The sequence below is a fragment of the Apium graveolens genome, chromosome 6 (assembly GCF_009905375.1).
Source record: "Apium graveolens cultivar Ventura chromosome 6, ASM990537v1, whole genome shotgun sequence".
In the NCBI taxonomy this organism is placed as follows: Eukaryota; Viridiplantae; Streptophyta; class Magnoliopsida; order Apiales; family Apiaceae; genus Apium; species Apium graveolens.
In genome coordinates, this window is record NC_133652.1 from 274,615,750 (window position 1) to 274,759,928 (window position 144,179).

General features: G+C 32.5%; 4 protein-coding genes and 2 long non-coding RNA genes across 14 annotated transcripts; 1 reads left to right on the top strand and 5 right to left on the bottom strand.

The window, feature by feature from the left end:
• Positions 1-22,732: 22,732 nt before the first annotated feature.
• On the top strand, positions 22,733-27,379 carry LOC141667736 (disease resistance protein At4g27190-like). Its single transcript, XM_074474343.1, has 3 exons — positions 22,733-22,903; positions 25,046-26,996; positions 27,226-27,379. The coding sequence occupies exon 2, from the start codon at positions 25,054-25,056 to the stop codon at positions 26,959-26,961; it is 1,908 nt and encodes a 635-aa protein (XP_074330444.1). The 5' UTR covers positions 22,733-22,903; positions 25,046-25,053; the 3' UTR covers positions 26,962-26,996; positions 27,226-27,379.
• A 21,696-nt stretch (positions 27,380-49,075) lies between these two features.
• On the bottom strand, positions 49,076-76,806 carry LOC141667675 (uncharacterized). 3 transcript variants are annotated; one of them, XR_012552739.1, is made up of 5 exons: positions 76,605-76,806; positions 51,255-52,668; positions 50,401-50,458; positions 49,824-50,262; positions 49,076-49,256 (listed from the first exon to the last, which is right to left on the bottom strand). It is a non-coding gene; the product is annotated as an uncharacterized LOC141667675 (long non-coding RNA). The 3 variants fall into 3 exon arrangements; XR_012552738.1 differs by having other exon boundaries at positions 52,571-52,668; positions 76,605-76,726; XR_012552737.1 differs by lacking the exons at positions 51,255-52,668; positions 76,605-76,806 and having other exon boundaries at positions 50,401-51,020.
• LOC141667674 (uncharacterized) lies at positions 60,325-76,412 on the bottom strand. Of its 6 annotated transcripts, XM_074474252.1 has the most exons (4): positions 62,736-64,421; positions 61,476-61,612; positions 61,294-61,368; positions 60,695-60,717 (listed from the first exon to the last, which is right to left on the bottom strand). In XM_074474252.1, exon 1 carries the CDS (start codon positions 64,215-64,217, stop codon positions 63,375-63,377), a length of 843 nt encoding a protein of 280 aa, XP_074330353.1. In that variant the 5' UTR covers positions 64,218-64,421; the 3' UTR covers positions 60,695-60,717; positions 61,294-61,368; positions 61,476-61,612; positions 62,736-63,374. The 6 variants fall into 6 exon arrangements, 5 of the variants coding, with proteins under 5 accessions (XP_074330351.1, XP_074330350.1, XP_074330349.1 ...); XM_074474250.1 differs by having other exon boundaries at positions 60,325-61,368; XM_074474249.1 differs by adding an exon at positions 62,210-62,302 and having other exon boundaries at positions 60,325-61,612.
• Positions 76,807-91,704: 14,898 nt separating the features above from the next.
• LOC141668680 (uncharacterized) lies at positions 91,705-94,704 on the bottom strand. Of its 2 annotated transcripts, XR_012553144.1 has the most exons (5): positions 94,351-94,704; positions 93,853-93,939; positions 92,895-93,040; positions 92,192-92,372; positions 91,705-92,073 (listed from the first exon to the last, which is right to left on the bottom strand). It is a non-coding gene; the product is annotated as an uncharacterized LOC141668680 (long non-coding RNA). The 2 variants fall into 2 exon arrangements; XR_012553143.1 differs by having other exon boundaries at positions 91,705-92,372; positions 94,351-94,703.
• Positions 94,705-100,775: 6,071 nt separating this feature from the next.
• LOC141663949 (disease resistance protein At4g27190-like) lies at positions 100,776-103,773 on the bottom strand. The gene is made up of 2 exons (XM_074469795.1): positions 103,317-103,773; positions 100,776-102,582 (listed from the first exon to the last, which is right to left on the bottom strand). Exons 1-2 carry the CDS (start codon positions 103,643-103,645, stop codon positions 100,887-100,889), a joined length of 2,025 nt encoding a protein of 674 aa, XP_074325896.1. The 5' UTR covers positions 103,646-103,773; the 3' UTR covers positions 100,776-100,886.
• Positions 103,774-104,527: 754 nt separating this feature from the next.
• Positions 104,528-108,268, bottom strand: LOC141666065 (disease resistance protein RUN1-like). The gene is made up of 4 exons (XM_074472048.1): positions 107,757-108,268; positions 105,512-105,665; positions 105,186-105,400; positions 104,528-104,531 (listed from the first exon to the last, which is right to left on the bottom strand). Exons 1-4 carry the CDS (start codon positions 108,266-108,268, stop codon positions 104,528-104,530), a joined length of 885 nt encoding a protein of 294 aa, XP_074328149.1.
• Between the last annotated feature and the right edge of the window lie 35,911 nt (positions 108,269-144,179).

Genomic DNA, 144,179 nt, shown 5'->3' on the forward strand with positions numbered 1-144,179 from the left:
TTGTTGCAGATGTAGACTTTTTAGGAAACTGATCTTCCAAATCCTTTTTATCAAAGTTCATTTTCCTCATTGCATGAAGTTTGTATCTAAAACTTTCTCTCTATTATGATTCTTCTTGCATCTTCAGTTCCTTAGATTCAGTGGTTTCAGATGGTTGTTCAGGAACATGTTGTGTAGGTTTCACAGCTTGCAGCTTAGCCAAGATATCAGCTTGCTCCTTCTTTTGTTTGAGTCTTTTAGCATCTAGAGCACCTTGTTTCTTTTATTGCTTTAATCTTACCTTTTCTTCCCTTTTTGCTTCAACAAATTGAGGGTGTCCAGCCACCACACAAATTTCATTACCATTTCTGAAAACTTTGGCAATTCTCCTTTTCAATACTGAATCAACTGGATCCTTGTAGAATGCAATAGATCTTGACAGCAGTTTCTTCTCATCAGGCTTTAGTGTCTTATACACTGTGTCGAAAGGATTCTTTAGTGAAGATTTTGGGTAGTTAACCTTTGGCTTCTTGATTAGATCTGCCTTTGGAGATTTGATGCAGGATGTTTGGCCTCTTTCCAGATAGTTCATGCTCATATCATTCACAGAAATTTTCCTGACTTGAGAGTGATGAATGACTGATTTTTCTGGCTCCTTTGCTAGCCCAAACTTCTTTTGAATGTCCTCATCAATTTTCTCCCAGTTGATTGGGCTCAACTGCTTCTTTTTAGCTGCCCTCAATATGGCTGCTGCTTCGTTTATTAGATCAATACTGTTTGTTGTTGGTGGCTTGGTGAAAGCAATTATAGGCACAATTACTTTACTGACTTGAATGTTAAGCTGTTGCTCCCCCTTACTTGATCCTTTCTCCCCCTTTTTGTTATCATCAAGTTGTGTGGGAGGGAGTTGAGCTGCCACCAGTTATTGGAGTAATGCAGTATGAGCTTCTTGATTGTTTAGTATCTTGGCCATTGACTTCTCTACAGCAGATAGTCTTGAGTCCATGGCCTCAACTTTCCTGTTTAGATCAGCCTCCTTCCTTAGTTTGTGAGCAATTTCCGTCATGGTGGTTGAAGGAAGTCTAGCATCCCTCCTTTCTATCACATCCTTTTTGACTTCAGAAATTTCCTGCTTGATGGCATCCACACTCTGACTGTGTTGGAGGGCTTGAATCTTATGCAACTGGAGTGCTTCAAGTTGTGCTTTGAGTAGTTATTTTTTGCTAGCATTGGAAGATGCCTGAATGGCTGCTTGGGTGCAATGAATCAGCTTGAAAAGTGTTGATTGGAGATATGAGTAGGAGCATTCTTTTGTGAGCATCCAGGAAGGAATATCTGTATCTCCCCCATGTCCATGCTATCTTCCTCATCATCACCACCAGCATCCCCAAAGGAAGTCTCATCCACTTCCAAATTACTGCCAATGTTGGAAGGCATAGCAGTGATTGCATCATTTTCTCTTTGTAAAGATTGTGTTGTATGGACCAAGTTCAGCAATCTTTCAGCCTCCTCATTGCCCTGTACAACTAAAGTTTGGTAAGCTGTCACAGGGTGAGTAAATGTCTCAGCATCCAGGGAAATGGAATCTATAACAGCTTGATATTCTTGCGGAAATAGCCTTGCCCTTTCTGCATCATTGACACTCATTGACTCACTTGCAATGGTTTCCATCCTTATCACTCCTGTACCTGCATTTCTCTCTTGATCTCTCTTTTGTTGCATCAAGGTCTCATCTTGGCTCTGAAGGGTTTTTAGCACATAAACGCAACGAAAACGTAAATTTAAATCTTAAAAAAAACCGAAACCCTCCGCAGGATCCATGTGAAAAATAATATTTAATTCGTAGTTCAGTATGTTTACCTTAAGAAGCTTTACATTAATGGAAAGATGGAGGTCTTTAATAGCGATACAAGAACCACGAGCGGAGATCCTTAGCAGCTGCTCCTCAAGTGTGAAGCACTCCACCGGTATCCACCAAGAAAACGATGTAATGGAGAAGGAGGAGGTGGAGAGAATTAGGGTTTTGTAAATCATTTTGGTTGAGGCAAAAATAGGGTCTTTAATAGTATATTTATAGGCAAAATTTTCAGCTGAAAATTTTCCCATAAAATATTATTATTAACCCTTTATTATTCTCACTAATAATTAAAACACCTTTTAATTATTAATCCTTTTTCTAAACACTTTAGAAATAATTCTCTCACTTGATTTAATTTCTAAAAATTAAATTCTTAATTAAAAATATTAAGAACTTTTTCTTAATTAATTTATAATCAATTAAATCTCATTTAATCAATTATTAAATTTGCCAATTAATTATTTATTTCATAAATAAATAATTATCAGCCATTATTAATTAATTTCTCCATCATTAAATCATTCTCTTTTATGGTGTGACCCTGTAGGTTCAATATTAAGCAGGTAGTAGAAATAAATAATAATAAAACTATTTTATCATTATTTATATAAATTCTCTAATGCATTAAATATGATTAATTAATTAATCACATTTATTCTACATCATGAGGGATACTTCTCAGCATATCACGACTATCCGGATAATACGAATTCACTGCTTAGAATACCAAGAACCTATTCAGTGAGTAGTTACCGTACAATTAATTCCTTCTACCCTGCAATGTCACAATTAAATACAAGGCATGAAACTTTTGTCAAGCCTATCTTATTTAATCACTTGCTTTCCCATTCACTATGCTTAGTTCTATTTAATGTAAATTAGAAACTCCTTTCTAATTACATTCACTCTGGCCAGAGATTCATGAACTAACATAAGTGGATCAACATTGAACATTTTTTTCCTATACTGGAAGGGGTAGATCCTTTATTGATCATATACTATCTTCGTGTACAAATTCCTATACCCAGTAGAGCCCTTATAATTGTCCCTTGAGACTAAGAACTAAACCAAAGCATAGTTCAGTGTACACAAGATGACTATGATGACCTCAAGTCTAAGGATACTTGTACAACTATCACTATGTGAACAACTGCTGACACGTGAGTGAACTCCATTAGTTGTTCAGCTGTGTGAGTCATGTTCAGTGAACTTATTCTATAATAAGCACCTACATACTAGCTATAGTGTCACCACACAAATGTCTATGAGAACAGACATCCTTCATAATGAAGCAAGCATAGTATGTACCGATCTTTGCGGATTATTAATTACCAGTTAGTAATCCTACGACCAGGAACTATTTAAGTTTAGAGTTATCATCTTTTAGGTCTCATTATTATGATCTCATCACAATCCATAAAAAGCTTTACTCTAAACTGTGGTATATCTTATTTAAACATTTAAATATATAGAGCCCGCAATAAAAACAAAACAAGTCTTTTATTAATGTCAATGAAATCAAAACAGATTACATAAAAGTTATTCCTAAATCCTCATACATGATTGGACTTAGGACATATCTTTTTCAATATCCCACTTGTACTAAAGCCAATCACTCTGGTATCTAATACCCATCTTGTCTTTATGACGATCAAAGTGACTCTGAGAAAGTGGCTTTGTGAGTGGGTCTGCTATGTTGTTATGTGTGTCAACTTTCTCGACGTTGACATCTCCTCTATTTTCAACTCAGATTCACCACCAAAAACAAGAAAAATGTCCTGAGTCCTTCGCAAGTACTTAAGGATGTTTTTCACTGCTTTCCAGTGGTCTTCACCTGGATTGGACTGATATTTTCTCGTCACACTAATTGAATAAGCAACATCAGGCCTTGTACACAACATCGCGTACATGATAGATCCTATTTCTGAAGCATAAGGAATCTTACTCATACGCTCTCTTTCCTCATGTGTCTTAGGAGACATTTTTTCGGAAAGGGACACTCCATGGTTCATCGGTATGAGACCACTTTTGGAGTTTTCCATGCTAAACCTTTTAAGCACTTTCTGGATGTATGTACCCTGGGTAAGACCTATCATTCTTCTAGATCTATCTCTATAGATCTTCATACCGAGAATGTAGGATGCTTCTCCCAAGTCCTTCATGGTGAAGTTCTTTGATAGCCATACTTTGACTGATTGTAGCATCGGTATATCATTTCCTATAAGAAGTATGTCATCCACATACAATACAAGAAATGTTACCGCGCTCCCACTAACCTTCTTGTAGACACATGGTTCATCTATGTTTTTGATAAAACCAAACTCTTTGATTGTCTCATCAAAACGGATGTTCCATCTATGAGAAGCTTTCCTTAAACCATATATGGTTTGCAGCAGCTTACACACTAGGTGTTCATTTCCCTTGGAAAGAAATCCCTCTGGATGTGTCATATACACTTCCTCCTCAAGTTCCCCATTGAGGAAGGCTGTTTTCTCGTCCATTTGCCAGATCTTATAGTCGTAGTAAGCAGCAATCGCAAGCAAAATCCGAATTGATTTTAACAGGGCTACAGGCGAAAAAGTTTCATCAAAGTCAATCCCTTGCCTTTGTTTGATTCCTTTTGCCACGAGCCTGGCCTTATAGGTCCCCACCTGGCCATCTGCTCCAATCTTTCTCTTGTATACCCATTTGCACCCAATAGGCTTAACACCTTCAGGCGCCTCAACCAGAGTCCATACTTAATTGGTATACATAGATTCCATTTCGGATTTCATGGCACTATGCCATTTCTCTGAGTCAACACTACTCATAGCCTCATTATAGGTCACAGGGTCATCATCATCAATGATTGACAACTCATTGCCATTCTCAATGGCAAGGCCATAATACCTCTCAGGTTGGCGAGACACTCTCCCTGTACTACGAATGGGCTGTTCCACAGAAGGTTGTTCAGTCTGAACAGGTGTTTCTACTTGATCCGTAGTAGTTTATGCTTCTTGAACTTCATCAAGTTCAATTTTGCTCCCACTGTTTCCTTCAAGGATAAACTCCTTTTCCAAAAAGGTAGCATTTCTGGAGACAAACATCTGATGATCGGTGTAAAAGTAATACCCCAAAGTCTCTTTAGGATATCCCACAAAATTACATTTTACGGATCGAGATTCCAGCTTATCTGGGTCAACTTTCTTGACATAAGCTGGACATCCCAAAATCTTAACGTGTTTAAGACTCGGTTTCCTTTCTTTCCATATCTCATATGGTGTTTGAGGAACAGATTTGGAAGGCACCTTATTCAGTAAATATGTTGAGGTTTCCAATTCATAACCCCATAGGAATACTGGAAGATTCGCATAGCTCATCATGGACCGAACCATGTCTAACAAAGTTCAATTTCTCCTTTCAGATACCCCATTCAACTGTGGAGTATATGGAGGAGTCCACTGGGAGACTATATCATTTTCTTTGAGATAATCTAGAAACTCTCCATTCAAGTATTCACCACCTCGATCTGATCGAATAGTTGTAATACTATGTTTGGTTTGTTTCTCCACTTCATACTTATATTCTTTGAACTTTTCAAAGGCTTCAGACTTGTGTTTCATCAAATACACATATCCGAATCTAGATCGATCATTTAATGAAAGTAATGAAGTATGAAAATCCACCCATGGCTTGCGTAGACATTGGTCCACATACATCTGTGTGTACCAATCCTAGCAAATCTACAACCCTTTCTCCATGTCCACTAAATGGAGATTTGGTCATTTTACCCAATAGACAAGACTCGCATGTAGGATATGATTCAAAATCAAAGGGGTCAAGTAACCCTTCCTTATGCAATGTCCGCAGTCTATTTTCACTAATATGACCTAGCCTACAGTGCCATAAATAGGTCAGATTTTCATCATCTCATTTTCTTTTATTAGTTTGTTCAATCTGAAGTAAATCATGCTCTACGTCACATACATACAGACCATTATTTATAATACCACGTCCATAAAGAACATTATCTCTAAGGATAGAACATTCATTATTCTCAATAATAAATGAAAAGCCATCCAAATCCAACATAGGAATAGAAACAATATTCCTCACAATAGAGGGAATGTAATAACAATTATTCAGAATAATAGTCTTGCCCATAGGCATATGTAAACTAAATGATCCTACAGATATGGCCGCAACCCTTGCTCCATTGCCCATACGTAGAATCACCTCATCTTTCTCAAGAGTCCTACTTCCCTTTACTCCTTGCAACGAATTGCAAATATGAGAACCACAGGCGGTATCTAATACCCAAGTAGAAATTTGACCCAGTGACATATTAACTTCGATCATGAACATGTCTGAATAAGAAGCGGTAGTCTTACTACCCTTCTTCTTCTTCTTCAATTCTGCAAGGTAAACCTTGCATTTCCTCTTCCAGTGCCCCAACTTGTTACAGTGAAAACAAACAGCTAAATTAGGACCAGTCAACTTGTGAGCATCTAGTATGCTCCGGAGTGATAGTGCAGAAGACATGACGAATATAGTAAATCTGTAAATGATAAACACATAACAACACTTAGCAAATATTCAATTTCATTTCAAAACACTATATGAATTGGGTCTTTATTCATAAGTGTCTCCCACTAGTTTATCTAATTTATTCAACCCCCTAAGTGAAAATTAAGCATTCATAATGCTAGTGGGAATAGGGATCCTACATTCCATCACACAACCTCGGCTGTGGCACAAAATGTCATGTGATGTTCAATAGGTAGGCAACTCTTGTCAATTATATCTTATGTTATTCCCTAATATAACTTTAGCCTCTTGAATAATTGAGTCACGGCTGTGGCACGGCAAACTCAATACTCTAAGTCAAGTCTAACCCAACATTTCGTACAATTGAATCAGTCTCCAACGGCCCACGGCTGTGGCACGTACCGACCTTTAGATTCTAATTCAATGTACACATCTCTATGTAATAGACAAGTATTTCTTATTTCGAAATCAAAGCCCTCGGCTGTAGCACGAAACGACAATGATTCAAAAATAAGAACTACTTTCTACCATGTTAGAAGGCTTTGATCGACACAAGCCCGTTGTGTCATTGGCCAATTACTACTTGATATTATTTAATTTTAGAGGGATTATATTATGTTACAATCATAATCATATTATAAAGAGATTCTTCCTTTTAAATAAAATATTTCAAATCAATAATCGATAATCAGATGATTCCCAGATCGGGTGGAGCATTGTCAAGAGGCGTCACTTAATAACCCTTTCTTACAGATAGAAATATGTTGTTGACAGAATCATCCTTTCTCTCAATATTGAAAATTCATATTCAATTACGTGTTTCATAAACACAAGAATCTCATGATCGTATTCATAATATTTATATTAAGGTCATGAAAAAATTTCACTATACTAGATTGTCTAACAAACGCCTTATGTCAATTAAGTTCACCTAAATCTATCATCGCATGGTAAACATAGGCATATATCTCATATATAAAATTAAATAAACAAGTAAATATAAAGTGCAATAAAGTAAATGTGTTTGGTTATGGCCCCATCCTATGTGATCTTTATCAAGCTCATGATAATGATCAAGGTCAATTTAATATGGTGATGGAAATAAATACAACTACTAATTACATAAGTCTTCTTCTTTGTTTAGACTTCTTGTATGCCTCCATTGGATAACCTTCTTGAGTCTTCAATTACATTACATGATTGAAAGTAAAACTAATCTAATGAACTTACAAGAATAACTCGAGTTACATTCGAGATTTATGATTACAAAGATTGACGACATGCAAGTCGTATTTAAAACCAAAACCAAAACCATTACACAAAGGTCGAAAGGCCATAACCATCCACCATGCTCATACAACACATAAAAGCATGTTAAAACACATAATCTGATCTTATCATATCATATTATCCATGATCTAATCATAAAAAGAAAATATGATAAAAATCAGAAAAATCAGAATCAAATCAGAAAAATAAGAATCACTGTTTACGGGCAGTAAACGACGTCAAACGCCTTACAGACGGGTCGTTGATAGATTTAGCTATCAGTTTTTTTTCAGACACTCGTTTACCTATGGAATAGGGTATTCGTTTGCGTAAATCGGACACCAGACACAGATTTCAGCAAATCTGCAGCAGCCAATTCAGAATCCGTATCTAATATGATTCTCATAATTAGAACAAACATAAATCATGTATATATCAGTATATATACAGATTACATAATCATCTTATGATTATACAACTCACATGAATATCATATATTCAAAACAATACATATATAAGCATATTATATCAACATCAAATCATGGCGAATCACGTACATGCTCATATATCGAAAATAGTTAAACACATAAACGAATTAAAAACTTTTCGCAAGTAGCTCTGATGCCATTGAAGGGTTTTTATCACATAAACGCAACGAAAATGTAAATTTAAATCTTAAAAAAACCGAAACCCTCCGCAGGATCCATGCGAAAAATAATATTTAATTCGTAGTTCAGTATGTTTACCTTAAGAAGTTTTACATTAATGGAAAGATGGAGGTCTTTAATAGCGATCCAAGAACGACGAGCGGAGATCCTTAGCAGCTGCTCCTCAAGTGTGAAGCACTCCACCGGTATCCACCAATAAAACGATGTAATGGAGAAGGAGGAGGTGGAGAGAATTAGGGTTTTGTAAATCTTTTTGGTTGAGGCAAAAATAGGGTCTATAATAGTATATTTATAGGCAAAACTGAAAATTTTCCCATAAAATAATATTATTATTAACCCTTTATTATTCTCACTAATAATTAGAACACCTTTTAATTATTAAGTCTTTTTCTAAACACTTTAGAAATAATTCTCTCACTTGATTTAATTTCCAAAAATTAAATTCTTGAATAATAATATTAAGAACTTTTTCTTAATTAATTTATAATCAATTAAATCTCATTTAATCAATTATTAAATTTTCTAATTAATTATTTATTTCATAAATAAATAATTATCAACCATTATTAATTAATTTCTCCACCATTAAATCATTCTCTTTTATGGTGTGACCCTGTAGGTTCAATATTAAGCCGGTAGTAGAAATAAATAATAATAAAACTATTTTATCATTATTTATATAAATTCTCTAATTCATAAATATGATTAATTAATTAATCATATTTATTCTACATCGTGAGGGATACTTCTCAGCATATCGCGACTATCCGGATAATACGAATTCACTGCTTAGAATACCAAGAACCTATTCAGTGAGTAGTTACCGTATAATTAATTCCTTCTACCCTGCAATGTCACGATTAAATACAAGGCATGGAACTTGTGTCAAGCCTATCTTATTTAATCACTTGCTTTCCCATTCACTATGCTTAGTTCTATTTAATGTAAATTAGAAACTCCTTTCTAATTTCATTCACTCTGGCCAGAGATTCATGAACTAACATAAGTGGATCAGCATTGAACATTCTCTTCCTACACTGGAAGGGGTAGATCCTTTATTGATCATACACTATCTTCGTGTACAAATTCCTATACCTAGTAGAGCTCTTATAATTGTCCCTTGAGACTAAGAACTAAACCAAAGCATAGTTCAGTGTACACAAGATGACTATGATGACCTCAAGTCTAAGGATACTTGTACAACTATCACTATGTGAACAACTGCTGACACGTGAGTGAACTCCATCAGTTGTTCAGCTGTGTGAGTCATGTTTAGTGAATTTATTCTATAATAAGCACCTACATACTAGCTATAGTGTCACCACACAAATGTCTATGAGAACAGACATCCTTCATAATGAAGCAAGCATAGTATGTACCGATCTTTGCGGATTATTAATTACCAGTTGGTAATCCTACGACCAGGAACTATTTAAGTTTAGAGTTATTATCTTTTAGGTCTCATTATTATGATCTCATCACAATCCATAAAAGCTTTACTCTAAACTGTGGTATATCTTATTTAAACATTTAAATAGATAGAGCCCGCAATAAAAACAAAAGAAGTCTTTTATTAATATCAATAAAATCAAAACAGATTACATAAAAGTTATTCCTAAATCCTCATATATGATTGGACTTAGGACATATCTTATCCAGGCTCCTCACCCTCACAGCCTCACCTTCACCATCTAAGGTGGGACTCCTCACACTCACTTTTGCCAATCCTGAAGAAATGGATTGCATTTATTCACTCTTTTCCTCTCCTTTTTCTGGGGAGCAACCCAGACTCTCACTCATTCCACTCCCTTCCCTCAATCCTAGGAGTGATTGTACTACTACTAAGTCTTCTGCACTTGTGATAATTGATGAAATTTGAAGTTGTGCAGAGACAGTCGACGGATAAGAGATATCCATCGGGGTAGTAATTTGCCTAACCGACGGATGACTGCTGTTAGGCACATCCGTCAGGATACAATCACTACTCGACGGATGAGCAATATCCATCGAGAGAGTAGAAATAAATGAGTTTGGAGTGGAGACTATTATGGTATCAAGCATAAAAGAGCATCCGTGACACACCCCCAAGGGAACGGACAAGTCGAAGTAACCAATAGGACCATACTCCGGGGCCTAGAGAAAATATTGGAAGAGTCCAAGAAGACCTGGCCAGATGAACTCCCGAAGGTCCTATGGTCCTACAGGACCACCCTCAGGACAGGAACCGGGGAAACCCCTTTCAAACTTGCCTATGGTAACGAAGCTTGGCTACCAGTTGAAACCGGATCACCCTCCCACAGAGTTGTCAATTTCGATGAGATTTTAAATATTGAAGGCCTTAAAACTAAATGGGAGCTTTTAGATGAAGTAAGAGTCCGGGCTGTGCAAAAGATAGAAAGCTACAAAGAGAAGACTAAACTCTATTTCTTAAAGAAGGCCAAGGTCAGAGAATATGAAGTAGGAGATCTGGTACTCCGGGATACTGAAGCTTCAGATTTAACAAATCAAGGCAAGTTGTAGCCTAACTAGTAAGGGCCTTACAAGATCAAGGTGTTGCACCCTGGGACGTACAAATTGTGCTATCTTAAAGACATAGAGGTCCCAAATACCTGGCACGGAGCCCGGTTAAGGAAATTCTACCAGTAATTGAAAGGTGCACATACCGGGGTCATCCCTATGTTAGAACTATGATATCCTTATTTTCCAACTAAGTGATTTAAAATTTTTATCTATTCGGCCCGAAATGTAATCTCTGCCTTATTTCTATTGAAATGAAAAACTTTATTTTGAGCATCCTATAGCTTAGAATAGTTTTATTCCCTTGTTAGATTACAGCTATTTTTTGCACGCCCAAATGCACGACTAGAAAAATTTCTAAAATTTGAAATTTTTACCCTTACCCGGGGTCGAAAAACACAACCCATGTGTTTGGAAAATTTTCTAAAATTTGAAATTTTTACCCCTGCCCAGGGTCGAAAAACACAACCCATGTGTACTTAGAAAAATAAATTTTCTAAAATTTAAAATTTTTACCCCTATCCGGGGTCGAAAAACACAACCCATGTGTTAGGAAAAATTTCTAAAATTTGAAATTTTTACCCCTACTCAGGGTCGAAAAACACAACCCATGTGTTAGGAAAAATTTCTAAAATTTAAAATTTTTACCCTTACCCAAGGTCGAAAAATACAACCCATATGTACTTAGAAAAAGAAATTTTCTAAGATTTAAAATTTTTACCCCTACCCGGGGTCGAAAAACACAACCCATGTTTTAGGAAAAATTTCTAAAATTTGAAATTTTTATCCTTACCCGGGGTCGAAAAATACAACCCATACTTAGAAAAAATTCTAAAAGTTGAAATTTCTAAGATCTAAAGCTTTAACCAAAACAAAAGTCGATAAGACAAATGAGAAAAAATAAAGCATGGAATAAAGTAACCCGGGGAAAACTAACGCTGGGAGAATCCAAAATACATAAAAATTAAAAAGGCTATAAGGCTTGGTTCAAAAGTTTCTTAACATATCAACTTAAAATTACATGCCACAAGGGCCAAATATTCCAATCTTCAGCTGTCGGTTCAGAGGGAGGGGAAGAAGGCTGCTGCGGATCTTCCTGGAGAGGCGGTGGCTGCTGGGCTAAGGGCTGCTCGGGGAGAGGAGGATCTTTAGTCGATGGTTCAGCCCCAAACTCTCTTTCCAAGACGGCGTTAGCTTCGTTCTCGAAGTCGGGTCTCCTCCTCGATATACTTCTCCAAGAAGACGTCGATTATCCCCCTGGGGCAGTCAGCAAGGTACGGGGAGGCAACCCTCTAGCAGATCTGGATCTTCTCCAACACCTTCTCGTTCAGCTCTTCGAAGTAGGTAGGAGTTCCCTGGAAGTTGGCCAAACCTCATCCGGAGTCGGCCTTGCAGCCAAATCCTCCTTCAGCTTCTTGTTCTCATCTCTCATCGCCCGGACTGCAGCTTCTGCCTGATCCTGCTTCGCCCGAATATCAACCAAGATTTTCTTATAGGCCTCGTTCTCCTTAGTGTTGGCTTCCTTCAAATCCTTAAGCTCCCGGGCCAAGTTTTCAGCCTCGGTCTTCGAGACCTCCCCGGCATCAGCCTTCGCCTTTAGATACCGGCAATGGCCACCAAACCAGTTATTCGGGAGTTAGCTTGCGAAGAAATACTTGTTAATACTGAAAAACATAAACATAAAGAAAAGATAATTATAAAAACAAAGCAAACAGTTACGACAATAACATCCTCCTGCATTGCGACAAGGAAGTCCTCGAGAGGCTCCCTTCGGTATTGCCTCCTCTCGACAGTCGTGGCATAGTTTTCAAATAATTCCTTATGGTGAATCTCCGAAGTAAAAATTTCCAACAACGCCTTCACGGTATCCAGCATGTCCAGAGCCATCCCTGTGGCAACCTTCTTTGAAGCCCGACTCCCAGACCCCTCGGCATCCTCCTCCCAACCTCCACAATAACACTCTTCCTTTTTCTCGAAGCCTTCTCCTTCTCCTTCTCCTTAACTACATCCGTTGGGGGATCATTGATTTGATTGGTCGTCCTCCCCGGGGGAGAAACCACAGCCTGTCCGGAACCAGACCCACCATCACCAGCCTCCGTCTCAACCACTTTCTTCTCACCAGCATCCAAACTGTTAAGACCCCCGATCCTCCTGAAATTAAACCAAATTAAACATCAAGCCCGAATTAAAGCAACAGATTAAAGCAAAACAAACAACAAAAATGACAAGGAATAGTGACTTACAGCCGACTGCATGCATGTCTACAATATAGTTAAAGGTGTCCTGGTTCCACTGCCCTCCGAGTGCCCCACAGAAGGCATACGCCATCGTGAAAGCGCCTTATTTGAGCCTCTAGACCGGAAATTTATCTGTTTTTTAAATCAAATTTGTGGATTGGCATGAACTCCAGATCCCCACCCCGGACAAAGATGAACTCCTGGTGCCAACCCTTAAGGTAGTTCAACATGCTTACCGGGAGCACCATCTTGTCAAACGGATACTCGAAATCTTCTATCCGGAACAAAGCTCATATATGGGCCTACTGGTGAGTTTTTTGATTCTAAAGAGATGATAGAATAGTCTAAAGATAGGGGAATAGTCTTTGGCATGACAGCAAGCGAGGAACCAACTGATCCACCTCACAGAGTTCGGGGTCAGCTGAGTGAAGGGAATCCTATACACATCTCGGCAAAGGGACTTGGTGAATTGGTGTAATCCTAGACGCATACCCCGGAGATGCTCTAGTAGTATCCCAACATAACCCTCAGCCGGTCTATGGTACACTCGCTTATGGGGCTCGGGCCATCTCCTTTCATACTCCTCCCCGAGGTTAACACATGCTGAAGCACGCTATCAACCTCAGCATCAGTATATTTCTCCCCGATCTCTTTGTGAACAGGGCCCAATCCTATGTGATCTTTTCAGGCTAATGAAAAGATCAAGGTCAATCTATGGTGTAAAAATGACTATTACATATGTTTTCTCTATTGATTCCATTGTCTCTTTGGCCTCCATAGGATGCCTCCTTGTTCGCTTGTCCTTCTTAGATGTTACATTAATAATTATACTAATGAACTAACAAAAGAACTCGAGTTACATTCGAGATAAAACAACTATAAATAGAAAACGACATGCAAGTCGTATTTATTACAAATCAAAAGAATAAACCATTACAACTAAGGTCTTAAGGCCATAACTATGCACCATGCTCCAGTAACCATTAAAGAACATGATAGATCATATAAAGATGACATACTATTTATCATTAATCATGATCCAATCAAGAATAATAAATAAGTAAAGCATATCTCATAAGCACAAATTAAAAACAAAACCCTAAACATGCGGATCGACCTCCGTGGTGAGGTCGCAGGTGGTAACTTCAGATTATAAAAGAATCCACACGCAGGTGGTAACTTGAAAATAGCTAAATTAAATAACTGACTCCTTTCTATAACCCACTACTTTATTCATGCATCTAATTCTCCTAAATAAACTCTAACAGCTAGCTGACTTGATCAACCGAAAACAACGACTAAACTTATTGAAAACTTATTCAGACATCAAGTTTGGATTAATAATTCCAACAAAAGATTCATCCATTTTCTATTTGGTTTTAAATGTACATAATATTTAGTTGTAGGTGAAAGAGTAAGATCTATACTTGGTAACTCCCCTATAAAGAGATGATGTTGTCTTAACCAGGGTAGGAGGACCACCTTCTTCAACGTATTTTCTTTTCCTAATACTACTCTTGTTACTGAGAGTCACGGTTTCAGAAATGTATCTTGGTGATGCAGAGGAAGATAAAGAAGAATTTGAGAAGATCTTTTCCATTATTTTCTGTATTTCTTTACAATAAAGCTTCTATTGGTTTGAAGAAGGGATAATCATATATGTATACTATCTTATAATAATCCCAAAATTTGGTGGTTGGTCGGGGGATTTTAATTATGTATACCTAATTACCCTTCACCCCCCAATGTAATGGGCCCCCAGTAGACCCAAATTAATATATAATGGGCTAAGCCCAAATATTTAAAATTTTGGTTTTTGATTTTATTTTATTTGATAGTATTATATTTATTAATTTTCATCCCTTATCTTTGACCCAAAATTAATATTTTATACATATTTTTAGAAATTGCAGTTTGCTACCCGAAACTTTTAAATCGAATGTAAAAGGCACCCCTCAGTTACATATAAAAAATGACGGGTAAAACATGTTATTGAATATATAATGTAAACAATTATGTAGTTATAATTTCAACAAAAAACTAAAAATATGTATAATAATAAATTCTCTTCCTTAAATATACACTTAAATAATAATTACGTCAAATAATTATAGTAAGTGATGCAACGAATTTATTACTAAATTTTAATAAATAATCAAAATTAAAATTTAAATATACATTTTACAAATTCATTTATTTGCCTCAAAATTTTCAAATTAACGCCACATGATAAAATTGAAATTGAAATTACTAGTATAACTCAAAAATTCAAAAATATAACCTGGCGTGAGAAAATATAGTTAAAAATATATTATAACTATGAGAGTATATAATGTTGGGTTCCGAGGCATAAAACGCAGCGGATAAATGTAAATAAAACAAAAATAAATTCGAAACCCAAAAACATGATCCATGTATAATTATGGGCAGATTATGGAGATAATGAATCATACCTTTCAAGAGCTTAACTTTCACGAACTCAACGGAGATCCTAGCTATCACGCTTTGTCTCTACCTCTCGGAGAAACACCTCTATGGTATCCACACGAGCACCTCCAAGAACGTCTCACGAACTTGACTACAAAATGGATGTACTAGCCTCCTTCTTGACGATCTGAATTGCCTCTGCATCTCTTTGCTGCTAGGGTTTTCTAAAAAATGCGCCCACTATTTAACCTATCATTATCTATTTATAATGGATGATTAAAAAGGCCCATAACAGCAAAGCCCAACCCTAGTAGGTATTGGATTAAATAATAAAAATGAATTTCTATTATTTAATTAATAACTAAGTCATACTTAATTATTATGGGTAAAATCATTCTTTTTAATTCGAATTTATATTATCTCAATTAAGTCTTACTTAATTATAATAAAATTTAAATAATCATCAATTAATTTAAATCCATAATTTAAATTAACTATTTCATTAAGTGCTCTATTTGTGCGACCCTATAGGCTATTATTTAATTTGTAATAATTTTATTCTCTAATAAAATTATAAATAATGAGAGGTATCTAGTAATACATCATTGTTACCCAATTAAACAATAATTAAATCGTGATTAGATAAAACCTTTCATGACTAATGTTTTTCGTGTAATATAATCCCTTTAACCATATATATTATAGATTAAACTCGAGGCATGTATTTAGTCATCTTCTTCAACATTTAATCCGGATTTACTTGATCCATGAGTAGACTATCAAGACAAATCATTATTTGAGCATGACCATGCTTTTATAGTCTTACTCAATCAAGAGACCAATAATATCTCTCCTAATTATAGGAGGGTTAAATCCTTTATCTATCATTCATATTTCTCATACAACTCAGGATATATACCCGATGTCCACTTTTATCATCACCCGATCAAAAGTAACTTTTAATGTAGTCAAAGTATATTAGTCCTCGTATAGAAATATAATGATTTCAAGTCAAAGGATCGTTACACCATTATCACTGTGAGTCTTTCTTATGACTTTATTAAACATGAAGAATCTCACTGTGGGTCTGTCCAGTACTATGTACTCTCACATGTACCTATGTATTGACTTTAGTATCCCCATACTTATAACCAATGAGATGTGGTTATCTTGTCAAATAACATACTAGTCTATTTATGTATTATTATTGTCCTATATAATAATACTCGACTAGGGACCTTTAAGAATATGATATATTATATAATCTCAAGTTCAAGTCATGTACTTTTACTATACAATGTGTATCATGATTCTAAGGACATTTATTATGCTAACAAAATATCGCAGTAATTAAGGTCATAATAAATACATTTATTGAATGATCAACTGACATAAAGATTTAAAGAATAATGTATTGCCTCTAGGGCACCTACACTAACATATAATACTCGAAGATAAGATATGGATCACTGAGAATGACCTTTTTGACTTAGAAACTATTTGATGTCAGATTATAGAACCGCTCAAGATAGGTCCCCTACTCCTTTTCTACGAAAGAGTGTTGGTTCCAGCTCAGATATGGATCCTTCGGAGGCCTATATAGTTGTATCTAGTTATAGCGAGGACTTATCTATCCAGAAGATCGCAACACCACCGAGAACTCCACCAGTTATCATTGACTTGACCGATTCCCCACATCGAGATGAGGCTTTTGGTTTTCTTGTTAATGTTGAGGAACCAGTCATCCAGCCTGCTAATGTCACCCCTATTTTCACTAGCTTATCTGAATTTAAACCGATACAATCACCTATGATTCCAGCTACAGATGGAGCACTTGTTGTTATGTCTCCTCGTGTGGAGGATCATTTGGCCGCTGACTTAGAGATTCATTTCCATTATGAGCTACCAAAGATTACACCTTTGAGTGTAGAGTCTCTAGTTATGCCTACTGCTGACCTGCCGCTTCGAGACCATGGTTACTACTGACCTTGAACATGTTTTTACATATATTATGGCACCTGTAGGACTCCCGGCTGTTTGTGAGCCTTTGGACATGGATATTGACCCACTTTCTCCAGTGTTAGCTCCATTTCTCTATGAGATACCAATATGTGATATTGCACCCCTTGCCCCTACTATTTTTGTTGCCCCTGCTACTACGGGTATAAAAGGATTTACCGAGGGCTTTCCTTCATTGATGGCTGATGTGGGAGGTTATCCAGTAGGTAATGTTCCAGCCTTTCTTTATGAGGAGCTTAGACAGATGTATGATGAGGTATGTGATAGGTATCAGAGGGTGTTTGCTACCCGAGATGCAATGATGAGACTGATTGCTGAGAGACCTTATGTACCTTCATCAGAGGTAGGTTCTGTTAGGAGGAGTTTTTCTAGAGAGATCATACACCAGACCGCTACCATTATTATTACGAGCATATAGATGGATATTGCTGAGATGCCATTTACGAGTTCAGGAGCTGTAGATATGGCTTATATTGCCCAGATGATTGATCAGACTTGAGAGAAGTTTTTGTAGAAGGTGGACTAGCTGTTCGGTCCACTTTCATATGGCCCAGTAGATGTGACTCTTTGCCTTTTAGGGAATGGAATATATTATCACTTGCGCATTCCTACCCCTTTTGGGTGACAAAGTACATGTACAGATCTTTACGACTCGAGTATAATGAAGTCGATGACTTTGAGACGCGGATGGGAGTGCACCCTTTTTGATTTCCTATAGTTCCGAGTTTCTGGATATTGTCATTTTTGACTTATTATTTCTAGATCATTTGTGTAGTAAGGACTTTCCATTTATTATATTTCAGATGTATTGATGATATTCTCGGGCATTAAAGAACTGCCTATCCATGGCTGCCTCATTGTAGGGTTCTCTCCCATCCAATCCCTCCGCCCCCATAGATCTCGGATAAGTCATGGTAGTAAAAACCCAAGGGTCTGGGGTCTCTCCTACATTGTACAAAATAGTGGTCTACGTCCTCCCAGAACCCATCATCGTTGGACAAAGTACCCTCGGGCCCCATAACTAAGGTCTCGGCTAACACCTGAATCGGTCTCTCTACACGTGGATGCATTTCTAAAGACTCACTATTGGGAGAAGATGAGGAAGGGCTCGACAATAAGGCACCTAAGCAATTGGGCCTATCCGGGTAACGAATCTTAAGGTTTGTTGTTTGTTCGAATCTCCTACCTTGCATATACTATACATGTATATATGTATCCCGTCGTTAGTGCCATACCCGAACCCAAAAAATAAAAATAAAAACAAAAAAAATCAGAAACATATTTTACGAGAATCAAAGATCAAAAACAAGATCTATACACTATATATACAGTTATAATCAAAAAACACAAACCAAGAATAGGCCCCGGTGTCAACACAACTTTACACAACCAAAAACCACCATATTTCGCGTAAAAATCAAACAAAATTTACCACTTCTATCAATTCTAGCAAAAAATCAATACCAAAACACTTTACTTCCATAAAAAGCTTGCATATATTACTTCAAAACAATGAGGTTTGGGGCAAGAACCGAAAACTCTGGAGAAACTACTCGAATAAATCATATGGTAGTAGCATGCAAAGTGAAAACAAAGAGTAAAAGAAAGATAAGGCAAACTTATAAAGAAACAGGAGGAAATGTAGAGGCTTCGAATAGAAAAGCTTCAAGAATCTCCAGTAAAATTTCTGAATTTTTCTTTCACTTTTATGTTCGAATAGAAAAGCTTCAAGAAAGGGAATAAGGTATTCATAGGGAATAGAAGATAGTGAAAAGACAGTGAGAAGGCGGGTGACGTCAGCGACACGTGGCACCTTTTCATTGGTATCGGAAAATGTAACTGCCAGCAGTTATTACCCATGCTATAATCATGTCATGGCACGCCTTTTCAGGGAAAAAAGAGGGGGAAAAGAAACGTTTAATACATTCAAATGTATATACATACATATATATATATATATATATATATGTGAAATCTATTGGAATTCCAACAGATTTCTGACACCCCGGATTTTCTCCCGTTACTTTTCAGAGTCCGGTCAAATTAAGGACGGCCAGTCCTTATCCATCCATCTTTATCCCAAAATTTACATTTGAAATCAAAAAGACTAACCAAGTCAACCCCGGAATCTCATATTCATAAGACCCCGGAGTTAGGGGCAACAAATCAAAGAAAAACCCCAAAATATTTCTTCTAAGTAGTTCAAGGGACCCCACCTTGGAAACAAATCAAAAAAGACTAACCAGGTCAATCCCGGAATTTCATATTCATAAGACCCAGGAGTTAGGGGCAATAAATCAAAGAAAAACCCCAAATTTTTCTCCCAAGTAGTTCAAGGGACCCCACCTTGGACACAAATCAAAAAAGACTAACCAAGTAAACCCCGTAATCTTATATTCATAAGACTCCGGAGTTAGAGGGCAACAAATCAAAGAAAAACCCCAAAATATTTCTTCTAAGTAGTTCAATGGACCCCACCTTGGACAAAAATCAAAAAAGACTAACCAAATCAACCCCGGAATCTCATATTCATAAGACCCCGGAGTTAGGGCCAACAAATTAAAGAAAAACCCCAAATTTTTCCTCTAAGTAATTCATGGAAAACAAATTTACTCCCCGATCCGGGAAACCCACATAAGGGAGTGAGAGGCAAAAGATAGCCCATATTATTTAGGACCAATAAGAGGAACCCAGGGCCCAATTAACAAATTGAATGATGGACGCCCAGACACATGGCAACATCCCCACCGTCAAGGTGGCCCGGATCGGGAACCTTCCAACTGTCCGGATTCGGGGACACATTGGCTCATCACAGTCTTACACGCGTTCATCAATCCAAAATTCACCAATGGTCCAGATCCAAGGCACAAACCCCTAAACCCTAATGGGAACCCTATAAAAGGCTGATCAAAAGCTGTATTGGAGGTTACTGAATCTTTACTACCTACACACCCACACACACCACCACTATCTGTTTAATTCTAATTTTACCCTTTCTTCTCCGATACCCTTTCTTACTCTCACGCCGGAGGTGCCGCGGGGACACCACCTCCCTCCGGCTCTATTTTGCAGTAGTCCATCCTACAGCTATACCACAAACACTGTCATTTCCACACAAATGGAGGTTGAGTACGGGTAGAAGAAGGAGGAGACCCCGAGGTGATTTGGAGTTATCAATATACACATTTCATCGGGCTGCCGTGTTGTTTTTTTGATTTATACACATACACCCCCTAGTGATATTGTTAAATGTCAGAGATGGTGGTGGTATGTATGATGCAAATTGTGCTTTAGTAATATGTTTGTGTTATTTGATGTTTTGTGTTAATTTAAGTGTTTTTTGTTGAAATTCGGGGCTCTTGTGAGATTTTTTGTGTTGAATTTTTACAGTCTTGTTATAAAATTCAGTGTTTTGTGTCAAAATTTGGTAATTTTTGTTGAAAATTTAGTTTTTTACGTTAAATTTTTAGTGATTTAAGTTTAAATCTAGTTTAAGACGTGTGATGTTGATTTTTATATGTGATGGTTCTTGAAAATCTATCACGTTTTCGAGAATAAATCTACTAAAAATTATTGTTAAGCTCGTCGATTTCAATTTTTTGTCTCTAGGATCGGGAGTGAATTCTCGTTCGAGATGAGGAAAGTAATGCGGAAGGATGTGTTTTGCATGGGTAACGACGTTGTAATATATCATATTATATAAAATACTTTGAATTAAATTTTCTAAGTGTGGTGTGTGGCCACTAATTCTAAATGTAAGATGGATATTAGTGTGTGTTTATATATCTTCATAAATTGTATACCATCCAATCTAAATCAGAATATAAAATTGATTATTTTTGTAAGAAGTAAAAAATTTAGTTAAAGTTATACAAGAATTTAAAATCACGCTTCTTTTGTAATTATTTATTTAAGTTTTATTATTTTATTTGATTAAAATGTATAATACAGCTTCTATATAAGTATAATATTTTTGAATTCTAAATTTTGATACAAACAAGTTAACAAATATAATGACCGTTTGGATCTGCCATCTAGAAATGTGTATTCTACCAATTATATATTTAATATTATGCAGCATGTATTATTCTCCTTATGTGCTGTTTTATATTAAAATAAAAGTCATATCACTGTTTTTGCTGCATCATCGGGTACTGTGTCCAATTACTCTTCCCTGTAAAGCATACTCAATTATTTTGTATGATGTGCATTCAGCATTTGCGTATTTTTTTTTTTTATATTGCTTACCCTCGTGTCAATTGCGTATTCAATGAATACTCCCATCTGAATTGCGTAAATTATACATAATACTCCACCAGGAATTGCGTATCCCTATTATTACACTGGTGGTGAATGCGTATTCTGCTTACCCTAATGGTGAATGCGTAATTAATCGGCCAAAATTGGCCAACTCGACGAAACTCGGCTATTTTTGTTAATTTGGTTTGAAAATAGTCTATTTTTGTCCTTCAGCCTAATGAAACTAATGAAAAAATGACAATAATAATATAAATATAATATGACAAATTAAATAAATTTAAATATTTTAAACCAGAGTTCTTCATTTGCAATATTTAGAGTCACAAATTATCACCTCTATAAAAACTTGACCTAAAATTAATGTGGTCCTCTTCCTTGGCATATAAATTAGGGAATCTTTGATTGAACAAAGAAATTACAATATTTCCTTATTCAATAACACTAAGATCCATTTTCTCACTGTTATCATGCAAATCATGCAAATCTTCATTTTCAAACACATTTTCACTAACAAAAATATTGTCATCACCATCATCAACAAGATTCACATACTTTATATTATCATTATGCAAACCACTGCTAATATCAACGTCATTATTTAATATATAATCAGCATTTTAATCACTTTTTCTCAAATCTTTTCTATATTCAAATCTAGCAAACATTTTATACATCATTAAACAACAAATAAGTAAGAAATGCAACTTATCAAAAGTAAATAGTGAACAAAGATGAACAAAAATAAGAAAATCCCCGATTTTGCTCTCCAATTTCGTTCAAAATGCACAAAAGGTAAAATATTATCGTTTCTATGATTTTATAAACTGATGGTACAGACATTCCGCGCATCTGCCCTTTTCGCGGGAGAAAACGCAGAAACCCTTCTTTCTGCGAAAATATACGTGAAGTGGGATAATTTTTTTTTTTAAATTCCGAGAGAAAACGATGTGTTGGATAAAGAGATACAAAAAGTTTGGTTTCTTTTCTGCTAGTAGGGCTAATTAATAAATTAACAACGGAGCGCCAAATCCTTTTCCTACAAAAGTAAACACACACTTTAATTAGCTCTACAACATTTCTGAAGAACACAAAAGCATCACCTCTGTGCAACATATTCCCGATTGCAGCACTTGCAATATAAGGTACTGAAAATCTACTCTCCTGCTTTTATTATAAATATTTTTTGCATAATTTGTGTTTGTAATTCTGTATGCATGTATAGACTTGGTGAAAACACAACATCTGCTTCCTACAAGACACTTCTGAGCAGTTCCTTATAGGTTTCATCACCCTTGCTGCAAATCATCTATGTTTTTTTTCGTTTAGTTTGATCCTTCTCTATCAAACTCTATTTTTTTAAAGTCAATGATTTTTTTATATGTTTTTTCATTTTCTTTGAAATCTTCCCAAGTTTTAAAGTGACTTGGATTGTTGACTCGTGTAATCTACTTTGCTTTTTCTGTTATCACCATTAGTAGAAGGTTTAAAGCTTATATTTGGGAAAGAGCTTCGCTGCATGAGTATCGTAGACTCCCAATTTTTTCTTAAGGTCGAAAATATAGTTTTCTTGTTCGGAAAAGGTTTTAGATTTTCAATTTAGGTTATTGGTTTTGACTTTTCATAAGTCCGGTGACCTCGTTGATGAGTTGTGTTTGATTGTCTGAGTGGTGTTTGATGACGATCCTCATCTCATGAATTTCGTGGAGTTGTTCAACATGACAGACATTTATTTGGAAATACAGTGTGCTTATTTAATACTCGGGCTAATAAGGCTGAGTAAAGTTCTATGAAATCCACTTGAGTCTTGGAGTCCATCTATATTCTACAAATAAAACATCTTCTAAAACGTGTTATCTTGCAAAACATATTTCACAAATATCATTATTTCAATAAAATCATGCAAATCTCATATCTTTACAAGTACAATATGTAGGTTCTGCAACATGAAAATTTATATTTTGCAAACTAAGCATGTTTTGTAGAATAATATATTTTGCAACGTTCTACTTGTAAAATCTATGCAATCTGCAAGATTTTCAATAAAATTGTGATATTTGTAAAATATCATTCGAAAAATAATACGTTTTGCAACAATTTAAGCTATATTTTACTTGCACAACATATATTTTACTTGCACAAAAATAATACATATATGCACAACAATCGATGATGTGTTAAAGAACTTCCACATTAACTTCACCAGTTGTCATAGCCAAATCGAAATAAGTACTACCGTCCCTAAATAACTCTACCCGATCCAATAACATAACAACACTGCATATACACATTCATGATACAGATATTTAATCTAATTAGTGAGCGTATTCGATAACTTGAACCCACTAATCCCGGCTAACTCTAGAACTAATACCACTACACCTTGCATAGTCCAAGTACAAGTGCTATTCTCGATCTTATAAATACATCAAGAATATCTACATATAGATAATTATTTATTCTAAATATAAAGTTAAAGAATGACAAAATATGATAAAATGTGCGGTGTTTTCACCAAGGAAAAGAATGTAAATATAGTGCCGAACCATATTACTTCCCGCCAACATTGCTGAACATAGATGAAAATAATTACTGAACATATGATGTGATATTATTACAGATAGTGAATGGGTCTCATCCAAATTAGATGAACAAACAAGAAACATAGATTAAATCTTCATTTCGACAAGGATTCATCCAAATTAGATGAAGAATATAGATTGAATTTCATAAATCAGTGTTTATTTAATGAGGTCTAGGTAGGATCCTTATTCTCTAAATATATAATGGGTGTTTTATCTTAGAGTAAATAACATAGTCGTGGCCATACTTTATATTGATTTCCGAAAAAGCTGACACATTTTCAGAATCTTAAAAAAGTTGCCAGATTTTGTTCCTGTGTTAGAAAAGAGTGGCTTCCATCAACTCCGTTAATTGTTGGTCGTTAAGTGCTAGTTTAATAAGAATAAAAAACATATTTGTGGCTGTAATTAAAAAAATGGCTTACCCTTTTTAGTGTAAAGTAGGGTCATAAATACGCTATTTACTCTATACACAACTAGTAGTTAATGGCGAACAATTTACTAGATTTGACGTTAACCACTCTTCTATAAGGTGGAAACAAAAGCTATTAATTTTTTGAAAAATCCGAAAGTTTGACCATTTTTTAGAAAATCAGTGTAAAATTCGGTTCCAACTGTGCTATTTACTCTGCTACTTTCTCAAAGTGCTTTTGTGATGCTTCAGTATCTATAGAACGGAAGCTAACGTTTTTTTTTCTTTTTTAGACTTCTCTATGGTTCTTTCCATTGTTGCAACTCTATTCAGTGGTTTTCAAGCAGGGGCAAATATAGTTGAAGCAGGTGCCGCAGTTTATGGACTGATACATCCTAATTCAGAGAATGTACTTAAAAAGCCTGATAGGGTCGTAATGTTCTCTCCACCTAACATTCATGGTTTGGAAACATTGGAAAAGGCACTGCACGAAACTCTTTCTCATCTTAAAGATGAATGGGATGTCAAAGGAATTCAAATTCATGGAAAACTGGGTACTGGGAAGACAACTATAATGCAGCACTTGAATAACCACAAACTAGTTGCTGAGAATTTTGATGTAGTTATTTGGCTGAAGGTTTCATCAGATGGACCTGATACAATTACGGAGGGGGGGAACTTCAGCGTCGAAAAATTACAAAAGGATGTTATGAATAGGCTGAATCTTGATCTTGGCATTCCAGTTGATCAATACAAGTACGAAATTATGAATGCATTGCAGAACACCAAGTATTTGCTACTTCTTGATAGTGTCAAAGCTCCTTTAAGTTTAGACGAAATTGGATTTCCTGAGAATTGGGAAGAAAGAGGTAGTAAAGTTGTTTTTACCACAAGATTCGAACGCGTTTGGCGCTCGATGACAGATTGCTCTGTTGAAGTAGGGTTACTAGATCTGACGCAGGGCATAAAAATGTTTTCTAATATTTTGGAAAGAAGTGGCAATCCCATAAAGACCAAGTACATAATTCAAGCAGTACAGCTCTGTGGTTTTCTTGTTACTGCAATCAAGATTGTAGCAGATAATTTCAAATTTGAAAGGAATGAACAAACCTTGCAAGATAAACTCAATGCGCTTAAAACCTGGCCGAGAGATGGAGATACTATGATCACAGATATTAGTAGAACTATAGGTTTCTGTTGTGAGAATTTGACGTATGAACAGAGAGGTTGCTTTTATTATGGTGCACTTTATGCCGAAGAAGATAACATACCCAAAGATCATTTGTTGGAATGTTGGATGGCGGAAAATAATTTCGTGGAAACCAAGGCTCACTGGCGCTACATGCTGCAGCATCTTACCGACAGGAATTTGTTTGAGGAAGATGAGCGGGAAAAATATGTTAGAATGCACAAATTGTTCCGGCTATTGGCATTGTACAACTTACAAAATAAGGGGGATATATGTTTGGTACCATCCAAAGAAGTATCTTCCAACCAACAAGATACGGGTATTTGGGAAGGGAAACACTGGATTTCCTTGGCTGACAATAACAATTTAGAGCCTTTTTTGATCAGTCCAGGCTGTTCAAAGCTTTCCACTCTTTTCTTACAGGGAAATTCAAAATTTAAAAACTTTCCTGATCCATTTAAAATTGAAAGTCTTCGTGTTCTGAATTTGATGGGCACTAGTATTGAGTCGCTTCCAGATTCTTTGGCAAACTCAAAAGAGCTGTTAGTTCTCTATTTGAATGAATGCACCAAATTGTTGAATCTTCCTCCTGTCCTAGAAAACTTTGAACTTCTTCAAGTCCTGGATATCACTGGCTGTGGACTTATGGAGGTACCCAAAGAAATCCAGAAATTAAAGAAATTAAAGCGTTTCCTTGTATCCAGCAGTGCTATCAGTGGCACAGAAAATATCTCAGAAGTAATTTCTGAGCTGTCTGAATTGGAAGAGATCTTGATTGATGCACAATCTGAAATGGAAACTTTCAACTGGACAATTATCAACGATGTTACAAAAAGTGTTAAAACCTTTGGGAGTTTCCGGCTGCGGATGCTGTTTCTAAATGACGAGGTTGTGGATATCTGGGAAGTGGAACATGGTGTCCGGAAGTTCTTTGGTCACGAGTTATCAATTGATATTGAATTGGACACATTATTTCAAAAATTTGTTGAATTGTTTGTTGCGTCAGGGGGAGGACCCTGAGGCTAAAAAACATTTTGGGCAGTATCTTCTATTCGGTAATGCGTTTCTCGATTCAATTTCACACTTGGTAGTGTTTTTTTCAATTCAATTTCGTGCACCAGATTTGTCGATCTGTTTCTTTAATCATATTGTCATTTTCTAAGCCTACATATTTACCTTCTGACATCTACCATTTGTTTCTTGTAACTTTTCCTATTGACGATATATCTGTTTATCACTTGTAAGTATTTACAAATCTAATGCGCTTGTTTTTCATGTTACTAGAGGTCTTACAGGTAGATGAATTCCCGCCAGAGTCCAGACCTGCGCTTCTGGAAATTATACTCAGCCGAAAATAACTGGTGCTAGAAGAGGATGTTTTTCCTGTTCTCTGTTATGCTTCTTACTGTGTGAACTCTGTTCACTTGTGTTAATCATACGGATATTTTTGATTTCTTTTTTAATTTCAAGAATTTTTAAATTCTATGTATTAAACGATAATTATCTAATTGTTTTTAGTATGTTATTTGTTTTATGACCTGATTGTATCGACAGTTGGGGGTTTAATGAGAACTTTCTGTATTTGTCAAAAAAACATGTCTGGGATTTATTTTTTTTTTGAAAATTATCCAATTAGTGGTTAAATTACTGATTTTAGGAAAATGATCTAGAATATTGAAGATATACTTACATTGTAGATGTATTTTTCTAAACAGCAAAATACATCAAAAATATATTTATACGCTTTTACTACGTGGAGAACCATTATTTTTATTATAGAATCTCATCACAAATTATAAAATTTTATTTTAAAAAATATAAAATTCGATGCTAATCTAGAATAATAAATATAATAAAAAATTAAAAAATTAAAATTTGATAAAATTACTTGATTTTAAATTTGATTCTACAATGCAGTAATTTTTAATAAGTGTGATTCTACTGCAATTCTTCTATAGAACCAATTTAAACTTTTTTAATAATTTCAATAATTTTTAAATAAAAAATTGTGTAACTTCGATTTTTAACTTGATAATTAAAATTTATAACACTATATGATGAAAATTAAAATAAATTATATATTTTATGATTTTTAGATAATGGTATTATCTTTATACATACTTATAACAAGAATATGACTTCAACTAGTTGAGCTAGAGACTCATTTGTTTATATTTTGATAATTAACTATTGAGTTACATACTTCTTTCTTTATTTTGGGTGACTAAACCTATGTAATTCAATATTTAGAGCAATCCCAATGCTAAAATGTAAAAATGGTTGGTTATATGATTAGCTATCATCACTTTTTAAAATTTTAGCTAAGGGGTTAGAATTATACTCCAATGGTATTATCTATATTTTCGATATGTAAAATTATATCTAAGGGCTTTTATGGTTGTACAAATATAGCCATCTAAAAGTGATTATCTATAATTTTTGCCAAGGCCTTACAAGGTTGGAGTGTAATTTTTTTTACATATTCTCTAAAATTGCCACATAGATGCCACTTAGATGCTACCTAGATTATTTAGCTAAGGGTTTTCTAGCATTGGAGATTCTCTTATACAGGATAAAATTATTCTAAGACTTGGGTAATTAGCTGATTACAATATAATAACTTTATACTCATGTGCAACAACGAGATTAGAATTATTTTTTAATTTATAAATTAAATAAATAATTTCTTGTTGATAATATATTATCATATTAACTTGTTGATAATATTTTATCGTATAATAATAATTTATTAATTATCGAGACTCCGGTAATTAACTTGCTTCGAGATACTAACTTTATACTCATGTAACAACATTGTTTTTTTGGGGAAATATTTAATTCGAAATTACTAATTTACCCTCGTACTTGAATAAATTTGGAAAAATATTGTTGGAACAGAGAATTGAACCCATAACATACTTATAACAAGCATATGACTTCAACCAATTGAGCTATATATTTTGATAACAGTAACTATTGAGTTAAGACTGGGTAATTAGCTTATTAAAATATAATAATTTTATATTCATTTGTAACATCGGGATTATAATTATTTTGTTAAATTGATACATTGAATAAATAATTTTTTTAAAATTGATACATTAAATAATTAACTTCTTGCATTCGTGGGGAAACATTTAATTCAAAATTATTATTTTGCTCTCGTATTTGAATGAATATGAAAAAATATTGTTTGGGTGGAGAATTGAACCCATGACACACTTATACCAAACATATGACTTCAACCAACTGAGCTAGAGGCTCATTTAATTATATTTTGATAACATCAACTATTAAGTTACATACTTCTTTCTTTATTTTGGGTAAATAAATCTATATAATTTAATATTTATACAGGATAAAATTATTCTAAGACTTGGTAATTAGCTGATTACAATATAATAACTTTATACTCATGTGCAACAACGAGATTATAATTATTTTTTAATTTATAAATCAAATAAATAATTTCTTGTTGATAATATATTATCATATTAACTTGTTGATAATATCTTATCGTATAATAATAATTTATTAATTATCGAGACTCCGGTAATTAACTCGCTTCGAGATACTAACTTTATACTCGTGTAACAACTAAGGGTATAATCAATCTGAGTCGAGTCGAAAACTGTTAGGCTCGAACTCGATTAAAAATATTTGGGTTCAAGCACGAACTCAAGTTCAACCGAACCTTAAATTTCAAACTCGAATTTCGGGTCATAAAAAGTTCGATAGGCTCAAATTTTTTAGGAGAAACATATAATTCGAAATTACTATTTTACGCCCGTACTTGAATAAATATGAAAAAATATTGTTGGCTTGTAAAATTGAACACGTGACACATATGTCCAAACATGTGCCTTCAATCTAGAGGCTAATATTGATATAGAATAAAATTATTCTAAGACTTGCGTAATTAGCTCACTACAATATACTAACTTTATACTCATGTAGAACAACAGGATTATAATTTTTTTTATTTATAAAAAAATTACAACCATTAAATAAATAACTTGTTGATATTATATTACCATATTAACTTGTTGATAATATATTATCATATAATAATAATTTATTAATTATCGAGACTTGTGTAATTAACTCACTTTAAAATACTTACTTTATAGTTGTGTACAACAACTAAGACTATAATCAAGCCGAGTCGAGTCGAAAACTTTCAGGCTTGAACTCGATTAAAAATATTCGGGCTCGAGCACGAGCTCGGTTTCAACGGAATCTTAAATCAAGCTTGAAACTCGGGTCGTAACTAGTCCGGTCGCCTCAAGTTCGGCTCGAAATCTTTAATCAATTTCACCAAATATTGACAAAAACTCGAAATATGATAGGTTATATTCGAAATCGCTACTATTAAATATATAAAATATAAATGAAATATTAAATATTTACATACAAATATATATATATATATTAAAAAAAATCGGCTCGATAAGCCTTGTGAGCCTTATGAGCCGAATAATTTGAAGTTCGAGCTCGACCGTGTTAAAAAATTTACTATTTTGCCCCCATATTTTGATAAATATGATACATAAATATTATAGTATTTTTGGTATCTCCAATTAAAAAAATCATTGAAACTTGATAAAAAAACCATTATTTTCAATGGTAAGAGTGCATTCTAAACTTTATATTCGTGATATAATATAAATTTAGGGATATTCGTCGTTACATTAGTCCTTATAACATGAACTACGCAATATTATATGAAATAACACAAAAGTATATTCGTCGTAAAAGTATATTAAAAAATAGTAATATTTTTTATAAATAAATCTACCTCGTGCCTTGCACGGGTAATAACGCTAGTTAGAAATAATTATTCATATATAATTTTAGAATCATTACAAATAAAAGAGTGTAGAATACTAAATTTTAAATAGAATATGAGGTTATAAACCTCTAAACATGTTTTTTACAATATTGTGTAAAAAAAAGGTTTTCAAAATATCATATATATACACAAATTTTTGCAAGTGTAAATTCTGTTGCGTAACCTTAATTAATATTACAAATAAAACAAAATTTTATAACTGATTTGTAAGTAAATAGCATACTGATATCACAGAATAAAGTGAATTTTGTAACAAAATATTATTTTCAACACCTTAACTCTACGTAAATTGCGCACTATTACTACAGAATAAAGTGAATCCGGTTGGAGAACCCTAAATACGACGTAAAAGGCAAATCCTGCTGCACGACCATAATTTCTGAATACACTCTAAATTCAATTGTTAAAATATCTCAATATTTAAGACAAAATACAAAATTCAGTTGAAAAATAAAAAATTATGAAATAAGCCGAGTTCTGTTGAAAATTTTTTAATAACTTATATTCGTTCCAAGAGTTCATTAGGCCAAGTGTTTTGATAAGAACACAACCCCTTATAATTATGTAGAGCATCTCCAAGAGACTAATTAAATGATCCCTAAATTCAAAAAATAAAGTATTTGGCACATTTTGTCACTCCAAGAGGCTCTCTAGTTGTGACCTAAAATTTTAACATACTCCTATCTCCATTATTTTTACGAAACCTTGTTTCCTTTCTTATTTCATTTATATGAGTTAAATATTCATTTTCTCCATTTTTAATATTTTCTTTCTTCTCTTTCTTTGTTTCCTTCTTAAATTTAATATAATAACAGTAATAATGAGTACATATAAGGAGTGTTGTTGGAATTACCTTCCCTTTCACTAGATTTATAAGAAAGGAATTAGAAGATGCTTATAACGACTCATGTATTTTCTTTTATTTTTAATATTTAAAAAGTGTAATAATTGAATAAATCATTAAATAAAATATGTGCATTGATTTTTGGCAGCAGTGTGTTCATTTTATTATTTATCTGAGATCTATTAATTTATGGTATGAATTTTGTGATTTATCATTGAGATATGTGGTTCTGTTATACCTGTAAAAATAATTTTATTACAGTTGTAATTCCATAAATATTTGGATTATTTTTAAGATTGGTTTTATAATTTTATAATTTCAATAATTATTTTTAGGACTTTATAAAATTGAGAAATCAATATTTCACTAATTATTTATTTTTAAATAATTTTCTGATTGTGTTTATTTGTAAAATACATATTTAATTTCAGGAATCTTCAAAAATTATAAAACTCATATTTTATTAACTTCGTATTATTCTAATAATTTTAAGATTATTTTGGAAATTTTCGGGATTCGTTTCACCCGCGCGTTGTCCCGTTTGATCGTCAAAAGCGGGTATAAACTGAATTTCAGAAATTATTTTAAAATTAGGAAACTTACATTTTAATGAAATTCGGGATATTTATAAAATTTTATGATTATTTTGATAACATTTTGATTAAAATTTATTCGCGAATTATACCGTTAAAAATAGATTAAAATGATGTGTCGGGCTTGTAGTAAGTCAGAATATAAAATAAAATGACACGTATCCATTTACTTGGAACACGTGTCGTGCAATTGTTTACAGTGGGGGGTGAGTCATTTGTTAACATCAATTTCAATCTGTCACTCTCTTCTCAGTCTCTCTCGACTGTTCTTCTCTGTTTTCTCTTTCTTTCCTCTGGGCTCATTCACTCCTCTTTCTCCTCGGTGTTATCTCGCTATTTGGCTGTGGTTTTGCCGCTTCTTGCCTGGTATTACTCGATGCCTCCCCTGTTTTCATTCCGTCGCCGCCTTCCCTCGTTTCCGGCGAGGGGATTGTATGGCGGTTGGACTGTGATTGTGTGTGTGTGCTATGGTGTTTTGGTTGTGTGAGTATATATATGTTACGTGTGCGTGTGTTGTGAAGTGTGTGTTGTTGTTAGTCGCTAAACACGCGCTAATATTACACGCAAGTATACGAGTTCGCAAGTAGTATAAGATATAAATCAAATTCGATCCCACAAAGACTGTATTGGTTAACTATCTAAATTACGCACCTAAACAACAATGTATGGTTATTATTCAATGCTAAGACGATAACAAATTGAGAATGTTTATAACTAAGAATTATGCTAACTATTATAACTACGAGAATAATATAGACTGAGTTAATATATATGACAAACATGTGATCCTAACTTCATTAAATACTTCATTCAATAGTCTTATTATTCTCAACCTTAGCATGCAATGGTGATGACACTAATCAGACAATACGAAACTGATAAACGCCAACTTTCATTGCACGAGTACCATTATACCAGACATCCACAAAAGAGATAGAAGCTGAATAGGCACCAATTATATTGAGACCCTATATGTCTATAGAATTTGATAACATAACGGTTTAAGAACCAATTATCTATCTTGATTACATAGGGGCAAGTAAGATGGTTAAAATTACCTACGAATCATGCATAACAATACATGAACCTATACTAGCACTGCAAGTTCTAAATCCTTAAATTCATTTTCGCTTCATTAAGAATTAATACACTATCTTATAAGTTCGCGACGCTCACAAGACGAATAAGCAAAACCAATACTAGGATATCATACAATCACCACATAATAAGGCATCAAACAATTTAACTAAAGAAATGCATAAATAAATCCGCTAGAACCCCACGATAATAATTAGCCCATAATCGAACTCATCGCCAATGTGGGTTCCAATGAAAACATGATATAGCAAACGTAGTCTTTATACGAATAAATAAAACCAAGTACACACAAGAATATAGGTTCAGAAAAACAAGAAATAAGCATCCAAATTACAACTCAAAATAAAGATTCACAAGAATAAACTAGTTCGTCTTCGCCTATGTTGAATCGTGCCAAAAGGTCTCTTGCCATATTCTCCTTCCTTGATGTCTTGAAAACTCTGAATCTCTGAATATATATGTTGAAAAATGACCTAAGTTATGTTTATATAGCATTCCATGCATCCTAGGAGTCCAGACTTCGAATTGCAAAAGAATCAGGATTTCTTTTATCCCGACCCAGCGCGGCCGCGCGCTTCACCAACACAGGCGCGCTGACTTTCTGTTCCCCCGGCGTAGCCCCGCACAACACCAGCGCGGGCGCGCCTGCCTTCTGCCAAAACTTTATTTTTTCTTTTTCTTTATTCCTTGCAGCTTCGAGGCAATCTTTCAAGCTTTTATATCAACACATCCTAAACACCATATTAGCATCAAAATAATGCTAATTCACCTGATTCACGAAGTAAAGCATGAAATGCAAAATATTTGAAAACACGTTAAAACACAAACAACTTTAGTATTAATACACCAACTCAAAACTTATTAGAGCATAAATAAGTGTCATAAATGCCACTTAACACACCCCCAAACTTGAATTAATGCTTATCCTCAAGCATAAACAGACTCAAAGAACAAGAAATAAAAATACATGAATGCATCTAATATAAATGCAACGATCCCCAAAGAATAACTAAATAAATAAACTAGCAACACTTCAGCAAATACAATTATTCACATAAAGATCCGTCAAATCTCACAAATCAATCTACACACCAGAGACGTGCGTGTGTGGAAATGCTTACAAATATACTATAGCAACTAGATCGACAATCATAAGTCACTACTTATCAAGACAATCGCAAGTTTATAAACAGAATAAAAGCTAGACTCAAAATAACTTATAACACTTCAATTCTTTTATTGGAGTTAATCATGGATTCATGCTTTTATTCATACAAAAAAAACACATATGCTTATTTGATCGTGCAATGAGTGAGGTCCACAAAAGACTTATACAATAGTGCCCATGTAGTGAGCGTTAGGTTAGCGGATCCCAGACTATAGAAGCCTTAGGTCACTAGGCACAAAGTCCCCTAAGAACTTAATAACTTGAGTACTAAAGAGCCCACTCGTGATCAATTATACATAACACTTATTCTTTTTTTTTTCTTTTTTTTTTCAATTTCTGAATTAGTGTGTTTCGCTCCATCTCATTCAACCCTAGACTACTCATAAAAATATGAGCCGACTACTAGCCATTTGACACCTAGCCACACAACTAGCAATGAAATCCAATTCTCCGATTTCTAAATATCCGTGTCTTTTATAAATAAGAGAATACCCTAAATTCTAAATATAAAAACGCGATTAAACCTCGACAAACCAACAAATCATGACTATGATCTAGCACTATAGCAACCTATAAGACTTAGTGAAATACAAATGTCTCTAGCATGCAAATCAATCCAATAAGACTCAACATTACTAAATATAATATCACTACACTAGCACCAATATCACCAATTAATCGGAAAAATTATCTAAGGGAATCATGATATAATGCAAATGCATGAAATTACATGAACAAACTATCATAAGAACTACCAAAAATAAAATAAAATAAAATAAAATAAAAACTACATGACAAAATATATGCAACTACATGACAAAATATATGCAACTATATGAAATAAAACTATCATGAACATGCAAACTATACGAGACTCACACAAATATATTCCTTCAACTACTACCCCAAACTTAAAATATTCACTGTCCTCAGTGAAGGTAATAGTAAGGAACCAGGCATACCTACTCAGAATCAGAATCATCACCCTCAACGAGTGGAGTGTCAAGGTGAGATCGCGTGCAAACCGACTGTGGATGTCGTGCATCGCATCCATCCTCCTCGTAAGACGCCTATACTGCGTCGAACTCAAACCAGCTCCCATATCTGCTCTTGCTGCCTCCTCCTGCTGTTGCTGCGATGGACCGGCCTCCTCTCCCAACTCGGCTCTCCAAGCCGCCTTTCTAGCCTGCTGCGTACCACCGGCATATGAATGAGGGGCTGGACGTCCGCCTGGTAGATGATCATAAGAACAACCAAGCCCCTTAGGATCGGGCTTGCCGCCATTCCACTCAACCATGTTGTGCAGCGTAAAACTGTCGATAGGATCACTGGGAAGCTGCAGCTGCTCATGTGCAGGCCAATGAACACCAACAACCACGCACAACTTCGTCACAACGGACGCATAAGGAATAACACCTATAGTACCTCCCCTCAAAAATCTCAAGATCCCCTGATAGATCACCATCCCCAAATCAATGTAGTCACCCTGTAAAATACCCCAAAGCAGACGAGCACGCTCTACAGTAATCTCATGCACATGCAAAGATGGCATGATATTAGCGCAAATAAATGAGTTCCAAGCTCGTGCAAACCTGTTCATGCATGAGGCAGGGAACGTGGAGTAATCAGTAGTGCCCCTCTTGAACTTCCAATGAGTCTCAGGCACACATAGAGTATCAACAATCAGATCCAAGTTAAAGTCCTTCGGAGTCTTATCGTTCCAAGTGTCCTGTCCGAGTTTCCTCGCGGGCTGCTCAATCACCTTCCTTATAGCCTCAGCACTATACTCGACAGTCACACTACAAGAATAATATCAATAGACATCACACATTAGACATCGGTTAACTTTGCCACTGATGTTAAAAAAAGTATTGACATCACCCCGTGTTTTTGTGATGTCTTTGTTCTTTGTAGACATCGGTTATAATTAAACCAATGTCTAAAATTCACCAAAAAAAAATAATTTCGCGCCCCCCCTTTTCTTTCCCCCCTTAGTCAAATTTTCATTCAGTTTTAGTTCTACATTCCCCCCCAATCCCAAAATTCTCCCCCCTGAACCAAATTTTGGTTCCCCCCAAATCAATCTTCAGATAGACTATATTCTCACAACTCTCTTCTTGATAACTATATTCTCTCTCTCGACTCTCTTCAAGAACCATAATTTCTCCCCTCTCACCTTCGCTATGCACACAACTAAAATCAAACACACACATGACTCACTCCTCTCTCGATACTTTCTCACCCTCGCTCACTCAGTCTTACACCCGATTTGTTCAACTTGAAGCTTAATTCGAGGCTCAACTCTATTCAATTTATACGGAGCTGGGATCTCATTCACCTGATTTGAAACTACAAAACTTGAATTTGTAAGTGAGTAAGGTAGAAAACTTCATATGTAAACTCGATTAATTAGTTAGATTAAGTTGTAAATTGGGGATTTTTAAACTCAAAACCCTAATTTTTTTTAAATTTGGTTTTTCTTACTTTTAGTTGGGGATTTGTTTGACTTGAAGAAGGATTTGTTCGACCGAGAATCAGTCTTTTGATGTTCGTCGTTTGTGTAGGTAATTTTTAAATATACGTACTTATATTTCATTTCATTGAAGACATTTTTGTTTAATTTTTCTTAGTATAGATACTTCATGTGTATAGAATTACCTATATAGAATCTTAGTTACGTTTATAGTTTAAAATGGTCAGAAGGGTAGCGAATTTAATCTTAGTAGCGTGAAAGAAGTTGAAAGTAGTACTAAGAATAACAAACTTTAAAGTTTAAACTTACCAGATCATAATTTTATGATTTCTTATATGATCTCATTTGCGTCTATATTAGGTGGTAGCTACTATGCAGTGTTCATGAGACATGATAGTTATTCAATAATTTTGAATTTATGAATTTGTTTGTTTTTATGAATTTATGAATTTGTTTGTTTTTAAGGGTGTAGATCAGAGGAAAGCTGTTCAGTCGAATAATTTTGTCAAGGTACTTGAGTTACTTTCGAGATTAATAAATTTTGTTAGTGTTTGGTTAATGTTGCGTTTCAGCTTCTTAGTCTGTAGTTGAAGTTATTTTTAGTTATGGTCTGGAGTTTATGTAACTTACCACTTAGGTTGTGTGACTTGTGTGGATGTTGCTGATTAGTTCAACCACTGCATTTCTAGTTCGTCTCCCTACTCAGTAGATAAATTGAAGACTACAAAAAAAGGAATTAATTTTAATGTTGTGCAACCGGTGGTTGAATCAGCTGTACACTTTGCACAAAATGTATTATACATATTGTAAGATGCAGAACATTGCTCCTAAAACATATATGCATTTGTGTATGGTGATAGGCTTGTCACGTTTAGCTCCTGTGGTTGCATCATTTATGGGAAAGTCAAAGTATTAGTAACCTCGTTTATATGTGAAGACTCCTGTTTATCGGTTTAACATTTGTTCATATACTTTTAACTTTAATTTGAAATTTTTTAATTATGGCTGAAAATTGTTAGTGCTATTCATTACAGACTGCTTGAAAAATAGCAGAGAGCACAATCCAGATTAATGTATTTTTGGATGTGCTTATGGATAGAGTAATCGGGATTGTATGTTGTTCAACTGTTTTGTTATGTTAATATGTTAGTAATGGCGTAGACAAGTTTTAGGATCAGTTATTTAATGCTCCAATGATTACTGAACTGATCATTAGAACTTTGGTTTTCTTTGCTATATTTCGTATGCGATTTAAGTCTGATTCGCAAATAGATATATGGAGCTGTCCCGTCGCGTTCATTTGTACAAGTTTGAGATTATTGTGCAAAATTATAGATGCGTTTTTCTTACTAATATGTCTATTTTATCTATGTACTTAATGGCTTTGATAAGTCTTACATATAATTAACTGCATTGTAGCCTCAGTTATCCCCACAAATTGGAGACATTCCTTGAAGCAATTTTCAGTTTGACTTTGATTTTGAAAGGAAGCAATCGCGTACCCTGTCTCGATACGTAGTAGCTGGTTATACTCCACTAATCTCCTGAATGAGCACAATGCTGATAGCATAATCTAATACATCATGTTGAGTTCAGACACTAGCAATCTTAGACATTGGCTTGGTCATTGTCTTGATAGCATCCCTGCTCAACATTTGGAACATATTTTACTCTTTAATTGCCATAATTCTTTTTTAACATTTCAAAAATACTTCAATGCTGATATTCACCTCCTTTGCAGCAGTCCTGTGTTACATACCAGAATAACAATAAGAGAGCACTTGGATCTGAAACACCTGGTTGTATGGTTAGGCCTGTTGTTGCTTCAGGAGGGGTTGGAAAAATGCCTGGTTGATACCAACCACAAGAAGTTAGGTACGGTGAGACGATGCTGAACAATACTGGTGAAGGTAGATTTAGGCAAGGGTCACCTGCAAGTCCAGTTTCCTTCGACAGTGTTGGGGCAAACCAATCTGATAGTGTGAATAATCTTATGTATGTTAATGCAGCGGACAGATCCAGTAGTCCAACAGAGAAGGTGATATACAGAAAGCAGCGTCGTATGATCAAAAACAGAGAATCTGCCGCCAGGACAAGGGCTAGGAGACAGGTATGATCTGTTTTCAGTGAGATCAATTTATTGTAGGGAATAATATCGAAGATGTCAAATGATGCATAATGCTTTGTGAAGTGGTTGTAAAAAATAATAATTTAGTTTTAGTTCTATATAAGAAGAAATATCCACAAAAATGATGTATGCCTATTTAAATATTTTAGACTTAAACATGGGCTAAAAGAGGTCTAGACCAAGTCTGTTTCTAAAGTTTGTTTAAATAACTTCTGGTTGGCTAGGCGTATGCTCATGATCTTGAAGCCTGAGTGCACGTGTTAATAGAAGAGAACATACGTCTGCAACAGGATATCGTATGCAAGAAACAGGCTACAACTTTGTTTCTCTAAATCTAATCTATATATTTTTTTATTTTTAGTTCTCTTTTCATTAATTCATATCATGTTTCTTGAATTTGTAAACAGGAAGAGATAAAGAGGAGAAAGAAGCAGGTATGTTATAACAGACCTTTTTAACCTAATCTTTTTAACCTAATCTTCACATGATATTGCAACAGATTGGGGCAGCTTTTCTTTTGGTTCTTCTTCTTATTGTTCTGGCTATTGGTGTTATTCACTACTAGGCTTCAAATAACTTCTACATGACCAGCTTCAAAGAGTGATGCCTTCAAGTTTCAAATCCAGTCTACTTTGATTGATCTTGAAGATGCAAAAGAGCTTTATGTATACATTGCCGCAGAGAAGTAATTTTCCATGCATGCTTTTCTCTTCAGGAGATAAATATGATAGATACATAAGTGTAAAAACCCAATTTAGTGTTACTAGTACCTGATTTATATCTATACATATAGTTAGTCTTTCATTTTGGTTTGTAACAATCTTTTATTTATAACAAATGTCAAAAATTTACATACTTTGTCTATAAACTTGTTAATACATCACTTCTAATGAATAAAGACTGATATCAAAAAAAAATTGTACATCACTTTTAATGAATAAATACTGATCTCTCAAAAGCAATTGTACATAAATTTTAATAAAGAAAAACTGATGTAAAAAAGTTAATGTACGTCACTTTTTGCTAAAAAACTGATGTCAAAGACTGACATGTTCAAGTCTAAATTGAACATAGACATTACTTTGTTTGGGATAAAACTGATGTATATGAGCCAGTATAGACATCACTCTTTACGTAAAAAATCGATATTTAATCTCTGATTTTACATCACCTAAATGAAAAAATTTGATGTCTATGTGGCAAAAAACATAGCTCATTATATGTTTAATATGTTGTAATTGTTGTAATTTATTTATTAAATTACTTATTTTTAACATTTTTTATAAAAAAACAATGCATGGACATCAGCTAGTTTGCCAGAAACGATGTCTAAGCAAGTAAAGACATCGGGTTTTGGCCGATGTCTACAATAGACATCACCGACATTAACATCGGTTGTCAAACAGCATAGACATCGGCCAAAAAATGATGTCTATGGACATTTTTCTTGTAGTGTCATCCCCCCCTCCACCGTAAAGCCATTCTTCTCCGCTTTAGCATTGTCATAAAACTCCCGCACAACACTCATGGACACAGCAGCGGGAGCCTCACAAAAAGGTTCCCAGCCCATCTCGAGAATCATCTCCAACAACTTACCATCCCTCCTGAATGGAAGAAATCCTCTCTCCTTAGCAATAGGCTTCGAGAGAAGCCTCATATACTCCTCAGCCTCAGGAGTAGAGAATCTGGGCCTCACACCACCAACAGATGATGAATCGGTGGTGCTGCTTCCAACTTGAGTTCTTTTCCTTTTGGGTGCCATCGAGATTGAATAAGAGAGACTAAAAACTTAAGTGTTTAGAGAGAATATGTGTTGAGAGTTTGTGAATTGGTGGGGAAGATGTATGCAAGTTTATGTATTTATAGGTGGAGGGGTGTAAATTTGATAAGGAATAGAAGTGGGATTGATTATGGGAATCGTGGGAATAATGGAATTGATTAGGAGAGGGAATTATGGGGTGTGGAAGAGTAAAAATCGGGTTATAATTGATTTTGTAATTAAAATCCTGATTTTCTCTAATAAACTGTTCTTTTTATTTTTTTCTGAACAGGGACTCGGCGCGGTCGCGCGCTAGGACAGCGCGGGCGCACTCTACTTCTGGAAAACCAGCGCGGTCGTGTGCTAGGACAGCGCGGGCACGCTCAGCTACTGGCAAAATGGCGCGGCCGCTCGCTAGACCAGCGCGGGCGGGCCCAGCTTCTGTACTTGGCCTTGAATTTTTTTCTTTTTCTTATTTTTTTATGTTTTTCTCTTTTCTTCTTGCTTCCTCTACCTACTAATTTACAACATACTTGGGTTGCCTCCCAAGAAGCGCTTCTTTTACGTCGCTAGCTCGACGTAGAATCTCGAGATCAAGTGGACAATAAAATGGCACTAACCACCTTGCAGGTTGCTGTATCACCATAATAAGATAAGTCGGGGGGCATGATGTTACTCACAAGGTAGTTCACAATGTCTGCAAACCACGGCTCTTCTTCTTGCACTCCAAACAGCTGCTCGTCGGGAAAAGACTCATTTATCAATGTCTTATTAAATGAAGTAGCATTAGGATTCTCTAAACGCGAAAGATGATCAGCAACTTGATTTTGAGTTCCTTCTCTGTCCTTGATTTCTAGTTCAAATTCTTGGAGCAAAAGAACCCATCGAATCAATCTAGGGTTCGAGTCCTTCTTTGAGACGAGATATCGAATTGCAGCGTGATCAGTGAACACTGTCACCTTAGTCCCAAGTAGATAATATCGAAATTTCTCAAAACCGTAGAGAATAGCCAAAAGTTCTTTCTCCGTAGTAGTATAATTCAGTTGAGCACCGTTGAGGGTCTTACTAGCTTAGTATACCACATGAAATATTTTTTTCTTCCTCTGCCCAAGAACTACTCCAACTGCATAATTACTTACATCGCACATCATCTCAAAAGGCTCATTCCAATCAGGTGCGGTTATGACAGGTGCCGTGATTAGACTCTTCTTCAATATCTCAAACGCTGCAAGGCACTCGTCATCAAATTTAAAAGGAACATCTTTCTCTAGTAAACTACACAATGGCTTTGAAATTTTTGAGAAGTCCTTGATGAAATGCCTGTAGAAACCCGCGTGACCAAGAAAACTGCGAATTCCCTTGACAGAAATAGGTGGGGGAAGATTCTCAATGACCCCCACCATGGCCTTATCTACCTCAAGACCCTTCATAGAAACCTTGTGCTCGAGAATTATGCCTTGACGCACACTACACCATAGAATGCATATAGCAACAACAAAAATATATTGCCTTAAGGGCTATTTATGTTATAGTAGAATATATGCAACAAATCTGCAAAATTTTGGCGTTGCATCCGGTGGTGATGCAATAAAGGTCCTATAGCAACATTTTAAGCCATGTATAGCAACACCAAAATATTATTACAATAGGGTCATATGTAGCAACCAAATATATTTTACAATAACGCAGTTATATTATTGCAATAGATGTTTTTGTCGGCTAAATAATCACCTTAAGGCAACATTAATTGGTCCAATTGCAATGAAATTTAAGGTCAAATTTAACAATATTGCAACAATTCTGAACCAATTGCCATATTTTATAGCTGGTGTAATGGTAAATGGCAACATATTTGGACATAATTGCAATAATATTTTTTTTAAAAAAAATAGTAGGATCTGATTGTAAATAGACAAAGCCAGACATTTTTTATGCCACAAAACCAAACAATAATGTCATTTCTTAAATATTAGAATACACCATTTACAAAAATTCAAAAGCAACACAATGTCTAATACGACATCATTTAATACAAACTATAAGAAAATACCAAGTCAAGACAAAACAACCAAGTCCCCTACCTAATTACTCTTAACAAATATAAAGTACATCCTCTTAGCTATCTGCTGATAAATAATGTGCCGATAAGTCTAAAATTAACAAACATAACTATCTTAGCTATACATTGATAAAATGATCAAGTCCGTCTATTTCTTATTTCTTCTTTATATTGCTGCTTTCCAAGTAATATAGCTGTAAGAACATGATAATGTGTTGGCCGGTTGGTTCCCTGTTAATGCTACAAATTAGAAAAATAAATCTTAGAAAATTCTTCAATCTGCTACAAATGAATTTGATCATAAAACACTTAAAAATAGAATTTACTTGAATGCCTGCAAGGCTGCAAAGATAGAAGTTGAATCCAGTGGGATGAGAATCAACCACAGTCCCTGTAATTTAGTATAACAGAAAATAAAACTGAATAAATATCCTGAAATGCATAAAAAAATTTAAAGATGAAACAGATGAATAGAGGAGATATAATGATATCAACAACAAAACAATGCCAGGAGTACTACGCCCAATAGGGGTTCCGTAGTCAGACAGTTGCAATCTAAAAGTGCATCAGGTGTATGTTTAGATAAAGAAGTAATTATATATAGAAGTGAGTAAATATTACCTTTTCAAATCTGTTTTTAAGTTCAAAAGTCCAGTTTCCCATAGCACAAATGTGAATACTTAAATAGTCATCTCCGGATGTAGAAGTAATTAAAAAAGGATGCTTGTTTTTATTCCATCAATGTGGTTCATCAGAAAAGAAATATTTTATGGAACAAATATGTGAATGAAAATATGTGAGTGTTTAACTAAATGATGATAGCGATTAACTTACCATTTGTAGTTTGATAAATCTGGGCACTTAATTACCGTAAAACATGCAAGCATGGTCTTAACTAATTAATTAATTACATCACAATTGCATTATAATACGCAATCACATAATAATCGATATTAATGGTCTTAACTAATATAATAAAGAACAAGAGAATAGAAATTTCAGAGCCATCCTCAAGTACTTTTCGCCATTCCTATCCTGTTGGTTGCATCAAAACATGGTCATATTATAATGTTAGGCATAACTACAAGTAAAAAGTACAAGTACAATGCTAGGATGAATAGGACAATATATAATGGTAAAATGGATTACCGTAAAATCACAACAGTGAAGGCATTAAGTGTAGTAGTATACACCAATGACCAACCTTATGCAGAACAATATCGAAAGGACCTTGTTCATACAAATTCCTGCTTTGGTCGATTGCAACAAATACTATACCCTTCTTCCTGAAAACAATAAAAAGGCACTTATTTAGCATCTAAAGTAGGCACTTATTTAGCATCTAAACTCTAAGCAAACCTTATCTGAAAAATTAGATAGTTTAAATAAAAATTAAAAATTCCCTAAGCTTCTTTTCTTTTTGCCAAAAGTAATGACCTAAGTTCTGACAGCTATTCAGTCACAGGAATAAAAAAAATCATAACAGAAATGCAAAAGAACAGTATAAATGACAGAACAATAGAGCACAATGAGATCCAGCAAGTAAATGTTTAAATTCCATTAATTAGTGTAAAATTGTTCATTCCAAAGCAAAGAATTACAGAAGACACAATTGACCCATGTGTCAGAAACACGTCCAAGACATCATATAACATCAAAGCAACCAGCGGGATATGTGTCAAGCACTATAATTTAGCATTACCCATGGAGGAGAGAGAACTCTACCCTTTACAGAGGTTAGCTTGTCATTAGTTTTAATTCTGAACTCCTTTGAATAAGGATCATTAGCATATGCAAGGTTCCAGTTACTTTTCTCTTATTAAGAATAGCAAAAAATGATAACAACATATCTAGTAACCTCGCTATTGAGATGCAATATTTACCATCAGCATAACCTTCCCTTTGTATAGCCGATGTCTGCATCATTTTCTTTAGCATCCAGGAATAATATTCATATGCAGAGACCTATAGTATATCTTGTAACACCGACATAAAAGACACTGACTATGATGACAACAATGACAATAATATAGTTTAGCAAACACAAACATGTAATAATATATCTTACACAAAAAAATTCCCATTCTTACAAACACAATCAAACAAATAGAGCATATAAACGTAAAAGCTTAGAAACACTAACTAACAACAAAAGTTCCCAATTTAAAACCTCGGACATAATCACAATCAAAGCCCTAATTTTAAAATCCGACTTAATCAAAATCGAAGCCTAAATTTTAGAATTTGACTTAAAAAAATCTTCAATTAAAAGGTATATAAATCTATAATAAGATTTAAAAATCACCACTAATTAATAATATAAACCTTAATTAAAACACCCCTTTGAATTTATCAACAATTAAAATCGATTTGAGAAAGAAACTCGATTCTCGAGTTCAGATTTGTACCTTCGACCCTGATTGTGCTTAGAGGAATCCCCGAGCTTAAATATTTAGATCTAGATTTAGCTTGAATCTTTTAACTCCATCTCTTTCTCCTGCATTTTTTGCCTGTCATATGGTGCGTCTCTCGTGTGTGTTGTGTATTTTTGTTTTTGTTTTTGTTTTCTTATTTGTGCTTAGCCCGACAAAACTTTTAACTCAAATAATTTGAAGCGCGCTAATATTTTTGGGCCCAAATTTTAGACATACCGTAACGTCTTAAATTTTTTATTGCAATAGAATATTAATTTTCAACTCATTCCATTTTTTGCACTTATTTGCAAAGTTTTTAAAAGTCCTTGCAATACATAAAATATAAACTCTCATTTGCAACATTTTTTGACAGGTTTTTAAATATGTGCTTGCAATAGCCAATCTATGGTGTAGTGGCACCATAAAGTGACATTTCTCCCAATTGAGAACTAAATTGGTTTCAACACACCTCTTGAGAACAAGTCCGAGATTTTGCAAGCATTCATCAAAAGAATCGCCGAAGACTGAGAAGTCATTCATGAACACTTCCACATTCTGGCCAATCATGTCAGGAAAGATGGTCATCATACATCGTTGAAATGTGGTTGGTGCACCACACAGACCAAAAGAAACTCATCTAAAGGCGAACGTACCAAATGGACAAGTGAAGGTAGTTTTCTCCTGATCTTCTGGAGCGATACAAATCTGATTATAACCCGAATAACCATCCAGAAGACAATAGTACTCATGACCAGCCAACCTGTCAAACATCTGATCAATGAAGGGTAAGGGAAAGTGATCCTTTCTAGTTGCCTTGTTTAGCTTCTTGTAGTCCATACAGACTCTCCACCCCGTGACTGTCCGTGTAGGAATAAGCTCATTCTTCTCATTTGCTACCACAGTGATACCACCTTTCTTTGGTACACATTGAACCGAGCTTACCCATGAGCTGTCAGAGATAGGATAAATGATCCCTGCATCTAGCCACTTCAGAATTTCCTTCTTTACCACTTCCTTCATGATTGGATTAAGTCTTCTTTGCTGCTCGACTGTAGGTTTGCTACCTTCTTCCAGCAGAATTTTATGCATGCAGTAAGAAAGGATGATTCCCTTGATATCTGCTATAGTCCATCCAATTGCCGATATGAACTCTCTCAGAATTCTCAAAAGTTTTTCCTCATCGCTACCTGAAAGTTCAGATACAATAATAACAGGCGAAGTAGATGCATTACCTAAAAAAGCATACCTCAAATATTCAGGTAAAGGCTTAAGCTCAAGAGTGGGAGCTTCCTTAATAGAAGGCTTGAGGCGTTTAGGAGCTTTGTTCAATTCTTCCATTCCAAGAGATTCAAAAGGCATATCGATCTTCCTTTTCCAGGGAGAAGCATTCAAATACTGCAGTTGCTCATCACCTTCGTCATCTTCACTGTCTGAATTTTCCAACAAGGCTTTTTCTAAGGTATTAGACCTTAGCATTTGATCAAGTTCCGATTTGACCACCTAATCGACCACCTCGACTTTTAAGCACTCCTCATTATCAGTAGGAAATTTTATAGCACTAAACACATTGAAAGTCACATCCTGATTCAACACTCGCATTGTAAGCTCACCCTTTTGTACATCAATCAAAGTTCTTCCAGTTGCCAAGAAATGCCTTCCTAAGATTATGGGAATCTTCTTATCCTCCTCGAAATCAAGAATGACGAAATCAGCAGGAAAGATGAGTTAATCCACCTTAGACCTGGCAAAATGGGTCTGTATCCGAAGAACCTAACCTAATTCTATGGATCCGAGATTCGATCCGAAATCCGAATTATATAATCCGATAATTATCCAAAAACTAAATATAACCGATCCAAAAATTACCCGAACCGAAAATTTAACCGAAAATGATCCGGAATACTAGATCTGATTATAAATTGGAACCAAACAAAACCGATTCATATAATATTTGAACCGAATATGATCCGAAATAAGCAAACTTCATATTTAAATATATCTTATATTCATGATAATTTTATTATTTAATTATAAATTAATGTAAAAGTGTATTATATTATATTAAAAGTACTACATTTAATAAAAAAATATTTTTTTATGTCTCAAAACATGAAAAAATAAATAAGTTAAGATCCGAAATATCTGAACTGAATTCAATCCGAACCGAATTTTGTCCGATTTTTATCCGAATTTCATCCATTTTTTATCCGAATTAGACCCGAACCGAATCACATCCGATCCGATCCGAATGACCTCGAGTTATATCATAATCCGAAAGTGGAACCGATCCAAAATAGATCTGATTCGAAATCGATCCGGTTATCCGATTTGACAGGTCTAAATTCCACCTTGACAAAGACATCCTCCACAATACCTCTCAGATATCTAATAGAACGGTCAGCCAACTGTAAGGTCATGTAAGTTGGTTTGGGATCAGGTAAATCCAATTGCTTGAAGATTGACAAAGGCATCAGATTGATGCTAGCTCCCAAGTCACACAAGCATCTGTCGAAAGATACTTTTCCAATAGTACATGGAATAGTGAAGCTTCCTGGATCTTTAAGCTTCAGAGGCAACTTCTGCTGCAGCACAGCACTGTATTCCTCCGTGAGAGCGACAATCTCTAGATCATCTAGCTTCACCTTCCGTGAGAGAATACCTTTCATAAACTTTGCATAACTAGGCATCTGCTCGAGAGCCTCAGCGAAAGGTATGTTAATATGAAGTTTCTTGAACACCTCCAGAAACTTCTCGAATTGCTTGTCTAGCTTTTTCTTCTGCAGCCTCTTAGGAAAAGGCGGTGGAGGATAGATCTGTTTCTCCCCTATATTACCCTCAGGAGGAGTGTGCTCAACAGTAATCTTCCTTGGTTCCACTTATTCATCCTGTTGCTCTACTTCTTTCTCAGCTCCAGCTTTTTCAGTCAACTATTGAGTTTGTTCGGGATTAGCAACCTTTCCTTCCTCAAAGTGAAGTTGAATAATTCAGAGAAAATGAGATGAGAAAGTTGGTAAAAAGGTAATGAAGTATGAGTTAGTTGTTCTAAAAGTTTAGAGGTTTTAGATTCTTGTTTCATATCATAACCTGTAATCGATTCATAGTTGAAGGGGTCATCTGTATATTTATGTTAATATACAAGAAACATGCCCATCAGCGACCTCACATCAGCGACCGCATGTGGTAGCTGAAGCCCTTCAGCGACCGATTGAGGTAGCTAAAGTCTATTGCATAAAAACTAGTCGCTAAAATGCATACTAACGACATCTTTTAGCGACCGATTGTTTAGCGACGCTGAACAGCGACCGATGTCGTCGCAAAGCTGCGTCAGCGTTGCCATCTCACATGTTCACGTGGTCGCGACTAATTTAGCGTCCACTTTCTGGTCGCTAGTTTTTGCGAAAAAATTTGCGATTAAACTCCGTCGCTAATATATGCGACAATATGCAACAACTAAATGGCGTCGCTATATTAGAGAATAAAATTTGCTACTGTTTTTTGTCTCAAATGCCTACGACTAGTTTTAGCTACCAGCTGCTGTCCTTAATACCTGCTAAAAAGAAACCGGTATCAACTACCGACTTTGGTCGCTAATACCAATATTTCTGATTTTAGTATTCTTTCTGTTTTACGTGTTTACCAAAATATTTCACCTGCTTTGTACCTACTTTCCAAAGATATGCAATCATAACAATACATGCATACGTTTTTTCCCAACATATATGTAGTAATAAAAATAATTGCTCAAATACGGATAATCGATTGAATAAAAGGCCAAATATCTTTAGTTTACATCATTTGAAAAAACAAAAAAGATCATCATATGTTCGAAATTTATCCAAGTACGAAAGTACAATCTAGAAACATAAATGCGACCATAACATACTAAGTTCCACCTAACTTGTCATCTTGATCATCATAATGTGATTCCTGTAATTAAAAAACAAGTTAATATGCATGGTATATAATATATGCTATGATAAAAAAGTTACTCCAACAGAAATTATGCTGGCTTTAAAAAAGGAGTTAAATATATGCATGGTTTGACATTGTTTTTGTATTATTAAGAGAGCCTTTTGGGCAATACTAAAATTGTCAAATATGGTAATAGTCAATTTCCATCAATCTCATCGATTATTGGAACCATTCTGGCCAAAGAGTGAGTCACGTTTACTAAGCTTAACAGGTAAGGGAGATATGTACAAACAATTACGACAAAATGGCATAGATTACTGAAACAGATTAACCAAAAATTACTTAAAAATTGAGTTTATATGATACCTAGCTACCTATTTGTACTAGTAAACCTCTTCGTACTAGTTTGTTTCCTGTATTTAAATATCATTAGACCTTTATGCTCGAATTAATTCAAGCATATAGCTAAGGCTGAATTAATAAAAATTGCCACTACATCATTTTACTTTACCAAGTCGATCAATGTGCTTAATCTTGGTTAAGAAAAAATCAAGAATTTAAAACATTAATAACTAAACATACCTTTAAATCATCTGCCACATTTTCTTTCTCATCATGTAACATATCAGTCTGCACCCCCAATTCTGATTAGTTCAGTTCACTAGGAACAACATTTTCAAAGTCTACAAATATCTAAATTAAATGCCTAAACAACAGTTAACTACATTAAATTCCCAAGTAGTAAACTGTAAAGTTTTTAAAAGTTATGACCCCACATACGATATCATCTGTTGGTGTCTGTTCCAGGTGAAAGGTAAAAAGAAAGAGAAATAAGAGATTTTCCTTGTTTACAGGTTCATATAAAACATTAGAAATTAGAATGCTGACGAAGAAGTTGAAACTGATGATACCTCATGAAATGATCCTTAAGGTATAGCTCTCTTCTGCACGGGTTCAGAGCCGACAATATGATAAACCATTTCTGAATTAGTACTATTAGGCTTCAGCATTGATGTTATCACTATTATTAAGAGAAAATAAATGATCTAATTGAGTACCAAAAAATAGAGAATGTTATCACCGGAGAAGTAGAAAATATAAGATCTAGCTATGACCCATAGTAAAACTAAAATTAATATCGAGATACATACGAGCTTACCATACAATTTTCAAGGCCATTGGTTGTTCACAGACACTTCCAAGGCACCAACAGTGTCCTGGTACAGAATTGTTAGTCACGTGAATAAAAATGAGTCCATGTTCCTATGTTCAGCTCTATTTTTCGGTATAACGGGTTCCAAGTAGTAATTAAACCTCATTCTAATACATTTTCTTTGAAGAATCATATGAGCCTCATTTTGAAATATAAAAAAATTGATAATAAATTGTCATTTTCTATGGTCATTCTAATACAAAATTCTGCTTCGATGTCGTAGGATATTGATGATCTTATTATCTATGTTATCGCTTGACCATTATTTTGCCGGAGTGGACATTATTTCAAGAACTTATAGAAAATGTATGTGGTAGGAAGGTAGCAAAAATTTGCAAAAAATGGTATCTGGAAACCAATTTAAAAGGAAAACACTGAGTTGATAAATTAACTAATCAAGTTGACCAAAAAAATCATTAAAATAGAGATAGAATGTAACTACTTCTTTATGACTTTCTTAAAATCACATAATCAAAAAGGACAAACTCCATTGACACAAATGATATTCCCAAGAAAATTATAGTTGTTGCTAATATTACAAAGTATATATTCATGTATATTTGTTATCGAAGTCTGACCCAAGTCTGATATCTTGGGATTAAACTTCATTGCATAAAATCCATTATGCCAACTAGATAAATCAAATTTACACTCTAAATAAAGAAAGTTGATCAGATATGAAATTAGAAAAATACATACATAACATGTACGAGACTTTCTTATAGATAAATTAACATCTAAAATATTAAATTGAAGCAATACTAAGTAGAATTTGAAAGTCTAAAATTTAGTTTTAATACCTGAATTAAAGAGAAGACTCGGTGAGTTATCAAGGTCAAAATCACAGAGATGATTAATTGGGGCTAATAAGGCTCGATTGAAGGCAACACGTTAGTTTGAATCTTCCCTGACATTTCTGAGCCTAAAACCGTATTATAAGGTTTATTGGGTACATATATGTATACATCTATATAAGTATATGCAAGTTCAATTTCAATTAAAGACTAAGAAGAAAAAACTTCCTCGATGAATCTGAAAGTTGGGGAAGAAACCTCTATATGTACTGGAAACATGTCATCTCCAGAAAATAGGAACAATATTTCAATTTAATTTAGAGCTTAGATGCAGGTAAATCAATTAAAAGTAAAAAAATAAAAAAAATACTTAAAATAAACTAGCGCCGGAAAAGTACGAATTTGGACTAATTTGGAAACATAATCGGATACTTTTTCTTCTTTTACTTCACACAGCCTATTTTGAGCCTCATATTGAGGAGGATTCCCGGACTCGTAACAGGAGTCATCGGTCCAGGGAAAGAAAAGACTCGCCTCCTCCGACTTTTTTGGTTTTGGATTAGTGATTGGTTTTGATAAATATTAAAAATAAAAAGAAGAAGCAATCGATTAATCTACTATAGGGCTTTGAAAAATATTATGCAAGTGTGAACTTACTTAGCGCTTTTCAAAGAAACGTCATGTAATTGTTTTTGCTTATTTTTCATTTATGTTCATAATTTCATATTGTTCCTTTTATAGCGCTTTTTGTCTAAATGCTATGTAAGTGTATTTCTTGCATAGCTCTTCTTAAAAAGTGCTATAAAAGTTGTGTATCCTAAGTATAATTTAGTAGTAGTATAAGTACGAAGATCTATACTTGTAAGCATAAAATCAGGTGAGCAGATTTTAAAAAAATTTAATAAATTTTTTTTCCCCTGATTGAACTTTTTAATAAAAGAAGTTGCCAGCAGTTAGATAAAGGTTTTGCAAATTTTTAACTAACTACAAATAAGGATCAAATCATATCACAGTATTATATAAATTATATATAACACAAGAACTTCTAAGTAAATTATAAGTAGAGCCTATTAACGCCATTATGTCATAACCAATTTAGCAACACACGTAAGGCCTTTTTGTTCTATTTAATATGTTAATTTAAATTAACACAAGTAATTTAGAAATAATCTTATATGGAAAGTAGTCTGTCTTAGTCTCTCCTGCACACATACACAACAAAACAAATCATAACATTTTATATAATACTATAAAATCAAATTAAATTACCTATTTGAACAATACGACTATACAAGAGATCAAGAAGTATATATGGTCTGTACCTTTTAGTTAGTGGACAGTTTGCTTCACATCTATGGCGCATCCAGGGCAATGCGAATTTACTTACAGAGTTATTTCAATGAAACTTGGCTTTATACAACTGGAAAGATACCAGAAACACCAATTATGTATATGTATAAGTAATACATAAAATTAATATCAATATCATAGGTGTAATTAAATGAACATCTACATTTATTAGAAGCAACTAATATGATGCCTAATAACACTCTCATCTTCTTTTTCACTTGATTTCTTTGTGCTTGTATTATGAGAACACTGAGATACAAGCTCCACATGCTTATGTCTCTTCTTCCAAACTCTCTCCACAACTTTAATAGGATAATTTTTCGCCCCCACCGTGACCTTATAGTTTTACTAGTGTAATCAAAATTGTAATATATTATAAAAAAATTAGCTAACTTTATTCAATCCATAATTAGTAATACAACCCATTTTTTTAAGAAGACAACTGATGCAATGGTATACAAAGAGTCGCGAATCAATAACGTGATCGACTAAAACCTTAATATATATAAGGAGCTTGAATCCTCAAGAATAGAAGATGTAAATATACGGAAAAATCTATTGAATAAAACGGATCCCTCTGATCCCTCTGTTGTACAGGCAAGTGTCTAAATATACAGACACAACAAAAAGATTACAATAACTACCTTCACAAATAACTACCTCCACACCTGGCAACCTTTTAGAGGTTAATTCCTACAAACTGCTAAAAAACAATATAACTACTAATAACTAAATAATAAACAAACACATAACATGCTTAAAATCATAACTACTTGGAACCACTTATTGGCAGTTACTTTCTTTTCTTTCTATCCTCCTTTTCCAAGTATTCTATAGCTAGCTGTTCTGCATTAGTCCCCTCATCTTTAGAAAAACTCGCCCTCGAGTTTAATGAAGAAGAATCAACTAAAGTCTTGTCATGGTGATAAGTAAAGAGATCTTTGACATTAAAGCTCTTGGAGATGGCAAGATCATCTGGTAAATCAACCACATATGCATTGTCATTTATTTTCTGAAGAACAAGAACTGGTCAAATCTTCTTAACTTCAAGTTTGTTGTAAGTTCCAGCAGGCAACCGTTCTTTTCACACATAGACCATGACCATATCCCCCTCTTTAAACACCTTATACTTACATAATCTGCTGCCTTTAAAAAGAAACCCATCTTGAAGATTAAAATCAGTATCATGCTCTCCTTTAATAGCCTTACACCAAGTACCACCAAAATCTTCGTCATCTGCATATAAATCCTTGAGGTACTCAAATCCTACCACCTCATTGTGCATAATAACAAACATACAAGCATGACGACTCAACGCATCTGCTACTTTGTTGTGTTTACCAGATTTATGCTTAATCACAAATGTGAACTTCTGAATATCACAAATCCACCTTAGATGCATTCAGTTTGAAGTGGAAATGTTGTTGACCGTCTTTAAAGCTTGGTGATCACTGTAAATGATAAATTCTTTCTGGATAAGATAATGACTCCAATGTCTTAAATCTTGTACAACAGCATACAATTCAAGTTCATAAGTTGTCCACTTTTTTCTTGCTTCACTGAGTTTTTCACTATAATATGCAATAGGCTTTCATTCCTGTGACAACACTGCTCCTATTCCCACGATAGATGCATCACAGTCAATTTCAAATAACTTGTCAAAACTAGGTAATGCAAGTACTGGTGCATCTGTTAATCTCTCTTTTAGTAGAGCAAAACTTTTTCAGCTTCATCAATCCACTTAAAGACTTTCCCTTTCATGCATTCTGTCAACGGGGCTGCAATAGAACTGAAATTTTTCACAAATCGACGATAAAATGATGCCAGACCAGGAAAATTCCTCACATCAGCTATAGATTACGGAGTAGGCCATTTCCTAATTGCCTTGACTTTTTCTTCATCAACATGTATTCCTTCGGCAGAAACCACATACCCCAAAAATACTAACTTATCTGTTAAGAAGCTGCACTTCTTAATGTTGACATAAAGTGAATTCTCTTTAAGCACATTGAAAACTTCCCATAAGTGATATAAATTGTCCTCATCATTCTGACTATAAATCAATATATCATCAAAATATACAACAACGAACTTTCTAATATATGGTTTGAGTACCTGATTCATTAGTCTCATGAAAGTTCTTGGTGCATTCGAAAGACCTAATGGCATTCCATACCATTCGTAGAGTCTGTCCTTTATCTTGAATGCTGTTTTCCATTCATCTCCTGGCCTGATCCTTATTTGATGATAACCGCTCTTCAAGTCAATTTTAGAGAAAACTTTCGATCCATCCAACATATCAAGCATATAATCCAAACGTGGTATTGGGAAAGGATAACGAATAGTAATATTGTTAATGGCACGACTGTCGATACACATTCGCCAACTCTCATCTTTCTTTGGAGTAAGTAACGCAGGGACTGCGCATGGACTCATACTTAGCTTAATAAAACTTTTCTTGAGCAAATCATCAACTTGTTCTTGTAATATAGCATGCTCTTTAGGACTCATTCTGTAGTGAGGTAAATTTGGCAAACTTACACCAGGCTGATCTATATGGTGCTGAATATCTCTCATAGGTGGTAGAGATTCTGGTAACTCATCTGGAACTAGGGAAGCAAACTCATCTAATATGGGTTGTACTTTTGAAGGATATTTTGCTGAACCTGGGGTCTCTCCTTTAATAACCAACGCATAAAGTTTTCCTATTTCTTTTGCCCCCTTTATAATGTTATTTGAAATAAGGAAATTCTGTTTTACCCTTGGTGAAGTCTTTTGACGTCTTTCTCCTTTGTTTGGACCCAATATAATTTTTACTCCATCTTTAAAGAAAGTGTATGTATTTTCTCTTCCCTTATGAACAACATCAATATCATATTGCCAAGGACGTCCGAGTAACATATGACAAGCATTCATATCAACAACGTCGTAATAACAACATCCCTGTAATATTTTCAGATTGAAAAGGAAACTTGACACCTTTGACTTACCTTGACTTCTCCGACATCTCTGATCCATCCAAGAGAATAAGGATTAGGATGATTTTCTGTAGGGAGATTCAATTTTTTCACCATCAGACTTGAAACTATGTTATCACTACTCCCACTGTCAATGATTAAATCACATACACGATCTTTCACGGTGCACTTGGTTGTAAAGATGTTGTGCTTCTGATTATACAATTCATGTTGAGGAGTGTACAACAACTTTCTCAATACCAACGATATTCCTTCATCTTCATAAGTTATTTCATCTTCATCCTCATCAACTTCGTTTGGAATGTCATAATTGTCATCTTCATCATGTGTAGCTAAACCAACTCCAGCTCTTCTTGGACATTGATTGGATTTATGGCCCGGTTCTCTACAACGGTAGCATTTATCAACTCCAGATAGTGCGTATGGATTCACATTGGCTGACTTCGATGTTCCAATCCCATTTATGTTCCTAGGATGATAAGGTTTGGCAGGCTGTTGGTTTCGTGTTATGACCTTTTCTTTAGAACAAGATGTGAGTGTAGGTTCAGATTCTTCAGATGGTGCAGAAATGGAATTTATTTTTTAAGGTACATTTCGGGCAGTAGGTCGTTCTAACTGAGTTTCAATTTGCATGGCCAGTTGTAAAGCATCACTAAGAGACTCAAAGAACAAGAAATAAAAATGCATGAATGCATCTAATATAAATGCAACGATCCCCAAAGAATAACTAAACCAATAAACTAGCAACACTTCAGAAAATATAATTATTCATATAAAGATCCATCAAATCTCACAAATCAATCTACACACCAGAGACGTGCGTGTGTGCAAATGCTTACAAATATACTATAGCAACTAGATCGACAATCATAAGTCACTACTTATCAAGACAATCGCAAGTTTATAAACAAAATAAAAGCTAGACTCAAAATAACTTATAACACTTCAATTCTTTTATCGGAGTTAATCATGGATTCATGCTTTTATTCATACAAAAAAAACACATATGCTTATTTGATCGTGCAATGAGTGAGGTCCACAAAAGACTTATACAATAGTGCCCATGTAGTGAGCGTTAGGTTAGCGGATCCCAGACTATAGAAGCCTTAGGTCACTAGGCACAAAGTCCCCTAAGAACTTAATAACTCGAGTACTAAAGAGCCCACTCGTGATCAATTATACATAACACTTATTCTTTTTTTTTTCTTTTTTTTTTCAATTTCTGAATTAGTGTGTTTCGCTCCATCTCATTCAACCCTAGACTACTCATAAAAATATGAGCCGACTACTAGCCATTTGACACCTAGCCACACAACTAGCAATGAAATCCAATTCTCCAATTTCTAAATATCCGTGTCTTTTATAAATAAGAGAATACCCTAAATTCTAAATATAAACACGCGATTAAACCTCGACAAACCAACAAATCATGACTATGATCTAGCACTATAGCAACCTATAAGACTTAGTGAAATACAAAATTCTCTAGCATGCAAATCAATCCAATAAGACTCAACATTACTAAATACAATATCACTACACTAGCACCAATATCACCAATTAATCGGAAAAATTATCTAAGGGAATCATGATATAATACAAATGCATGAAACTACATGAACAAACTATCATAAGAACTACCAAAAATAAAATAAAATAAAATAAAAACTACATGACAAAATATATGCAACTACATGACAAAATATATGCAACTATATGAAATAAAACTATCATGAACATGCAAACTATAAGAGACTCACACAAATATATTCCTTCAACTACTACCCCAAACTTAAAATATTCACTGTCCTCAGTGAAGGTAATAGTAAGGAACCAGGCATACCTACTCAGAATTAGAATCATCACCCTCAACGAGTGGAGTGTCAAGGTGAGATCGCGTGCAAACAGACTGTGGATGTCGTGCACCGCATCCATCCTCCTCGTAAGATGCCTATACTGCGTCGAACTCAAACCAGCTCCCATATCTGCTCCTGCTGCCTCCTCCTGCTGCTGCTGCGATGGATCGGCCTCCTCTCCCCTGATAGATCACCATCCCCAAATCAATGTAGTCACCCTGTAAAATACCCCAAAGCAGACGAGCACGCTCTACAGTAATCTCATGCACATGCAAAGATGGCATGATGTTAGCGCAAATAAATGAGTTCCAAGCTCGTGCAAACCTGTTCATGCATGAGGCAGGGAACGTGGAGTAATCAGTAGTGCCCCTCTCGAACTTCCAATGAGTCTCAGGCACACAGAGAGTATCAACGATCAGATTCAAGTTAAAGTCCTTCGGAGTCTTATCATTCCAAGTGTCCTGTCCGAGGTTCCTCGCGGGCTGCTCAATCACCTTCCTTATAGCCTCAGCACTATACTCGACCGTCATCCCCCTCTCCACCGTAAAGCCATTCTTCTCCGCTTTAGCATTGTCATAAAACTCCCACACAACACTCATGGACACAGCAGCGGGAGCCTCACAAAAAGGTTCCCAGCCCATCTCGAGAATCATCTCCAACAACTTACCATCCCTCCTGAATGGAAGAAATCCTCTCTCCTTAGCAATAGGCTTCGAGAGAAGCCTCATATACTCCTCCTCAGCCTCAGGAGTAGAGAATCTGGGCCTTACACCACCAGCAGATGATGAATCGGTGGTGCTGCTTCCAACTTGAGTTCTTTGCCTTTTGGGTGCCATCGAGATTGAATAAGAGAGACTAAAAACTTAAGTGTTTAGAGAGAATATATGTTGAGAGTTTGTGAATTGGTGGGGAAGATGTATGCAAGTTTATGTATTTATAGGTGGAGGAATGTAAATTTGAGAAGGAATAGAAGTGGGATTGATTATGGGAATCGTGGGAATAATGGAATTGATTAGGAGAGGGAATTATGGGGTGTGGAAGAGTAAAAATCGGGTTATAATTGATTTTGTAATTAAAATCCTGATTTTCTCTAATAAACTGTTGTTTTTATTTTTTTTTCTGAACAGGGACTCGGCGCGGTCGCGTGCTAGGACAGCGCGGGCGCACTCTACTTCTGGAAAACCAGCGCGGCCGTGTGCTAGGACAGCGCGGGCACGCTCAGCTACTGGCAAAATGGCGCGGCCGCTCGCTAGATCAGCGCGGGCGCGCCCAACTTCTGTACTTGGCCTTGAATTTTTTTCTTTTTCTTATTTTTTTATGTTTTTCTCTTTTCTTCTTGCTTCCTCTACCTACTAATTTACAACATACTTGGGTTGCCTCCCAAGAAGCGCTTCTTTTACGTCGCTAGCTCGATGTAGAATCTCGAGATCAAGTGGATAATAAAATGGCACTAACCACCTCGCAGGTTGCTGTATCACCATAATAAGATAAGTCGGGGGGCATGATGTTACTCACAAGGTAGTTCACAATGTCTGCAAACCACGGCTCTTCTTCTTGCACTCCAAACAGCTGCTCGTCGGGAAAAGACTCATTTATCAATGTCTTATCCAATGAAGTAGCATTAGGATTCTCTAAACGCGAAAGATGATCAGCAACTTGATTTTAAGTTCCTTCTCTGTCCTTGATTTCTAGTTCAAATTCTTGGAGCAAAAGAACCCATCGAATCAATCTAGGCTTCGAGTCCTTCTTCGAGACGAGATATCGAATTGCAGCGTGATCAGTGAACACTGTCACCTTAGTCCCAAGTAGATAATATCGAAATTTCTCAAAATCGTAGACAATAGCCAAAAGTTCTTTCTCTGTAGTAGTATAATTCAGTTGAGCACCGTTGAGGGTCTTACTAGCTTAGTATACCACATGAAATATGTTTTTCTTCCTCTGCCCAAGAACTGCTCCAACTGCATAATCACTTGCATCGCACATCATCTCAAAAGGCTCATTCCAATCAGGTGCGGTTATGACAGGTGCCGTGATTAGACTCTTCTTCAATGTCTCAAACGTTGCAAGGCACTCGTCATCAAATTTAAAAGGAACATCTTTCTCTAGTAAACTACACAATGGCTTTGAAATTTTTGAGAAGTCCTTGATGAAATGCCTGTAGAAACCCGTGTGACCAAAAAAACTGCGAATTCCCTTGACAAAAATAGGCGGGGGAAGATTCTCAATGACCCCAACCATGGCCTTATCTACCTCAAGACCCTTACTAGAAACCTTGTGCTTGAGAATTATGCCTTGACGCACACTACACCATAGAATGCATATAGCAACAACAAAAATATATTGCCTTAAGGGCTATTTATGTTACAGCAGAATATATGGCAACAAATATGCAAAATTTTGGCGTTGCATCCGGTGGTGATGCAATAAAGGTCCTATAGCAACATTTTAAGCCATGTATAGCAACACCAAAATATTATTGCAATAGGGTCATATGTAGCAACCAAATATAGTTTACAATAACGCAGTTATATTATTGCAATAGATGTTTTTGTCGGCTAAATAATCACCTTAAGGCAACATTAATTGGTCCAATTGCAATGAAATTTAAGGTCAAATTTAACAATATTGCAACAATTCTGAACCAATTGCCATATTTTATAGCTAGTGTAATGGTAAATGGCAACATATTTGGACATAATTGCAATAATATTTTTTTAAAAAAAATACTATGATCTGATTGTAAATAGACAAAACCAGACATTTTTTATGCCACAAAACCAAACACTAATGTCATTTCTTAAATATTAGAATACACCATTTACAAAAATTCAAAAGCAACACAATGTCTAATACGACATCATTTAATACAAACTATAAGAAAATACCAAGTCAAGACAAAACAACCAAGTCCCCTACCTAATTACTCTTAACAAATGTAAAGTACATCCTCTTAGCTATCTGCTGATAAATAATGTGCCGATAAGTCTAAAATTAACAAACATAACTATCTTAGCTATACATTGATAAAATGATCAAGTCCGTCTATTTATTATTTCTTCTTTATATTGCTACTTTCCAAGTAATATAGCTGTAAGAACATGATAATGTGTTGGCCGGTTGGTTCCCTGTTAATGCTACAAATTAGAAAAATAAATCTTAGAAAATTCTTCAATCTGCTACAAATGAATTTGATCATAAAACACTTAAAAATAGAATTTACTTGAAGGCTTGCATGGCTGCAGAGATAGAAGTTGAATCTAGTGGGATGAGAATCAACCACAGTCCCTGTAATTTAGTATAACAGAAAATAAAACTGAATAAATATCCTGAAATGCATAAAAAAATTTAAAGATGAAACAGATGAATAGAGGAGATATAATGATATCAACAACAAAATAATGCCAGGAGTACTAAGTCCAATAGGGGTTCCGTAGTCAGACAGTTGCAATCTAAAAGTGCATCAGGTGTATGTTTAGATAAAGAAGTAATTATATATAGAAGTGAGTAAATATTACCCTTTCAAATCTGTTTTTAAGTTCAAAAGTCCAGTTTCCCATAGCACAAATGTGAATCCTTAAATAGTCATCTCCTGGTGTAGAAGTAATTAAAAAAGGATGCTTGTTTTTATTCCATCAATGTGGTTCATCAGAAAAGGAATATTTTATGGAATAAATATGTGAATAAAAATATGTGAGTGTTTAACTAAATGATGATAGCGATTAACTTACCATTCGTAGTTTGATAAATCTGGGCACTTAATTACAGTAAAATATGCAAGCATGGTCTTAACTAATTAATTAATTACATCACAATTGCATTATAATACGCAATCACATAATAATCGATATTAATGGTCTTAACTAATATAATAAAGAACAAGAGAATGGAAATTTCAGAACCATCCTCAAGTACTTTTCGCCATTCCTATCCTGTTGGCTGCATCAAAACATGGTCATATTATAATGTTAGGCATAACTACAAGTAAAAAGTACAAGTACAATGCTAGGATGAATAGGACAATATATAATGGTAAAATGGATTACCGTAAAATCACAACAGTGAAGGCATTAAGTGTAGCAGTATACACCAATGACCAACCTTATGCAGAACAATATCGAAAGGACCTTGTTCATACAAATGCCTGCTTTGGTCGATTACAACAAATACTATACCCTTCTTCCTGAAAACAATAAAAAGGCACTTATTTAGCATCTAAACTAGGCACTTATTTAGCATCTAAACTCTAAGCAAACCTTATCTGAAAAATTAGATAGTTTAAATAAAAATTAAAAATTCCCTAAGCTTCTTTTCTTTTTGCCAAAAGTAATGACCTAAGTTCTGACAGCTATTCAGTCACAGGAATAAAAAAAATCATAACAGAAATGCAAAAGAACAGTATAAATGACAGAACAATAAAGCACAATGAGATCCAGCAAGTAAATGTTTAAATTCCATTAATTAGTGTAAAATTGTTCATTCCAAAGCAAAGAATTACAGAAGACACAATTGACCCATGTGTCAGAAACACGTCCAAGACATCATATAACATCAAAGCAACCAGCGGGATATGTGTCAAGCACTATAATTTAGCATTACCCATGGAGGAGAGAGAACTCTACCCTTTACAGAGGTTAGCTTGTCATTAGTTTTAATTCTGAACTCCTTTGAATAAGGATCATTAGCATATGCAAGGTTCCGGTTACTTTTCTCTTATTAAGAATAGCAAAAAATGATAACAACATATCTAGTAACCTCGCTATTGAGATGCAATATTTACCATCAGCATAACCTTCCCTTTGTATAGCCGATGTCCTCATCATTTTCTTTAGCATCCAGGAACAATATTCATATGCAGAGACCTATAGTATATCTTGTAACACCGACATAAAAGACACTGACTATGATGACAACAATGACAATAATATAGTTTAGCAAACACAAACATGTAATAATATATCTTACACAAAAAAATTCCCATTCTTACAAACACAATCAAACAAATAGAGCATATAAACGTAAAAGCTTAGAAACACTAACTAACAACAAAAGTTCCCAATTTAAAACCTCGGACATAATCACAATCAAAGCCCTAATTATAAAATCCGACTTAATCAAAATCGAAGCCTAAATTTTAGAATTTGACTTAAAGAAAATCTTCAATTAAAAGGTATATAAATCTATAATAAGATTTAAAAATCACCACTAATTAATAATATAAACCTTAATTAAAACACCCCTTTGAATTTATCAACAAATAAAATCGATTTGAGAAAGAAACTCGATTCTCGAGTTCAGATTTGTACCTTCGACCCTGATTGTGCTTAGAGGAATCCCCGAGCTTAAATATTTAGATCCAGATTTAGCTTGAATCTTTTTACTCCATCTCTTTCTCCTGCATTTTTTGCCTGTCATGTGGTGCGTCTCTCGTGTGTGTTATGTATTTTTGTTTTTGTTTTTGTTTTCTTATTTGTGCTTAGCCCGACAAAATTTTTAACTCAAATAATTTGAAGCGCGCTAATATTTTTGGGCCCAAATTTTGGACATACCGTAACGTCTTAAAATTTTCATTGCAATAGAATATTAATTTTCAACTCACTCCATTTTTTGCACTTATTTGCAACATTTTTAAAAGTCCTTGCAATACATGAAATATATACTCTCATTTGTAACATTTTTTGACAGGTTTTTAAATATGTGGTTGTAATAGCCAATCTATGGTGTAGTGGCACCATAAAGTGACATTTCTCCCAATTGAGAACTAAATTGGTTTCAACGCACCTCTTGAGAACAAGTCCGAGATTTTGCAAGCATTCATCAAAAGGATCGCCAAAGACTGAGAAGTCGTTCATGAACACTTCCACATTCTGGCCAATCATGTCAGGAAAGATGGTCATCATACATCATTGAAATATGGTTGGTGCACCACACAGACCAAAAGAAACTCATCTAAAGGCGAACGTACCAAATGGACAAGTGAAGGTAGTTTTCTCCTGATCTTCTGGAGCGATACAAATATGATTATAACCCGAATAACCATCCAGAAGACAATAGTACTCATGACCAGCCAACCTGTCAAGCATCTGATCAATGAAGGGTAAGGGAAAGTGATCCTTTCTAGTGGCCTTGTTTAGCTTCTTGTAGTCCATACAGACTCTCCACCCCGTGACTGTCCGTGTAGGAATAAGCTCATTCTTCTCATTTGCTACCACAGTGATACCACCTTTCTTTGGTACACATTGAACCGAGCTTACCCATGAGCTGTCAGAGATAGGATAAATGATCCCTGCATCTAGCCACTTCAGAATTTCCTTCTTTACCACTTCCTTCATGATTGGATTAAGTCTTCTTTGCTGCTCGACTGTAGGTTTGCTACCTTCTTCCAGCAGAATTTTATGCATGCAGTAAGAAGGGCTGATTCCCTTGATATCTGCTATAGTCCATCCAATTGCCGATTTGAACTCTCTAAGAATTCTCAAAAGTTTTTCCTCATCGCTACCTGAAAGTTCAGATACAATAATAACAGGCGAAGTAGATGCATCACCTAAAAAAGCATACCTCAAATGTTCAGGTAAAGGCTTAAGCTCAAGAGTGGGAGCTTCCTCAATAGAAGGCTTGAGGCGTTTAGGAGCTTTGTTCAATTCTTCCATTCCAAGAGATTCAAAAGGCACATCGATCTTCCTTTTCCAGGGAGAAGCATTCAAATACTGCAGTTGCTCATCACCTTCGTCATCTTCACTGTCTGAATTTTCCAACAAGGCTTTTTCTAAGGTATTAGACCTTAGCATTTGATCAAGTTCCGATTTGACCACCTAATCGACCAACTCGACTTTTAAGCACTCCTCATTATCAGTAGGAAATTTTATAGCACTAAACACATTGAAAGTCACATCCTGATTCAACACTCGCATTGTAAGCTCACCCTTTTGTACATCAATCAAGGTTCTTCCAGTTGCCAAGAAAGGCCTTCCTAAGATTATGGGAATCTTCTTATCCTCCTCGAAATCAAGAATGACGAAGTTAATCCACCTTAGACCTGGCAAAATGGGTCTGTATCCGAAGAACCTAACCTAAATCTATGGATCCGAGATTTGATGCGAAATCCGAATTATATAATCTGATAATTATCCGAAATCTAAATATAACCGATCTAAAAATTACCCGGACCGAAAATTTAACCGAAAATGATCCGAAATACTAGATCTGATTATAAATTGGAACCAAACAAAACCGATTCATATAATATTTGAACTGAATATGATCTGAAATAAGCAAACTTCATATTTAAATGTATCTTATATTCATGATAATTTTATTATTGAATTATAAATTAATGTAAAAGTGTATTATATTATATTAAAAGTACTACATTTAATAAAAAATATTTTTTTATGTCTCAAAACATGAAAAAATAAATAAGTTAAGATCCGAAATATCCGAACCGAATTTAATCCGAACCGAATTTTGTCCGATTTTTATCCGAATTTTATCCATTTTTTATCCGAATTAGACCCGAACCGAATCACATCCGATCCGATCCGAATGACCTCGAGTTATATCATAATCCGAAAGTGAAACCGATCCGAAATAGATCTGATTCGAAACCGATCCAGTTATCCGATTTGACAGGTCTAAATTCCACTTTGACAAAGACATCCTCCACAATACCTCTCGGATATCTAATAGAACGGTCAGCCAACTGTAAGGTCATGTAAGTTGGTTTGGGATCAGGTAAATCCAATTGCTTGAAGATTGACAAAGGCATCATATTGATGCTAGCTCCCAAGTCACACAAGCATCTGCCGAAAGATACTTTTCCAATAGTACATGGAATAGTGAAGCTTCCTGGATCTTTAAGCTTCAGAGGCAACTTCTGCTGCAGCACAGCACTGCATTCCTCCGTGAGAGCGACAATCTCTAGATCATCTAGCTTCACCTTCCGTGAGAGAATACCTTTCATAAACTTTGCATAACTAGGCATCTGCTCGAGAGTCTCAGCGAAAGGTATGTTAATATGAAGTTTCTTGAACACCTCCAGAAACTTCTCGAATTGCTTGTCTAGCTTTTTCTTTTGCAGCCTCTTAGGAAAAGGCGATGGAGGATAGATCTGTTTCTCCCCTGTATTACCCTCAGGAGGAGTGTGCTCAACAGTAATCTTCCTTGGTTCCACTTCTTCATCCTGCTGCTCTACTTCTTTCTCAGCTCCAGCTTTTTCAGTCAACTCTTGAGTTTGTTTGGGATTAGCAACCTTTCCTTCCTCAAAGTGAAGTTGAATAATTCAGAGAAAATGAGATGAGAAAGTTGGTAAAAAGGTAATGAAGTATGAGTTAGTTGTTCTAAAAGTTTAGAGGTTTTAGATTCTTGTTTCATATCATAACCTGTAATCGATTCATAGTTGAAGGGGTCATCTGTATATTTATGTTAATATACAAGAAACATTCCCATCAGCGACCGCACATCAGTGACCGCATGTGGTAGCTGAAGCCCTTCAGCGACCGATTGAGGTAGCTAAAGTCTATTACATAAAAACTAGTCTCTAAAATGCATATTAACGACATCTTTTAGCGACCGATTGTTTAGCGACGCTGAACAGCGACCGATGTCGTCGCAAAGCTGCGTCAGCGTTGCCATCTCACATGTTCACGTGGTCGCGACTAATTTAGCGACCACTTTCTGGTCGCTAGTTTTTGCGACCAAATTTGCGATTAAACTCCGTCGCTAATATATGCGACAATATGCAACAACTAAATGGCATCGCTATATTAGAGAATAAAATTTGCTACTGTTTTTTTTGTCTCAAATGCCTACGACTAGTTTTAGCTACCAGCTGCTGTCCTTAATACCTGCTAAAAAGAAACCGGTATCAACTACCGGCTTTGGTCGCTAATACCAATATTTCTGATTTTAGTATTCTTTCTGTTTTACGTGTTTACCAAAATATTTCACCTGCTTTGTACCTACTTTCCAAAGATATGCAATCATAACAATACATGCATACGTTTTTCCCCAACATATATGTAGTAATAAAAATAATTGCTCAAATACGGATAATCGATTGAATAAAAGGCCAAATATCTTTAGTTTACATCATTTGAAAAAATAAAAAAGATCATCATATGTTCGAAATTTATCCAAGTACGAAAGTACAATCTAGAAACATAAATGCGACCATAACATACTAAGTTCCGCCTAACTTGTCATCTTGATCATCATAATGTGATTCCTGTAATTAAAAAACAAGTTAATATGCATGGTATATAATATATGCTATGATAAAAAAGTTACTCCAACAGAAATTATGCTGGCTTTAAAAAAAGAGTTAAATATATGCATGGTTTGACATTGTTTTTGTATTATTAAGAGAGCCTTTTGGGCAATACTAAAATTGTCAAATATGGTAATAGTCAATTTCCATCAATCTCATCGATTATTGGAACCATTCTGGTCAAAGAGTGAGTCACGTTTACTAAGCTTAACAGGTAAGGGAGATATGTACAAACAATTATGACAAAATGGCATATATAACTGAAACAGATTAACCAAAAATTACTTAAAAATTGAGTTTATATGATACCTAGCTACCTATTTGTACTAGTAAACCTCTTCGTACTAGTTTGTTTCCTGTATTTAAATATCATTAGACCTTTATGCTCGAATTAATTCAAGCATATAGCTAAGGCTGAATTAATAAAAATTGCCACTACATCATTTTACTTTACCAAGTCGATCAATGTGCTTAATCTTGGTTAAGAAAAAATCAAGAATTTAAAACATTAATAACTAAACAAACCTTTAAATCATCTGCCACATTTTCTTTCTCATCATGTAACATATCGGTCTGCACCCCCAATTCTGATTAGTTCAGTTCACTAGGAACAACATTTTCAAAGTCTACAAATATCTAAATTAAATGCCTAAACAACAGTTAACTACATTAAATTCCCAAGTAGTAAACTGTAAAGTTTTTAAAAGTTATGACCCCACATACGATATCATCTGTTGGTGTCTATTCCAGGTGAAAGGTAAAAAGAAAGAGAAATAAGAGATTTTCCTTGTTTGCAGGTTCATATAAAACATTAGAAATTAGAATGCAGACGAAGAAGTTGAAACTGATGATACCTCATGAAATGATCCTTAAGGTATAACTCTCTTCTGCACAGGTTTAGAGCCGACAATATGATAAACCATTTCTGAATTAGTACTATTAGGCTTCAGCATTGATGTTATCACTATTATTAAGAGAAAATAAATGATCTAATTGAGTACCAAAAAATAGAGAATGTTATCACCGGAGAAGTAGAAAATATAAGATTTAGCTATGACCCGTAGTAAAACTAAAATTAATATCGAGATACATACGATCTTACCATACAATTTTCAAGGCCATTGGTTGTTCACAGACACTTCCAAGGCACCAACAGTGTCCTGGTACAGAATTGTTAGTCACGTGAATAAAAATGAGTCCATGTTCCTATGGTCAGCTCTATTTTTTGGTATAACGGGTGCCAAGTAGTAATTAAACCTCATTCTAATACATTTTCTTTGAATAATCATATGAGCCTCATTTTGAAATATAAAAAAATTGACAATAAATTGTCATTTTCTATGGTCATTCTAATACAAAATTCTGCTTCGATGTCGTAGGATATTGATGATCTTATTATCTATGTTATCGCTTGACCATTATTTTACCGGAGTGGACATTATTTCAAGAACTTATAAAAAATGTATGTGGTAGGAAGGTAGCAAAAATTTGCAAAAAATGGTATCCGGAAACCAATTTAAAAGGAAAACACTGAGTTGATAAATTAACTAATCAAGTTGACGAAAAAAATCATTAAAATAGAGATAGAATGTGACTACTTCTTTATGACTTTCTTAAAATCACATAATCAAAAAGGACAAACTCCATTCACACAAATGATATTCCCAAGAAAATTATAGTTGTTGCTAATATTACAAAGTATATATTCATGTATATTTGTTATCGTAGCAAAGGCACTTACTAAGGTCCAGTAACTCGGGTGCTTATATGAGTCTTCTCCTCCTCAACAAGTTTAGCCGGACCCAAGTCTGACCCAAGTCTGATATCTTGGGATTAAACTTCAATGCATAAAATCCATTATGCCAACTAGATAAATCAAATTTACACTCTAAATAAAGAAAGTTGATTAGATATGAAATTAGAAAAATACATACATAACATGTACGAGACTTTCTTATAGATAAATTAACATCTAAAATATCAAATTGAAGCCATACTAAGTAGAATTTGAAAGTCTAAAATTTAGTTTTAATACCTGAATTAAAGAGAAGACTCGGTGAGTTATCAAGGTCAAAATCACAGAGATGATTAATTGGGGCTAATAAGGCTCGATTGAAGGCAACACGTTAGTTTGAATCTTCCCTGACATTTCTGAGCCTAAAACCGGATTATAAGGTTTATTGGGTACATATATGTATACATCTATATAAGTATATGCAAGTTCAATTTCAATTAAAGACTAAGAAGAAAAAACTTCCTCGATGAATCTGAAAGTTGGGGAAGAAACCTCTATATGTACTGGAAACATGGCATCTCCAGAAAATAGGAACAATATTTCAATTTAATTTAGAGTTTAGATGCAGGTAAATCAATTAAAAGTAAAAAAATAAAAAAAATACTTAAAATAAACTAGCGCCAGAAAAGTACGAAGTTGGACTAATTTGGAAACATAATCGGATACTTTTTCTTCTTTTACTTCACACAGCCTATTTTAAGCCTCATATTGAGGAGGCTTCCCGGACTCGTAACAGGAGTCATCGGTCCAGGGAAAGAAAAGAGCCGCCTCCTCCGACTTTTTTGGTTTTGGATTAGTGATTGGTTTTGATAAATATTAAAAATAAAAAGAAGAAGCAATCGATTAATCTACTATAGGGCTTTGAAAAATATTATGCAAGTGTGAACTTACTTAGCGCTTTTCAAAGAAACGTCATGTAATTGTTTTTGCTTATTTTTCATTTATTTTCATAATTTCAGATTGTTCCTTTTATAGCGCTTTTTGTCTAAATGCTATGTAAGTGTATTTCTTGCATAGCTCTTCTTAAAAAGTGCTATAAAAGTTATGTATCCTAAGTATAATTTTGTAGTAGTATAAGTACGGAGATCCATACTTGTAAGCATAAAATCAGATGAGCAGATTTTAAATTTTTTTTTTCCCCTGATTGAACTTCTTAATAAAAGAAGTTGCCAGCAGTTAGATAAAGGTTTTGTAAATTTTTAACTAACTACATATAAGGATCAAATCATATCACAGTATTATATAAATTATATGTAACGCAAGAACTTCTAAGTAAATTATAAGTAGAGCCTATTAACGCCATTATATTATAACCAATTTAGCAACACACGTAAGGCCTTTTTGTTCAATTTAATATGTTAATTTAAATTAACACAAGTAATTTAGAAATAATCTTATATGGAAAGTAGTATGTCTTAGTCTCTCCTGCACACATACACAACAAAATAAATCATAACATTTTATATAATACTATAAAAGCAAATTAAATTACCTATTTGAACAATACGACTATACAAGAGGTCAAGAAGTATATAGGGTCTGTACCTTTTAGTTAGTGGACAGTTTGCTTCACATCTATGGCGCATCCAGGGCAATGCGAATTTACTTACAGAGTTATTTCAATGAAACTTAGCTTTATACAACTGGAAAGATACCAGAAACACCAATTATGTATATGTATAAGTAATACATAAAATTAATATCAATATCATAGGTGTAATTAAATGAACATCTACATTTATTAGAAGCAACTAATATGATGCCTAATAACACTCTCATCTTCTTTTTCACTTGATTTCTTTGTGCTTGTATTTTGAAAACACTGAGATACAAGCTCCACATGCTTATGTCTCTTCTTCCAAACTCTCTCCACAACTTTAATAGGACAATTTTTCGCCCCCACCGTGACCTTATAGTTTTACTAGTGTAATCAAAATTGTAATATATTATAAAAAAATTAGCTAACTTTATTCAATCCATACTTAGTAATACAACCCATTTTTTTAAGAAGACAACTGATGCAATGGTATGCAAAGAGTCGCGAATCAATAACGTGATCGACTAAAACCTTAATATATATAAGGAGCTTGAATCCTCAAGAATAGAAGATGTAAATATACTGAAAAATCTATTGAATAAAACGGATCCCTCTGATCCCTCTGTTGTACAGGCAAGTGTCTAAATATACAGACACAACAAAAAGATTACAATAAATACCTTCACAAATAACTACCTGCACACCTGGCAACCTTTTAGAGGTTAATTCCTACAAACTGCTAAAAAACAATATAACTACTAATAACTAAATAATAAACAAACACATAACATGCTTAAAATCATAACTACTTGGAACCACTTATTGGCAGTTACTTTCTTTTCTTTCTATCCTCCTTTTCCAAGTATTCTATAGCTAGCTGTTCTGTATTAGTCCCCTCATCTTTAGAAAAACTCGCCCTCGAGTTTAATGAAGAAGAATCAACTAAAGTCTTGTCATGGTGATAAGTAAAGAGATCTTTGACATTAAAGCTCTTGGAAATGGCAAGATCATCTAGTAAATCAACCACATATGCATTGTCATTTATTTTCTGAAGAACAAGAACTGGTCCAATCTTCTTAACTTCAAGTTTGTTGTAAGTTCCAGCAGGCAACCGTTCTTTTCACACATAGACCATGACCAGATCCCCCTCTTTAAACACCTTATACTTACATAATCTGCTGCCTTTAAAAAGAAACCCATCTTGAAGATTAAAATCAGTATCATGCTCTCCTTTAATAGCCTTACACCAAGTACCACCAAAATCTTCGTCATCTGCATATAAATCCTTGAGGTACTCAAATCGTACCACCTCATTGTGCATAATAACAAACATACAAGCATGACGACTCAACGCATCTGCTACATTGTTGTGTTTACCAGATTTATGCTTAATCACAAATGTGAACTTCTGAATATCACAAATCCACCTTAGATGCATTCAGTTTGAAGTGGAAATGTTGTTGATCGTCTTTAAAGCTTGGTGATCACTGTAAATGATAAATTATTTCTGGATAAGATAATCACTCCAATGTCTTAAATTTTGTACAACAGCATACAATTCAAGTTCATAAGTTGTCCACTTTTTTCTTGCTTCACTGAGTTTTTCACTATAATATGCAATAGGCTTTCCTTCCTATGACAACACTGCTCCTATTCCCACGATAGATGCATCACAGTCAATTTCAAATAACTTGTCAAAAATAGGTAATGCAAGTACTGGTGCATCTGTTAATCTCTCTTTTAGTAGAGCAAAAATTTTTGCAGCTTCATCAATCCACTTAAAGACTTTACAGTTCATGCATTCTGTCAACGGGGCTGCAATAGAACTGAAATTTTTCATAAATCGACGATAAAAGGATGCCAGACCAGGAAAATTCCTCACATCAGCTATAGATTACGGAGTAGGCCATTTCCTAATTGCCTTGACTTTTTCTTCATCAACATGTATTCCTTCGGCAGAAACCACATACCCCAAAAATACTAACTTATCTGTTAAGAAGCTGCACTTCTTAATGTTGACATAAAGTGAATTCTCTTTAAGCACATTGAAAACTTCCCATAAGTGATATAAATTGTCCTCATCATTCTGACTATAAATCAATATATCATCAAAATATACAACAACGAACTTTCCAATATATGGTTTGAGTACTTGATTCATTATTCTCATAAAAGTTCTTGGTGCATTTGAAAGACCAAATGGCATTACGTACCATTCGTAGAGTCTGTCCTTTATCTTGAATGCTGTTTTCCATTCATCTCCTGGCCTGATCCTTATTTGATTATAATCGCTCTTTAAGTCAATTTTAGAGAAAACTTTCGATCCATCCAACATATCAAGCATATAATCCAAACGTGGTATTGGGAAACGATAACGAATAGTAATATTGTTAATGGCACGACTGTCGATACATATTCGCCAATTCTTATCTTTCTTTGGAGTAAGTAACGTGGGGACTGCGCATGGACTCATACTTGGCTTAATAAAACGTTTCTTGAGCAAATCATCAACTTGTTCTTGTAATATAGCATGCTCTTTAGGACTCATAGTGTAGTGAGGTAAATTTGGCAAACTTACACCAGGCTGCAAATCTATATGGTGCTGAATGTCTCTCATAGGTGGTAGAGATTCTGGTAACTCATCTGGAACCAGGGAAGCAAACTCATCTAATATGGGTTGTACTTTTGACGGATATTTTGCTGAACCTGGGGTCTCTCCTTTAATCACCAATGCATAAAGTTTTCCTATTTCTTTTGCCCCCTTTATAATGTTATTTGAAATAAGGAAATTCTGGTTTACCCTTGGTGAAGTCTTTTGACATCTTTCTCCTTTGTTTGGACCCAATATAATTTTTACTCCATCTTTAAAGAAAGTGTATGTATTTTCTCTTCCCTTATGAACAACATCAACATCATATTTCCAAGGACGTCCGAGTAACATATGACAAGCATTCATATCAACCACGTCACAATAACAACATCCCTGTAATATTTTCAGATTGAAAAGGAAACTTGACACCTTTGACTTACCTTGACTTCTCCGACATCTCTGATCCATCCAAGAGAATAAGGATTAGGATGATTTTCTATAGGGAGATTCAATTTTTTTACCATCAGACTTGAAACTATGTTATCACTACTCCCACTGTCAATGATTAAATCACATACACGATCTTTCACGGTGCACTTGGTTGTAAAGATGTTGTGCTTCTGATCATACAATTCATGTTGAGGAGTGTACAACAACTTTCTCAATACCAACGATATTCCTTCATCTTCATAAGTTATTTCATTTTCATCCTCATCAACTTCGTTTGGAATGTCATAATTGTCATCTTCATCATGTGTAGCTAAACCAACTCGAGCTCTTCTTGGACATTGATTGGATTTATGGCCCGGTTCTCCACAACGGTAGCATTTATCAACTCCAGATAGTGCATATGGATTCACATTGGCTGACTTCGACGTTCTAATCCCATTTATGTTCCTAGGATGATAAGGCTTGGCAGGCTGTTGGTTTCGTGTTATGACCTTTTCTTTAGAACAAGATGTGAGTGTAGGTTCAGATTCTTCAGATGGTGCAGAAATGGAATTTATTTTGTAAGGTACATTTTGGGCAGTAGGTCGTTCTAACTGAGTTTTAATTTGCATGGCTAGTTGTAAAGCATCACTAAGAGTATGTACTGCAATAAGTCAAATTTTGTCTTGAATCACCAATTTTAACCTATTGATAAACCTTGCAACTTGTTGTGATTCTGTTTCAACAAGATCATTTCGGGTTGATAATCGAAAGAATTCAATAGCATATTCTGTCACACTCCTATAGTTTTGGCGATAATTTTGATATTATTGAAATAATACTTGGTCATAATCTAATGGCAAGAACCTACCACGTAACAGCCTTTTCATCTTTAGCCATGAGCGAATATAAGGTTTACCTTATCTAGTCCTCGAAACTTGTAATTGTTCCCACCAAGCAGATGTGCCACCCTTCAATTTATAAGCAACTAATTTCACTTGCTTATCAACTGGAATTTCCATGTAATCAAAGAACCGCTCCACTTCATTTAGCCAATGAAGAAAATCTTCAATATGTAATTGACCATTAAATTGTGGAAGATCAACTTTCATCTTAAATTCACCATGATTTTCTTCGTGACCTCCATCATTGCGCCTCTCTCTATTCTGTATAACAACATGATTTCTTGATCCTCTCTGTAAAACCAAATCCTCAAGTTATTCATCGCTAGAATGTTCAATGAAACCTTGTTGTCTTCGAGTAGTTCGAACAATTGTTCTTTGCTGCCTTTGTGTACCACGAAGAGGAGGTTCATGATTCCGTGTCCGATTCTGAACCATTGTCTCCGTCAAACGAGTAACAGCATTCACTAACGACTACACAGATCTTGTCATTTCTGCTTGAGTGTTAGCTATTTGCCTCAACATCGTAGAGCTCTCCTGATTGTCATCAGTCGAGGGATTGCTACCATTTCCAACACTTGGAGCCATGAAACCAATAACAAAACCTGGTTCTGATGCCAATTGATGCAGCGGTATGCAAAGAGTCGCGAATCAACTACGTGATCGACTAAAACCTTAATATATATAAGGAGCTTGAATCCTCAAGAACAGAAGATGTAAACATACTGAAAAATCTATTGAATAAAACTGATCCCTCTGTTGTACAGTCAAGTGTCTAAATATACATATACAACAAAAGGATTGCAATAACAACCTTCACACATAACTACCTGCACACCTGGCAATCTTTTAGAGATTAATTCCTACAAACTGCTAAAACAAAATATAACTACTAATAACTAAATAATAAGCAAACACATAACATGCTTAAAATCATAACTACTTGGAACCACTTATTGGCAGGTACTTTCTTTTCTTTCTATCCTCCTTTTCCAAGTATTCTATAGCTAGCTGTTCTGCATCAACAACTCAACAACCTAGTTTTATATAAAAACTATAATATTTTAACCTCACTATATATAAGTCGGGCACCTAAAACAACATTTTAAAAACAAAATTTATGACTAGAAAGATGATAAGTCTAATTCTAATCCAAAATTCATGGATTCAATGGCAAGTCTCATTTTTGCTAAAGGAAGTTTTAACTCCTAGTAACTTGATCAAAGACCAACTAATTCAAAAAGTCTGTAGTATACACATTTCAATTTGAGTAAAAGTATCAAAATCTCCAGTGAAGTGCATCTTTATGACCAAACCATGAATGATAACATTCCATAATCACAAACTAGAAATGACAGTACATGTTAACAACAGCAGTCTTTAAATCCATTTGTTGACTCTGCAAATAACAGAACATAAAATTCTGCAACTTTGCAATTACTTCCCCTAATACAGAACAACCAAATATCATTTTATTTAATACAAGTATGCAATTTGAAGTCCCCAGGACATGGTGCAGGTGAAGCCGACAAAACGATGATACGACTTAAACCTTAACACTCACAAATAAATAAATAATATTAACACATTATTAAACAATTAACAATATAGATTAATCATCAATTTTTACAATCCTGATAAACACACAATAATCATTAACACAAAATAACAATTAAAGGAGTATAAGATATATGATCAAGAAAAGATTTTAACACATATAAATATACAGGTATTATACAATTCATATCACTTTATATATGACATAATTGGTATCTCTCCATATAATATACACATATAAAGACGTATATAGGCATACTGTAAGATTGCAATCAAATACTGCAAATTACATATCTGAAATGAAGAAGATGACTACTGTATCTATCTTCCGATCTAGTTTTATATTTGTGTGTATATTACATAGAAGCAGAAAATTATTCCCTGTAACTAACTAACTAACTAACTGAGGCCTTATATACTAACTAACTACAGCTGTATACTAACTAACTACAGCTGTCATTCTATTTTATCATTAGCTGACTCTTCATACTTTGCTGACTCAGCAGCCGTAATATTGTTTACATCCCCCCTCAAGTTAGGAGGCTGAAAGAGATTGCAAACACCTAACTTGGAGAGAAGATACTGAAGCTGATAGGATGGAAGAGCCTTGGTAAACAGATCACCTGGTTGTTGTTGAATGGGCAAATGATGAGTAACCACCAGACCTTTCTTGATCTTTTCACGGACAAGATGACAGTCCATTTCTATGTGCTTGGTGCGTTCATGAAACACTGGATTCGTGGCAATGTAGAGAGCAGATTGATTATCACAAAACAAGACTGCAGGAGTGGTGATCTGATCATCCAGGTTAGCTCCGATACCATGTAAGATTGCAATCAAATACTGAAAATTACATATCTGAAATGAAGAAGATGACTACTGTATCTATCTTCCGATCTAGTTTTATATTTGTGTGTATATTACATAGAAGCAAAAAATTATTTCCTGTAACTAACTAACTGAGGCCTTATATACTAACTAACTACAGCTGTATACTAACTAACTACAACTGTCATTCTATTTTATCATTAGCTGACTCTTCATACTTTGCTGACTCAGCAGCCGTAATATTGTTTACACATACGTATGTGTAAGATTACCTGATAATCAAAGAAAATGAGGGTTAGATGGTTAGATGGCTGGGTCATAATTGCTTTCTTGAGATTAGGGTTATTTGAATGTCAGACGATGAGAAACTATAATTGTAAAAGGGGTCTAATAGCATCTCCAACCATTTACATCTGTTAGCTAAAAAGTCTTAGCTAAAAAACTGTAATTAGCATCTCCAACCATCTGTTAGCTAAAAAATATAGTACTCCAATCATGATACCTGTTAGAAAAAAATTTTAGATATCTTGTATCTCATCCTTTCTGTTGATCCTATAGTCATTCCTAACTTTGCACATCAATACACATATATTCATATTATATTTATATTTAGTATATATATACTGTGTTCAAATTTTTATTTTATATTTAATGTTTTAACTTTATGTTATATTAAGTGTCAAAATATGATTTTCTTATTGACCAATTTTATTAATTATTTTAATAAACATTACATATTTATAAAAATATTAATAAATCTAATCTAATATAATAAAATATAAATATAAATATAAAATTTTATTATACATATGAGTATATGTTTTTAACATGAATAAGTGTCATATTATAATTATATTTTACTAAATAAATATTTTATTTTTACTTGTATTTAATTAAATATTAATATTTATTTTAACATGTGAAATTTCCATATATATAAAATAATTTAAAAATACATATAACATACTATTATTGAATTTGACTAATCAATATAGCTAATACCAATTAGAGCAAATTACCTTACAGATTCAACAAAATTTTAGATGATGATGATTTACCTAACCATTTTAACTATTATGGTTGGAGATGCTCTAACAAAATATATTATGTGATCACCAGCTACTACTACTAATCTCCGACAATAATATATTGGTGGCTGATATTATTTTATGATTTTTCCCTTTTATTTAACCAAGAGATTTAAGAATAAAAATAATAAAATAATATATAATTTTGTCATTCTGTGAATTTTTTACATCTTTGTATTCTTTGATTTCTTTAATCTTTAATTCTTTCACATATAATTTTTAATATTAAATATTATTTTTTATAATAAATAAATAATTTTATTTATATTTAAAACGATCAATATAAATACTATCATTCACACTAATATCGTGTTATAAAAAGAATGCACGACTGATATATAAAAATTAATTGTGCAGAATTCATAATGTCTATATGCATTTTATTCATACACGTGCCCGATCCGTATATAAAATATACATGATGACCTATGTTCTAAAAATTATTTTTAACCGATTTTTCAATTAATTACTGTAAGTTACTTTATACAGTGATTATAATTTTTTTAAAACACCGTCGATTATCTGTCTATATATTAATACATCTAGTTTATAAACTTCATGGTTACATATTATAATTATTCGTGTGGATTCGATTGGAAGATAAGTTAGATTTGCTTGATTGACAAATAAATTAAATTTGTTTATCGATCATTTAGTTTTGGTCATGTAAACACCAAAATCAAATTCAGAATTTTTTTCGATATATATAGTCAAAGTTTAAGTTATAATTTACATGTAGTAAAAATGTAGAGAATTAATTTTACTAATATTAATTTTTATCACACAAATAATTTAAAATTATAATTTTTAAATAAAAATATTAATTTTCAAAATAATTGGTGGGTTACAGAATGTATGGATTATATATTGATATGAAATCCTATAAAATCAAGTTTAATTTTTTTTTCTTCATCAGTAGATTAAAAATGCGCATTCTCATCCAAATTTATGACATATTTATGTTAGATATATTTGATAATGTCATATCTAATATGATTTGTGTTTAGTTTTCAGATCTTACTTAACATGACAAATCAGTACTTATACTGGAGTCAGGACTTAAGATATCAGAATTTAAGTTGTCAGAACTTAAGTTATCAGGAGATATTTATTAGGAGATAATATCAGGACTTAAGGAGACTTTCAGATAAGGAAGGCGGCTGATTGAAAGGAAAGAAGATCAAGACAAACACAAGAAGAGATATGCATGAATAAGGAATTCTACGAAGAATAGAATACTTGGAAGAAAGGATAATTAGTTGATATATTTTAGGAAGCAGAATTATATTCTATATCAATTAGCGATTATCTTGTAACTGTGTAGTATATAAACACATACATAGGGTTTACACTATATGTGTTATCATAATCGAAGTTATTATTTATTGTAACCCTAGCAGCTCTCGTGATAATTTGTTCATCACTGAGAGAGGACAGTTACATATTGTAACAAAGTTTAATAAAGTTTGTTTTCTGTTACTTGTGTTCTTTAATTCAATTTGATTGTGATAAACACTGTATTCATCCCCCTTCTACAGTATGTGTGACCTAACAAGTGGTATCAGAGCTGATCTGTTAACACACAAACAGTTTAAGATCCGAAAACAATCATGTCTGAAGAAGAACAAACTCCAACCAAGCCCACCGAAACTGAAAAACCTCCAAAGACTCAAATCCATAGTCGATATGAGACTATTAGAGTTCCCATACTGAAACCATATGAATATCCCATATGGAAGGTGAGGATGTCTATGTTTCTGGAAGGTACTGATCCAGAATCCCTTGACAGAATCAATGAAGGACCACACAAGCCAACCAAACTCTCTGTTGTAGTTACAGGTGATCAGGAAAGTCTGTACCAAAGGAGAAGAGTGATTACACTGCTGAAGATATCTCATCAATTGCTAAGGATGCTAAGGTACGACACTTACTGCATAGTGCCATTGATAATGTAATATCAAACAGGGTAATTAACTGCAAGACTACAAAGGAGATATGGGATGCCTTGGAAACAAGATGCCAGAGAACTGATTCAATTAAGAAGAACAGAAAGACTATACTCACTCAAGAGTATGAGCACTTTGACTCAAAGCCTGATGAGTCATTAACTGGTTTATATGACAGATTTGTCAAACTCTTGAATGATTTGTCACTAGTTGAAAAGGAATATGATCTTGAGGATTCAAATCTTAAATTCCTGTTAGCTCTTCCTGAATGTTGGGATTTGAAGGCCACCACTATAAGAGACAACTATAATCTTGAAGAAACAACTCTTGATGAAATTTATGGGATGCTTAAGACTCATAAACTTGAGATGGAACAAAGAAGCAAGAGGAAATGAAGAAAGTCAAAGACATTTGCTCTTAAAACTGAGGAGGAATCCTCCAAAGCAACTACTTCAAGGAAAGGCAAGGGCAAAGCTCTCATCACAAAGTCTGATACTGAATCATCAAGTTCTGATACTGATGATAACTCAGAAACTGAAAGCTTACCTGAGATGGATCCTGATGAAGAGATGATGAAGCTGTGTGCTCTTATGGTGAAAGGAATCACAAGGATTGCATACAGGAAATTCAGAAAGGGAAAGAAGTCTTCCAGGAAAAGTGCAAGTTCTGAGAAGAAGAGTTTCATAAAATCTGAAGGCGAAGGAGGAATGTCTGACAGAGGAGATGACACAAATGTCAAATGCTACAACTGTGGTGAGAAAGACCACATATCTCTTGATTGCAAGAAAGTGAAGAGTGACAAAGGCAAGGCTCTTGTCACAAAGAATAAAAGCTGGACAGAGACTTCAGATTCTGAAAGTGAGGTGAACTATGCCTTGATGGCAAATGCTGATAGCAGTTCTGATGCTGCTGAGTTAAAGGTACCTCAAACTACTTATGCCTTTCATACTGATGATATTACTGAGTTGAGAAGATATCTTAAAACCATCATCATTAGTTATAGATATCAAACTTTAACATGTGAAAGATTAACTTCTGAAAATCTTGCTTATAAAAAGAGGAATGATTATTTAGAAAAAGAGTTAGTCATGTTCCATCAAACTCAAAAAGATAGAGATGATGCTTTCTATGTTAGGGATGAAGTACTTAAAATGAATGAATCTCTAAAAACTGAGTTAGAAAAGGAAAGAGAGATTATCAGGACTTGGACTAACTCTGGTAGAACAACTCAGAATTTGTTAAGTAGTGGAAACTTGAAAGAAGGCTTAGGTTATGGAGATGATAAGAATGATAAGGGAACTGTAGAAATTGAGCCTGTAGTTGTTAAACAAAAGCCTAAGGTAAATCCTGTTAAGTTTGTAGCTGTAAAGTCTGATATTGATAAATCAGAAGTTAAAGAGAAATTAACTTCTGACAAACCAAAACAGGATAAGCCAACTGAAGTTAACATAGGCTTAATGACTAAGAAGCAACTTAAGCATAAGCTGAAAGATGTTAAGAATGTAAACAAGGTAAAGCCACCTAGAAAAAATAGGAATGGAAAGAAAGGTGTAAACAAAAGTAACAATTATAAGGCTGTTCCTAATGCTCATATAAAAATATGTCATAACTGTGGAAATTCTAACTATCTGGCTTCTTTTTGCAGGAAAAATAAGAACATAAACTTCTTACCTTCAAAGTCAGGAGTTAAGAGTTAGTTTGTTAGATATAGGCCACAAAATCCTTGTTTTCATTGTGGTAGTTTATGGCATTCCATTTATACTTGTAAGGAATATCATAGTTTGTACTATGATTATTATCAAATAAAACCTTCTTTAAAGAAAGTTAGCATTGTTCCTTCTAGTGTAAGTTCTGATGCAAAGTCTGATAGTGTAAATGCTGATAAGAAAAATGTTAACATAAACTCTGATACTAAATCCACTGCAAATGTTAACAAACTTAATAAGGCCAAAGGATCCAAGCAAGTCCGGGTCCTTAAAACTAATCATTAGTGGTCTTTGTGATTGCAGGGCAACAGGAAAAACATCCTAGTTCTGGACAGTGGATGTTCTAGACATTTGACTGGAAATAAAGCCTTGCTATCAGAATTTGTGGAGAAAGCTGGCTCAAGTGTTTCTTATGGAGATGGCAACATGGGAAAAACTTTGGGATATGGCAATATCAATCTGGGAATTGTCATCATTGAAAAAGTAGCTCTGATCTCAGGACTTAAACACAATCTACTCAGTATTAGTCAAATCTGTGACAGAGGTTATCATGTGGATTTCTTTGAAGAACACTCTCAAGTTATAAGCAAATCTACAGGCAAAGTTGTTCTGAAAGGATACAGGTATGGTAACATTTATGAAGCCAAGATTTCAACAAGTACTGATGGTTCTGTAATCTGTCTGTTAAGTAGAGCATCAATTGAAGAAAGCTGGAATTGACACAAGAAACTCACTCATTTAAATTTAAAAATATAAATGAACTAGTCAAGAAAGATCTTGTGAGAGGTTTGCCAAAATCAGTATTTGCTCCTGATGGCCTTTGTGATTCCTGTTAGAAGGCAAAACAAAGAAAATCTTCATTCAAGAGCAAGACTGAATCATCAATTCTTGAGCATTATCACCTACTACATGTTGATCTATTTGGTCCAGTGAATGTCATGTCTATTGCAAAGAAAAAATATGCTATGGTCATAGTGGATGAGTTCACCAGATACACATGGGTGTATTTCTTGCTCACAAAAAGTGAAACTGCATCTATTTTGATTGGTCATGTCAACCAACTGGATAAATTGGTCAAAGATTCTGTGAAGATCATAAGAAGTGATAATGGCACTGAGTTCAAGAATTTGATCATGGAAGAGTTCTGCAAAGACAATGGAATAAAGCAAGAATTTTCTGCTCCTGGAACTCCACAACAAAATGGAGTTGTGGAAAGAAAGAATAGAACTCTTATTGAAGCTGCACGAACTATGCTTGATGAAGCAAAGTTGCCAACCTACTTTTGGGCTGAAGCTGTGCAGACTGCTTATTTTACTCAGAATGCAACCCTCATTAACAACCATGGCGAAACACCATATGAGATGGTAAAGAAAAAGAAGCCAAATCTGAAGTATTTTCATATATTTGGATGCAATTGTTTTGTTCTTAAGACTGATGCTGAACAGCTATCCAAATTTGTTCTAAAAGTTGATGAAGGAATTTTTGTTGGATATCCACTTTCCACAAAAGCCTTCAGAGTCTACAATTTAAGAACAAGGGCTGTCATGGAATCTATCAATGTCTCTTTTGATGATAAGAAGATTACAGGACTTGAAGATTTCAATGGTCATGATCAGCTGAGATTTGAGAATGAAGTTTTAAATTTTGATACTGTAAATCCTGACAGTTTAAATCCTGATACTGCAAACTCTGATGGATTAAATTCTGATGTTATTGAAACTGTGGTGACTACGCCAAAGGAAGATGCAATTATGCAGGGGGAGCATACTGAAGATACAACCACATTTCAAGAAGCATCAAAACCTACAACAGGCTCTTCAAGTTCTGATTCATCAAGTTCTGATGGGCCAAGTTCTAATAATTCTGGAAACTCAAGTGCTGATATTTCTGGAAACTCAAATTCTGAAGGATCCAACTCAGAGAGTATAATTTCAGGGGGAGCATCAGAAAATGTTGATGAAGACAACATGGATCATGGGGGAGCATCCAGTTATAGAGAAAATCTTCCATCTGTAAGGAAGTGGACTAAAGCACATACACCTGACTTAATTATTGGAAATCGTGATACAGGTGTCAGAACTAGACCAGCTACATGAAATGAATGTCTTTATCACTCTTTTCTCTCTCAGACTGAACCAAAGAAAGTGGAAGAAGCTCTTCAAGATGTTGATTGGGTGCAAGCAATGCAGGAAGAGTTAAATGAATTTAAAAGAAACAAAATCTGGACCCTAGTGCCAAGACCAAAGAACAGATCTGTTGTTGGTACAAAGTGGGTGTTCAGAAACAAAACTGATAGTGATGGTATAATTACAAGGAATAAAGCAAGGCTAGTTGCAAAAGGATATTCTCAACAGGAGGGAATTGATTATGATGAAATATTTGCACCAGTTGCTAGATTGGAAGCCATAAGGATATTTTTGGCTTATGCTGCTCACAAAAAGTTTACAGTCTTTCAAATGGATGTGAAAAGTGCTTTTCTCAATGGAGAATTGGAAGAGGAAGTATATGTTGAATAACCTACAGGTTTTGTAGATTCAAAATTTTCTAATCATGTCTACATACTAGACAAAGCACTTTATGGCCTTAAGCAAGCTCCAAGAGCATGGTATGAGACACTAGCCCAGTTTCTTCTGAAAAATGGATTTAACAGAGGGACTATTGACAAAACATTGTTTTATCTCAACCATGGAAAGGATTTACTTTTGGTGCAGATATATGTTGATGATTTCATTTTTGGTTCTACAAATGACAGACTTTGTAAAAAGTTTGCCAAGCTGATGCAGTCAAGATATCAAATGAGTATGAAGGGGGAACTTAGCTATTTTATGGGCCTTCAAGTCAAGCAGAATGAATAAGGCACTTTTATTTGTCAATCCAAGTACACCAGAAATTTGCTGAAGAAATTTGGAATGCAAGATTGTTCAAGTGCATCCACTCCCATGGCCACTGCAACAAAATTGGATAAGGATACTGGTACATTAGTAGATATTACTGATTACAGAGGTATGATTGGCTCACTACTCTATCTTACTGCAAGTAGACCTGATATCATGTATGCTACCTGTCTATGTGCAAAATTTTAAGCAGATCCAAAAGAACCTCACCTAACAGCTGTGAAAGAATTTTCAAGTACCTTAGGAGTACAGCTGACTTGGGATTATGGTATCCTAGAGAATCAGACTTTAAGCTAATAGGTTACTAAGATGCAGATTTTGCAGGATGCAAAATTGACAGGAAAAGCACAAGTGGAAGCTGCCAATTTCTTGGAGGCAGATTAGTTTCTTGGTTTAGCAAGAAGCAGAAGTCAATTTCCACATCAACTGTAGAAGCAGAATACATTGCTGCAGGAAGCTGTTATGCACAGATTCTTTGGATGAAGAATCAGTTACTGGATTATGGGTTAGAATTTTCTAAAATTCCTATTTACTGTGATAATCAAAGTGCTATTGCTATGACAGGTAATCCAGTTCAACACTCAATGACAAAGCACATCAGCATTAGGTACCACTTCATAAGGGAACATATGGATGAAGGTACAGTGGAATTGCATTTTGTTCCAACAGACCAACAACTAGCAGATATCTTCACAAAACCACTGTGTGAAGCTACTTTTACAAGATTGGTAAATGAACTTGGAATGGTTTCAGGTTCTTTCTCTAAATCTGCTTGGTTTATGTTCTGATACATCAGATTTTATGATCAGTATTTACAGATATTACTATCTTTGTGTATTATGTGCTTAAATTGAAATTTGCTTAAGTGCTGATTGTTGTCTGATGTGAATTTCTAAACTCTGATAGTGATATGAATGTCTCTGTGACTATTCAATCCAATGAGGATAATTGTGCTAGATGCTGAACTAGTAGTCTTTAATATACTAAAAATCCCATGTTTGAAGTAATTATTTATGTGGAAATCTTTTAACACAAGCAAATTCTGATATTGAGCTTAGTTAAGTTTACTTTGTGTATCTTATTACTAAGTCAAAAACTAGAATAGTGCTTCTTATCTGTTAAGTTCTGATGTTAGTAAATCTGGTGAATATACTAAGTGCTGATAAGCCTCACTTATCAAAAGAAAAACAAAAGAAAAGAAATAAAAATCACGTACTCCTTTGAGATCTAGAGTAAAAATATGGAAGGGAAGACCCAAGTGCATTGCTGATATTAAGTTATATGCATTAGAAAAGCAAAATAAATATTTTCTTGGTGACTTTTGACACTCTATTATTACTGAAGAAATACTCTGATAATAGCATAAATTCTGATAAGCAGTCGTGACTCACTTACACTGAGAAGCCACTGTAAAATAGAATTTCAAAAGATACATAAAATGAGCACAAAATAGTTGAGGTGGACTCATGCATGAACTCATTCTATAGTAGACTTTAGAATAATGACAGATTTTGAGCAAAGTTCTTAGTTATGCCTTATTTCTAAGATCTACTGAAGTGAATCACACTTTAATCTTTATCTGATATTTAGCTTACTGCACACACATACACTCCATATGAATGATGAAAATTACTGTGGTGACAAATGTTATTTTAGATGAACAGGTTAAGTGTCAGTTGCATAAATTCTGAGGATAAGTTATGATGGAAATTCTGATGATTAAGTTCTGAAGAAACGAAATCAGTATTTGTCTGAAGAATTACAGAAATAGACATTCACTTTTTGAGTTAAGGAGCCATGTTCTGATGACTTTTAAGTTCTGATATAAGTCTAAGTTCTGATATTAAATCATGATTCTTTACTTGATTTATTTGTGGTTAAATTTGAAACAGTCATATTTAAAATCAGAATATGTTTGGGTGAGATATAAACAGTCAACATAATTTGGGTTTGTGGTACTCGTATATGCACAATAATTTTTACTTGTTTCGTGTGCTCATTAACTCCTGTTTTAAGCTTCCAATAGCTTTCATTATTACTCATCGGTCTAGGGAGACGAGGCTTTACTTTTTTTCGTTTCACATTCCATACATCTCTTGGTCTTCCCTTGTCTATATAACTGACCAATAATCCTTCTGTAAAAATCAATTATTTCTTCTCTCAAACAATGACTCAGTTTGGTTGGTTTTACTGCTATGGCTCATACAAGGTGACTATCTGGAACAATGGAGTTCCAACTCGTTATCCTATAAAAAACAATCCTTCTAATCTCTGGATTCAATTTCCAGAAATCATTAAAAATGACTTGTTGACTGTTCAAAGAGATCTTCATCTCCTTTCTCTTCGTCAGCAGGAGAGAATCATTCGTCTTGCTATTCTTTTTATTAAAGATAGGAAGAAGAATTAATTGCTATCCTCCTATTTCTCTTCACTGTCAGCTTTGTCAGTCTTTTAGACTAGAACTAAGGCTGTTGATGTTAGGGATTCTAGACTAGGGCAATCTTGTAATTTTCTGCATGTAATTTAGGTTTCATGAAATGTATTTGTTTGATATATTAATGAAATTTTACTTTATTGCAAGATTTTGTCTCTGAGTCATTTCATATTCTGATGACCTTTTAAATTCTGATAATAATCAAGTTCTGATGACCTTTTAAATTCTGATAATAATCAAATTCTGATACTGACGTGGTAGTATTTATTTCCTTGGTTTATTTTTGGTCATTACCTCAACGGTCATATTTTTCAGAATATTGGTTTATGAGAGATAAAGCAGTAATAATCATTTATTTAATGGGATTACTTGGTTAGTGGGACGGTTTTTTTCCTTGAAAAACTACATGTGATAAGTAATAATTGCTTATTTACCGTGCCCATTTACTTTTGCCTTAACTACTGCATGTCTGACAGGTGTAAAGGTCTATTCCACTACTTATTAACTGCTATCACGTGGGGTGTCTAAGTAAAAGAGATAAAGGACTTTTAAATCTTTTATTTTCATTCTTATTCTACTCTTTCTCTTTTCTTACTCTCTCTCACATTCTCTGACGGTTTCTTTACAGACATTTTATAAAACACCTTACAGGCAATTTTATTTCTCACTTATTTCTTATGGCACCCAAGGATTAAATTGTTGATGGAGCCAAGTTTGTACCAAACAACTATGCTGTAATCTTGAACAAGGCTGAAGCTCCATCAGATTTGCACTTTATGCAAGATTTCTTAGAAAAAAAAAAGTTGATGAACCTATAAAGGTTTATATGCCATTTATGGATGAAGAAATATCTGATGAAGATTCTAGTCTTACTCTGATACAAAGGAAGATTTCTCAAACAACTTCTAACATGGCTCAAGTTGTTCAGAGTCAAGATATAGTAAGTTCTGATATGACGATGAAGCAAGCAACCTCTGATATAGCTCAAGTTGGCTTCATATCAGAAGATAAGGAAAAGGAAACCTCTGACATTGCTCACGATAAACCTTCAAAGTTACTCATACCAGGATTCACCAAAGCTAAACAGACTCAACCTTTGAAGACTGCAACAAGTGGTTTTGAAGCAAGAGTGGTTACAGGAAAAGAAGCAAGAGATAACTTTGGATTGGGTAGTGCTGATGAAAGAAGAATACAGAACACAACCAATGATCCAACTTCTTTAATTGAACCAGGTGTTGGAGCAACTCCTGAAAGATTGAATCAGCTTAAATCTGTATAGATGGTTTACCTTACATTCTTGAAAGAACACATCTTGTTATATTTTATGACAGATGGAAGGGTATACCATATTAGGCAGAATGCTATACCACTGAAGTATTTTGAGTAACTAGAACATGTTCTATTCCTACTTCAAGTGAAGAACAGATTAACAGATAGTGCTGCAAAATATTTGAGGACTCAAATTCAGAGACAGAAGAAGCTTTATTCTGTAAAGTCTGACAGCACATACTGTCCTAAGTACAGAGATCACAAGGGTCATATTGTCAAGATGAAGCCTAACTCTGCTAAGATTATAACTACCTTTATAGGTTATAAAGCTGTGGAATTCAATCTTGAATCTGACAAGGCATATTTGATTAGACTAGATCAGGATATAAGAAAAGCTAAAATAAATGATCTCAGGGCTTCTATCTTTCAAATTGGTGAAGATACAGTTGAATTGAAGAATGATAAAAGGAGGATGGTTAATGAACTTGAATATGCTGAGAGATGTTTGTTAAAGAACTATCTCGGAATAACTCCTGATATCAAAGAGATTAGTAATTGAAGCCAAGTCAAAGATATACAACTGCTTAAATTCTGATGTGTATACAGACTGAAGCTGTTATCAAACCTTGAGGATGGTAAAGCTACAAGGACTGTAAGTTGTAGTTATCTAGTCAAATTTTCATGCATTTGTACTTAATATTTTTGACATCATCAAATATCTGTTGAACTTGTATATTATGCTAACTTACAAGTTGGGGGAGATTGTTAGATATATTTGATAATGTCATGTCTAATATGATTAGTGTTTAGTTTTCAGATCTTACTTAACAGGATAAAACAATACCTATACTGGAGTCAGGACTTAAGATATCAAAACTTAAGTTGTCAGAACTTAAGTTATCAGGAGATATTTATCAGGAGATAATATCAGGACTTAAGGAGACTTTCAGATAAGGAAGGCGGATGATTGAAAGGAAAGAAGATCAAGACAAATGCAAGAAGTGATATGCATGAAGAATGAATTCTATGAAGAATAGAATACTTGGAAGAAAGGATAACTAGTTGATATATTTTAGGAAATAGAATTATATTCTATATCAATTAGCGATTATCTTGTAACTATGTAGTATATAAACACATGCATAGGGTTTACACTATATGTGTTATCATAATCGTAGTTATTATTTATTGTAACCCTAGAAGCTCTCGTGATAATTTGTTCATCACTGAGATAGGACAATTCCATATTATAACAAAGTTTAATAAAATTTGTTTTCTGTTACTTGTGTTCTTTCGATTTGATTGTTAATATAACATATAATTTTTTAAGAATTTTTTTAATTTAAAAATACAGCTCGAATAATTTTATTAATTCTATCATAGTAAAAAATATAAAATAATAATATAATTTTGAAAAAAATAATTTTTATTCATCAGCTACGGTAGTCGGTAGCAGAAAGTATTTGGTGGAAAATAAATGTGCACTAAAAAATTTACTGCAATTTAAATCTAAGAATTTTTTTAAAAAAGGTTTCAATGCCTAATTACGGTCGCAAATAATACTCGGTCGCTGAATAAATCAGTCGCCAAGTTAGTTACAGTTTATAGTCGCTGATTTGAGGAAGACGTGGCACTATCAATGATAAAACGCGATAGCAGATAAAATGTAGTAGCTAATATTAAAAGCGCCAAATTTTCCCGGAAATTTTTTTTGGGCTTCAAGAAAGCGTTCGTTGAAAGAAAACATTAGCTACCGACGACGCGGTCGCTAAAATTGTTGGTCGCTGATAGACCAATTTCTTGTACCTAATCCTGACCCCGGATTGAAGGGCTGTCATATGTGTGGCCGCGCTCAAATGTTGATTTGATGTAATAGTCTATCCATTGATCAAGAAAATATGGATTAAACTATCATAAGGATGACACATTACATGTCCGTAGTTCAATCTATAATATGTGATTGAAGTATTATGTTACATTGTACATTATTCACGAAAGGTTTAATCGATCACCGATTGAATTATTAATAATGGGGTAGCAATGATGTAAAACTAGATATCGTTCATTGGTTACGATTTTAAATTAGATTTTAATTTCGTTGCCAATATAATAATAATCTATAGTGTCACACACAAAAAATGCTTGAAGGATTATTTGATTTAAATTGGATTTAAATTAAATTAAAATAATTTGAATTTTTTATAATATTAATTAAGTTTGACTTAATTAATTATATAAATAATCACTACGCCATAGATGACATATCGCAATAGTTTAATCATGCATGTTATAAATTTTAGGTTACCTTAGTTATGCTCATCTTAGCCTACCGCAACGTAGTATTTTTGATGTTACCATAGCCTTTGTAACATGTTACTATAGTGTCAAAGTGTTACATATGGTAACATGTGGAAACTTATGTTACAATAGGATGTTAATGGATAAAAAAGTAACAGTTTACAAACAAATAAATTTATATAATTATTTGACTTCAAAATTAACCTGTTTTGATAATATAATTAAGTAATAATATTAATATTAGCTAAGATTGCTAAAATATTTTTTTGTTAAATTTTGTAAATTGTATTATATAGTAACTATATTTTTTTATTAATAAAAATTTGAAAACTACTTAAACTTAAAAATTTATTAAAAATAAAAAAGGTGAAATTAGCAATGTTGGCTCCGTTGGGCTTTTGATAAGGAGGGGAATAGTAGAATTAAAACTTTTGGAGAAGCGACAATTTTTTAGATAAGTCAAAATTTTACACTCTCCTCCGTCTTTCTCTGGGTCGCTCTCTCCTCTCACACTCCCTCTTTAAACTTTCAATTGAATCGAATCTAATCATCTTAAAGTACTGCCTCACAGATCGATGATTCAAGCTAGCGTTTTATATTGATAAAATTTCACAAATTCGATCTTCAAACAAAATTAGGGTTTTAAATTTGAATTAGGGGTTTTTTGTTTACTGCGAATTTGGGGTCAAATCAGCTTACGGTATTACCCCTCTCTCTCGCACATTTTGTGTGTATATGCATATACTACCTCAAATTGGAATATGTATATAGTAACAAATTTCTTTGAACTATTCGGGACTTTTGTGAATTGGGGGTTCTTCTTAGGTTTTCAAATTGCTAATTTTGTTATTCAGGTTAAAGTTGTCTTGGACCAGTTTGTTATGTCTTTATCTGGTGGCTTGATATACTTGACGTTGAAGTTGCTTCTATTAATGAATTAATAATTAGTTTATTTTGGATTGATTTTTTTTGTTAAGAGTTTGTTTGCTCATTGCTTGTAATTTTAATGGTCACTGCAGTTGAGAAAAGAATATATATATAATTGAGATGACTAGTTTAAAACCTAAAAATAGTTATGTGAACTGGTAAAAAGAGAATAATCTGTAAATTTAAGTTTACTAGAAATTATAAGAATGTTATACGTTTGTTTATAGTTCTAAGCAAATTTGAAGGGCCTGGTGTAAGATCTGTTGATTTGATTTCAAATATCTATCTCTGATTAAAGCAATGTACTCTCTTCTGGTTTGGAGATCGGAACTACAGGCTATACTTGAAAGACGAGTTAGCCCGGAAGCTCATAGAAGAGAAAAATTGGAAAGCACTACACAGTCTAAATTAGACGAGGTAGCATGGTGAGAAAACGGACTACTACACAGTCTGGTGGAGATGAGAGTTGTGAGTCTCAACAAGTGATGCAGGCTGTGGGGGTTATGCACCTCATCGATAACCACAGGTATAGCCTGTAGTGTGTCTATATATGTGCATTTTTATTATTAATTCATGATTAATCTTCACATAATTTTTTTTCATGCATAAATTTTTCACTTCTTTTCTTTATTATTCTAATATCATTTTGCACATTCATCTTCTTAAGTTGTGATCTCTTGAGCATAAGTTAATCTTCCATTTTGTAGTTAGTTTGTTGTTCTATTCATGTTAAATTGAAACCTTGTACTTGATATGATTGAGCCACATTTCTTAGAAAAAAGGCTCTGAATTTAAAAAAATGTTACAATCTTGCCAAATTGTCAAATATTTACTATATACTCCTGTATAGATTGTGAGACACCATAAGTCCCTGCAGAATGTAAAATCATTTTTTACAAATAGTTTTGTTGTTTAATCTGAATAGATTGGAGAAATGAAGTAATGTAATATGAAGTGTTGCAGTTGCCCCGGCTCTTTTACATGCAGTTCCCGCTCTAACAGTGCTGCACTGGTTACTTCGTGAATGCAGAGATAAACAATTAAATTGTTGCTGACATTAATGGTGATACATCTGCGAACAAGTAGCAACTTGAGAAGCAGACTAAAGATTTATTCCTTACCTTCCATTGCTTTTGTACCCGCAAAGATGTAGGTTCTTTACCTGTTTCATTGTTTGTCCTACAATATCCATACATGAACTCAAGATCCATAAGTTTTGCTATATGTATGTATAGATAATGTTAGATGTGTGTGTTTAGTGTCAGAGAGGACAGTACCATGACGAGTTATTATGTACCTGCATGACAAGTTACCCTTTCCAGTAAACAATTTGTCGGATTCTGCTTTCTGTCACTATAAGGAAAACAGGGTGACCCAACGGTTTTTAACCGTTGTCTGATACCCCTCAATACCGTTGAGTATTGAGGCGCCGTCTGATGCACATATCAGACAACTGTACCCAATCGTTGTCTGTCTCACTGAAAGACAACAGTGCAGATACAAGAAAACGATGTTAGAAGGTTGGTATACACAACAGTTCTATTATAACAAAGTGTTGTAAGAGATTATGTTATTCATGCATTTCTTAGATGCACACCACATCTCTGATATGTTTAAAACAATGGTTCCGCTAAGACGAAATGTTGTCCTTCCTTCCTATAGTCAACAGTTTTAACAACAAAATATAATGTTTGAAATGACTCCATACAACGGCGCAGTTATAAAATAATGTTGTAAGATAATGTGTTAGTCAATAATTCCCGTGAGACAAAGTGTTGTCCTTTCTCCATTCTAATGACATTTTCTGTAAAATGATGTGTTGTCTTGTATTTATAGAGTCATGGTGTGCCAAAAGAGAAAGTATTGTATGAAATTTATGTTTCAAACGCTCCACTAAAACTCATATTGTGTGTATTTCATATAGACAAATCTTTATTTTTTTGTAACATTTGTACAAATAGCAACATACAACAGTTCTATTTATAGGAAGAGCAACATACAACAGTTTTATTTTCAACTGCTTAAAGCAATTTCTTCATGCTACGTCAACTACTTTAGCCTTGCTCTTGATCCAATTATTTCCCGAAAACTCCTATATATTGCATTAGTCGTCCCACTGCAAAATAACTGGGTAGCTTGGCATATGCTAAAAAATAGAAGGCAAAAAAGAACAACACATTCAGTGACTCCATATTTTTTTGTTAAAAAACAAAATCAATAAATGAATGAAAAATGCCAAAGATAGTTGCATAACAGAGGGTACCTACTTAAAGCTAAAATGGTTTTTATCTAGCAAATCCATGAGCAATATAAGCATAAAAACTCTTAAAAGTATTTATATATTTGAAACTTTTTGAAACAAATAAAATAATACGGTAGTAGTAAATACAATCATTATCAGAGTATAAAGTGTATAAAAGGATTCATATTAATGGCTCACAATGCTTATATGACTATACACTAACACGACCATGCATGTAAGCCAAGGCATTTGCAGGTAATTGAAATCGCAACTGATGAGGATTCTTGTGAGCAATTTTGTGGAACATTGGGATCCACTACCTGTATAAACTCATCGTGGCTCTCTAGAGACACGTGTAATGACACATTAGAATGCATTACTATGTAATATAACAAAAATTAAGCAAGTGAGTTTATTAGGTGAAAGACCAGAGTTCATAATTAAGCAGTCATCATTAGTACCTGAGTAGGTACCTACTAGTACTAGTAGTGACGAGATGAAAACAAGTAGTAGGAGTGTGGACACAAGTGAGTTTGGAATGTATAGCAGCGGCACAATTACTGGTGCTAAATTTATGGCGGCTTACACCCTCGTCAGTTTGCTACTACTCCAGTAGCATGTATAAGTATAAACTAATACCAAATGACACATTACAATGCATTATAATGTCATATAAACAGATACACCAAATATAAACTGTGAATCAAAAATTATACCAGCTTTGGTTGACCGTAAAAAATAGTTGTGACAATAATATGACCCATCCCTATCCCATTGCCATTTAAAATAGTTGCTTCCATTTCCTGGAAAACAGAAAAGGCAACAAGTTAAACAAGTGTCAGTAGCTTATCAAATTAATTAACCATTTGCGCAGGGGAAACAACTTAAACAAGAGGTATTCATAGACCCCAAAGATGAACTTACAGTGACAACTACCAGCAAAAATATTAAATTTGGACAAGTGTACATAAGCAACGCACAAGACAATAGTACCAATACAAGGACAAATTAATCATACGACAATTACAAATTTATCCAAACCATAGTACGAGAACAACAAGTTCATCACACTGCACATGTAATGAGTCTAAATTTTTCAGTCATCGTTTAAAAATTAGAAATTAGAAAAGTAATAAATACAAAAACAACCAAAAAGAGTTATACGTTATTATACAAACATATATACATAATATGTGAAATATAGATGAAATTACCAAATCGAAAGTTGCAACAAAGGGGTATTGAGCGGCTGACAAGTTTATAAATAGTTTATATGGTTCCAACAATCAGATGCATCTTGCAAAGATAGGGCTCGATTTAGGGGTTTCTATTTAGGGATTTGAATTCAGGGGTTTGATTGAGAAAGTCTAGGGTTTTGATTTAGGGCTTTTGAATTAGAGGTGTGATTTAAGTGATTTGAGTGAGAGTTTGGAGTGGTCGAAGAAGTACGGAGAGCTTGAATGGTAAGAGAAGTATGGAGTGGTTGAGTGACACTGAGAAAAGGTGAGTAAGAGAGATCTGAAGGGGTGGGGGGAATATTTGGGGGAGCGGGGAATTGAAAATTTTCAAGGGAGGGTTTCTTTTAGTAGTATTATGTCGGAGAACAATGCAGTGTATATTATTTTTGTTCTTTAATCCGAAAATAAAATAATATTAATAAAATAATATTACTAAAATATGGCCGCTGAAATATTACTGAACCTCTAAGCACTTTTATATTAGCTAAAATCATTACGTATATTTAAAATAGTATTTTTATTAAATTCAAATATATATTAGTGAAATAAAATTATAACATTTAGTAAAATATATATAATTATTTTAAAAAAATATTAGTGATAATTTACTAAATATTAGTCATATTACTATATGTTCCTTATAAAATTATGCAAGATAAGTTTACAATTTTTTAACATGACTAAAATCATTATACATTAACATGTGTAAGGTTAGATCGTCGAAAAAATTAGTTAAAAAAATAATTTTGATGATTGTGAATAAATCTCGTGTAGGGAGTAATACTTTTACAAGATTTTTTTATAAAGTGATGTAAGATAAATTTGAATTTTTTTTTAAATTTTTTCACATTACTAAACTCAAGATTGTTACCATAGTACGGTTGGATATTTTAAACAATAATTAGAAAAATAATTTTGTTATTCGGGAAAGAATCTCGTTTAGGGTACTAGTAGTTTTACCGAGTTAATCTTATAAAGTCATTCAAGATAAGTTTGAATTGTTTTTTAAATTTTTTTATATGACCAAAATCTATATACTTTAACATCCGTACAGTTTGGATCGTTCAAAAATCATTTAAAAAATAATTTTGTTGATCGGGAACGAATCTCAACATAGGGAATAGTACATCTACTGGATTTTACTTACAAAGTCATGCAATACAGGTTTTATTTTTTTATAATTTTTTCACATGACTAAAATTAATATAATTTAACATCCGTCCGGTTGGATCTTTCAAAAAATCATTTAAAAAATAATTTTGTTGATCGGGAACGAGTCACGTTGTAGGAAATAGTACTTTTACCGGATTTTCCTTATAAAGTCATGCAAGATAAGTTTTATTTTTATAATAATTTTTCCACATGATTAAAAACAATATACTTTAACATCCGTACAGTTGGATCTTTCAAAAAATCATTGAAAAAATAATTTTGTTGATCGGGAACGAGTCTCATTGTAGGAAATAGTACTTTTACCGGATTTTCCTTATAAAGTCATACAAGATAAATTTTATTTTATTTTTTTATAATTTTTCACATGACTAAAATCAATATAATTAACATCCATACAGTTGAATCTTCTAAAGAATAATTAAAAAATATATTTTGTTATTCTAGAATGAATCTCGTTTAAGGTAGTAGTAATTTTACCGAATTTTCTTTATAAAGTTATTCAAGATAAGTTTTAATTTTTTTTTATAATTTTTCATATGCTAAAATTAATATAATTTAACATCCGTATGGTTGGATCGCCTAAAAAATAAGTTGAAAAAATAATTTTTTTATTCGGGAATGAATCTTGTTTACGGTAGTAGTACTTTTTACCGAATTTACATTAAAAAGTCATTCAAGATAAGTTTGAATATTTTTATAATTTTTTCATATGACTAAAATCTCTATACTTTAACATCCGTACGGTTGGATCGTTCAAAAAACTATTTAAAAAAAATTAAACTGATTATTCGAGATTCAAATTTAAGAATTCGATATCACACAACAGTTTTCTTAAAAACCGTTGTGTGACACCATTAGAAAATCAAGGGCTCTTATTGTGCCAACTGAGTGATCCAGGTGAAGTCAATCAATCGGCGAGATTTGGCCAACTAAGCGATCCAGGTGATATAGTTTCCACCAATCAGGTGGTGCCACGTTTTCTTATAAATAGACAACGGTTATGGTCTTGTTAGAACCGTTGTCTGAACCTCATTTAAGAACCGTTGTTTGATGTATAATAAGACAAGACTTTTCATAAACACTTGTCTGAAAGGTAAGCATCCAGCATAAATGCTTCTAAATTAACCATTGTCTCGGGATCGCTTAGACAACACCTTCATAAACTGTTATCTCTTTACATTTACAAGACAACAGTTTTTTAAACCGTTGTATGAAGTGAATTAAGACAATAGTTTAAAGAAACTGTTGTGCATTATTTAACAACGGTTACTTGCACTATTGTGTGACATGTGTTAAAACAACAGATTTGAAAAACCGTTGTCTAAAATTTTACAACGGTTACTCATCCCGTTGTGTGAAGCATATCAAGACAATAGTTTTAAAAAACTGTTGTGCAAACTTCATTTTATTGTGATTTTTTTACAACGGCGGTTTACAAAATCGTTATATGAACCTTGGATTAGACAATGGTTATAGGAGGGCAAAATAAAACCATTGTATGACATTTCGGGACAACGGTTTTCTTTTCAACTGTTGTCTGATAAGTGTTGTCTGATGCTGTTTTTCTTGTCGTGTGTTTGGTAGAGGCTAATGTTTTTTTTTCTATCGTTTAGCCAAGTGTTGCAGTTTATCTATTTAAAGTGTTTATAAAAGCATAATATATGAATGATATTACATTAAACCTAACTTGTGCTACAATGTATGAATGTTACTTTAGTTTCCTTTATGTTTTTGGACAAGTAGTTTCATTTCATTATGCACAATAGTTAAGTTCCATGGCAATTCCTGCTTTTATTAGGTAAGAATCTGACCTGTAATTTTACTGTTCTTGCTTACGTTTGGTCAGCGCAAGACAGCCTTATTTTTCTTCAGCATTGGTTTGACAAATTCCCATAGTACAAGGACAGAGATTTCTTGATAATAATTATTCTACATTGAACTCATACAGTGAATGAAATGTAATAATCGCCCCATTCAAGTATTGTTATTATTTAAAGATTACACATCCCAAAGACTTTATAATATTCGTGTGGCTTGAAGTTGATCTGCAAAGGACTAGGGAGCCATTTTCCTTGCAAATTGATTTCATAAATGAGAGAAAATCACATCTTACATAAAGTACAACAAAAGAATAGTGAATACTATAATATAATATCTTCTTTCTGTATTTTATCTAAAGGTGAAAAGGTAAATCAGCTGGGAAAATCATATACAAATTCCGCAATTCTTTGATGGTAGGAAATTTGTTAGTACGAACACCAAGAGCCTGGAAAGTCTGGGAGTCTGCTAGACATGGACCAATCACCACTGAACAACAATTTGGTTAGAAGCCAGTCTCAAAAGCTGATGCCTGGGCAAGGGCTTGAGTTCAACAACTTATCTTATAGTATAGTAAAAAAGGTTAAGAAGGATGGCGTATGGATCAACAAAGAGTCGTTTAAGCTCTGTCGATATAATCATGTAGTTTTTGAATTAATAACAAAACTAAACATTCTCATTTTTTGTTTATTTTTTTAACTTGCATGAAAAACATGTTTATGTTTATAGCATGTTCAATTTACAAACAAATTATTTCAATTTTTTTTAAGAAATATGTTACATTAGGTACTTAAATGTTACAAACAAATTGGTATAATATAATACAAATAATTATAAAACTTTTAAAGTACGGAAAAAAATATTACAATGATTTTGTGGCCCACATGTGGGCCCAAAGGTGGGGCCCATTTTTTTTTTGCAAATTCTAAATGCAAAGGTAACATTCATAGTGTGATACTATAGACATACTTTGATGTTAAATTTGATTTCTATTATAACATTGCACTAGGTTAAGATGGATGTTACCTTAGGGGCCAAAGGTAACTAAAAAAAAAACTTAATTTTTATGTTACCTTAGGGCTTTAGCTGGCTGTTGTAACATTTTTCTGGGCCTGTTGTAATATTTTCTTGCTGTTGCTATAGGTCATCTATGGCGTAGTGAATGATATTCAAATTTACTAATATTAATTAAGAAATTTATTTGTTAGTTAATTAAGTGAGACTTAATGTCTATTATTTGTTACTAATAGACATTTCGAATTTATAATAACTCCTAATTAGTTAAAATTTATAATTCAATTTTCTATACTCTATATAATATCTCTTGTGTTTTGGATGAAAGACTTTTATTAAAAAATCATAGCCATCAAGAGAGAAAATAGAGAGAGCAAGAAAAAATGATTATGTGCTAGTACAAATTCAATCATTGCGCTCAAGCATTCGCGTGGAAACCGATATAGCATAAATCGCGAGAGCGGGATACGTGGTGATTGAACAAGTTTTGGATATTCATTACTCAACAAATTTGTAAAGCTTATTAAGGTAAACAATTTGATCAACAATCAGAGCGGGATATCTGTTTTTCGCAGGATCCGCATGGATCCTGCGGCGGGTTTCAAAAATTATGTTTTTCACATATGCGGATCCTGCGGTGGGTTTCAAAAATTATATTTTTCACATTTTTAATTACAATTTCTATTGTATTTTATACCTCAAAACCCTTGATATATAAGTCTATCTTCTATTAAAATTGAGAACATGTCATATTAAAATAAATCTTAACTTTTGTTTCTTCTCTTCAGACTATATCATGCCTAATTGGTTATTTTTTTGGGTTTACAAATATTGATTTTTGTTGGAGTATTTTATGTTGGTTGAGACTCTCATACCCACTACTTGTCTCTTTTTCATGATATTGGCTCGTTGATATTTTTTTCTATTGCTTTCATCTTCCGTATCTTTTTTCGTGATCCATGATGGGAGTAGTTTTAGAAATATCTATATACCTTCTCCATTTTTTTATCTGTTGCTTTAGTTGTATTGGCCTTTCACTGGATTGTTTTAATATATTGGTACTCTAGGCACATGGCCCTTCACGAGAATTTTTTAGGTTATTTGGTGCTGTAGAGATATTGGTCATTTGCAATATTATTTTATTATTTTATGCTCTAGGCACAATGACAATTTAAGGGATTTGGTTAGATTTTGATATAGTTTGGATTTTGACTAATGGTTAAATTTGAGGTTGGTTTGATTTGGATTGGATGAAATTGAATTGAATATTGGATTTGGTTTAAATTTGGATTAAGTGTCTTTTGCAGTGTTGGTTTTAAGTTCGACAGTCGCGAATTTATTTATTTTTTAATTTATTTTGTTGGTTATTAGATAATTTGGATGGTTCTTCTTCTTTCACTGATTGGATTTCTTATTAACTTAAAATTCTACACCGATACACTAGGGCTGCTCGGTTTTCAGTTGCGTTGCGTTGCGGCATCTTTGGACGGTTTCTTCTATGTTGTTGCGCTTTGGATTTTCTTAAAATTTTTTGGTTGTTTTGGATTGGTGACTCTATTTTTAAATTGGTTTTATACTCTTATTTTCAGTATTATTGCAACTTTGGATCGGTCCGTTTATTGTTCGGAAAAGTCTCAATTCACTATCATGAGTTTAATGGGATGTTAACATATATAATAATGTTATTATTATTGAATAATTTCATTATTATAACAGTTTTTTTATTAGAACATCTCCAATGGTGTTGCCAAAATTTATTATTTAATGAGTATTTTTATTAATGAGTTTTTTTATTATTTAAAATGATATAAATAATGAATATGTAAAATTTGTCAAAATTGTAACGTGAAGTACTTCGGTGGAGTTGCCTATAACGGTTGACTATATTTTAAAAATAGTATGTATTTAATATTTGAAGTTGTTATAAATACGATATTATATTTTTATATAGTAATAGATGATGTGTAACAAGTCTGTAGAGTTTCTAGAAATATAGCCAATATAACTGATTGACAAAAATTAAAGACAACTGTTTAGTCACATTTTAGTGATAAGTTTTTTTACATATTCTTTATAAGTTTTAATATTTTAGGCAAGGGCTTGTCATGTTTGAAAATGTTTTAATTTATTGATGATAGTATGTTTTTATTTGTTATTTTTTATTTGTCAGCTATACAAATTTATCTTCAATTGCATTATAAGTGAGAATAAGGCGTATTATAATAAATTTTTACTTTTGTTACTTTCTCTCTTTATTGAGTACAATCACCAAGATCTATATTCTTGAATAAATTTATCTTTGAACATGCTTATTGCTCCTTATTTTTCGTAACATTTATTTGAGTTATTATTGTGCACAAAAAGTTTTAAAAAATGAATAAGATTATATTCTCCCACACTCTGTAATCTTTACAAACAGACCCCAACAATTTGTTACTTAAATTTAAGCGAAAGAATCAGAATACATGAAATTTTTAATATAAGACGGATAACAATATTTAAGCACGTTAATTAGCTTTACAGTCTTCCACAAAGAGCCGTAGGGATTTTCCATATTTTAGTGCCAACTCTTCCAGCAAATCTGCAGTTGTGTCAAGTTCATCAAAAGATACAGGTAGATAGTAAGGCTGACCACTGCTCCGTTCTGATTCATTCCATTCTAAAGCCTTCCACCATTCGCTCTCTCCTTTGACTTCTATAACAGCCTTACCCAGCAGTTCAACGGAAGGAAGTCTTTTCAGCATTGGGCAATCGTAAATAACTATGGTTTTTAGTTCCGGACCGATGCTGAAGTCACCAGATATGCTCACTAACTCGGGCAAGTATAGAAGTGATAACTTTTTCAATTTGGGAAGAATTTCTTTAGATATCGATTGATTTTTGTCTGCAGTTACTAAAGTTTGGATTTTCGGGCAATCTTCAACTATTATCTCTTCTAGATTAACTAAATCTTCTACTAGCACTGGGGTGAAAATGGTGATCAAACTTGGGCATGTATGCAGAACCAATACCTTTAAAGATCGCAAGCAACAAGCAGCACCTGGCCCTTTGCAGATTACCTCCAATTTTTCCAGGTAATGAATAGCCAAGTATTCCAATGAATGAAGATTGTCTCCTTTATTAGCTACTTCATCAGAATAGTCACTTTCATCAAAAACCGTTTCCATCTCATTGCAATCCACCAACAAGCAGAATTTCAGCTCATTTAGTTCACCTGATTTGAAGACAGAGAGCTTCTGAAGAGTCCAGTGACGATCTAGGTACAAAGAATTGGCATGTTTAAGTGCTACTGCAAACTCACTTGTGCATTCCTTGTCGCCATTTACATATTTCAGACATTTTTTTAGTTTCAGAAACTCCTCTTCTAGGTCAGATGGTACACGAGAAATAAAACGCTGAGCATAAGGACCAATATTGACATTGAAATTAGATAAATTTTGGAAAATAGACAAGTCATCCTTGTTCCACTTAAGTTCCACGAGACTCTTTAGGAGCTCAGCTGTTGGCAGATACAACTTCAGAGTTTTCAGCTTATCTAGGCTTGGCAGGTCTTTCAGAATAGTCTCCACCGCAGCAGTGCACCATAAACTATGTGGATCAATAGTTATGCTTAGATCCTCCAACTGAGTAAGTTTTGATAGTTTTTCACCTGGGATCACTGAGGCTCTTTCCTCGGTTTTTCTGTAGCTCTCACAATCATACAAGGAAACCTTTAAGCATTTTAAGTTACTCAACGTCTCGAGTTGATCTGGCAAATAAGCAAGATCAGTACCTTCAAGATCCAAAACTTTGAGATTTTCAAGTGCGCTGATTTGAGGTGGTAGTTCCATCAGAAGTTGACAATGTCGCAAAATTAGTTGCTCCAGTTTAATCAATTCAGAAACAAAAGGTAGCAAAGTTTTAATTCTTGTGTTTGACAGATCTAGAACTTTAAGCGCTGGCATTCCCTTGAAAAATCTAGAGGGAATATTAGTCAAAGTACGGTTTGACTCCAAGAATAACTTTTCGAGGTCTGGGAAGCTTAGATTATCTGGAATCACAGGGAGTTCGGAATTCCTTATGTGGATCACCTTGAGGCTCCGTACTGCTACAGATTTCGATATGAGGAACTCATAGTACGATACGTTTTCCATTATGCCAAGTAATTCTCTAATGTCAAATAGAGTACCCTCACTTTTATGGAAGTCCAGCAGTACTTCCATTCTGCGTCACAACAACATTGTAGTTAGAACAAGTCCAATGCAATGCTATAAGTGGTGTCATTTCTATAATTTAAAACCAAATACTAAAAAATTCAACTCTAAAGGGGTTCGATAATTAGATACAAATGCGCATAAATGCATACTTTTTTTTAAAGTTGTAACCAAGTACGCATTTTAATGTCTGCATGACACATCATCAAGTAACCATAAATGCATGTATAGTGATAAACTTTAAATAAAATTCACGAGAAAGGGACATTAATTAGTTGAATTTGAAATTATTTGGATACAAAAAGCAACAAGCTTTGGAGTTGGAATTTTATTTAGCAACAAGAAACACTTTGGAGTTGCACTAGCTTTTCTATTTTGCATCTTGCATTGAACTTGCTCTTACAAACACTTTGACAGTACAATAATCTATGTGTTTGTACTGGTGATAGTCAACCACAAACACTGGTATACAAATTGATAAAACTGACTAGTGTTGATAATAGATAAGCACGATTAAAGTATCATCTCAACAAAGAAATCTAATTTTCTTCATCATAACTTCATTTTTCTTAAGAAGACATTCAATTGTAGGTAACAAATAAAAATGTTAAGCCTCTTAGATGCATATGTAATTTAAAAAACTAGTGTATGTAATAAAACGGGAGTGATAAGGTGATAGTTATGATAATAACACAGCTAATTTAAATATTAATGATAGTAAATGTGGTAGACAAAGGAACTTACTTATCAGCTTGGCTGGTAGAAGACACTCTGTTTATAGAAAATTCTGGCCTATGAAACTCTACTAAGCTTGAGCAACCGGAGAGATAGAGATTTTGAAGGGATCTTATCTTACGTATACTTTTTGGTAGTGTTTTGATAATCTTACAATCTCTTAGATCCACTGAAGAGAGATTCTGAAGAGAATATATAGACTCAGGAATTCCAGCCAGATTTCTACAACCAGAGATATCCAGTACCTTAAGATTCACAAGTGCGCCAATTTCTTGTGGTAGTTCCATAAGAAACTCACAACGTCCCAAAAGGAGTTCTTTCAGTTTAAGGAGGAACATATTCCAAATTAAGGAGGAATATCATTTTAAGATCTGGGAAGCTAAAATTCTCTGGAATCTCTAGGAGTTTAGAATCCCTCAAGCGGATCACGTTCAGGTTTAGTACTGAAACAAATCTGGATTTCAGTAATTTGTCTTCTGACACCTTTTCTATTAGGCTAATTAATTCTTCTTTGTCGGACAGAATACCATGCCTTTCCGGAAAGTCTAGTTGTACTTCCGTTCTGCACAAAAAAAAAAGGAAGAAGCAGATTTTTAACCATTAATTATGCATGACATAACCAATCTTTTAGTATAAAAAGAAATTTCAGGGCACGACTAGGTTTATGCACATGGATAGTCACAGAAATGGTATTAGTCTTCAAATCTTACTTTAACTTCAGAAATCTGTAAAGTTAAAAAAGTAGCATAACAATGTTTCCATTTCTTTACATCGAACAGCAACTCCCACAAAAAATTTTCCCAATTGATAACTTTCTTGATATTTTTTTTACAAATAACTTGCCATCAGAGGCGGATCTAGGGGGGTCCAGGGGTCCCTCCCCCCTAAATTTCCAAATATGACTAAATTTTGTATATTTAAATCCTGGAGAACAGGTAATGCATCATGGTGAATTGGTGATATATACAAATTATTCTTCAAATCTTATAGTTTTTTATTAATGGTTTTCAAACTTTCAAGTAAAACAAAAAAGTTTACGCATTAAAGTTTGGCACGAAATTTTTTTCGAATGTTACGCATGATAGTTTGACACGAAAATTTTTTCGGACCCCCCTAAAAAAGATTTCTGCGTCCGCCACTGCTTGCCATTGGTACTATGGCTCGAGACATCCTATCACCCATAATGTATATGGTGGCACTATGGCTCGAGGCACCCTATCCTACCTGCCATAATGTATACGATTAAAGTAAATCTCATATATTACTTCATTCATTAATTTGAACCAAGTTCATTTAATTTACTTGAGTCTTAATAAATATAAAACAGGTACCTACAAATAATATTTGTTCAAAAAATTTAAGCAATATATTGTTGAGTTACACACTTTTTCTTGAATATTACTACAACCAATTAACAAAAATTTAAAAATTATATTACTTTTAACAGTATATTTAGATTTTATAAAATTTATATACTAATTATTTTAGCTAAAATGCCAAGTTCATAAATATTCATTTGTTTACAGTATCATTCAAGAAAAATAATATAATTCCTCGAATATATAGAGATATGTAGGCAATTGATTTTTTTTATGTGATTCAAGTGATAACCCCAAGATTATTGCTTTCAATATAAATAACCACTTGGAGATTATGGTTTGGAAAGGTCACAGGAAAGGATATTCAACCAGAACCATAAGCAGGTTCTCAACAAATAGTGGGAAAACTGACGGGTTAGCTAACATAGATACATAACCAAGTGTTAAAAGCGTACCAGAGCAAAATAGGTTACAAGTGACGCATAGAACATGCAAAATACCAAAAGTAATATTATTTAGTAATAATATTACTAAATAAAAGGGTTTTTTACAAACTCACCTTTCAGCTAATGGGCCTGGCCAACCAGACAGATTAAGGTTTTGAAGCGACTCCGGTTTACTTGTAATTTCTGTTAAATCCTGTGGAGAGAGTCTCTCTAGCAATCCCATTGAGATCGGAGCAACATCAAGAAAATCTTCGACACCTCGGGAAATCATTTTCTCAATATTTTTCCATTTGAAACGATTTAAATTGGTAGTCCTAAGGTTTAAGAACTGTCAAGATATGATAATACAACATTCAGTTAGTTGTAACTTGTAAGCATATATACAGTTGACGAGTAATCTAGAGCAACAGTTAATATGATTTACTACTTTTTTCCATACCCGAGACCGAACCTCTTTGAATCTTGTACTGATGTTGATGATTTTGATAAGAGAAGTTACTGTGCTGTAACCAAACTCCATATTTGTTGAGTCAGACTGCAAGTTTATATACTGCTCAACTCTTTTCTCAATTTGGAACAGAAGCTCCTCGAACCTGCAATTTTTTCACGCATATGCAAAGTGTTACATGGAGGAATATTAATTACCTAACAATTTGTAGAAGACATCTCCAGAGGTAACTATATGATTAATGGTATCACTAGAATCCCGTTAAATAATTAAAAGATAGAGAAATGCATAATGTTATAAAAAAATGTTATGTTAATAATGGTATGGTATCACAATAATCCTGCTAGATGATTAAAATTATCAAATCACCTGACATTGTTTATATGACACCATAATTGGGGGTATTAATGTAAATAGAAGAAATTCATTTTTATTTAACAAATACAAGTATGTTAGGTGATACTTATATTCGGTAAATATTTTGATAACCAATTTTTTATCCTTAATTTTTTTCTTAAAGAGTATTTTCGTTCATTATTTAACTATATTCTATATGCACCGAAAACTGTTTCCAAGTGTAAAAAATTAGGGGATGGAGATAGTATTTAATTTTGAAATTTAATTATAAATTTTCGGAACAATCTTCATGATATTATTAATCAAGAGAAAGAGAATCAGTGAAATTTGTCCGTACATATTCTTTTTTGTTGGTTTTAGTAAATATATAAATAAGTATATTTCAAGTTTAGGCCCATGTTCAAATTATAGGAAAAATAAATTGTTACGCCCCTAAATTATTAAGATTTTATCATATAAATTAGCGCTAAAGGTTTTGCATTTCAGGTTCTTAACGTTTTAAAAAATTTGATTCAAGACCTATCTGTTAAATATATTTTAACATCGTCAAAATCATTTCGCCACGTAGCCATTTTTTTTATGATACGTAACCCGCAGCAGTTACCCTTCGGATGCGCACTCGGTAAACCCTACGAGTTCACGTAATAGGCTGCAAATCACGTGAACCAAGGTAAACCGCATTTAAGCGAAAAACTGTAACTCAGGAGGTATAATCATAAATTACGAGTTCACGTAATAGCCTGCAAATCACGTGAATCAAGATAAACCGTATTTAAGCGAAAAACTCTGAGTGGAGGCATAATCATAAATTCTTCTCCCATGAGATTCGAACCTGTGACCAAAATGATAGTTATCCTTTTTTTGACCAACTGAGCCAAGTCTTGCGGGCCCACATAGCCATTTTCAACTTATGAGATAGAAAATTTTCTAAATTTATATGATTTATATATTAAAATCAGTATATCTATATTATTGAGATTATTGGGGTTATTATATTGACACCCATATTATAATTTGAACTTAACATGTGTGTAAAATAAGCTTAATATAAAAAAAGTGACCTGATAATATTAAAATTTTAAATTTAAGAAAAATATACACACATATACAAAACACTTGGTGCTATCTTCCATTACTAAGATTTCATTACAAGACCATCAGCAAATAGCACAATTTACCACCTCATTCGCTGGGTACCATTATTGTTACCATTGCTTCACATTTAAAAAATATATCACTATATCATTGCTATCACGTATAAAAATTATTATCGTCACATACAAAATTTCTAAATTCAATTTTAAATCACAAAAATTCAGCAAAAAATATTGAATTTTAGCATAACAGACTAAAAATTTAACACAGAGCACCAAATTTTGACAAAAATCACCGAATTAAAAGACAAGACATTTAAAATTTCAACACAAAATACCAAATAATTTCGATAAAGCACTGAATTGAACGAAAAGGCACTTAATTAATTTCAATAGAAAGCATGTAATTTCGACAGAATAAGTTAAAAGTTTTTTATTAATTACATTGCAACACGTCGAATTTTTTTATTTTTATTTCATATTGCGAAAAAGTCAGCATCTTACGTGTAAAAATGGCCTCATGATTCTGACCGTGTTAAAATCTAATTAACGGAAATAAATTTAACCAAATTTTTTTAAACATTGAGGACCCGAAATGGGAAATTTTAAATTCAATGACCTATACAATAAAACTCGAATAGTTTAAGGACATATTAATTTATTTTCTGTAAATTATACTACTCGGTATAATTAGGTGGTTATTTTTAATGTTCCAAATCTGTATGAGTAGTAAAGATATAGAGATATGAAGTTTAAATTGATGGATGCATGCCAGTGATAATTACCCGCTCTGTGAAAATGGCAATTGATATTCAGGTTCGTTTCCGATTTCCGCTAGTGCAGCTTTCCATGTTTCCACCTTCACCAAATTAACGTCCTTATGTTTTTTAAAAGCTTCGCCAAATTCACCAGTTTGCTTACTTACATCCAGTGGATCAACATTGTAAAATATGGAAACCACATGATGTTTTCCTCTTCTCTTTAATTTGAGAATTTCAACAAGCTCATCCAGGCACCATCGCGAAGAAGCATAGTTTTTGGAAACAACAACAACAAAAATCGTTGACATCTCAATTGTTGGTAAAAATATTGAGGGTATAAAGTCTGTTTCCAGCTCACTCTCATAACAAACAGTTTGCATTCCTTTGGAGCTCAAGGCCGTGCGAAGATAATCAACAAAAATGGTGCCTGTATCTATACTTCTGAAACTGAAATACACATCATAGCTGGTTGGTAAAGACGGAGGGCTAGAAATGGAGAGAGAATATCCGTACGTCTGATTACCAGAAGAAGTCATTGCTGTTACCTTTGAAAATACTACAAGCAAGTGCTGATATATGTTCAATGGGTTCAGTATATGTAAACTTTCGGAGAAATTGCCTTGTATATTGAAATTCTTCATATAGTTGAAAATTTTAATAAGAATAACCGAGTTCGAGGTACCAACTTGAAGCGTTTACTTTTTCTTTTTTTAAACTGAAGTTTACAATTTGGAATTTCAGTGTTTATTATAGTTTTTTTTTATGAATATACACCTAAACTACTAATATATATATATATATATATAATATTTGGGTTATATTCACGATGCGTGGTCGATTTTTTAAGAGCCGAAAACAAAAAGTTCGATTAGAAAATATTCGCAAAAATGATAATAAATATTAAATCTGAATCCTTAAAATTACGGTCTAATGATCCTCGAGTATTTAAACCCATATTTTTATATGAATCATAAGGAAGCTATCATAAGTAAGTTATTTTTTATTTTTAAATAAATATGACCAACCAATTGGTCAATGATCATAACCTACCAAGTACTAACACGCAGTTGGTCCATTTTTTTCCAACCCACACAAACTAACAAAAAATATTGGTTAACAAGCATAATCGATTTGGGTTGTTTACATTTTATGAAGATTCTTATGGCCGAGCACCTATTTGTGAAATAATATAGTACTCCCCCGTCCATATTATATGTCCCTTTTGAAAAAATTATGTATATTACGAAAAATGTTAGTTGGATAAGATTTACCACCAAATACCCTTATGTAATGCATTGAAAATTGAGAATTGAGTTAAGTTTTAAAAAGTCAAATTTTGGGAACAATAAATATAGGGATAGTTTTGGAAAATTACTCTTAAATTTGTATTGAAACAAGAAATGGACAAGTAATTTGGGACAATTTTTTTTTTGAAAGTGGACATATATATTGGGACGGAGGGAGTAACATATTTGTATGTAAATGGAGAAAAAATAGTGGGATTCCCAATATGTTGATAATTAGCTTCTTTAGTGCTTTCTCCAAATAGCATTACGAGCTTAATTAACACATCTCCATTCACAAAAATAAATGTGCCCTCGTTATTAACTTAATCAATATTTAATACACATTTAATATATTGAATTCACATCTCTTCTATATATAATAGCACGAGATTAAAAAATCTTATTAAAAAGACTAAACTACCCCTATTTTTAATATTTATATAAAAGTTGTGTTTTGTGGGAATTGAACTCGAGTTGTTTCATTCTTCTATACAACCTCGTATCACACACCATATTGTCATATGTACTTTTTATCATACACATAATATGTAAGTGTGCTAAAAGAATATTTTATTTAATTTTAAAGATTACTACTTGAGTTCCGCAAAAAAAATGATAATTACTTGAATATTTGTACAATTAATTTTAAAGAACTGAATTCCAGATATAAAGTTAGGCATAGTACATAAATGGATTATTATCTTATTTATTATTATTTTTTAGTTTGAAAATACATCTCATATATTTTTAACTTATTTTTTATTATAAAAAGTAATTAAAATGTACATATATAATTTTTTTTTAAAAATATTGAAAATAGAATCGTCTATATATAAATATTCTAGATTGTTATTAAATATTTAGATAAGTTCGAATTATAATGAGTCAATGAATTTTAGTTTATTTTTAATTTGAAATCAGAATTTGGCCCATTATTAAAAAAATACTCGAAATTTGACTACATGACTAGCCGAAAAACATTGTCACATTCTACGTTTAGTAAATTTAAATTACAAGTTCGACAAGATTATCTTACCAATAATGTGAAATTTTTTGATATCTTATACTCATATAAATTAATGTATTTGAGCTATTTATAGGATCAAGTCAATTGATTATTTTCAGTATCGTAGTTAATGCATGGTCTAATATTCTATGTTAATATAGGCATATTAGTACAGGGCAATAACATCAATTCTAGAATAAATAACCGATGTCTATTTTTAAAATTAACATTGTTTATATTAAAGAAAGTGACGTTAAAATAGGCTTTTAACAACAGTTACATATATATAACCGATGTTTAATCTGATATTTGACATCAGAAGTTTTCCAGAACCGTTGTGAAAGTCTGTCTTAGACATCGGGTAAAAACAGATGTCTATGAAAAATTACATTTAACATCAGTCGCGAAGATATCATACATTTTTTACATAGACATCGGTTTTTAACCGATGTCTAAGGTGTTTTTTCTAGTAGTGCTTATAGCACATTAGTCTTTTGGTACTTGTCCCAATTTTAAAAATATTTGAAATTTGATATGAGATCTCACAAACTTTGTTAAAACTACGATGATATATTAAATCAATTTATTTTTCATTTTCACTTCAAAAAAGCTAGCATTTTAAAAAGAATTCTTTTAGGTAAACAATATTTATTGATCAAGATAATATTGTATAAATATTTTGAATTATTTTAATATTTTAAATTATTCAAATAAAAGTTATATCTATACTATATTGTAGCATTTAAATCAATACATTTTATACTATTTAAAATATATATATATTGTTCAATAATTTGAAGAAATTAATCAGTTCAACTAATATTTATAAAATTTTATCGAATTGAAAAATATTTAATTTTAGGAGAATAGTATACAATATTATAAAATTATTATATGAAGAAATATTAGAGTTGTAATGAAAGAAACTTAAAAATAGTTTAAATAACAATATAATTATAATTCAAACCATATCAATTGTCTCACTAGATATTAATAATGATTATACATGTACATAAATGAGATATTTAACATATAAATAATTGAAACCATCGTAATTTCTAAGAAATGTAACATACGATAATTCACATGCTAACATAGACACATATAACTTAATCTTATTTTGTTAAGAGTAGTGTAAAAAAACTAACATTTTTCCAAACATACATACGTTAAATTTTAAAAAATAACATTTTTCATTAAAATCAACTTTTATATTAACACTAGTGTAAATTTTATATCATTTTATATAATGATTGCAAGTAATTCTGAATTCAGTTATTCATTTTTTATCATTTTAAATTGAGTAAATTAATCGTAAGTTAGTAGAGAACTCAGTAATAATATAGATCAGTTATATAGTTTATTTAAATAAAATTCAAAAATTTGGTCAACTCTGTATTAAACATATATGTTAATTTTTAACTTTTTTTTTTAAACATATCAACGACTTTCTACATATTAAGTTTATTTATTTCATTTTAAACGTACACTGACTATCCTGTTTATATTTATTCATTAAATACAATTATACAACATAAACAAGAATATATATATATATATATATATATATATATATATATTTCTTAATGAGAAAATGGTACACACATAAATACGTTTAACATTATACAACATTTACAAATAAGAATATAACTAAAAACATTATAATTGCATGCATAAAAAAAATTCTAGAAAATAACCCTAGCACGGGTTATTATACTAGTTAATATATTTATTTTGTAACTCCAAAATAATCAATAAAATATATTATTTTATTTTGAAATAGAAGTCAATTAAAAATATGGCAGTCCATGTTAGATTAAAAGGAGATTGAATTTGGTTGAAAAAAGTTAATCATTTAAAACTTTCACCAATATTTTACTGCTAAGACACGCTATTAGTTAACAAAATGATATGTTATGTTGGAGGGCAAAAACAACAGAAACGGTTTGGTTTTGAATTTTAATACAAATTAAGTTGATTTTGCTCGAGAGCCATAATGTTTTACAGTTTATTTTTCAGAAAAAGCTACAGATATTAACTTAAATATTGTATTAACTCAGCTGTTACAGAATATAATATTTAATTCTCAGCCGTTACTGAATGAATATATATATATATATTAAATTCTCAGCCGTTACAGAATATATATATATATATATATATTAAATTCTCAGTCGTTACAGAATATAAATTTAATTCTCAGCCGTTATAGAATATATATATTAAATTCTTAGCTGTTACAGAATACATAAATAAATAAATAAATAAATAAATAAATAAATAAATAAATATATATATATATATTTAAATAAGTTTAATTCAATTAGAGTTGACCAGCTCAACCCATACAAGTCTAGTCGAGTCTAGCCCACGTATCAATAAACTTATTTTTCTAGTAAAAACAATATTAAATCAATAATTAATTTAAATTAATTATTAAACGAATCTCATAACTCTTTCAGGTTTCCCGCTTTAACTCAATTTCTATATGAATTTCATTTAGAAAATTTTTTAAACCCATTTTTGAAAGTTTAAATTCCAATATCAAGTAACAATTTCCAATCATTAGATTTTGGAATTAATACGAAGATCATAATAAAATTATGATCTAAAACTCCATTTTTCTAACAAATTGGACGCACCATTTAAAAATACGAGACAAATATTCTCGAATATGAGAATATATATTAATTCTAATATTCCCATAAACGAGTGTCTATTGTTTTTTATTTTTGAAAAGCTTTAGCATATATAAAGAACGAATTTTTATGGTGCACGGGATACCATCTATATACTATACTATTGTTATAAGTAGAACTAGAGACACACAAAAAGCTAATAAAACCCTTTGTCCTTATTAATTTTCCTTCAATAAAACCCAATTTTTTGGGTGTTTGTGTGTCTCTCCTTTTGTAATGTGTGTTTTGTCTCTCCTTTTGGAGTGTTTTGCTATGTTTTTGTTTAATTATAATTGGGTTTATTTCGTATTGAATCGGTTGAGAACGAGTTTATTGATATTCTTGGTGGTCTGCAAAGCCTGCGTCGAATCTGGAGCGGTGTTAATTATTGCAAGAGCTCACCTTTCACAACCAAAGATTGTTCATCTTTCACGTGTTTACACTTTCGGCATGTCTATAGCTGGTATCCGACATGTAGATAGCTGGGGTATTTTCGGCATGTCTATAGCCGGTGTCCGGCAAGTAGATAGCTGTGGTGTCGTTTTTCCAATCTCAGTGATTGGTGTTTTTGAACATTGGGCTAACAATGGTTTTTATGTGATATGGTCAATTGCGATGTTGCTATTTTCAAAGATGTTGGCACAATTTGGATTGCTCGGGATGTCTTTTATTTCGTTTTTAATTTCAAGAATTTTTAAATTCTATGTGTTAAACGATCAGGAAACAAATCATCTAATTGTTTTTAGTATGATATTTGTTTTACCACCTGGTTGTATCGACAGTTGGGGGTTTGTCCCGACTGTATTATATTGAAGTTAATGAAAGTTTTCTGCATTTGTCAAAAAAAAAAAGCTCATCGGGCCGGACTTTATCAAGATTTTAAAAAGCCTGTTTTTTTAGAAACGGGTTGAGACAGGCTTTTTTAATAATCGGGTCGGGCAGGGTCGGGCTTCCTAATAAATATAAGGGCCGTTTTAGACCCGCGGGCCGGTTCGACCCGATCCGGTCGAACCGGGCTTTATCTGGGTTTTTTACCGACCATGTTATTAGCATATAAGTGACTAACTTTATATTTAGTCATTTTTGTATCGGTTGAAAATAAAATTTGCCCCGAAATTTCAGAACAATCTCGACTAAAATCCAACAATAAAAACAACCATTTCAAAATTAAGCAATATTTTAAAAGCTACCACCTGAAATCAACCTCATTAAGTGATTTTTCATTGTTTGATTTCGTAGGAAAAGAAAGACATATGAGTAATATATGAGTAATAATATTAAGGATATCAAAATTGGTCTCAAAATAATTTTTAAAAAGGGCCCATATTTAATTATGATTTGTCAATACATATTCATGCACCATAAATCTATCATTTTATAAAAATTATTACTAATCAAATTTTACTACTTATTATTGATAACTATTTTGGTACACATTTTTGGGATCTTTATAGTTTGCTGAGACAAACCAAGTCTTCTCACCTCATCATGAACTAGGTCTTCAAATTATATCACATATAATTATTTAATTTAAACATAGTCTACTTCTTCTAAATTTGATTTTAATGTAAATTTATATTTTGAAATTTTATTTTAACTAAAATATTTATAACAAAAATAAAAATATAAAAATAATGAGAAAATTAACATTAAAAGTAAATTCCTTGATTGTCTATTTAACAGCAGCAAATTCCTTACTTTTAAATCTTACAAGATTTTCCAATACTTGACATCTGAACCACCCAGAACCACCGTTTCTTGTTCCTTCATAGGTGAAGTGCACTTGACATCTACTCAACATTATTTATTAAAATCTATGTCTACCAAAGAACAAGAGAACATGTGTTCAAACATTACTTATTCCAATATTTAACTCTTAATACGTCTTCTAATATTCTAATAAAGATGTGCATTATTGGCCTTGTCGCGAGCCCCATGTCTATGACATTTTTATTAAAAAACGTTGATTGTACCTCCAATCAGAAATTTCCAAGCTGCTCTACTGACCTAGTAGTAGGTTATTTTTTAAGGACCATTTGTTGGTAAAATGTGAAGGTTTCAATATTCGACTACCTAACGCTGCATCTCTCTTTCTCTGAATCTGCAATTACGTTGACAATTTAGAAAACGATGGAAAAGTTGACCTCATTATTCTTACCGATTTGGCCGTCCTCATGATGTCAGTGAATGAGGCCAACAATGTTTAATTATGACCACCCTCATTAAAACAAAATCAGAAAGTATTCGACAATGGACATGGTATCACTAAAAATAACGGGTAAATACTACCCTCCAAAAACCGGTCCGGCCGTATTTAGTTAAATACGGGTACATATGTATACATATTTTAATTATTAATTAATTACCTAAATATCTTTCAAAATATTTAGTAAAATGATAAACTCCTTTGTATGATTACAAAATGACTTGGAACGTGTTTTCTTCCGCGAAAGCTTTCCGAGACACTTTGAATCACTCAAAATGACTAAGAGATGAATGAGATATGATCATCCAAAGTTAGTCCCTTAGTTGTGGAAATTTGTGTAGAATAATGAAAGTCCCACATTGAATTTGCAAAGGAGAATGCATAGCTTTATATAGTAAAACACTTATGTAGTGTTCAAATGTGTTACTTATGTATTGCTCCAACACCTACGTGCGCGCAGGGGGTGCAAATCTTGGGCTTTCGAGGGGAAATCCGAGGCTTGCGAAGTCTTCGAGCTTGCCTGCGTGTGCGACGTGCGGATACGAATGTAGGAGAAAATTGGCCCGAATAATTACAGACTACTTTTGCTAAATTTAATTTCCACTGGGCTTGGGATCTTAAATTATTAATTCGTTTTTGATTACGAATTATTATATTTGATTTAGCAAAATAAAAATTCTGATTCAATTACGGACTTGATTATTAATTAACGCATTTTATTTAATTACGCGTAAAGTAGCGCACACGTTTCCCTCGAGCCTATATATTATCATTATCAGGTTTAGGGTTAATCATTTCATTCGAAATATATCTCACAGCCTCCTCCTTCACAAAAACCCTTTTCTCTTCCGGTGATAGTTTCTTACTCCGTTTTTGTTCGCCGAAGGTGCTGTTCGTGCAACAACACTATTTTCTCGTTTTATCCTGGGAGGCTAATGACTCGCACATGCGGTGAGGGCCGTAATAGCTTTAAGGAGACAGTATACACTGGACTCGAGAACTTCTCTTTTTATATCCTTTTATTGTTCTTTCTGTTATTCGTATTTTGTTTGTGTTAATCACAGATTGTGGATCACAATCTTAAAGCTATTATTTATTTTATATCTGTGACTAATACATCTGCCTCTGCTTGTTTTGTTGAGTAACAGATCTATGGACGATAATATTATGACAATACGATGAACATGACGGCTGATCCCAACGCACAGATGGCTGGATCTGATGGGGTTCACCGGCAAGCGATTAACCCTAACGCATAGATCGTAGTATCTGATGGGGGTCAAACACCTGTTGGACATGTGCCTTCGGGACATGTGCCTATGGGACACACTATCATTGGACAGTTTAGTGTGCCTCTTGGACATATATCGTCAGAATTCACTCCTCCGATTATACATGCGGTGCCTACTAGTGAGCATACACCTCTAGTACAAACGCACATACCATCTATCACACATGCAGTGCCTGCTGCACCTGTTATGCCAACTGTGCCTGCTACACACGCTGAAAAACCTGAGAAGTTCAACGAAATAAACTTCAAACGTTGGCAGCAAAAGATGCACTTCTATCTGACCACGTTACATCTGGATCGCTTCCTGAAGGAAGAGGTACCATTGCTCATTGGTGAGAGCAATACGCAGACTTTGTATGTCGTGGATGCTTGGAAGCACTCCGACTTTATATGTCAGAATTATGTGCTAAATTGTTTGGCTGACTCATTGTATAACGTGTATATCTTGAAGCCAACAGCTAAGGCCTTATGGGAGTCACTTGACCATAAGTATAAAACCGAGGACGCTGGGGCAAAGAAGTGGATTATTGGCCGTTTTCTTGACTATAAGATGACGGATTCTAAGACTGTGGTTAGTCAGATGCAAGAACTGCAGGTGATCATTCATGAAATTCATGCTGATGGAATGACCATTAGTGAATCTTTTCAAGTTGCTGCTGTGATTGAAAAGCTGCCACCTGCATAGAAATTGTTCAAGAACTACCTTAATCACAAGCGAAAGGAGATGGCCATGGAGGATCTGATCCTTATACTTCGTATTGAAGAAGACAACAGAGGATCTGAGAAAAAGATGAATGTTGCTACTGAGAAGGCAAACATGGTGGAGCATGTTGAAAGCTGCAAGCCAAAGAAGGCCACTTCTGGTAAAGGGGCAAAACTGGCACCCAAGGGAGGAATTTCGAAATCAAAATTCCAAGGGAAGTGCTACAACTGTGATAAAGTGGGTCATAGGTGTTCTGATTGCAAGAAGCCCAACAAGGCCAAGAAGAAGAAAGAAGCAAACATGGTCGATCAGAAGTCCAAGGAGATGGGTGACATAGACCTCTGTGCTACGGTCTCTGAAGTGAACTTGGTCGGCTATAATCCGTATGAGTGGTGGATTGATACTGGTGCTACTAGGCATGTTTGCTCATACAAGGCGATCTTCTCTAGCCTCAAGGCTTCCGATGCTGGTGAGAAGCTTTACATGGGAAATTCGATGACTTCTACCATTGAAGGTGAAGGCACGGTGATTCTGAAGATGACCTCTGGGAAGAATCTGACTTTGAAGAATGTATTGTATGTTCCTGATATTCGCAAAAACCTTGTGTCTGGTTCTTTGTTGAACAAGCATGGCTTTCGTTTTGTAATTGAGTCAGATAAAGTTGTTTTGTCTAAGAGTAGTATGTTTGTAGGCAAGGGCTATGTAACCGATGGGCTATTTAAGCTCAATGTTATGTCCATTAAGGACGGTAATGAAATGAAGAATTCTTCTGCTTACTTTCTTGAGTCTCCTAACATATGGCATGCTAGATTAGGACATGTTAATTATGACACTTTACGAAGGTTAAGTGTAAAAGAATACATACCAAAATTAACAATTGATACAAAACATAAGTGTCAGACTTGTGTAGAGGCAAAATTAACGAGATCATCATTTAAACGTGTGGAAAGAAACACCAAATGTTAGACCTAATACATAACGATATATGTAATTTAAAATTTGCTCCAACTAGAGGAGGAAACAAGTATTTCATTACATTCATAGATGACAGTACAAAATATTTCTATATATTTTTGCTGAAAAGCAAAGACAAAGCTATAAATATAATTAAAATCTATAAGGAAGAAGTTGAGACACAACAAACTGAGAAAATCAAAACGATACAAAGTGATCGTGGAGGTGAATATGTTAAACCCTTTGGGGAATTCTGTTCATAACATGGTATAATCCATGAGGTCACTGCACCATACTCCCCTCAGTCAAATGGAGTGGCTGAGAGGAAGAATCGCACTCTCAAAGAAATGATGAATGCGATGTTGCTAAGCTTTGGACTTCCGCAGTCAATGTGGGGGGAAGCCATCTTTAGCGCGAATAATATTTTAAATATTACTATGCGTAAGAATAAGGATGTAAGTCCTTATGAAATGTGGAAGAAAAAGAAACCAAGTTACCAATAATTGAAAGTGTGGGGGTGCCTGACAAAGGTACTGGTCCTTACACCTAAGAAGGTAAAGATTGGTCCAAAGATTGTGGACTGTATCTTTATTGGATATCCACCACATAGCACTGCATATCGGTTTCTCGTATATGATTCCAAGATTCCTGACATTCAGAAGAATACGATTATGGAATCTATGAATGACTCAATTTTTGAGACGACGTTTCCTTGCAATCCAGGAAACGAACCCCCTACAATGTCTAAACGAGCTCATGAGTCTATAAAGGACAATAATGAGAGTGAAGAAAGTGAGGACGAAAATGTGGGGGTAGTGTGAAGGAGCAAAAGATAACGTACGGAGAAATCCTTTGGGTCTGACTTTATGACATATTTGCTCGAGGAAGGTGACCCGAAAACCTATAAGGAAGCAGTTACCTCAACCGATGGCCCCATGTGGAAAGAGGCCATTAAAAATGAAGTTGATTCAACTCTGCAGGATCATACTTAGGAATTAGTTGATTTGCCAAACGGCTGTAAGCCATTAGGCAGCAAATGGGTTTTCAAGAAGAAATTGAAAACTGATGGTACTATCGACAAGTACAAGGCAAGGCTTGTAGTTAAAGGATACAATCTTGACTACTTTGACACATATTCTCCAATAACGAGAATAACGTCTATAAAGATGATGTTTTCTATCGTTGTAATGTGAAATTTAGTAGTACATCAAATGGATGTGAAAACAGTTTTCCTAAATGGAGATATAGATGAAAAAATTTATATGGAACAACCTGAATGATTCGTTGTCCCGGGTCAAGAGAGGAAAGTCTATAGATTAGTGAAATTTGATGGCATGAGAAATTTGATGAGGTCGTGCTGACCAATGGCTTCAAGATCAATGAATGCGATAGTTGTGCCTATTACAAAGATAATGAAAGCAATTATGTCAAGGACAATGACAATGGTTATGTCATGATGATATTATATGTAGACGATCTACTTATTGCCGGAAGCAATTACAAAGTGATCAAATCTATAAAGGATATGCTAAAGGCAAGATTTGACATGAAAGACATGGGACTAGCAAATGAGATTCTAGGAATCCAAATTTCTAGAATATCAGAAGGACTCGCATTAAGTCAACCTCATTATGTTGAAAAGATTCTTGAGAAGTTTCTCAAGGATGACCTTGATCCAGGACACATGTGGATATGACTTTACATCTATACAAGAACAAAGGTGTAGCGGTTTCCTAGTTGGAATACTCGAGGATAATTGAAAGTATGATGTACCTAATGAGTTGTACAATACCAGACATTGTATACTCAATCAGCAAGTTGAGTAGGTTTACGAGTAATCCGAAAACTGATCACTGGAAAGCGATCATAAGGGTACTGAGGTACTTGAGAGGAACTCGAGACTATGGACAACACTATGGAAGATATCCAGCAGTATTAGAGGGATATACTAATGCGAACTGGATATCCAGTAAGAAGGCTCTAAAGTCTACGAGTGGCTATGTGTTTACATTAGCTGGTGCGGCAATGTCATGGAAATCCTCAAAGCGAACTGTGATAACTCATTCCACGATGGAAGCTGAGTTCGTGGCACTAGACAAATGCGCCGAAGAGGCTGAATATTTACGCCAAATTTTTAGAGGATATTCCAAGATGGCCAAAGCCTATGACTGCAATAGTAATACACTGTGAAAGTTAATCCGCTATTGGTAGAGCACATAACACGATGTATAATGAAAAGTCTCGTCATATACGATGACGACATAGTTCCATTAGATAAGTGATCTCAACCGGAATTATCACTATTGACTATATACCGTTAAAGGATAATATCGCGGATCCACTAACTAAAGGCTTATCAAGAGAAGTGGTTGAGAAATCATCGAGAGGGATGGGCCTTAGGCCTATTGCTTAACGTCGTCATGGTGGACACCCAACCAATGCTGACTGGAGATCCCAAGAACTTGGTTCAATGGGCCAACTAAATAATGATGACCAAATCACTGTGGGGGAAACCCCTGGCATGTTCCTATGATGAGGAAACAGTGAGACCCGTATGGTACGAGGTTAAACCTTTGAGCTTTTAATGATCTTTTGTGGAATACATGGAGTTCAGAAGTCAATGCATGAAATTCAGTTGTGTAAATGCGGGTTACTCTATAAGATAAAGATCACCTATGTGGGAGAGAAGTGGGGCCGCTTCAAAGGAGAATTGCGAGGCACAATTCTTTAGAAACTCCTGCAGAACCAGGAGGATGTTCCGTGGCCAAAATGGACATACTCATGAGAATTGAACGGGTCAGAAAGGATATAATGATAAGTATATCATCGTTTACACAAACGGTCGAACATTTCAAGGACAAGCATGTCTACTGTCTACCAGTAAAGTCGGTATGCTTATTCGAGCGAAGGCTCAAGGAGCATTCTCTATCTATCGTATGCTATATCTGATCGAATAAACTATCACCAAGTCAAACTCTGTGTCTGTCTATCTGATGTGTGCTACTGAAATATCAATCTCATCCATGTGGGGGATTCTTGGAAAATGTGGGTAGTAGCCCCACATTGTCGAGTCAATTTGAGCCATAATTTGAGTGGACGAATGTCGCGTGCACACGACAAGTGACACTTGGAACGTGTTCTCCTCCGCGAGAGCTTTCCGAGGCACTTTGAATCACTCAAAATGACTAAGAGATGAATGAGATATGATAATCCAAAGTTAGTCCCTTAGTTGTGGAAATTTGTGTAGAAAAATGAAAGTCCCACATTGAATTTGCAAAGGAGAATGCATAGCTTTAAATAGTAAAATACTTATGTAGTGTTCAAATGTGTTACTTATGTATTGCTCCAATACCTACGTGCGCGTAGGGGGGGTGCAAATCTTGGGCTTTCGAGGGGCAATCTGAGGCTTGCGAAGCCTTCGAGCTTGCCCGCGTGTGCGACTTGCGGACACGAATGTAGCAGAAAATTGGCCTGAATAATTATGGACTAGTTTTGCTAAATTTAATTTTCACTGGGCTTAGGCTTATAAATTCTTAATTCGTTTTTTATTACAAATTATTATAATTGATTTGGCGAAATAATAATTCTGATTCAATTACAGATTTGATTATTAATTAACACATTTTATTTAATTACGCGTAAAGTAGCGAACACGTTTCCCTCGAGCCTATATATTATCATTATCAGGTTTATGGTTAATCATTTCATTCGAAATATATCTCACATCCGCCTCCTTCACAAAAACCCTTTTCTCTTCCGGTGATAGTTTCTTGCTCCGTTCTTGTTCATCGAAGGCGCTGTTCATGCAACAACGCTGTTTTCTCGTTTTACCCTGGGAGGCTAACGACTCGCACATGCGGTGAGGGCCATAATAGTTTTAAGGAGACAGTATACGCTGGACACGAGAACTTCTCTTTTTATATCCTTTTATTGTTTTTTCTGTTATTCGTATATTTTGTTTGTATTAATCGCAGATTGTGGATGACATTTCCAACTGTGCCCACCAATATTCCCAACACAAATGTAGGTCACATTTACACCTGTGGAAACTAATATATCTTTATGGGGTTGAAATGTGAGTATCTTTGTTTCAAGAGGTGTATGTTGTATCGCCGAATCAATTTTTTTGCAAAAGGCCGCTCAAATTTTAGTAAAAAATAAAAAATAACGCCTAAACCCTTTTCCTTTCCTACCATGAAATGGTAGTAAATGATTTGCGTCTTTAGACTAGTCAAAACTTAAAAAAAAATCTATTTTTTCTAACACATTTCATGTCACCTTTTATCTCTCTCGGCACTCTCTCACCTCTCTTTGATTTCATTGCCCATAAGCATTCCATTTCATCGCTGATTTAGGATATATTTCATCTCTATTTATTAATTTTATACCTATTAAAGGGTTTTTCCTAACAATTTAAGTGTTTGCATGTGTATAGACCCTTTGTTTACCCTTTGTACGTGTGTTAAGACTTAAGGGTATGTATGTATGTATGTTTGTATATGTGTTGCTTTGAATTTTTGTCTACATTTTTTTGGACTTTATACATTTTTTTTGATTTTGTTGTGATTAGTATAAACCTTTGTATTAACACTAGTTTGTGTATAGATGTATGTGTTTTTTATCTCTTATTTTATTTTCATTTCATCGCTAATCTCTGTATATATGTTTTCTACAATTTTTTCAAAACCTCATGTGCGTGTATGCATGCATATATATACTCTCCTATGCATAAACCCCCAATTTAATGTATTATTTAGGGTTTTACCTGATTTTTTTGAATGTTGGGGGAATAATGGTTGAAAATTGCGTTACGTATCATTGCCCTACTAGTCTGAGTAAATATTGGTGTAAACATTGGTTTATTGTTTTATTTTGTGATCATTTTGCGCTACTGGATTATCATTTCGGCTTATTTACATTTTGTTTAATTACTTATATTGTTTAAGTACGACTGGTATGATTTAGTAATTTGTTGATTAATTTGTTTGCTTTATTTTGTGTTTCTTGTGTAGTATCATGGCTAGGAACCTAGAGAAATGAGCAAAAGGATAGTGCTAAGGAGATTCAAGAAAAAGGTAAACAAATTTTGAAAACACAAAAAGGGCAAAACGAGTTCGGTGCCTACGAAAACCATCACCAAGCACAAGGGAAATAGACCAATGATAAGCAGGGAGAAGATTAAAGCTGCGCAAGCAACAAGGTATGTGGATGGTTTCAAAGCCGAGATCGCACTCTCAAGAAATGTTAGCTGAAGCTAAACCGTTACATCCTCCTCGCATCCACATTTCTGATAGGATATTAGTTAATTTCTGTTGGAATTTTTTTTATAGCAATCATTAAATTTAAATAAATGATGCATATAATTTCAAGTCTATAAAATACAGAATATGATGTACAACCTAACAAAAAATATATAGGTGATACCAAATTCATTTGCCAGATTGGGGGATCGTTTACTATATCTGATAACCCTAAAGAGGGAAGGCACGCAGATATATAAATCATAAAACATGTTTTTATGAATTTCTCCACAATCCATAATAATTTAAACTTGACAGTTATTTCTATATATTTACGTATCCTAACATATTAATCACATACAAAATAAACAAAAACCATTTAAACAATTATAATGTTGATGAATCAAGAACAGCGCACCGGATTCTTTGGTGAATGTTATCCTAACATGTTTTTATGAATTTCTCCACAATCCATAATAATTTAGCTTAAATATATATATATATATATATATATATATATATATATATAAACTGTATGTTATCTTGTTATAGATTGCAGAGGTGAGATTTTTAGCTGGCCATTAATGTATAAAGAAAAGAGATTTGCATAAGAAAACTAAGAGAGAAAAATAACTAAGCAAGTGATCGATTTCTAAACTGATAAAAAAAACATCTCTCTCTTATTTTGTTACAATTCTCCTCTTTTATAGAGGGAGAGATTTGTATTACATGATATTCTTTTTTGACATATTATTCTTTCTGTTTCCTTCTTTTTCTTTCATCCATTCCTTTTTCTTTTCTTCTATCTTCTTTTTCAACTTTTGCAATTTTTCTTCTGTCCCACTTTCTCTTTTCCTTGTGTCCACTTCTTATGAATTATTCTGTCTTCTTTTTCAACTTTTGCAATTTTTCTTCCGTGCTTTTATTCTTCCTGCTTCCTCTTTTTATTTTGTCTACTCCTTTTGATGCCTTCTGTCTTTTGTCTTTTGTCTGGAATTCAATAATTTCGGGCTATTTATATTTGCTAATATATTACAGTCACCAATTTTATTGGGCCATATTTATATGTTACAATCACCAATTTTCATTGGGCCGTAGAAACATTTTTATATGTTACAGTCATCAATTTTCATTTGGTCGTAGAATCATATATTATAGTCACCAATTTTCATTGGGCCGTAGAATCATATATTACAGTCACCAATTTTCATTGGGCCGTAGAATCATATATTACAGTCACCAATTATATTTATTTAACCATTCTATATTGGTTTTAGTTTTTAATTTAGCATTTTCTTTTCTTAATTCTTCTAATTCATCTTTTCTTATTTCTTGTTTTATAGGTTCATATTTTTGTCTTTCTTTTTCCATTAACTCTTTTCCATGTTTTTTAAGAAATGTTATAACACTATGTTCTGTTATAGACATTTTTCTAGAATTTTCCTGATTTATGAAGTTCTACTAAACCATTTATTGCTCCTTTAACCCCTATAGTCATTTTAGGTTTTGATTTGCTTATATCCATTAATATAGGTTCTTTAGTTCTTCCTATTACCGTTATAGGTACTATTTCTGGTTCTTCAATTTCGTGTTTAATTATTTTCGTTTCTTTATTTTTTTCTAAACTATTATGTATTAAGGTTAACTTATCTAATATTTGTTTAAAGATTGGGATTTCTAACATATTTCATAATTATTTCTTCCTTAATTATTTTTCTATTAATTTCTTGATTTTCTTCTATCTTTTTCAATATAGCGTTTAAACTTTCTTTTATAAATATTTTGTTCCAAATATCTTTTATTTGATTTCAGTATTATTCATATTTATAAACTCGTTTTCTCCATTCTCCTTCAATTATCCATGTTTTTCTTTTCTTACTTTTTATTTTCTCTAATTCTTTTACTTCTTCTTCTAGTTTTTCTTTTTCTTTTAAGTATTGTAGTTCTTTTTCTTGAGACATAATTAATGTTTCTTTTATTATCTTATTAATAGTTTCTATTTCATCTTTCTTCTTGTTTATCTCCTTTTCATGATTTATATTCTTTCTATAAATCTTAATTTATTCTAATTATTTATTTATATTCCTTCATTTGTTATATTATATTTTATTTCATTTAAGAAATCCATTCCTAATAATAGTTGATAACTAACGTCATTTTCTATCACTCCTAGACTTATATTATATTCTAAGTCTAAAATTTTTAATCTTAATTTTATACTTTTTGTTATTATTATTTCTCTCGAACTATTTGGTTCAGTTATTATTTGAGGTTCTATTTCCTCACATTGGTTTGAGTCAACTTCAGTTATATGTATTTGACTTTATGTTGCTCCATTATTTATTTATGTTATGAGTTTTTTGGCAAATATTCCATTAAATATTATTGTTTTTATTCTTAATTTATCTGATTCGTAACACGGTAATTTTATTAAATCTAATTTTCCACTGGTCATACTCATCGATCTAATTAATTTTATAGGGTTTTGTTCTCTTCTAAAACTTAATCTAGATCCTTCTTGGTTTAATTCTTTGTGTTGGAATTATTTGTCTATTACTAAAGTCTATTGTAAATTCTTCTGGGATTGTTATTTGAGATTCTTCTTTATGTTCAATTTTTTCTAATATATCTTTGTATAATTATGGTACTATTATTCCTAATTCCGTTTGTTTGTTTACATGATGGTTTCAAGTCATAGCATAAACTATTTTAGTTTCCATACTAATTACTTTACTTCCCTTTTGCATTTTTATTCCATCTAATTTATAATATAATGTTAAAGATCTTTCTTTATTTTCATCTCCTAATGATATGCTAAAATCATGTTGTATTATAAATTTTAATGAAGTTTCCTTTTACTACTACTATTAATGAATCTTGTATATTTCCTATTATTCTATCACCTAGTACATATATCTGTATAGTATTAATATTTTTCTGAAAATATGCTTTTATTGTAAATTTTATTGCTCCAAAATAAATATTTTTAGTTTATTTGCTTCCTTTTGTTTTAATTTGGATAGTTCTCTTTTTATCAAACCATCTGTTATTAAATTTATTTTTGCTTTTCCATTTATCATATCTATATCTATTACATTTTCATATTTTTCAGCTATATATCTAACTTCTTTATTTCTTTCAAAATATTATGTTTTGAATATCTTTTTTATTGTTAGTTCTTCTGTTTCACTTTGGATTTTATTATATATCCGGTTTAAAACTTAAAGTTTGTGATGTTCTTTTTTCGTATTCATCAATTTGATAATATACATCTTATTTTTCACTTGATTTTTCTAATGACATTTTTTTAACTGTATTATTATCCAGTTATATTACTTGATAAAATTATTCTTTTAAGTGCTTGCATTCTTAGTTTATTATTTCTAAATGTTATTATCATATTTCCAAGTTGTTGATAACATCTTATTATTTCATCCATATTTTCTCTTGTCCATTCAAATTTTTATTTTTTCTTTCTTGCAATTTATCTAGTTCCATTTCTAATTTTTCTTGATTTTTTATTATTTTTTTTATTTTTCTATTATTTCTAGTTATTGCATTTGGATTTATCCAGTTCATTTTTTAATTTTTTTTTATCTTAAATCATTTATTAATTTATATTGTTCAGTTAAGACTTCTTTTAAGTCTTTTATTTAAATTTCTATATTTGTTTCTTTAATAATTTGTTCTCATTTTATTAAAAGATTTTCTTCTTCCGCTCTTCTAATTTTTTCATCTCTTTCTTCCAACATTGTTCGTAACATAGCTATAATATCTAATTTTTCATTTATTATTTGCATACTTATTTTACAACTTTCGATATGTTGATTTATATCTTTATTAAAAGTAAAGTTTTTATATGATATCATTTTAATACTCTCTAACTTATAATCTTCCATAAATCAAATATTTATTTATTTTATTTATATAAGTATATTAAGTGTCTATATAGAATTTTCTTACACATTTGTTCTGTTTCTTTATTTTCTATTATAAAATAAATTAATAAATTTGCTATTATTTTAGATTTATAACTTTTATTATTATCTCTTAGTAATTTTGCTGGAGGTCTCATTTAAAGTTTGTGATGTTCTTTCTTCGTATCATCCATTTAATAATATACATCTTATTTTTCACTTGATTTTTCTAACGACATTTTTTTAACTGTATTATTTTCGAGTTATATTACTTGATAGAATTATTCTTTTAACTTCATGTATTATTAGTTTATTATTTCTAAATATTATTATCATATTTCCAAGTTGTTGATAACATATTATTATTTCATCCCTATTTTCTCTTGTCCATTCAATTTTATTTTTTCTTTCTTGCAATTTATCTAGTTCTATTTCTAATTTTTCTTGATTTTTATTAATTTTTTTATTTTTCTATTATTTCTAGTTATTACATTTGGATTTATCCAATTCATTTTTAAATTTTTTGTCTTAAATCATTTATTAATTTATATTGTTTAGTTAATACTTCTTTTAAGTCTTTGATTTGAATTTCTATATTAATTTGTTTAATAATTTTTTCTCGTTTTATTAAAAGATTTTCTTCTTCCACTCTTCTAATTTTTTCTTCTTTTTCTTCCAACATTGTTCGTAACATAGCTATAATACTAAGTTTTCATTTATTATTTGTATACTTATTTTACAACTTTCAATATGTTGATTTATATCTTTATTTAAAGTAAAGTTTTTATCTTCTATCATTTTAATACTTTCTAACTTATAATCTTCCATAAATTAAATATTTATTTATTTTATTTATATAAGTATATTAAGTGTCTATATAGAATTTTCTTACACATTTGTTTTGTTTCTTTATTTTCTACTATAAAATAAATTAATAAATTTGCTATTATTTTAGATTTATAACTTTTATTATTATCTCTTGATAATTTTGCTGGAGGTCTCATTTAATTTTCAAATTTTTAATACTAATATTTCATTTTTTACTATTCATATTCATAATTACTATTCAATTTTCACTATTCATTAGTTACAATTCATAGGTTACTATTCATTCCAAAATTTTGAACTTTGTTCCACTCAACTTTTAATGTTTCCTACTATTTGCTACAATAATTTTTACTATTTTTCATGCTTGCTAATATTTACAATAGTTCTGATACTATTTTTGCTGTTCATCTTCAGGTTCGGCTTATTTCTAGCTCTGATACCAGATTGGGGGATCATTTACTATATCTGATAACCCTAAAGAGGGAAGGCACAGAGATATATAATTCATAAAAGAATTATGTTTTTATGATTTCTCTACAATCCAAAACAATTTAAACATGACAATTATTTCTATATATTTAAGTATCCTAACATATTAATCGCATACCAAATAAACAAAAACCATTTAAACAATTATAATGTTGATGAATCAAGAACAGCTCATCGAAGTCCCTGGTGAATGCTATGCCCCTATTTCGACTTCCCCGTCATCTTGGGCTTTGCAACTTCAGGCGTCTCAATGAACTATCTACCGTTCCTTGCTTCTTTATCTTTATAATTATTATAATAGTAGATGTTTATTGGGTACTTGATCTATATGAAATTCTGCTTAAGTATATATATAAACTGTATGTTATCTTGTTATAGATTACAGAGGTGAAGTTTTTAGCTGACATTAATGTATAAAGAAAAGAGACTTGCATAAGAAAATTAAGAGAGAAAAATAACTAAGCAAGTGATCGATTTCTAAACTGATAAAAAAACATTTCTCTCTTCTTTTGTTACAATTCTCCTCTTTTATAGAGGGAGATATTTGTATTACATGATATTCTTTTCTGACATATTATTCTTTCTGTTTCCTTCTTTTTCTTTCATCCATTCCTTTTTCTTTTCTTCTGTCTTCTTTTTCAACTTTTGCAATTTTTCTTCTGTCCCGCTTTCTCTTTTCCTTGTGTCCACTTCTTATGAATTATTCTATCTTCTTTTTCAACTTTTGCAATTTTTCTTCTATGCTTTTATTCTTCCTGCTTCCTCTTTTTATTTCGTCCACTCCTTTTCTTGCTTTATGTCTTTTATCTTTTGTCTAGAATTCCATAATTTCGGGTTATTTATATTTGCTAATATATTACAGTCACCAATTTTATTGGGCCATATTTATATGTTACAATCACCAATTTTCATTGGGCCGTAGAAACATTGTTTATATATTACAGTCACCAATTATCATTGGGCCGTAGAATCATATATATTACAGTCAATAATTTTCATTGGGCGGTAGAATCATATATTACAGTCACCAATTTTCATTGGGCCGTAAACACATTTTCTAATATGTCATGGTCACCAAACTTTGTTTGGGCCATAAAATTACTTTAATATTACATGTTGAAATAACAGGAATTATAACAATCTTACTCGAAAGGATTAGAACATGCTCCTTCCTTTACTAAGGGTTTTAAAACTACTACAGTCTTCTTGCTTTGTCCTATAATAATATCCTTAAAAAACTCCTTGATTTTTGGTGCATGATTGTAATTTCCACCTGTTATCCTGTTATGCATGGCTGCTAAATCGCTTGTATCTATTTTCAAAATATCATTATTATAATATAATGTTAGTATTTCTTCTACGTCTCCTTTCATACTTGTTCCTAATACACACACCTTCCTTCATTTTATAAGATTTTCAAGTTTGAATTTTAGAACTGATAATCCAATTGCTCTTTTATTTGACATCCATTCTTGAAATCCTTCTATTGTGCATGGCATAGGAGACTTGAGACTAGTATTATCGCCTTCTATAGTAGTATTCCTACCATACTTGAATATCCGACATATAATTATTGGTTTTCCTACAAAGTCGGTACAAGCATCAAATACATGTACTCCATATAGTCCTCCTGGTCCATATGATTGCATCATTGCATTAACGCTTTCAACTATTAGTGGTGGAAGTTTTGATATGCTTCTTAATGTTTCATCAACCATGATTTTATCAATAAATCCAACATTAATAAGCTTTCTATCACTTTAGGATCAGCGTCTTTTTTTTATATACCTTGGATATTTACTAAACCTTCCAGTTCTGAGGATGGTATTATTGGACTTATAGTCATAAAATTTTGTTATCTTTTCAAAGGCTTCTTTATAATCTTTTGGATATTTAATTCTGTCTGATATAGAAACTTGAGGTTTTGGTTGTTCTGGTTTGGATATTTCTGTTTGGGTAAGTGTTGATATTGTAGGAGTTGTAGCTAGTCTTGATACAAAAGTTTGGGGTGTAATATTTTTGGTAAGCTTTATAGCTCCTTCAAGAGTTTTTATAAGGTTATTAACTTCTTGGGTTAAGGTTGTAATTTGTTCATTCTTCCTCTTGATTTCTTCTAGTATCATTTCCATCGGTTGAATATTTTTATTATCCCTGTCCATTTTCTCTACAAAGAAAATTTGCAAGAATATTTTTAGTACCTGATATATTTTTAATTATAAAATCATAACAACTAAAGAATGCTTGCCAATTTCTTCTCTTATTTAATTCTGGTAAAGGGTCAATTTTATTGAATATAAATGATCTTACTTGAGTGTTATCTGTTCTTACAACAAATTTTACAGGTAATAGATGATAATGAAATCTTTTAATTCCTAATTTTACCGCTAATAATTCCTTTTCATTAATATGATAATTCTTTTCATTGGGTTTCCAAGTTCCAGCTGCATATCCACATATTAAAGAGTTTTCTTTATCAATATTGTCTTTTTCAAAAGCTACTAATACTGCTCCCATCCTATATCACTAGCATCTCTAAATAATTCTAATTGATCAGTATCTTTGGGTAATCGTAGTTTAGGTAAATTTTCTACCTTTGTTTTTAATACTCTTATTGCATTTGTATGATCTTCTTTCCACACAAAAGTTTTATTTTTCTTTATTAAATCTTGTAGTGGTTTTCTTAATTTTGGTAAGTCTTTTATATAATCTGAAGCATAATTTACTATTTCTAAGAATTGTTGTACTTCTTTTTTATTTTTTAAAGTTTCTTTAAAATTCTTTATTTTTGTTGATATATGTTCTTGTAATTGAATTCCTTCAGAATCTATAATATATCCTAAATATTATATTTTGTGTTTAAATATTTCTGATTTCTTTTCTGATAATAGGATTCCATGTTTTCTAATAGTCTGAATAAATATATCTAGATATTTTGAATGATCTGTTAAATTGTCACTAAATATTAATATATCATCTATATATACTAGAATAAAATCATTCATTTCTCTAAATACTTTATCTATTCTTGTTAGGAATATTTGTGGGGCTGTTCTTAATCCAAATGGTAGTACTATTGATTCATAATGTTATGCTAAATATTGTTAAACATCTAGATTCCTTTGTTAATTTTATGTGCTAGTATCCGCTTTTACAATCAAATTTACTAAACCATTTTTTATTACTTGTTTGGTTTATTAAATTTCTTTTATATGGTAGGAAATATCCATCAAATATAGTCTTTTTATTTAGTTCTCGATAATCTATTATCGTTCTAGTTTTTCCTCTTCTTACTTCATTATGATTTCTTACTAAAAACGCTGGGCTACTATGCGGCTTTTACTTTCTTGTATTAGTCCTAAGTTTAATAATTCATTTATTTGAACTTCTAACTCCTTTTGATCTGTTGGACTATATCTTATTGGTATGTTTCTAATTATATCATTAAGATTTATTAGTTTTATTTCAGCATATAATTCTTCTTTTTCCCAGTAGCTTCATTGGATGTTCTCGAAAATTTATTTCTAGGGCTTCTAAATATTTTTGTTTTAATAGTTCTAAATTAGTTTTTCTTTCTGCTTTGATATTACTTATTTCTATTGATTTTACTGTACTATTCTTTTTAATACTATCCATTTTTCGCAAGGTGTTAACAAACTTATCCTATCTTGTTTTATTATTTGAGTTTTAAAAGAATCTAAAAAGTTATTTTGTAGTAACATTTGTTATTTTATATTATTTTCTTGGTATATTATAAGCAACCTAAACCTTATTTTTCCTAATATAAATCTTACATTTTCTCTATTATATCTATCTCTTTTTTATGATTATTGAATCCTGTTACTATTATTCTATTTTTAGTACGTTTCCATTTGTGTAGAGTAAATACTTCTTCTTTAGCTAAACAAATATCTCTCTGCTATGTATAAATATCTTTTGTTTTATATATTTAGTAGGTTTATATTCTACCTGTGCTTCAATATATATACCTACCATTTTATTTTATTCAGTAGTTAAACTTTCATCATCACTATCATTTTCATTTATATAATTTATTTCCTCTAGTTCTGTTTCACTTGTATAGAATACTTCTTCATCATACCAGTTATTATTATCTCCTCTTATATATTCTAATTTCATTATTAATTCGGTAGTATCTATGTATTTTACTCCTTTTTGTTGTAATTTAGGACACTTATTTGCATAATGTCCTTTTTCATTACAATTCCAACATTTACAATCTGCTATTTTTGTTTTATTTCTTTTTCTAAGCTTTCTCTTATATCTAAATCCCTTTCTATTTTCAGGAGTATTTCTATATTTTTTAAATTTTCTTCTTTTAAATCTTCGATTAAATGGTTTATAAGGTCTGTAAGTTTATTTTATAATATTCATTTTGATTGTTATAATTTGTTTTTCTATATTTCCTATATTTCTTTCTAGTTTTATAATTTTGATTGTCACATCCCAATATTATCTTATCAATAGTTTCTATTTCATCTTTCTTCTTGTTTATCTGCTTTTCAGGGTTCATATTCTTTCTATAAATCTTAATTTATTGTCATCATTTATTTCTATTCCTTCATTTGTTATATTATATTTTATTTCAGTTTAAGAAATCCATTTCTAATAATAGTTGATAACTAACGTCATTTTCTATCACTCCTAGACTTATATTATATTCTAAGTCCAAAATTTTTAATCTTAATTTTATACCTTTTGTTATTATTATTTCTCTCGAACTATTTGGTTCAGTTATTATTTGAGGTTCTATTTCCTCACATTTGTTTGAGTCAACTTCAGTTATATGTATTTGACTTTTTGTTGCTCCAGTTTTTATTTTTGTTATGACTTCTTTGGCAAATATTCCATTAAATATTATTTTTTTTATTCTTAATTTATCATTAACATAACACGGTAATTTTATTAAATCTAATTTTCTACTGGTCATACTCATTGATATAATTAATTTTATAGGGTTTTGTTCTCTTCTAAAACTTAATCTAGATCCTTCTAATATTGGTTTAATTCTTTGTGTTGGAATTATTGGTCTATTACTAAAGTTATGTTCAATTTTTTCAAATATATCATTGTATAATTTTTGTACTATTATTCCTAGTTTCGTTTGTTCTTTACATGATGATTTCAAGTCATAGCATAAACTATTTTGGTTTCTATACTAATTACTTTACTTCCCTTTTGTATTTTTATTCCATCTAATTTATAATATAATGTTAAAGATCTTTCTTTATTTTCATCTCTTAATGATATGCTAAAATCAGGTTGTATTATAAATTTTAATTTCTGATATATCAAGTTTCCTTTTACTACTACTATTAATGAATCTTGTATATTTCCTATTATTCTATCGTCTAGTACATATATCTGTAAAGGAGTATCAATATTTTTCTGAAAATATGCTTTTATTGTAAATTCTATTGCTCCAAAATAAATATTTTTTAATTTATTTGCTTCCTTTTGTTTTAATTTGGATAGTTCTCTTTTTATCAAACGATCTGTTATTAAATTTATTTTTGCTTTTCCATTTATCGTATCTATATATCTATTACATTTTCATGTTTTTAAGCTATATATCTAACTTGTTTATTTCTTTCAAAATATGATGTTTTGAATCTCTTTTTTATTGTTAGTTCTTCTCTTTCACTTTGGATTTGATTATATATATCCGGTTTAAAACTTAAAGTTTGTGATGTTCCTTCTTCGTATTCATCGATTTGATAATATAATTTGTTGGTATAATGTGAAGGCGTCTAAGTTTAAATTAAATTAGGAGTTCACGATAAAATCTTACCAATGAGGGGAAGTTTTATGATATATTATGTTGATAAAAATTAATATTTTTGAGGTCTTTATTGGATCACGTTTCGAAATCAGAACTTTGTCCATTTTGAAAAATAGTCGAAACTTGACTACATGAACTCGGCCGAAAATACATCATCATTGTGTAGACTTAGTAAATTTAAATTACTATTTCGACGATAATATTTTACCAATAAAGATAAATTTTGTAATATCTATATTAATAAAAACTAATATTTTTTGAGATCTTTATACAATCAAATCAATTGATATTATGTATCAAAATTATTATTTGACTCATGGTACATTATTGTTTGTTTGACTTAACCTAATATTTAAATATATTCAAAATTTGACATGAGATGTCACAAGATCCTTTATAAATACAGAGATATACTAAATCGGTTTATTTATTAATGTTTTACTTTTTTTTTAAAAAAAGAATTACATTTATAATATTATTCAATGATGGTGAACTTGTAAAAAGATGATCCCAAAGTCCAATTTTTTTATTCTCTTTAGAAAAATGATAGAATACAACTATAAATTAAATTTAAAATTTTTATTAACATGTTATTTGAAAAATGGTAACACATTTGATACTTCTTCACAAAAAAATAATTTATTTACTGCATTATTTAATTAAAAATATATTTGTAATTCAAATATTTGTGAAACAAATCTTAAATTTAAATTATTCCATTTGATATGGTTATTATAAGTAATCATATACACGTAGTCCCTTTTTTTATTGGTTCAAATTTTATGTTTTTAATAATTTAAAAACTAAAATAATAAACTACATAATATAAACGTGTGTTATGGTGTTATATAATTAATGTTCAACAAGTTGAAGATGTGTGTGTTCTACAACTTGAACATGTATCTTCTGCAAGGTTAACATATTATGAGATTTGCAAGATTTTCTTTAAATAAGTGATAGTTGTGAAATATTATTCACATTATAATATATTTTACAAAAAAAATTGTACTATTTTACTTACTAAACATATGTAATGACTCGGTTCAACTTAACTCACATATATATAAGAAACTTGAAAAATTGCAGAATTCAATCTTTTGAAAAAATAATATTTAAGATGAGAAGTAATTATGATACAAAAATATTAGTTAATACTGAAAACAATCATACAACTATTATATATTATTTGGAAAAAGGTTAAAACTATAATGTATTGTACCATGATTTAATTCATGTTATGCTATCTAAAGAAAAAAAATTAATATTAGTGAATAACTTGAAAGGATTACAAGTTCAACTAATATTTGAAAAACATTATCGAATTAAAAATTAATTAATTTAGGAAAATAGTATTCAATGTTATCAAGTTTTTATAAAAAAAATTAGAATCATAAGCTAAAGAAACCTGAAAATTATTTGAATGATGATATTAGTAGAAATTTGTCTTCGGATTATTGAAAGAAAACTTGTGAATAGGTAATTAGTCTTTATGACATATGAATTTTTTTATGTCGCATCAATGACTGATGTTTTGTTGAGTAAAAATAAATATTGATTGATTGTCAGTCCCACTGCAACTACAATATATAGATAATTGTAATTTATTTATTAGAAAATTATAATTTTTGAATAAATATAAATGCATATTATTTGAGTAATTTATTGAATAATGATTAGACATATACATAATTAAGATATCTAGCATATAAACAAACAAGATCATCATATTTTACTTGAAAATATAACAAATAATAACTTACATACATACACAAGTACATGTTACTTTATCTTTACTAAATTTAAAAAAGTCAATGCTAATGGTATATTCAGATTTATTGATACACTAAAAAGGAATAACAAAAGTCTTTTATGTTGTGAAAATGAAAATGATCAATTAAATCTAAGTTTTTTTTCAATGTGTTAAAAACTAGGTGAATTATGCCAATTTTAATTGATGAATTATAACATTGAAAATTAACTAACACCTTATAAAATTAACTTTGTATAATAAATTTAAATTTAAAACAAAAGACACGGTCGGGTAAACTTTAGTTAATGAGACATTAGCAATGACATAAAATCAACATAAACGTTGAATTTAAAAAAATAAAAAACATTTTTCAAAAGAATCTTATATTAACGGTAGTGTAAATTCTACTTTGTTAAATATTATGATTGCAGGCCTTGATGACTTTAGTTATGCATTACTAATCCTTTTAAATTAAGCAAAGTAGTTATAAATTAGTAAGGACTTTAGTAATAAAATAGCTCATTACTCGAGGTTTATTTAACCAAAACTTAAAATTTTACTCGACTCTACATTAAACATATTTGTTAATTTTTAGTTTTTATTTTTTGTGAACATAATGACAACATTATATGAACTTCAAATTTTTTTTCTTTTAAATGCATAATGACTATCCAGCTTGTATTAATTCAGTAAATATAGATTAGACGATACAAATAAGAAAATAGGTAATTTAATTAATGAGCTTATATTAAAACCGTTGTGTACATTATTAATGATGTTGACGAGTATAGGATCCTATTCAGTCCTTCCTCTACCACCTTATTTTAGATGGACTGGTTACTAAATATAGTATCAGAGCTCGGTTTAGGGACGAACTCAGGTTCGAGTCCTCCCACCCCCATTTATTTATTGTCAATCATAGCGAAATGTATCGCACGATTGAGAATACTTGTTAATGAGTATAAGATCTTATTCGAGCCTTATTCTACTATCTTAAGGTTTTAGAGATTTTTGTTCGACTGGTTACCTAACATGGTATCAGAGTTCGGTTTAGGGAGGGAATCGGGTTCGAGTCCTCCCACCCCCATTTGTTTAATTTAAATATTCGATTGAGGGGGAGTGCTGAAGAGTATAAAATTCTGTTCGGGCCTTACTCTACAACCTTAAAAGTTTAGATAAACTAGTTACTTAACAAATAATACATGAAAATCATACACATTGATAAATATTCAACTTATATTTTGATATATTTTAGACGTCAAATAATATTTACCAATAAAAAATGATCAAGAATTTTACTAAATATTCGATTGAGGGGGAATGCTGAAGAGTATAAGATTCTGTTCGGGCCTTACTCTACCACCTTAATGGTTTAGATAAACTGGTTACTTAACAAATAATACATGAAAATCATAAACATTGATAAATATTCAACTTGTATTTGATATACTTTAGACGTCAAATAATATTTACCAATAAAAAATGATCAAGAATTTTACTATTATAATTGTATGGTGTACAAAAAAAATCTAAAAATTGAAAAGACACCTACAATAATAGTATAAACCAACCTCAGTGGTTACATACTCTGCACATGTATCAATGCACATTTCACACCAAAATTATTATGCATGAATAAATATATGTTATTTGAAAAAACTTTACTTTTTAGAACTGGGTACATAAGAATTTTTCTTTCATATAGTTCAATCATTTATACTAATTTACTATAGAGGTTAATTTTTATATTTAATGTGCTGTAATGGCAATTTGTATATATTGAATAAAAGCACGAAAGCACAACATAAATAAAGTTAAATAAAGTAAAATAAAAAAATGATTAAATCTTACACACACCACATATTCAATATCAAGTTTACTCAATTGATAACTCAAAAAACCTCAATTATAGATGATAACAAGGTTACACACACAAAATTGATTTTTATCGGTAACAAAATAACTATATAGTTAAAATACAACACTAACATCACAAATTATAAATATTGCACACATTTCAACATCTCAAAACTTCTCTTACTATATATAAAACCAGGACACAAGGGTAAAAAGTTCCATTTTAATAGCTATCAAATTATCGGTATACCCTTATTTATCCAATAATTACAAAAAAAACCACTACAAGATTAATTTAGAAAAATATTAGGTGGTTTTGCGAATTGAACTCAACACCTCTAAGTAAAAAGTGAGCCTCCCCAACACTTATGCCAGAATTTCATTTTGAAAGAAAATAAAATTCATTATCAATATTCACAAGTACCCTACATTCTATTACATTCCAGTTTGCTCATATAATTTATTTAATAAGGCATAAAGTATACAGTTATTTATTCGATAATTACAAAAAAATCACTAGAAGTTTAGTTTAGAAAAATATTAGTTGGTTTTAGGAATCAAACTAACACCTCGAAGTCAAAAGTGAGACCATCAACCACTTAGACATTCATTTTGAACAAAAAATAAAATTCATTATTAATATTCGCAAATACCTTACATTCAGTTAAATTTTTGTTAACAATTATAATTTATTTAATAAGGCATAAAATTTGTTTATACAAGTACCTTAAAATCATATTTGTAGCGATTTTTTTTTTCAAATTTAAACATAATGAAGAATACATCCTCGAAAAAATACACAAAACATTATAAAATGGCTAATATCAATATCTTTTATAATACAGATATATTAATTACATTAAGTATGTAATGATGTAAATATTATATTCTATTTAATAACAAATCACATCATCTATCATATTCAACACGGATATACAAGTTCTTTTTGAAAACAAAGTAGTATGAGTTAAGGGTATTTAGGTTAAAAATATATTATACAAGTTTAATTGATATCAATTTGAGTTTATGGCTAAGTATTAATTATGAATTAAATAATTATATAAATTCATATACATAATCAAATTAATATATTTAGTTAAGTTAAAATTATGATAATATATATATAAGTGGATCAAAACATATAGTTGATTTAACATATATTTGCATGAATAAGACAATACACACTTATACAATACAATGAAAATATATAGTGTCCCCTGAAGAAATTTTGTATTATATTATTGGAACCTTGCTTAGGGATCGATTATTAGGTTACATGCTCAATCTAATTTAAAATTATTCAATTACAAAATTATTTCAAAATAAAAAATACTAGGGGTACAAAATTACACGTGTCGGATTTCTATTGGCTAAATATAAATGAACCCCATATATTCGCACTAATAGCACCAATTAAATTATTTCATACTACCACATCACCCTGCCACGTCAATTTGTAACAATTTTTTGCAACTTTTTTTTTAACTCTAGCATTAATATTTCAATTATATGAAACAAATATAGAAATGTTGAAGTCATTTCTAATTTTGAGTAAATAAATCAAATGATTTTACTATTAATTAAGATATATAATTCTAATATTGGTATAGTTAAAATGATAAATAATTTATCGTAAAAAGCTAATAAAACAAATTTATAACAAAAAAATTAAACTCAAATTTTTTTACACAATTAATAATATAACAAGAAATAAATTTAAATTTAAGGACAAAGAAATCAATAAAATGGTTACGAAGTTACCTTTTAACCCTTGTATATTAATACTTTCGAAAGTGTCATGTAACATACCAAATCGAAAAGAATAAGAGTATTCAAGACCTTTATTGATACAGGTAAATAATTAACGTGTATTAAATTTCTAACATTTTCGGATTGAATTATGATGGGTTGTTAGGTCGAGTTTGCATTCAATAATTGGTTTGGATGTTATAAATGATATCAGAGTTACACCCGGCCGGAAGTGCAGAGGTACTATCCGAGTTTCGTATGTATGTTTTTATGGGCTGGACAAGTACCCAGTAAGACGGGGTATTATTTGTAATGTCCAAGTCAATAATAATAGAAGTATTCAGAGTTTTTATAGATACAAGTCAATAACTAATATGTACCAAATTGCTATCTTTTTCTGATTAAACTATGATAGATTGTTGGGTCTGATTTATGCATTCGGTTGTAGGTATTGATGTTCTATTTCATATCTTTTTTATTTATGCAAAATGAAATGAATTTATTTTCGCTAAGTATCGAACCATTGATCTCTTTTCTAAAATTTCATGTAATAACTATTGTGGTAAATTGAGTTTCAAGTTTGTTTAAAAATCTTATTAATTAAATCACTATTTTCCTTTAATCCAAATTTTTATTTTGACTTTAAAGTAAATAAAATATTAGTTTATATTACTCATGTGACTCATTTTTTTTCAGGTTTTGAAATTTTATGCATAACTATGTATTTAGTTACAATCTTGGTCAGACGATCCAACCTGACCATCTTTTGGTAGATTAAAATAGCTTTAAAAATTAAATATGTGGTTAGATTAAAAAAAATGAATTAAAAGTATTGGTGTGGCTTTATATATTTTTTCATCCAACCCAACTCGATTTATATTTCAAATGTTTTTCGATTATTTAATATGTATATGTTATATCTAACTATTCACTAGATATTATATTATACTTTTATATATAGTTTTATAAATACATTATGCGTACACATATTACTTACAATATAATCTACATTAGTAAAATTATATTGTTACTCAAAACTAAATATTAGAAATAATATTAAAAATTAAAATGTCCTTTATTTTTTATGCGTATATTGATATTGAAATTATTGAACTTATTCAAGCTGATCCAACCCAACACAAACTGAAACATGCCGAGTAAGGTTGGGTTATTAGTTTATTTTTTCATTGGTTTGTTTGATAATTTTCAAATTATTTCAGTTAGGCCTGATTTTTAAAAAGTAAAAACACTTTCAATCCGATCAACCCGATATGTGGACCCCTAATATATAGTTACATAATTATAAATTAATCAATCACACAATAAATTTACAAAATACTTACAATTTTAACTTAAAAATTTTAGGATACGTGATATCGCAGAAAGCGGGAATTAGCGTTAAATCGGTGCAAACACCCTTATGGTATTAATCAAATAATTGAAAATTGATTGAAATAATTAATCGGATACTAATCAAAATAAATCATTAATATATTATATATGTATATATAAATTTTATTAATTTTGTTATATGTATCACGTGACATAACATATTTATTAGTAATATATAGTTTTAGGTTACTTTTGCTCGTGCAGGGTGTTGATCTATATCTTATTTATATATTTATACATATTTTAAAATTAACTCACATATGGAGGGTAGAACTCCATGGAGAACCCACAAAACGTGGAGAATTATTGCTCAAGAAAATATACAATTTATAATTTATTTCATTTTTTTATCATATATTAGTATAAATTTTAATTACCAAATTAAAAAGCCAAGGGACACAATTTTTTTATTTAAAAAATCTTTGAAATTTATTCAAAAGGTTTTAAAATGGTTCCATAGTAGAATCATGGTGGGATCACACTTATTCAAAATTGTTCCACTATAAAATTAATTTTTTTTACAAATTTTAATTATTATTTTTTATTATATTTAAATATAATTATTATTCTATATTAGCATCGAATTTTATATATTTTAAAATAAAATTTTACAATTTATGATGCGATTTTATAACTAATGTTCTTTACAATTTTGCATATCATAGGGTTCTTCATTGAGTAATGGCCCACATATGTAATCATATATTTTATTTTTAAAAAGAAAAAAGTAAGAGAACCTTATTTTTGATCTTTACACAATACTAATATGATTGCTCTTCATTGAGAAATGACCCACATATGTAATCATAGATTTTATGTATAAAAAGAAAAAGTAAGAAAACCTTAAACTTGATTTTTACCTAATACTAATAGGATTGCATCATATGTTCACCATATATTCCACATATCTACCCAATTTAATGTCTAATAATTATACGGTAATTTGTTCAATACTAATAGGATTGCATCATATGTTTACCATATTCACCCCAATATTTACCTAATTTAATGTATAATAATTATACGGTAATTTGTTAAAATCATACAAGTTTATATACGTTCATGTTCTTATCAAAATTACTATAAAATTTAAATTAAATTTGAAAAATTATTATTTATCGTATTTTTAATTACAAAATTAATTTAATATCTGCCTCGGATTCGTTCGAGAAATTATTTTACGTTTAAAAACAGACCGTGCCTTGCACGGGTTGTTACGCTAGTTAAAAGTTATACTAGAACCATGACCCATCGCCTCGCTACGGGTATCATGCTAGTTTTAATTAATAATTCATAAACTGAATATCTTTCAATTTTTAGTTAAATGATAATCTCCTTTTATGATTATAATTTCAACTCTATTAAAGATACATAATATGATGTGCTATATTTTGTTTTATTTTTAGGTGACTATTTTTTATATAAACTGATTTATTTTAGACGCTTAACATGACTATTTTTTAATAAATTAAAATGTTCTCTACTCTCAAAATTAAATTCTTTTTAAACGCTAATGCTTTAAAATATAAATATGCAAAGTACAATTTCTAATCATATCTTACGGTTTGTCATAAATTAAACTTAGTTTTAACAAATGTGCAACTTTTTTGATGAAAAACGTATCTAAAAAAGTTCTTTGATAAGATTTTAATTCCTTTTTAACTTTTTTCCCACCATAATCTTATATAGATATTGTTATATTTATGGTCATAAAATATATTGACTGAAATTTACTAATCATTTTGTTTTTCTTGTGTGCTTATGGACACCTGAATTATTTTCTAATAGACATGTAAATTATTTGTTGAAGTAGAGTATAATCTATAAAATGTCCAATTAGATAAGTCTCCTTCTAGTATTTACTTCTCTTATCGAACTTTAAGATTTTATTGTCGAAACATTTAAAACATACATTAATTATCACTTTCTATAAGATGATAAATTTTATGAACAAAGAAAACTCTTCCTTTCTATTTAGGTACAACTAGCTCTATAGGGCATGCAATTCACGAACATACTCTAGATATTACTATTGAAACCGTTAACGTTGTATTTGTTGACGATATATTTGTTGTTACCTAATGGATAGATTTTTTTTATGTATATGAGCATATGAGCACAAGTGATTGAGGTATGTTTGCCATGATGCATTTGCGGGAATTAAAAAATTATTTTAGTATACATTTTCCCCCTTCATAATGAAATGGTATTTGCAATATGTTAATGCTTAAAAATAAAACAAATACAAGTGATTATATGTGCATGATATATAAATCACTCTAAACATATAATAATTATGAGTAACTGGCAGTTCGTAACCCACTTTTATTTTCATTTTTGCGATTTGGGTCTACATTATTTTCATGATTTGGTGTTTGATTTCCGGGCATTTTTCATGAAATTTGATATTACAGATAGCTTTTGCTTGTTGTTTGCAATCGATTCATGTATTTATTTGTAGGTTTGGATTGGAAAATCGAAGGACCGACGATTTGTTCTTGGAAATCAGAAATTTCCGATTTTACCCCTGATATAAAAGTTATAACGGTCTAGGGGATGTGAAACAAAGAGAAATTGAAAGTTAAAGGTGCAACTTGCAAGGAAACATAATATAGACCCGAATTGAAAAAATGCCCAAAGAAATGGGTTACAAAGTGCCAATTACTCTATTTTCTTTTGTTTTAATTAGTAATTTACTGAAATGCCCCCGCTTCCATTAAAGTTAACAGTCAACTTGGATGAAAAGTCGTCAATAGGGTGCAAATAAAAGCGAAATTAATTTTATGGGGTGTAAGTTAACAGAGAAAATATTGTAGACCCAAATCACAAAAAAGAAAATAAAAGTGGGTTACAAACTGTCAACTGAATAATTGTTAATTTTTTTAAATTATTTAATGTGTTTATGTGTTAGAAAAGTGATTGAATAGATTGATGATAAATAAGAATGTACGAGTATGTGTGCGTGTGTGTATGTTTCTATATTAATTTATATTTATGTATATATTTATTGTATGTGTATATGTAAGTATATATATATGTATGTATATATATATGTATGTATGTGTGTATATATGTATATATATGTGTGTATGTATGTATGTATGTAAATATGGATGTATGTATGGATGTATATATGTATATATGTATATATGTATATATGTATGTATGTGTGTATATATATGTATGTATGTATGTACGTATGTATATATGTATATATGTATGTATCTATTTATGTATGTATATATATCGTATATATGTTGTGGAATAAAAACTAGGATTGTGATTACTATTAACGCTAGGG

Excerpts from the sequence above, each read along its gene's own strand:
- LOC141666065 (XM_074472048.1), bottom strand. The coding sequence starts at position 108,268 with ATGACTTCTTCTGGTAATCAGACGTACGGATATTCTCTCTCCATTTCT. Across the intron at positions 105,666-107,756 it reads TTGCCATTTTCACAGAGCGG|GTTCGAGGAGCTTCTGTTCC; the intron begins GTAATTATCACT and ends AAAAAATTGCAG. Across the intron at positions 105,401-105,511 it reads TCAAAGAGGTTCGGTCTCGG|TTCTTAAACCTTAGGACTAC; the intron begins GTATGGAAAAAA and ends ATATCTTGACAG.
- LOC141663949 (XM_074469795.1), bottom strand. The coding sequence starts at position 103,645 with ATGTTCCTCCTTAAACTGAAAGAACTCCTTTTGGGACGTTGTGAGTTT. Across the intron at positions 102,583-103,316 it reads TCTACCAGCCAAGCTGATAA|AATGGAAGTACTGCTGGACT; the intron begins GTAAGTTCCTTT and ends GTTGTGACGCAG.
- LOC141667736 (XM_074474343.1), top strand. The coding sequence starts at position 25,054 with ATGGTTCTTTCCATTGTTGCAACTCTATTCAGTGGTTTTCAAGCAGGG.
- LOC141667674 (XM_074474250.1), bottom strand. The coding sequence starts at position 64,217 with ATGCTAAGGTCTAATACCTTAGAAAAAGCCTTGTTGGAAAATTCAGAC.